The 121,896-nt window shown below is 42.9% G+C and overlaps 4 protein-coding genes and 1 long non-coding RNA gene across 12 annotated transcripts in view; 1 reads left to right on the top strand and 4 right to left on the bottom strand.

Annotated features, from left to right (window-relative positions):
- Positions 1 to 6,540: 6,540 nt before the first annotated feature.
- Positions 6,541 to 23,309, bottom strand: LOC110538074 (uncharacterized). The gene is made up of 8 exons (XM_021624646.3): positions 22,997 to 23,309; positions 19,497 to 19,526; positions 18,808 to 19,128; positions 18,337 to 18,648; positions 17,740 to 18,036; positions 8,975 to 9,295; positions 8,657 to 8,794; positions 6,541 to 8,471 (listed from the first exon to the last, which is right to left on the bottom strand). The coding sequence occupies exons 1-8, from the start codon at positions 23,025 to 23,027 to the stop codon at positions 8,239 to 8,241; spliced, it is 1,683 nt and encodes a 560-aa protein (XP_021480321.3). The 5' UTR covers positions 23,028 to 23,309; the 3' UTR covers positions 6,541 to 8,238.
- Positions 23,310 to 37,333: 14,024 nt separating this feature from the next.
- Positions 37,334 to 58,019, bottom strand: LOC110538943 (uncharacterized). Of its 3 annotated transcripts, XM_090193143.1 has the most exons (8): positions 57,816 to 58,019; positions 53,121 to 53,150; positions 50,298 to 50,606; positions 49,043 to 49,366; positions 43,791 to 44,114; positions 43,493 to 43,624; positions 43,075 to 43,210; positions 37,334 to 38,153 (listed from the first exon to the last, which is right to left on the bottom strand). In XM_090193143.1, the coding sequence occupies exons 1-8, from the start codon at positions 57,976 to 57,978 to the stop codon at positions 37,919 to 37,921; spliced, it is 1,653 nt and encodes a 550-aa protein (XP_090049269.1). In that variant the 5' UTR covers positions 57,979 to 58,019; the 3' UTR covers positions 37,334 to 37,918. The 3 variants fall into 3 exon arrangements, 2 of the variants coding, with proteins under 2 accessions (XP_090049269.1, XP_090049270.1); XM_090193144.1 differs by lacking the exons at positions 49,043 to 49,366; positions 50,298 to 50,606; positions 53,121 to 53,150; positions 57,816 to 58,019 and adding an exon at positions 47,078 to 49,002; XR_016485209.1 differs by lacking the exons at positions 43,075 to 43,210; positions 43,493 to 43,624; positions 43,791 to 44,114; ... (2 more) ...; positions 53,121 to 53,150; positions 57,816 to 58,019 and adding an exon at positions 39,022 to 39,536 and having other exon boundaries at positions 38,014 to 38,153.
- LOC149979354 (uncharacterized) lies at positions 39,713 to 41,437 on the top strand. The gene is made up of 2 exons (XR_016485210.1): positions 39,713 to 39,835; positions 40,534 to 41,437. It is a non-coding gene; the product is annotated as an uncharacterized LOC149979354 (long non-coding RNA).
- Positions 58,020 to 58,684: 665 nt separating the features above from the next.
- LOC149979353 (uncharacterized) lies at positions 58,685 to 59,846 on the bottom strand. The gene is made up of 3 exons (XM_090191394.1): positions 59,492 to 59,846; positions 59,214 to 59,351; positions 58,685 to 59,040 (listed from the first exon to the last, which is right to left on the bottom strand). The coding sequence occupies exons 1-3, from the start codon at positions 59,844 to 59,846 to the stop codon at positions 58,745 to 58,747; spliced, it is 789 nt and encodes a 262-aa protein (XP_090047520.1). The 3' UTR covers positions 58,685 to 58,744.
- Positions 59,847 to 75,625: 15,779 nt separating this feature from the next.
- Positions 75,626 to 121,896, bottom strand: part of rarab (retinoic acid receptor, alpha b) — a 177,564-nt gene continuing 131,293 nt past the window's right edge. For 5 of the 6 annotated variants that reach the window (XM_090193140.1, XM_036938108.2, XM_090193139.1 and 2 more), the window contains 7 exons: positions 96,060 to 96,208; positions 84,666 to 84,807; positions 79,801 to 79,961; positions 78,614 to 78,790; positions 77,995 to 78,199; positions 77,603 to 77,761; positions 75,626 to 77,197 (listed from right to left, as the gene is read on the bottom strand). In XM_090193140.1, the coding sequence (XP_090049266.1) occupies positions 76,992 to 77,197; positions 77,603 to 77,761; positions 77,995 to 78,199; positions 78,614 to 78,790; positions 79,801 to 79,961; positions 84,666 to 84,807; positions 96,060 to 96,208 (1,199 nt within the window). In that variant the 3' untranslated portion in view covers positions 75,626 to 76,991. Of the gene's footprint in view, positions 77,198 to 77,602; positions 77,762 to 77,994; positions 78,200 to 78,613; positions 78,791 to 78,954; positions 79,377 to 79,800; positions 79,962 to 84,665; positions 84,808 to 96,059; positions 96,209 to 121,896 lie in introns of those variants that run through there. The other variant, XM_090193142.1, reaches the window with a different exon arrangement.

Below are 121,896 nucleotides of genomic sequence, written 5' to 3'. Positions count from 1 at the left end.
CTGAAAAAGCCTTGGTGTCATGCATGTTAACATCAGAATCCTCCTCCCTAAGTTTGTTTTACTCACCGCTTTAGCACACTCCCCCAACCCTGATGTCCTTGCCATGTCTGAATCCTGGCTGAGGAAGGCCACCCAAATACAACATTTCCCGTCAAGATAGAACTGCCAAAGGGGGAGGTGTTGCAATCTACTCCAAAGATAGCCTGCAAAGCTTCTAATTTAAAAAATTCATCTCTCCAGAAATAAGTCTCTCACTGTTGCCGCCTGATATAGACCCCCCCCCCCCCCCCCAGCTCCCAGCTGTGCCCTGGACACCATATGTGAATTGATTGCCCCCCATCTGTCTTCAGAGTTTGTTCTGTTAGGTGACCTAAACTGGGATATGCTTAACACCCCGGCAGTCCTACAATCTAAGCTAGATGCCCTCAATCTCACACAAATGATCAAGGAACCCACCAGGTACAACCCTAAATCCGTAAACATGGGCACCCTCATAGATATTATCCTGACCAACTTGCCCTCCAAATACACCTCTGCTGTTTTCAATCAGGATCTCAGCAATCACTGCCTCATTGCCTGCATCTGCTATGGGTCCACGGTCAAACAACCACACCTCATTACTTTCAAACGCTCCCTAAAACACTTCTGCAAGCAGGACTTTCTAATTAACCTGGCCCGGGTATCCTGGAAGGATATTGACCTCATCCTGTCAGTCGAGGTTGCCTGGTTATTCTGCCCCATTAAAAAAAATTTAGAACTAAGAACAGATATAGCCCTTGGTTCACTCCAGACCTGACTGTCCTCGACCAGCACAAAAACATCCTGTGGCGGACTGGGGAGTTTGGTAGGTTATGAAATGTGTAAATGATTAATCAACATGCTTAACTGCCCGAGAAGCACCAGTACATCCAGTTCTAGGGAACTCTGTAGATTGCTTTATATACAGTGCCTTGCGAAAGTATTCGGCCCCCTTGAACTTTGCGACCTTTTGCCACATTTCAGGCTTCAAACATAAAGATATAAAACTGTATTTTTTTGTGAAGAATCAACAACAAGTGGGACACAATCATGAAGTGGAACGACATTTATTGGATATTTCAAACTGAAAAATTGGGAGTGCAAAATTATTCAGCCCCCTTAAGTTAATACTTTGTAGCGCCACCTTTTGCTGCGATTACAGCCGCTTGGGGTATGTCTCTATCAGTTTTGCACATCGAGAGACTGACATTTTTTCCCATTCCTCCTTGCAAAACAGCTAGAGCTCAGTGAGGTTGGATGGAGAGCATTTGTGAACAGCAGTTTTCAGTTCTTTCCACAGATTCTCGATTGGATTCAGGTCTGGACTTTGACTTGGCCATTCTAACACCTGGATATGTTTATTTTTGAACCATTCCATTGTAGATTTTGCTTTATGTTTTGGATCATTGTCTTGTTGGAAGACAAATCTCCGTCCCAGTCTCAGGTCTTTTGCAGACTCCATCAGGTTTTCTTCCAGAATGGTCCTGTATTTGGCTCCATCCATCTTCCCATCAATTTTAACCATCTTCCCTGTCCCTGCTGAAGAAAAGCAGGCCCAAACCATGATGCTGCCACCACCATGTTTGACAGTGGGGATGGTGTGTTCAGGGTGATGAGCTGTGTTGCTTTTACGCCAAACATAACGTTTTGCATTGTTGCCAAAAAGTTCAATTTTGGTTTCATCTGACCAGAGCACCTTCTTCCACATGTTTGGTGTGTCTCCCAGGTGGCTTGTGGCAAACTTTAAACGACACTTTTTATGGATATCTTTAAGAAATGGCTTTCTTCTTGCCACTCTTCCATAAAGGCCAGATTTGTGCAATATGCGACTGATTGTTGTCCTATGGACAGAGTCTCCCACCTCAGCTGTAGATCTCTGCAGTTCATCCAGAGTGATCATGGGCCTCTTGGCTGCATCTCTGATCAGTCTTCTCCTTGTATGAGCTGAAAGTTTAGAGGGACGGCCAGGTCTTGGTAGATTTGCAGTGGTCTGATACTCCTTCCATTTCAATATTATCGCTTGCACAGTGCTCCTTGGGATGTTTAAAGCTTGGGAAATCTTTTTGTATCCAAATCCGGCTTTAAACTTCTTCACAACAGTATCTCGGACCTGCCTGGTGTTTTCCTTGTTCTTCATGATGCTCTCTGCGCTTTTAACGGACCTCTGAGACTTTCACAGTGCAGGTGCATTTATACGGAGACTTGATAACACACAGGTGGATTGTATTTATCATCATTAGTCATTTAGGTCAACATTGGATCATTCAGAGATCCTCACTGAACTTCTGGAGAGAGTTTGCTGCACTGAAAGTAAAGGGGCTGAATAATTTTGCACGCCCAATTTTTCAGTTTTTGATTTGTTAAAAAAGTTTGAAATATCCAATAAAGGTCATTCCACTTCATGATTGTGTCCCACTTGTTGTTGATTCTTCACAAAAAAATACAGTTTTATATCTTTATGTTTGAAGCGTGAAATGTGGCAAAAGGTCGCAAAGTTCAAGGGGGGCAAATACTTTCGCAAGGCACTGTATGTGGTGCTAAGAAAGCTAATTTACCTAACTGAGGAGACCGAAGGGATTTCCCAGAACGGGCATGGTAACTTGTATGTCTAAAGGTTATTAATGATGTGTATTTACTGCGGGAGTTTTTGTAAAAAATATAAAAAAATAAAAAGAGAGCAAAGAATCGACCTACATGACTTCAAAAGATGGCCAGCCTACTTTCTGGGAAAAGAATGCAGTGTCACCCGTAATTAAACGAAGTGTGCTATGGTAAACTGCATCTAACTGCTTTAGTGAAGTGGCAGCGGCATTCATATTGTTGATGTCGCCATAGTCTAGGACTGGTAGGAACGTTGATCAAATGATCTGCTTTCTACTATAAGGGAGAGGCAGGACCTCTTTCTTGAGAAGGAGACCATTTTTATTCTCAGCTTCTTAAATCAATATATTTTTCAAAAGCTTGCTTATCGTCTATCCAGATGCCAATATATTTGTATGCAGGGACTCGATCAATTGGGGCACCATCATTAGACTCATTTAAAAAAAAAAAAAAAACACATTCTGAGGTTTACCCGCATTAAATACACATTTAAGGTCAATAAAGTTTTTCTGCAAAACAATGAAAGTGAGAAGTAGCATACGGTCCACAATATTCTTTACTAATGATTGTAACGTCTGCTTCCAACTCACACTCTCAAACACATAGATCCGCTGAACGCAGCTCACTCTCCAGATGCCAATCACCTGAATTCTGATCACCTGTTCACACACCTGTATGTCATTATCACACTCTATTTAGTTCAGTTCTTTGCACCCCATCATTGTGAGGTATTGTTTGTTTTGTGACACACTTCTAGTTGGCGCTCTGTTTTTCCCCTATAATTTACTCCTCCCATGTAGGATAGTTTTTGCCTGCCTCACTAACGACGCCTATTCCCTGCCTGTACCTTAGCCTATTGGATTTCCTGTTATCAACCTATTGCCTGATCTCCTGGATGACGTTAATAGCCTTTTCCCTGCCTGTCCTGTTGCCGTTTTGGACCCCCTGTGTATATGACCTTCTGCCTGCTCTTGGACCCAACTACCTACCTCTTCCTGTGACCCTTTACAATAAACACCTGCTGGGCTCTGCGCTTGAAACCAGCTCTCTGTCTCCCATCAAGTTCATTACAATGATTAATGTCTTCATTCACATCATGTGACACAGCAGGGTTCACCTCATGTTTCAGCTTGATAATGCACGGGCCCTTGTTGCAAGGATCTGTGCACAATTCCTGGAAGCTGAAAATGTCCTCGTTCTTCCATGGCCTGCATACTCACCAGACATGACACCCATTGAGCATGTTTGGGATGCTCTGAATTGACGTGAATGACATGTTCCAGTTCCCGCCAATATCCAGCAGCTTCGCGCAGCCATTGTTGAGGAGTGGGACAACATTCCACAGGCCACAATCAACAGCCTGATCAATTCTATGTGAAGGATATGTGTCGTGCTGCATGAGGCAAATGGTGGTCCCACCAGATACTGACTGGTTTTCTGATCCAGGCCCCTACTTTTCTTTAACCCTTGTGTGGTGTTCGGGTCTGTGGGACCCATTTTCAATGTTTATTAAAATAAAAATTATGCAATACATATTTTTTTATCCTGAGACTCATTGGCCTTGGCTAATTTCTGTGAAGAACATGTAAAATAACACATTTTGATTGAGTGCACACTGTGCATCCCCCTACACATTTATATTACATATGTGGTGTTCGGGTCCACTGGACCCCAGGGTAACAAAAGTGTGTGTGTAGGTGAAAACAAGTACAAATTAAACTAAAAGGTTTGGTGTGTGCGTTCACTCTGTCTTCCTCCTCCCTGTGCCTGCCGTTTCAACATAGCAACAAGAACCTGTCTCCCTGCCTCCCGCTTTTCTCGCACTCTTTACCCTTTGTAGTGTGTGAAACTACACAATGTCTCACGGGAACCTGCACAATGTTATTACAATACATTATTTCAATACATTGTAAAATAATTCTGTACTTTCCCACACTCTACCCCAGCCAGGTGCAAATTGGGGGAGGGACACAACAAATAAATAGCTTTGCATGTGTGGCTCCTTAGCACAATCAATCAGTATGGCAAACATAATCTCTGCTCAGAGGGCCTTAGAATTTTTTTTGCAGAGTGGGAAACTAGTGTGGAAGGAGCGTCTTCCACTTTGGAAGAAGAAGAATTTTCCAAATACGAGGATCATGTCTCTGTCAATTCGAAGTCTGACAGTGAGTTGGAAGAAGAGGATGAGATTGACCCTCAGCCAGCCCCAGGACCAGCCCATCAGCTACCAGCTCATCAGCAGCCTGCAGGAGAAGAAATATGGATGTCAAAAAAATGCCCAAGGAATGAGCCACCCTGCATGGCTGCCAATGTTATAAGGATGCAACCAGGATGGCGGTTAGTCGTGTGCAGGACAAAAAGTATTATTTTGAACTGTTCATCCCAGACACCATCCAGAAAATCATTCTGGACTCTACTAATTTGGAGGGAAGGCGTGTTTTTGGAGAGAGATGGAAGGAGATGGACCAAACTCATTTACATGCATACTTTGGGGTTTATATTCTTGCTGGTGTTTTCAGATCCAATGGGGGAATCCACAGCATCTCTGTGGGATGCGGAAATTGGCAGAGAACTTTTCACCGCAACAATGTTTCTGGAAAACTTCCACATTATTTCCAGGATGATCTGCTTCGATAACCGAGACACCAGACCAGCTCCGCAGCAGAGAGACAAGCTAGCTGCAATCAGGTCAGTGTGGGACAATTGGGTGGACCGCCTTCCCCTGTTTTATAACCCTGGGCCCAACGTTACTGTTGATGAGCAGCTCATGCCATTTAGGGGCAGCTGCCTCTTCAGGCAGTACATACCATCTAAACCCGCAAAATATGGAATCAAGATCTTGGCTGCCTGTGATGCTGCTTCATAATATGAGTGGAACTTGCAAGATTATATGGAGAAGCCAGCTGGAGGAGTCCCTGAGAAGAACCAAGGGATACGGGTTGTCCTGGACGTGACACAGGGACTCCGTGGCCACAACATCACATGCAATAACTTTTTTTAACTTTGCACAAGATGGGACAGGAGCTCCTCAAGAGGAAGCTGACGATGGTAGGAACAGTATGAAAAAAAGCCAGTTCTCCCATCTCAGCTGATGAATACACAGAAGAGACCTATCAATTCCTCTAAGTTTGTGTTCACGTCAGACACATCGCTAATTTCCTACGTGACAAAGAAAGGCAGAAATGTGGTAAACATGAACACACTGCATATGGATGCGAGAATCTGTGACCAGGAACATCAAAATCCAGAAAATCCAGACAAGCTGGTGATTGGCTACAGCTGCAAAAGAAGAACCCTACGCTGGCCACTTGTGATATTCTTCAACATCTTGGCGTACAATGCGTTTGTCATCTGGATGGCATTGAACCCAGATTAGAACAGAGGGAAGCTCCAGAGGAGATGGCTCTTTCTCCAGAGGAGGCAACATATCCCAAGGACCCCAGCTTCTGCAGCCGTCGTGAGGAAGATTCAGGTGGAGGATGCTGGTGCCCCATTTGCCCGGCCCACAGAACCAACAACTCCAATACCAGAAGTAAGTGTGAGTGATGATGTTGTGTGTGTGTGTCTGACTCTCCTGCCTTAGCCTGCTGTAGCTATATATGTGAGTGAGTGAGATGTTAGTCAAATTCCTGAACTAAGTGTTTTCATCATTCTATATTGCAGCCGTTAGCAACAAGAAGAAGCGTTGCGATGTGTGTGGACCCAAGAAGGACAGGAAGACACAGTACACATGCATCAAGTGCAAGAAATACATTTGCAACACACACACACAGTAAAACTCTGTCCCTCATGTGGTGTGTAGATCGGCCTTAATTTGTGTTCAATAGGGCAATTTATAATTTCCATAAAATACTACGTAAAATTTGCCTTTCCAATTTGTTCAATTCAAAGCAATAAACATGGATAGTGATGAAAACCTTGTTTCTTTTATGTTTGTTCAAGATAAACATGATTTATTCCACCAATGTCTTGATTATCTAATAAAACAAATCGCGCTGTTATTGATAAATGTGATCTACCAGGGATAAATGCCAAATTTGAACCATGTATGCTGTCTTTGTTTGTAATTGATATAAGTCAACATCTAAGTATTGAGTATTTTTACCTAAATTGTTATGGCTGTATTGTTTTAAAAAAACAATAGCGTTGTGGGGCCATCAGACTCGCAAACGTTCGGTGAATAACAAAAACACCACGCAAGGGTTAAAATATCTGTATTCCCAGTGATGTGAAATCCATAGATTTGTGCCTAATTCATTCATTAATTGCAATTGACTGTAACTCAGTAAAATCTTAGAAATTGTTGCATTTTTTGTTCAGTGTAATATAGCGATTTCATGCATCTACTATCGCATTTGCGGACTAATGCAATATATGCTACTATTGCTAATGTGATGAGTAGATTTCAGTCAGATTTAGGTTAATCACATAACTCAATCACTGTAAGCAAAACAGATCATTCTGAACAGTGCATTTCTGAGCGCGTAATGACATAGTGTAGGATTAAACAGAGACGTTTCTTCTCCTTTCTTTGCACAGGAAAAATGTGGCCTTTTTCTAAACACATTTTATGCAATTCTAATCCACTTTATATGACTGGAGGAATAAGCAACATATTTTTCAATACGACAAAATTTAGTAGCCTACTCTGCTGACACTCACAAACAGATGAGTAAAAACAACTATCAACTATGTAACTATCTAATCTAGGCCTAGAAAAAGGAGAGTCACAAATTCTACAATATGACATCCATCTAGCCTGGAGGAGGGAATTAGTCTCCCCAAATGTTTGGGGATCCAATGATAAAGGCAAGTGAATATGGTGCACTCATTTGGGGATGTGGTTGATGCTCTCCTCTGGTGCCAATAAGATGCTACTGTTTACTAAAATGAGTTGAGAAGACAAATTAGAGCCTTTTCTTCTCAGCAATAGCCATTTGCTTTCTAAACTATGTTTGTCCCGTGATTGTATTTTGAAATATTAGTCTAGCCTACTAAACTTCTTTCCACAGACTGCTGCAACTCAACAATCAACTATTTTGTAGGCTATTTTCCGCCTGCTGCCCAAATGACTCATTCCAATAAAAACAGCTCATTTTTAAAAGAAACTAATGAATCTCTATGGTCAAATCATATTCTCTGGTGTAGTATTTGTAATGTTATTTATTTCTGTATAAGGCACAAGTAATTATATAGCTCATTTTGGAAATGTCATTCTATTGACATTAGGCGAAGCTTATCTTCCCCTAGCCTACCGGATGCGCCGCTTATGCCGACATCAATGTATAAGTAGCAGGTGCATAAAACTGGCTGTGAGGCTTACAAGGCCGAGTTCAAATGCCGACATCAAATTCAAAGCAATCGGCGAACTGCCGAAATAGGGTGACCTCAAGCAAGCTGTTGGGTACTGTCTCTGCTCAATGCTGAGAGAAAGGCACACAGGCCCTCCGAGCTAATTGCTGCGTAGTCCTAAAGCCAGCCCATAGATACGCTAAACAGCCGTTGCATTTTAATGGCGGATTTGAATGATTTTAGTCAACTTTTTTTGTAGCCTACTTTTAACTTTTTGGTCTTAAAGCTATACCCAACTGACACACCTGCCTGTGCTACAGCATTGTCCTAAGCAGAGACATTAACATAATCATTTTCATCATCTTCACTGTTAATTTTCTCATGAGACCCCCCACAAACACCATTTCTTTGAGTGTTTCCGTCCTCGTTGTCATAGGCGTCCTCTGATTTCCCATAGCTGTGCCCTTTTTCCTTCTCATTTTTCTTTGCACCCTCCTGACCTCTCTGGTAACAGACGTTTTCAACATTAACATAGTCCTCTTCCTTTTCGTTGTCAATACCTGTTGCATAACAGTTCGCTCATGAATATTCGTTACAGGAAACTCAAGGGGGAAAAAGACTTACAAAGAAAATGATTTCAAAAGTATTTCGGACGGATTTGAGATGCTGCTTAACTTGTCAGACTCAAGGCATAAATCAAGTTCATATTCAGCCTTTGAGTTTACAGTATAGTGATATCACTTACATTCTCCCTGGCCAGTCTCTGTAGATGGCTTTCTGTTCATCCTCGTCCTCCAGCTGACTAGACACATGACTAGAAGAAGCAGAATTAGCAGTCCTACCCCACCAGTCCCTCCAGAGACAATGATGGGGACCATGAACGCTGAAGAAAATGTAGGTATTTCAAGGTTTAGATCTACAGATCAAGACTTGTAGATGGCAAATTCATAGGATATAAAAACAAAAAAAAAAAAGTGACATGAAGGATTACAAATCTTACAATACTATGATTCTTCTCTCACAATTTTAAATATGTTTTTTTTTAAAGCATGTTTTACTTTACCTCTAATGGTGACAGCTAGTTCACTATTATCCGACCTGAATGACCAGGTGGAGACATTGACTACATAGCTGCAGCTGTATTTCCCCTGGTCTTTATACTCTGCAACAGGGAAGTGGAAGGAGGCAGAGTGGTTCACTGCTGGCTTAGTTTCAGTCCTGTTGGACCCAGAGAAGTCCAGATAGAAGAGGCCTCCAGGATACTGTGGCTGAATGGAGCAGGTGATGGAGAAGCTGTGGCCCCTGACCACCTCTGGGCCCTGAGGTTCCCAAAACACCCCTCCATTTGGAGGACTGAGAGAGATGTTGGGCTGTAGCAGGACCACTGGGAAGGAAGTAAACAGCAATTTGAAAGTCATGTGATTCCATATTCACACCTTCTGAATGAGAAATATGTGTGTGATGGACAAGGTAATCAGTCTCTCGTCCCTATCAAGGCTCTGAATTGTATATATATATATATATATATATATATATATATATATATATATATATATATATAGTGAGCTCCAAAAGTTTTGGGACAGTGACAAATGTTTTGGCTTTGTATGTTATGTTTGTGTGCGTGTTTGTTCTATTGTTCAGGCTGTTACTGACTGCCGATATTTTGTTGCCGGGTTTTGTTATTACGCCCATTTATTTCGTGATACCGCTATTTTTCCCGCACCGTAGTATTGTGTTTATACCTGTGTTGTCTTGTATTAAATACCTTGTCCACGCATCTCAGTTCTCCTGCGCCTGACTCCTTTCACCAGTTACCCACAACCTTGACAATAAGCAAATCGGTAAACTGTGATATGACTAAAGAGTTAATCAGGGTGATTTTGCCACAAATAAACAGGTATTTTCCTTTCCATGGTAGCAAGATCTTATCTATTTTGGCTAACTTTATATAAAATGTATTGGAGTGAGATAATTTCTTTCTTTCGGGATATGTATACCGAGTATGTTCACATCCCCGTCAGACCCTTTTATTGGTAAACTACATGGTAATGTAAAAGTTGTATTTTTTAGTGATCCAATACGTAATATCAAAATTTGGTTTTAATCCAGGGAGGTTAGCAAAAGTATCTAGATCCCCTTTGAGGCTGTGGAGGGATTCTAATTGTGGGTTTAAAAGAAAATATGAATCATCAGCGTACAATGACACCTTTGCCACGGCTATCTAATCCATTAATATTATTGTTAGATCCTATTCTAACAGCTAACATTTCAATGGCAATAATAAATACATGTTGATAGTGGACAACCTTGTTTTATTCCTCTTGACAGTTTAAAACTTTCTGAGAAGTAGCCATAATTGACTATTTTACACCTAGGGTTACTATACAGAACTTTAACCCATTTTATAAGCGATTCTCCAAAATGTAAATATTCTAGGCATTTATATATACAATCCAATCGTACTTTATCAAACGCCTTTTCAAAATCAGCTATGAAAACCATGACTGGTTTCCCCGAAATGTCATAGTATTCTATTGTTTCCAGTGCTTGTCTTACATTATCTCCAATGATTCGTGCATGAAAAAAAATGTTTCTGATTAGGATGAATAATATCTGACAATAACTTCTTAATTCTATTCTAATTCTAAGTATTTAGCTAGATTTGTTGCAGCACAACACTGTGGTGTAAGAGGCCTCCAATTTTTAAAATGGACTGGATCTATCTATCTATATATATACAGTGGAGAGAACAAGTATTTGATACACTTGATTTTGCAGGTTTTCCTACTCACAAAGCATGTAGAGGTCTGTAATTTTTTTATCATAGATACACTTCAACTGTGATAGACGGAATCTAAAACAAAAATCCAGAAAATCACATTCTATGATTTATGAAGTAATTCATTTGCATTTTATTGCATGACATAAGTGTTTGATACATCAGAAAAGCAGAACTTAATATTTGGTACAGAAACCTTTGTTTGCAATTCCAGAGATCATACGTTTCCTGTAGATCTTGACCAGGTTTGCACACAATGCAGCAGGGATTTTGGCCCACTCCTCCATACAGACCTTCTCCAGATCCTTCAGGTTCCGGGACTGTTGCAGGACAATACGGACTTTCAGCTCCCTCCAAAGATGTTCTATTGGGTTCAGGTCTGGAGACTGGCTAGGCCACTCCAGGACCTTGAGATTCTTCTTACGGAGCCACTCCTTAGTTGCCCTGGCTGAGTGTTTCGGGTCATTGTCATGCTGGAAGACCCAGCCACGACCCATCTTCAATGCTCTTACTTAGGGAAGGAGGTTGTTGGCCAAGATCTCTCGATACATGGCCCCATCCATCTTCCCCTCAACATGGTGCATTCGTCCTTTCCCCTTTGCAGAAAAGCATCCCCAAAGAATGATGTTTCCACCTCCATGCTTCACGGTTGGGATGATGTTCTTGGGGTTGTACTCATCCTTCTTCTTTATTTTTGTCTCATCAGACCACATGACCTTCTCCCGTTCCTCCTCTGGATCACCCAGATGTTCATTGGCAAACTTCAGACGGGCCTGGACATGCCCTGGCCTGAGCAGGGGGACCTTGCGTGCGCTGCAGGATTTTAATCCATGACTGAGTAGTGTGTTATTAATGGTTTTCTTTGAGACTGTGGTCCCAGCTCTCTTCAGGTCATTGACTAGGTCCTGCCGTGTAGTTCTGGGCTGATCCCTCACCTTACTCATGATCATTGACGCCCCACGAGGTGAGATCTTGCATGGAGCCCCAGACCGAGGGTGATTGTCATCTTGAACTTATTCCATTTTCGAATAATTAGTTGTTATAGTTGTTGCCTTCTCACCAAGCTGCTTGCCTATTGTCCTGTAGCCCATCCCAGCCTTGTGCAGGTCTACAATTTTATCCCTGATGTCCTTACATAGCTCTCTGGTCTTGGCCATTGTGGAAAGGTTGGAGTCTGTTTGATTGAGTGTGTGGACAGTTGTCTTTTAGTTCAAACAGGTGCAGTTAATACAGGTAATGAGTGGAGAACAGGAGGGCATCTTAAAGAAAAACTAACAGGTCTGTGAGAACTGGAATTCTTACTGGTTGGTAGGTGATCAAACACTTATGTCATGCAATAAAATGCAAATTAATTACTTAAAAATCATACAATGTGATTTTCTGGATTTTTGTTTTAGATTCCGTCTCTCACAGTTGAAGTGTACCTATGATAAAAATGACAGACCTCTGTCATATGCTTTGTATGTAGGAAAAACTGCAAAATCGGCAGTGTATCAAATACTTGTTCTCCCCACTGTATGGTGGTGTGTTTCAGAATTGTTTCACCTAGGGTGAAATGTTATCTACTTTCCTGAGATTTGGACTTTTTCTGAAAGATCATTACCTTGGTTTTGTCAATATTAATGGATAGTGGCCATTCCTCACAATACTGTTCTAGCAAGGACAGGCTTTGTTGTAGCCCCTGTTCTGTTGGTGATAAGATTACTAAGTCATCTGCATATAAAATAAACGTTGTTTCTTTGTCTTCTATGGTGAGTCACACTGATGCAGATTGTTCTATCATGGTAGCCAGTTAATTTATATAAATATTGAATGTTGGACTAATATATATTGCAACCTTGTCTTACTCCTCTGTCTTGATTAAAGAATTGTGTTATTTTGTTGTCAACTTTTACACATTTGTTTTCCTTATAAATCAGGAGAACAGGAGGGATTCTTAAAGAAAAACTAACAGGTCTGTGAGAACCGGAATTCTTACTGGTTGGTAGCTGATCAAATACTTATGCCATGCAATAAAATGCAAATTAATTACTGAAAAATCATACAATGTGATTTTCTGGATTTTTGTTTTAGATTATGTCTCTCACAGTTGAAGTGTACCTATGATATAAATTACAGACCTCTACATGCTTTGTAAGTAGGAAAACCTGCAAAATCGGCAGTGTATCAAATGCTTGTTCTCCCCACTGTATATCTATCTATATATATATATATACACACACACACACACAAACACCCCTTGGATCCTGTTTCAGTAATAATGAAACCAGACCTTCTTGTTGTGTGCTCAATAATCTAACATTTATATAGGAGTGGTTATAACATGCTAATAATGGTCCTCTGAGTATATCAAAAAGTTTGGAGTTTTCCTAGCCTTAAAGGCTTTAATTGCATCAAGACGTTCCTCTGTAATTTGGCTTTCACATGAGTATTTCTGTACAGATGTTAATTTTACATTATTAATAGGAAGAAAATCCATACAATTAGCTTCGGTTAGCGGAAACTGAAACGAAAACATATTCTTAAATTACTTTACTTCCTCTTTCAAAATATCATTCGGTGAATCATGTGTGACTCCTTCATTTGTAACAAGTTTCAATAAAAAAAATTGTAGCATTTCTATGTTGAAGATTGAAGAAGAATTTGGTTAATTTTTCCCCATATTCTATCCAGTTTGCTTTATTTTTATAATATTTTAACACTGGATCTTTCTTGAATAATTTCCTTCATTTCTTTTTCCTCAAACTTATTATGTGCCTCTATGGTACAGTTTTTATTGCTATCTAACTGTACTGTTAGATCTACATTTATTTTGTTTTATAGATGAGTACTGAATTGCATGGCCCCTAAAGGCACATTTAAAAGTGTCCCATACAATAAGGGGATCTGCTGTACCTATGTTATGTTGGAAAAAGTAAGTTATAAATTCTTCTGTCCTAGTTATAAACAAGTTATCATGCAGTAGGCTTTGGTTCAATTTCCAAAATCCTCGCCCACGTGAAAATTCTGTAAGAGTGATAAATATACCAACTATGTGATGAACCGGCCGCATTCTGTCCCCTATCAACACCTTTTAAAACTTTTGGTGCCAGAGAGAATGACATAAGAAAGTAATCAAGACGACTAGTTGAATTAAGCCTCCGCCATGCATATCTCACTAGGTCAGGGTATTTAAGCTTCCATATATCCACTAATTCCAACATGACAATCACGATTTCCTTAAGTGTGTCACGGCCGTTGAAAGAACTGGACCAAGGTGCAGGGTGGTGAGCGTACATATTCTTTTATTTAGAGAAGACGCCGAACAAAACAATAAACACTACAAATCAAACCATGAAGCTAGTGGATATGTGCCATAAACAAAGTCAACTTCCCACAAAGACAGGTGGGAAAAGGGCTACCTAAGTATGGTTCTCAATCAGAGACAATGATAGACAGCTGTCCCTGATTGAGAACCCTACCCGGCCAAAACATAGAAATACAAATAATAGAACATAGAATACCACCCCAATTCACACCCTGACCAAACCAAATAGAGACATAAAAAGGATCTCTAAGTTCAGGGCGCCCCCCAAAGGTGCGGACACCAGCCTTAAAACCTGAACCTATAGGGGAGGGTCTGGGTGGGCATCTTTCTGCTGTGGCGGCTCAGGTGCGGGAAGCAGACCTCGCTCCACCACTGGCTCACCCCACTTTGGTGGCACCTCTGGTGCGGGGATCGTCACCGACCCCGGACTGGACACCCTCGTTGCGGGCCCTGGACTGGACACCCTCGTTGCGGGCCACGGACTGGGCACCCTCGCTGCAGGCCCCGGACTGGGCACCCTCGTTGCGGGCCCCGGACTGGGCACCCTCGCTGTGGTCCCCGGACTGGGCACCCTCGCTGTGGGCCCCGAACTGGGCACCCTCGCTGTGGGCCCCGGACTGGAGGCCGTCTCTGGAGGCTCCGGACTGGAGGCCGTCGTTGAAGGCTTTGTGCCATAACTACTCACTGGAGGCTTCGTGCCATGAATCATCACTGGAGGCTTCTTGCCATGGATGCTCACTGGAGGTTTCATGCCATGGATCATCACTGGAGCTTCGTGCCATGGATCATCACTGGAGGCTTCTTGCCATGGATCATCACTGGAGGCTTTGTGCCATGGATCATCACTGGAGGCTTCTTGCCATGGATCCTCACTGGAGGTTTCGTGCCATGGATCATCACTGGAGGCTTCGTGCCATGGATCATCACTGTAGGCTTCTTTCCATGGATCACTGGAGTGGAGAGACACACGGGAGGCCTGGCTCTGGGAGCAGGCACAGGAGACATACAGGAGGCTTAGTTCTTGGCAGAGGCACCGGATAGACTGGTCCGTGGAGGCGACTGGCGGTCTCAAGCGCAGAGCTGGCACAACCCGTTCTGGCTGGATGCCCACTTCCACCTGGCAAATGCGGGACGCTGGTACAGAGCACACCGGCCTGTGAATGCTCACTTGAGACACCGTGCGCATCACCCCATAGCACAGTGCCTGACCAGTCACATGCTCGCCACGGTAAGCATGGGGAGTTGGCTCAGGTCTGAATCCAGACTCTGCCGCACTCCCCGTGTGCTCCCCCACTATTTTTTTTGGGGGGGGGCGTGGCCTCCCGGTCTTTAGTGCCAGCTGTGACCCTGTGCAAACCTGGGCCTTCTTTCTCACTGCCTCCACCTTCCTTTCTGCTTCCAGCTGCTCCCACGACAGGCGATCCTTTCTCATCTCCTCCCATGTCCAGGATCCCTTGCCATTTAGAATGTCCTCCCATGTCCAGTCCTCCTGAACACGCTGCTCCTCCTTACCACGCTGCTTGGTCCGTTTGTGGTGGGAAGTTCTGTCACGGCCGTTGAAAGAACTGGACCTAGGTGCAGCGTGGTGAGCGTATATATTATTTTATTTAGAAACAAAACAATAAACACTACAAAACACTAGAGGCTTTGTGCCATAAACAAAGTCAACTTCCCACAAAGACAGGTGGGAAAGGGCTACCTAAGTATGGTTCTCAATCAGAGACAATGATAGAAAGCTGTCCCTGATTGAGAACCCTACCCGGCCAAAACATAAAAAGAATATCTAAGGTCAGGGCGTGACAAAGTGCCTGGGGGTGATAGTTTGTAGGGTGATTTCCTTTACAGTCCATAGAGGTATTTTAAAACCCTATTAAAATCCCCCACCATGATAATAGTTGTTGATAATAATACTGTTGCTTATAGAGTTGATACATTCTTATGTATATTTTCAATGAAGCTTGGATCATCATTATTTGGACCATATAGGTTAATAAGCCAAATCTGTTTACTGTCCAATAACATTTAAAATAATCCATCTACCTTGATGATCTGTTTGGACAATTTGCAAATTTGGATCAAAATTACTGTTATTTAATATCATCGGCCCTTTTGAATTTCTTTGCCCATGGGAGAAATATATTTTTCCCCCCAGTCCTTTTTCCACAAAACTTCAAATTGTTGAATGAGTTTCCTGTAAACAATAGATATTATTTTCCTTCTCTTTTAGCCAGGTAAATACTGATCGTCTTTTCTTATTATCTGCTAAGCCATTATAACTGACTATACTTATTTCACCACTTACCATAATGAGTCACAAGTTTCAGTTCTATTTATCAAAATATATGTTTGTAAACGTACCGTTAAAAAGTAACATGATGAATGAGTGTCTGTGTAGCTGTACCACGATATTTGCATTGCTAATAAGTAAACCTCCAATTCCACCCGCTAAAACCCCTCCTCATCCCGAGTTGGGTTGTCATCCCAATGTCCGGCAGACCAACCCCCGGATCCCACAGCCCCGGAGAGACTGGGACCTATCCTTCAAAAAGAGCACAGTGCCACCTGCAGAAGAGAGGCAGATCAACCGCCAAATGCATTTCCATCGCCCTCACCTCGATTTGTATTATATATAGCCATCAAAAAAATCGAAATATATTTTAAAATCCTGTTTCTTATTTTCCATAATTAGCTATTAATAGTTGTAGTAATGTAGGCAATTTATGCAAAGGATTTTTACCTCTCACCAGTCTCACCATTACCAAAATTACAGTATGGCAAGCGGTTATTATATTAGCTAACAATTATTGTGAATCATCCTGTATTGTCTCTAACATCTTTTACTCCCTCGCAAGAGTTGTGGGATACACACTCACACACTCAACCCCTTTCCCCCACAACAATCATAGACTCAGATTCTCAGCAGTTGCACCATCCCAGAGCCCAAATCAAGAAAGGTCTTGATTTGCAAATGCATATACAGTTGCAGCTGTATGAAACAAATGGGCAGAAATGGGGAGATGTAATTAACCATTGTCACATCCTAGATGATGGAGGTCAGATATACCCCCTTCCCCTGAAACACCCACAACATGGTCCCCTGTAGTGACCATTTCCCAAGCATCTCCATGCAGTCAGACCTTTGATTTTGTGCCACCAGGGCCACAATAATACGCCCAATAGAAATGAATGGTAAGTGCATTGTGTCATTTTGGATATACCTTTATTTTAAATAAGAATAGAATATGTTTCTAAACACTTCTACATTAATGTTCTACCATGTTTACGGATAGTCCTGAATAAATTGGGAATAATGATGAGTGAGAAAGTTAGACACAAATATCATACCCCACATAATAATCTGAAACACAACCAAAACGAACAGCAAATGCGTGATCACAAGCGTGATGTAATCATTGCATGCTAGGAATATGGGACCAAGTACTCAACTTTTGATTACTTTAATACACATACTGTATAAGTGAATTTGTCCCAATAATTTTGGTCCCGTAAAATGCGTGGACTAGATCCCAAAAGTACTGTAATTTCTAAATGGTTCCCTGATATGAATAAACATACCCTCAAATGAAAGCTGACAGTCTGCACATTCACCTCAGTCATTGTATCATTTCAAATCCAAAGTGCTGGAATACAGAGCCCAAACAAAATATTTGTCACTGTCCCAATACTTTTGGAGCTCACTGTAGATTAAGCAACACTTGTTTCCCAACTACCACCTCACCTTTAGTAATGTTGCTGTAAGGGGAGCTGATGTCTTGGCTGTTGGAGAGGGTTCTGTAGAGACAGCGGTAACTGCCCTGGTGTGAAGCATCCATCTTAAACTTTGTTAAAGTAGCCCTGGGCTGTGAGGATCCAACGGTCACAGTCATGATGGAGTCTCCATTCAGATAGAAGATGAACTCCACAGCATTACAGAGGATACGGGATGGAAGAGTGCAGGTGAGTTGGACCTCCTCTCCTTGCAAGAAGGAAGAATATGATTGATTTGTGGAGAGTGAAGGCGTCTGCAAGACAACACCTGTTGGTCAAAGACATGTAGTTTAGTTAGGCAACAGTAATCACAACCTATCTACTGGGTCTTCATATTGTATTAGACACCTGCTCTGATCTAGGCTGCCCCCATCTGGTCACATAGCACCAAGTCTGGCATGGGTTAAGATTCTTTGTGCAACAGTCAAGTCTCCACTAGGTGGCAGAGCAGGCTATAATACTGCAGTACTATGCTTTTTAGGATTTTCTCTCTGATGAGACATTTTTGCACAATTCAAACCATTCAAACCAAAACTCAAGTCTAGACAAGGAAAAGAGACTCCCTTACCTGAACAAATAACACCTGCGTCGTTACCATGACGACAGTTATGTGTTCCTCCTGTGTGTGGGCACTGTGTGATGGAGCACTCACTGCCAGAGCAGCCAACATCATCCTGCCAGATGGGCCCACTGCCCTGACCAAAGTAAGCCCTCTCTGGGGCACTAACAGCTCTCCCACAGCCAAGCTGTCTGCATGCCACAGCAGAGTCATTCAAATCCCATATGTCATTACACACGGTTCGCCATTGACCAATTTGATAGACCTCCACCCTCCCAGAGCAGAGGTCGCTCCCATTGACCAGTCTGATATTATGTTTAACTAGGAATTAAAGAAAAATGTAAAACTTTTGACAACGTGGGAGAAAATAAATGTATTTCAGTATCATATTCAACTAAATCAATGCCAAGTTGACACGTATAATCAATTGTATTTTGACTTTCATTAACCACAATAGCAACACAGAGGGACTTTTCTTACCTGAGCAGACAACTTTGGCATCTTGAGACTGTAAACAGTCATGGTGTTTCAATCCTCCATGTGAGCATTCTGTGAGGGAGCTCTCACTGCCTTTACACCCAACATCATCCAGCCAAGTCGGCCTGCCACCACTACCCTGACCTAAGTGGACGCTACCTTGGACACTCACAGCCCTCCCACAGCCCAGCTGGCCACACACCACATTGGCATCGTCAACGTCCCACTTCTGACCACACACTCTTCCCCACTGTCCCTCGTAAAGAATCTCCACTGTCCCAGAGCAGCGACTAGTGCCATTGACCAGCCTGATCTCTTCACCAGCTCACAAAGAGGAAAAAATATCATAGGAAAAATTATGAATGATTAATAAGCAAATATGCAATTTAACACTGCCAGTTGTCAAAGTGTTCTATTAAAAGTTGTTTCAAATGTGTTAGTTAACCTTTTTGGACTTTAACAGCACCTTTGAGACTTGTGTTCACATATATTTTTTTATTTAACTAGGCAAGTCAGGTAAGAACAAATCCTTACTTACAATGACAGCCTAGGAACAGTGGGTCAACTGCCTGTTCAGGAGCAGAATGACATACTTTTACCTTATCAGCTCGGGGATTCGATCTAGCAACCTTTCGGTTACTGGCCCAACGCTTTAACCACTAAGCTACCTGCCGCCCCACAGGAATACTTACCAGCCAATGAAGATTTGACCATTTGATGAGCTGTTGGGGAGAAACACAGACAACCAAAACATTTCAATTAAACACACATTTACTGAAGTTGCCATTTGTAAATGGATAACAGCTTATAATAATGTCAATTAAAAAATCCTACATTTTTTATATGTAAGTTTTCTCACCATTTATGAATTGTTATTGCTACATTTGTAAATGTTAGTAAGCTGTATCTAGACATTTATTTACATATTTATAAACAATATTAAACATAAACCAGGCAAGCTAACATTATTTGCATCTGCTGTTGTGGTATTTACACCATCTGTAAAGCCAGATAGTTGGGTCTATATCGAGTTCAAGGATTTCCTTTATGAAACTGCCCTGAAACTGCCCTGAAACTGCCCTGTGTCTCATGTACATTAGTGAACTTGTTGTGGTTGACATTTGCCCGACTCTCACAGACTTCTGTTTAGTATACAGATAAAAGAATGTGTCAGTTTCACACAAAATGGCCTAATTCCTTTGTTTAAAAATCAGCTAGTCCTGCTTTCTGCTAAATGCTATTAATGACTCTCAATACTTTATTTTGTGAAATTGTTTCTCCACTTGATGTTGGCTTATGTTATTTCCTGATATAAAATGTCAGCAGTGTTGAGGAAGCTACTCTGAAAATATAGTTTAGCTTGCTACCAGTAATTTAGCTCATCTGGTAGGCTCGTGTCACTGGGCAGTTCTCGCCTGTGCTTCCCTTTGTAGTCTGCAATAGTTTGCAAGCCCTGCCACATCCGACGAGCATCTGAGCCGGTCTAGTATGATTCAATCTTAGTGCTGCATTGACGCTTTGCCTGTTTGATGGTTCGTCGGAGGGCATAGCGGGATTTCTTATCAGCTTCCGAGTTAGAGTCCCACTCCTTGAAAGCGGCAGCTCTACCCTTTAGCTCAGTTTGGATATTGCCTGGATTCCATGGCGTCTGGTTGGGGTATGTACGTACAGTCACTGTGGGGACGATGTCATCAATGCACTTATTGATGAAGCCAGTGACTGATGTGGTGTACTCCTCAATACCATCGGAAGAATCCCGGATCATATTCCAGTCTGTGCTGGCAAACCCGTCCTGTAACTTAGCATCTGCATCATTTAACCACTTCTTTATTGACAGAGTCACTGGTGCTTCCTGTCTCCCACTCACTCTCGTCGTTCTTAGCCTCTTATCCTGCTGGACCTCTCAAGCTGGACCTTTCTTGAGGAGAGAGAAAAACCTCCATCCTCAGTAGGCCGACCACAGGTTCTGGACCTTCGGCTTTAATGGAAAGAACTGGTGAAATGGGAAATATCACATTTACATAAGTATTCAGCCCCTTTACTTAGTACTTTGTTGAAGCATCGTTGGCAGCGATTACAGCCTCGAGTCTTCTTGGGTATGACGCAACAAACTTAGTACACCTGTATTTGTGGAGTTTCTCCCATTCTTGTCTGCAGATCCTCTCAATCTCTGCCAGGTTGTTTGGGGAGTGTCGCTGCAGAGCTATTTTCAGGTCTCTCCAGAGATGTTTGATCGGGCTCTGGCTGGGCCAATCAAGAACATTCAGAGACTCGTCTCAAAGCCACACCTGCATTGTCTTGGCTGTGTGCTTAGGGTCATTGTCCTTTTGGAAGGTGAATCTTCACCCCAGTCTGAGGTCCTGAGTGCTTTGGAGCAGGTTTTCATCAAGGATCTCTCTGTACTTTGCTCCGTTCATCTTTACGTTGATCCTGACTAGTCACCCAGTCCCTGTCGCTGAAGAAAATCCCAGCAGCATGATGCTGCCATCACCATGCTTAACCGTAGGGAGGGTGCCAGGTTTCCTCCAGATGTGACGATAGGCATTCAGGCCAAAGAGTTCAATCTTGGTTTTATCAAACCAGAGAATCTTGCTTCTCATAGTCTTGTGGACCTTTAGGTGCCTTCTGGCAAACTCCAAGCGGGATGTCATGTGCCTTTTACTGAAGAGTAGCTTCCTTCTGGCCACTCTACCATAAAGGCCTGATTGTTGGAGTGCTGCATAGATGGTTGTCCTTCTGGAAGGTTCTCCCATCTCCACAGAGGAACTCTGGAGCTCTGTGAGAGTTAGCATTGGGTTCTTGGTCACCTCCCTGAGTTTGGCTCTAGGAAGTGTTTTAGTGGTTCTAAACTTTTTCCGTTTAAGAATTATGGAGTCCCTGTGTTCTTGGGGACCTTCAATTCTGCAGAAATGTTTTGGTACGCTTCCCCAGATCTGTGCCTCGACACAATCCTGACTAGGAGCTGTACGGACAATTCCTTCTACCTCATGTTTTGGTGTTTGCTCTGACATGCACTGTCAACTGTGGGACCTTATATAGACAGGGGTTTGCCTTTCCAAATCATGTCCAATCAATTGACTTTCCCACAAGTGGACTCAAATCAAGTTCTAGATACATCTCAAGGATGATCAATGGAAACAGGATGCACCTGAGCTCAATTTAGAGTCTTATAGCAAATGTTCTGAATACTTATGTAAATAAGGTATCTGTTTTTTACTTTTTTATAAATTTGCAGAAATTCTAAAAACCTGTTTTCACTTTTTCAATATAGTGTAGTCTGTGTAGATTGATGAGGAAAATGTTTTATTTAATACATTTTAGAATTAGCCTGTAACGTAACAAAAGGTGGAAAAGGGGAAGGGGTCTGAAAACTTTGCCATTCATTCAATTAACTGGGAAATGTAAAAAAATTGAATTCTAATTGAATTCCAATTCAAAACAGTCCAAACACTTAAATTCCAATTCTAAAACTTGAAGATTGAATTAATTTCAAAATTTCAACAATGTAAATTCTCCACTTCATGAGTGAATTCAAGAATTGAAATTGACCCCAACCCTATGCCTGTTTAACTTTGGTTTGCCGTGTCAAATAAAAAAATATATTGTGTGACTTGAAAGACGATTCTAGACCATTAATAAATATGTCAACTATGATATCATTAGGGAATTAATCAGTGTAATTTATTGCGTAGATGGACCGGAGTTATCCTCTCCGCAGTTTCAAGATCCTATTTTGCTACATTTTCTATCAAAGTTAATAATTGCAAAATTGCTCAACTTTTACAGTATAGGTCCACAAAGCACACATATATTTAACTTTGAAGTCACAGTTGAGTGAGCAAAGAAAGCAGACATGAGAACTGGAAATTAGTCCATTGTTATAGGTCAGTTTGATTTTGTGACTGTCTACCAAGTCGCTCGTGAGCAGTATCATCAATTCAAAATCCACAAATTTAGTTAAAATTAAACGTTAAAATTCCATTGCAGACATTAGTATATCCAGTACATAAATCATAGCCTATTGAAACAAGGCTAAGCTAGAAAGAAACAATATAACAATGCACTTGGATATAGCAGAAGTCACAGAGACAACAGATACCAATCTATATATAGAGTATATTCTTATTCATGTGAGGCACTTGAAAGACCTTCCTTTATGACAACTTAGTTATTGTAATACACAAAGACTCACCTAATGCCATAAAGAGTAGAATTGTCACCATCTTGATCCTTGAAATGTCCTCCAATATCAGGTATGATTCTCACCAATACTTGGCAGTAAATTGCAATTTTTACCCCAGATGTAACTATTTCCAAGTTACAATGGACTCAACAAACAATGCAACCAAAATTCTGCTAAACCGAAATTGAGAGTTAAATTACCATGGTCTGGTAATGCTACATCCATGTAAAAAAGATCAATGTGTGATCTTCTACACACTTTCAGAGTCACACAGCCACAAAACAGGAAATCCTGGCCCACTACTGTATTTAGTCTGTGGTCTGGCCACCAATTCCACTAAACTGAGCTCAACACTGAGCTCAAAGCCACAAACATAATTTGTTTCATTTTTTTTTTACAAATAATATGAAACCCATAAAACACGAAAATTAACTGAGGGGTCAAAAAGAAATGCACAGAAAGTCAAAAATAAGTCAAAAACAACTTATTGTAGTATAACCCTTAAATGTTCTCTGAATCTTGTGTTTGTTTTTGTAACGTGATCTACCATAGTCCCAGGTCCACTGAAATGCTGCTCTGAAAGTGGACAGGTAGCCTAGTGGTTAGGGCAGTGGGCCAGTAACCTAAAGGTTGCTAGATTGAATCCCTGAGCTGAAAAGGTAAAAATCTGTCATTCTGGCCCTGAATAAGGCAGTTAACCCACTATTCTTAGGCTGTCATTGTAAGTAAGAATTTGTTCTTAACTGACTTGAATAGTTAAATAAAGGTAAAAACTCCCCCGGAGTTAAGAAACAACATTTAAAAACACACAATATGTGTTAATGCTAATGCCGGAAAGTATGTCGAAGATCACACAATGATCTTGCAAAATCAAAACAGTTGTTTATGCATTTTATCCCCAAATGCTGGTTGTGCATCCGATTGCAGTACAAGATCAAGGTGTGATCTTCTACACACTTTCTGGTATTAGCATTAACACAACAGAGAAAAGCAGTACACTGTAATGGAACAGGAAATCCCAGCCCACTAACCACTTATATGGTTAGTCTCTGGTCTGGTCACTGATTCCACAAAACTGCGGCGGCACACCACACTGAGCTCAACACCACAAACCCCATTTCATTTATTTTTTAAACCAAGAATATCAGACCCATAAAACACAAAGATGGAGCTATACCTACAATTATATATATGTAAGTTTTTTTTACATATATACAGTGCCTTGCGAAAGTATTCGGCCCCCTTGAACTTTGCGACCTTTTGCCACATTTCAGGCTTCAAACATAAAGATATAAAACTGTATTTTTTTGTGAAGAATCAACAACAAGTGGGACACAATCATGAAGTGGAACGACATTTTTTGGATATTTCAAACTTTTTTAACAAATCAAAAACTGAAAAATTGGGCGTGCAAAATTATTCAGCCCCTTTACTTTCAGTGCAGCAAACTCTCTCCAGAAGTTCAGTGAGGATCTCTGAATGATCCAATGTTGACCTAAATGACTAATGATGATAAATACAATCCACCTGTGTGTAATCAAGTCTCCGTATAAATGCACCTGCACTGTGATAGTCTCAGAGGTCCGTCAAAAGCGTAGAGAGCATCATGAAGAACAAGGAACACACCAGGCAGGTCCGAGATACTGTTGTGAAAAAGTTTAAAGCCGGATTTGGATACAAAAAGATTTCCCAAGCTTTAAACATCCCAAGGAGCACTGTGCAAGCGATAATATTGAAATGGAAGGAGTATCAGACCACTGCAAATCTACCAAGACCTGGCCGTCCCTCTAAACTTTCAGCTCATACAAAGAGAAGACTGATCTGAGATGCATCCAAGAGGCCCATGATCACTCTGGATGAACTGCAGAGATCTACAGCTGAGGTGGGAGACTCTGTCCATAGGACAACAATCAGTCGTATATTGCACAAATCTGGCCTTTATGGAAGAGTGGCAAGAAGAAAGCCATTTCTTAAAGATATGCATAAAAAGTGTCGTTTAAAGTTTGCCACAAGCCACCTGGGAGACACACCAAACATGTGGAAGAAGGTGCTCTGGTCAGATGAAACCAAAATTGAACTTTTTGGCAACAATGCAAAGCGTTATGTTTGGCGTAAAAGCAACACAGCTCATCACCCTGAACACACCATCCCCACTCTCAAACATGGTGGTGGCAGCATCATGGTTTGGGCCTGCTTTTCTTCAGCAGGGACAGGGAAGATGGTTAAAATTGATGGGAAGATGGATGGAGCCAAATACAGGACCATTCTGGAAGAAAACCTGATGGAGTCTGCAAAAGACCTGAGACTGGGACGGAGATTTGTCTTCCAACAAGACAATGATCCAAAACATAAAGCAAAATCTATAATGGAATGGTTCAAAAATAAACATATCCAGGTGTTAGAATGGCCAAGTCAAAGTCCAGACCTGAATCCAATCGAGAATCTGTGGAAAGAACTGAAAACTGCTGTTCACAAATGCTCTCCATCCAACCTCACTGAGCACGAGCTGTTTTGCAAGGAGGAATGGGAAAAAATGTCAGTCTCTCGATGTGCAAAACTGATAGAGACATGCCCCAAGCGACTTACAGCTGTAATCGCAGCAAAAGGTGACGCTACAAAGTATTAACTTAAGGGGGCCGAATAATTTTGCACGCCCAATTTTTCAGTTTTTGATTTGTTAAAAAAGTTTGAAATATCCAAAAAATGTCGTTCCACTTCATGATTGTGTCCCACTTGTTGTTGATTCTTCACAAAAAAATACAGTTTTATATCTTTATGTTTGAAGCCTGAAATGTGGCAAAAGGTCGCAAAGTTCAAGGGGGCCGAATACTTTCGCAAGGCACTGTATATAAAACATACAGTAAAAAGGAACAATGGGAATTTAATTCTGCTTTTAAAGTTGATAAACTTGTGAACACACTTTTGAGAAAAGGGTCTTTGAATGTTTTGATACTTACTCGAGAGCTCTCCTTTGTCTACACCCATTCAGCATTGTTCACACCCTCTTATGCCAGCCCCACCCGTCTCATTAAGGATTCACATGGGAAGTCATGTGCTAAACAGTGAGCAGTTTAGTAAAGAATAAGACTAAAAGTGGTAGTAGCCTACAATAAGGACAAATTCCAGGAAAACAGAAAGTGTCCAGATGTAAAGATACCTTAATAGAAAATGACTGAAGTAAAAGTAAAACTCACCCAGTAAAATACTACTTGAGTAAAAGTCAAAAAGTATTTGGTTTTAAAAATTATTAAGTATCACATGTAAATAGAATTGCTAAATTATACTTAAGTATCAAAAGTAAAAGTATAAATCATTTCAAATTCATTAAACCAGAAGGCCCAATTAAATTATTTATTGACGGATAGCCAGGGGCACTCTCCAACACTCAGTCATAATTTACAAACAAAGCATTTGTGTTTAGTGAGTCGGTGTGATATGTCACAAAATCATGTTACGACCACACATATCAATATTCATTTAAAGAAAACTATATTTTGCTAAGTCTTTCTGTGGAAGGGTCTCTACAGAAGGTGTAAACTGTACAGCCAATGGTTACTTGCATAGTAGCAATATCAGAAATAGATAATGTCAATATAAATAAAATAATATACAGTATGTACACGAACAACTTCAATAACAATAGTGACAAATGAGGTAGTTGTATGCACACAATCAGGGGTAAAGTGGCTGAGCAGCAGAATAAAAAAATGATAGTAGCAGCAACGTATGGCGTGTGTGTTAGGAGAGAGCAGATAGTGCTGATGACTGGTCAGTCCGGACCACGCATGGACAATGGAATCTATATTCGGAGAGCCTGTTTCTGTCCTGCCCTTGACTTTAGTACAGGGCATGTGATGTCTATAGCCTCTTTGTCACAAAACTCCCTGATCTTCTTAAAAATCTAAGTTTGTCTAGCTGTGTCCAGGCCAGGTGGTCCTTGTACAGGCAGACCATCTATGGGAGGAAGGATGTCAGCGTTGCATTTTGAAGACATTACAACCTTGCACAACATCAATTCACCTCCCAAGTTTAGATAAGAATTACCTCATACAATGCAATGAAAATGATATTCACCTGAAGTGCTGGTACTGCTTGATCTGTGGCAGCGGCCTGTAGTACGGAGTCAGGTGTTGTTGCCAGCCATAGCTTTCCACCAGCACCGTCCTCCAGTCCAACCTGCTGTGGGATGTTGACCCCTGTCACAGTGCTGTCCTTCACAACACCAGCAATCTCAGACAAAGTGTTCCCTCTGGTCTTTCTGAAGCGCTGCTTGATGAGGCCTCTGCGCAGTTGTTGATGAAGTTCACCACTCGCTGCAAGTCCTCATGCTTCAGGTGTAACCTGTGCTAGCTTGGGCCAGCTCTCTTTTTGATGGGATGCATTTGATTAGACCATTCTCCTTGTATGACTGGTGGAGGAGAGTCAGGCATGTTCTACTGATGCTGAAAGACAAATTCTAATGATACTAATGTTACAAACACTTCATACATGTAAGTCAATGTCAGCTAGCAAGTCAGCCATCTAACCTCTGCTAACATTAGCTAGCTAACAGCAAGCTTTAACTTGGGGTCTTTTGTTTAGACATGTAACGTTAACATTAGCTAGCGAACAAAGGAACTAAAATCCCAATCCAGAGTAATGTTAGTAAGCCAGCCATTGAAGTCCAGCTGGCTAGCTAACAGCAAACTTTAACTAGCAATACAAACCGTCTGTCATAGCTAGCTGAAGTTAACCAAAATATGTTCAATGTTAGCTAGCAAGCCAGCCATCTAACTTCCACTCATTTTAGCTAGCTAACAACAAACTTTAACTTGGGGTCTTTTATTTAGACCTGTAAAATTAACGTTAGCTAGCTAGCTAACAGCAAGCTTTAACTAGCAATACACACCAATCGTTATAGCTAAAGTTTACCAAAATAAGTTCAATATTAGATTCTTACTCGTACACATGAGTGAAAGATTCACGGTAGACTGCAACCCCTTTTATTAAATAAGACATCTTGTGCCGTTTCCATTTAGTTTGAACAGCTTGTTTGGCCCATTGTGTCAAGTCACTGGTTCACACTGACCATGTGCAATGCTATAAGAATCATCAGATTTTTCTCCCTCTCTGTCACCGATGCCATGGTTGCCCATAGTTTGAAGAATCCGGAGAGATTTTATACAACAGTTTTATACAACAGCCCTATGCATTTGCAATCAAACGCCAGAATTATATTTATCTCCTTATCATACGCTGCTTCTACCAGACATTCCACAGATTTCAAAACTCGGTCAACTACATCCGTGACAACAACACTGTTGATTGTCACCATTTTTTCTCCATCACTGTCTTCACAAGACTCTCCAATGTCTTCTTCAATTAAAAGGTTTTTACCTAAATCAGGGATTTCCTGATTCATTTTCAGAGTCAGAGCGAGTCAGCATGGCACGATCGTCCTCCAGAAAGTAGTCCATCGCAACTTTTTCCCACTGACCTTTGTCGACTGTGCCTGATAAATTCAGGGCAGCAATGTTATTGAGAGCAGTAACAACATATTTGCAACTCTCCATGGCTAAGGTTATATCTTTAGAAAAAGTTGCAGTAGAAAGGATTATTTACGCATTACGAGCAGCTCATTTTATAGACAAAAAGATGCTACACCGCAGACAAATCCAAACTCATCTCTCGGCATGTCCAGTCCACTCATTATCTCAGCCGATCATGGCTAGAGGGATGGTGGCTCTCTTTTTCTGTGGCTAAACCAACTAGACTCATAATTTAATATTGTATTCGTATTTACAGATGACATACAAGTTTGATATTAAGGCACATGAAAGTTCACATGTTCGAGAGGGCATTTCTGCCCAAAAACACACTTTGATAAAAAAATATATGTTTTAGGTTCAAACGGCTCTCCTGTGAAGTCGTGACTTGAGACATACGCCTAGTTTCCTGAATCGGGTCACAATTGTGCTGTTAAAATTGGCAATAAACACACAGATGTATTTTCTCAGAGCCATGGGGTGAGACAGGGATGCAACTTAAGCCCAACCCTTTTCAACATACAGTACAATGTTTTCAGAAAGTATTCACACCCCTTTAATTTTTCCACATTTTGTTGTGTTACAGCCTGAATTTAAAATTGATTAAATATATATATTTTTGTCATGGGCTACACATAATACCCCATAATGTCAAAGTAGAATTATGTTTTAGACATTTCTTCAAATTAATTAACAATGAAAAGCTGAAATGTATTGAGTTAATAAGTATTCAACCCCTTTGTCATGGCAAGCCTAAATAAGTTCAGGAGTAAAAATGTGCTTAAAATCCACATAATAAGTTGCATGGGCTCACTCTGTGTACAATAATAGTGTTTAACATGATTTTTGAATGACTACCTAATTCCTGTACCCCACACATACAATTATCTGTAAGGTCCCTCGGTCGAGCAGTGAATTTCAAACAGAGATTCAACCACAAATACCAGGGAGGTTTTCCAATGCCTCGCAATAAAGAGCACATATTGGTGGATTGGTAAAAAATATCAAAAAGTAGACATTGAATATTCCTTTGAGCATGGTGAAGTTATTAATTACATTTACGATAGTGTATCAATTCACCCCGTCACTTAAAAGTTACAGACGTCCTTCTTAACTCAGTTGCCGGAGAAGGAAACCCATAAAGCCAATGGTTACTTTAAAACAGTTACAGAGTTTAATGGCTGTGATAGGAGGAAACTGAGGATGGATCAACAACATTGTAGTTATTCCACAATACTAACCTAAAATGATAGAGTTACAAGAAGGAAGCCTGTAAAGAAGAAAAAATATTCATCCTGTTTGCAATATGTCACTAAAGTAAAACTGTAAAAAAAGAAGAAAAAAAAAAGAAAGTGTGGCAAAGAAATTAACTTTATGTCGTGAATACAAAGCGTTAAGTTTGGGTCTAATCCAACACAACACATCACTGAGCACCACTCTTCATATTTTCAAGCATGGTGGTGACTGCATCATGTTATGGGTATGCTTGTCATCTGAAAGGACTAGGAAGTGTTTTGGGGATAAAAATACATTGAGTACTGGTAAGCACAGGCAAAATCCAAAAGGAAAACCTGGTTCAGTCTGCTTTCCAACAGACACTGGTAGATAAATTCAACTTTCAGCAGAACAATAACTTAAAACACAAGGCCAAATATACAATGACCTTGTTACAGTTTTGACTTAAATCGTCTTGAAAATCTATGGCAAGACTTTAAAAAGTGTCTGTCTAGCAATGATAAATAACCAACTTGACAGAGTATAAAGATGTTTTAAATAACAATGTACAATCCAAGTGTGCAAAGCTCTTAGAGACTTACCCAGAAAGACTGACAGCTGTAATCACTGCCAAAGGTGATTCTAAAACGGGGTGGAATACTTATGTAATCAAGATACAAACAACTACAGTGACCCGGAAGAGTAACACTGCATATGCCCTTATGTCCACATGCAGTGTTTACTTTTTCACTCTTAACTTTAATTGCTGTTTGATATGGCTTACGAATTTTGCGCTTTTACCGCATCTTGGTCTTGTCTATGCCCAACGTTTTTCGTTAAGCTTTTCACTTTGGATGTTTTTATCTGCCCCACCACGCACCGGTATGGTAAGGTTGAACTCTTCCTCTCCTACTCAGCTTCCTGACAAAAGCTTCTCCCTCATTGCCTGCTGCACTGCTGCTTGGATCCCACCCGCCGATCTGCACCCCGTCTGCTCTGGCCTGTCTCCCCCTGTCTGGCACAGGTACCCCCACCACACTTCCCCCTCTTTCACAAGCTTTCGCTCGCCTCCAGCACACACACACCTACATATAGACACACACACACACACACACACACACACACACACACACACACACACACACACACACACACACACACACACACACACACACATACACACACACACACACACACACACACACACACACACACACACACACACACACACACACCACAGACGTTTGGATTGATCTGAATTTTATGTAGGCTAATTAACTGGTGAATCTTATTGTGTGAGCTTTACACAGAAACACTTTAATTAATTAGCATAAGCATACTATATATTTAAATCAGACTTGTCTAGCCTACTGGACTCATAGAGAGCTCTCTCACATATTTTGTTGGGGCCAGTGACTCTTTGAACTTACAATGGCTAGCCCCAATCCATTTTTTTCTTGTGCTATTTGTTTCATGACTCCATGACTTGCTCATTCACCCGACCGTGGGACAGATCATGTTTGTCCCACACTAGCGACTGACTTTCTATTAGTTACACGGACTCTTTGCGTCCCATCATAACCCCACCTCGCCCGCTTTGTATTCATGTTACCTGATGAAATTTCTGTACAATATGATCTTGTTGCCATCTGATGCAAATTCAAATGTCATAAAAAACAACATTGCCAAGCTCTTACTGTCTTCTGCCATACACTGATTATATTACTGCTGATGATATTTGGAAATATGCATGTATACCCTGGCCTGTTAAATGTTGCTAGCCCCAATTCTGACTTGTGATCTAATTTCTGCTTTGCTGATTCGTGCTCTCATAAAAGTCTGGGTTTTCTGCACACTATAATCATATTACCTAAAATGTATGAATTGAATGTGTGGGTTCACAGCTCCAATCCAGATGTGTTGGTCATGACTGAGACATGGTTAAGAAAGAGTGTTCTGAACACTGATGTTAACCTTTCTGGTTATAACCTTTTTCGGCAAGACAGATCTTCCAAAGGTGGTGGAGTGGCAATCTTTACCAAGGAACACCTTCAGTGCTAGATTGTCTCCACCAAGTCTGTTCCCCAAACAATTGATTTGCTGGTTTTAACCATTAAGCTTTCAAATAGCTCTTTGTTGATTGTTGCTGGGTGGTATTGTCCACCATCAGCGTTGGTCTGTACCCTACATACCCTAAGCTCTCTCCTGGCACCCTGCTCTAAGTCTGAATTTGTAATGCTAAGTGACCTAAACAGTGTCTTAAAACAATGGAACTCCCTAAATCTCTCTCAGATTATTACCAATCCCACAAGGTATTACCAATCCCACAAACACCCAGAAAAGGCGACTCTCCTTGATATTATCCCCACAAATAATCCTGAAAGGTATCAGTCCGGTGTTTTCTGTAATGACCTATTTGATCACCGTTGTACAACCTGTGTTCGTAATGGCTGCTCAGTTAAATGACTTGTCCTGATTTGTCATAGATGCTTGCTGAAAAACTTTAATGAGCAAGCCTTCCTTCATGACCTGGTCTCTGTAAATTGGTATAGAATCTGCTTTATCCCCTCTGTTGAAGTTGCTTGAACCTTCTTTTTCCCCCCAGTGGTATTGTTAATAAGCACTCCCCTATAAAGAAATCGCTAATTAAAAACAAGTTCAGCCCCTGGTTTGACCGCGATCTGTTAGCGTTGCTCCACCTTAAACTCGACACACAAATACTCAGGCTGACTGGCTCTCGTTCAGGCAAATGAGAAATAAGTGCACTCAGGCTATTCGGAAGGCCAAAGTTAGATACTTGAAGTACAAGTTCTGGAAACAATGAAAGACCTGGAGAATAACCCTCCTCCTCACAGCTGCCCATGTCCCTTAATTGTCTTGTCTAGTAAAAAAGGTTAAATAGATAAAATAAAAATGTATTAGACTTTTACTTTTCATATTTATTTTTACAAATGTTATAATTTTTCTTCCACTATGACATTACAGAATATTTTGTGTAAATCATTGACAAAAAATGACAATGAAATGAAGTTTAAAATGTCAAGGGGTTTGAATAATTTCTGAAGGCACTGTATATGAAGATGAAAACTGCTGCTGCACAACTAAGTTTCTAAATTTCACCTATTATATTCTACTATTCCTACTCTCAACAGTCATTTGAGACCCAGTTTGAGACATATGGAGATGATAAGAAGTCGACCTTCAGCTAAACTGTCTGTCAGCTATCGTAAAATAGGCCGAAAGAGTCCAATTGTAGGCTAAGTAAATACTCAGTTCTCAAAGCCTATGATCTCCAAGAGAGAGCAACATGTTTGATGTCTGATATGGCTGAAATAGAAGGAGGAATCTCCAAAACGTAGAATAATTGTAAATGTGTTTACGGAGGACATCCATTAAGTAGCGTGGTGAAGAGAGATGGAGAGAGAGAGAAGACTCACTTGCACCTTTCTCATTAAACAGAACAAAAGAGGCATGAGGATAAAACACTATTTAATGTAGCTCTGCTTACTTACTGAGAAAACAGATAGAAGCGTGACTAAAGGAAGGTTAGCGACAATGTAATTCAATGACATTAGATGGAGTGCACACAAGTACAGCGATAAAATAATATATTTGAAGGAATTGTAAATAACCTCTGAAGAGAAGGTGTGAAAGGCAGGGAAGGAATGAGGGAGAGGAGGGTGAAAATGAAAAGGCTGTTGATTTCAGGCCAAACTAAAGGCCTACCCAGAACAAGAGAGAGGGGAAGAGCTGTCAAATGTTTACTTTCTTCCTCCATCCTTGTTCCTCAATTCCTCTCAAAGCTCATTATGTCAGTCTGATTGCTTACAATAGGTTTTTTGATGGTAATGGTTGTATTAATTTGGGATCTATCACATCCCACAACTGTACCAGACTATGTTTGGAATATTTATTTTTCATACAAAATAGAATGGGTCAACTTTTATACTATGGGGGATAGTAGATTGACATAAGCTAGTGCTTTTGCTGTTTGTTAGGCCTACTCATCCTGTTGGCTGAAGATTAATAAACGTGCACAGTTCTTCCAATTTCTTCAATCTGGGCCTCGGAAATGGATAAGGACACGCGCAGTTGCGTCCCCGATGTGTCTGTCTTCACCTGAAGCCTGTGAGAAAGACTCAATCACGTGATGGACATTGGCTAATGAGAATTGAGCTATCTGAGAGAGCCATGTGAATAAGAGGTACTTTGGAGCATGCAGCCGGGAGAAGGGAATTATAATTATTCAGCCCAAGGGTACAGCGGCCACTGGCCACAAAAGGCATGGATTTTTTTAAGGGGCACACAAGGGGAATGACGCCGGGAACTTTGAGGCATTATCAAGTGCTTGTCAAATTGTGAATGAGAGACTGATGAAGTATGTGTAGCCTGAGCTAAAAACTAAGCAGAGCTCATGCCATTCATGCAGCTTCTTTCAAATCATCATTGGAATCTCATAATGCAGCATTAGAATACATAAAAAAATCTAAACATATAGCTAATGTTGCATAAATAACTCTAAATTAAGCATTTCTTTGTTAACCACTCAACACCGAATAGCCGCATGTGCGTGCTCCCTAAAATTGTTTAGAGGAAACCTCAGTTCTATTTTATTCAGCTATGTTCAATTTAATTCTTAAATAATGCTATAAAATAATGCCACGGAATTCTAGGAAAATCTTGTCTGCTAAATTAACTAGTGTAATCCTCAGACAAATGGCACAGCCAGATCAGGGCCTAACATAAGGACAACTCAGAGTATGCTGTTCTGTTCTTCTGAAATAGACTACATTTTCTTCATATCATGTTTCTTTAAACCTGTCTAAAATGGATTTATTGCGATGGCGTAGGCTATGTATTGGCTTCCTATTTCGCAACAAAGCATCCTTCACTCATGCTGCCTAACATACCCTCGTAAAACTGACCATCCTACCGATCCTAGACTTCGGCAATGTCTTTTACAAAATAGCCCCCAACACTCTACTCAACAAATTGGATGCAGTCTATCACAGTGCTGTTTTGTCACCAAAGCGCCATATACTACCCACCAATGTGACCTGTACGCTCTCGTTGGCTGGCCCTCACTTCATACTCGTCGCCAAACCCACTGGCTTCAGGTCATCTACAAGTCTCTGATAGGTAAGGCCCCGCCTTATCTCAGCTCACTGGTCACCATAGCAGCACCCACCCGTAGCACGCGCTCCAGCAGGTATATCTCTCTAGTCACCCCCAAAGCCAATTCCTCATTTTGACCACCTTTCCTTCCAGTTCTCTGCTGCCAATGACTGGAATGAATTGCAAAAATTCTCACCTCCCTCACTAGCTTTAAGCACCAGCTGTCTGAGCAGCTCACAGATCACTGCACCTGTACATAGCCCATCTGTAAATAGCCCATCCAACTACCTCATCCTCATACTGTATTTATTTATCTTCCTGCTTTGCACCCCTGTATCTCTACTTGCCCATTCATCTTCTGCACATCAATCACTCTAGTGTCTAATTGGTACATTGTAATTACTTCGCCACCATGGCCTATTTATTGCCTTTACCTCCCTTATCTTACCTCATTTGCACACACTGTATATAGATTTTCTTCAACTGTATTATTGACTGTATGTTTTGTTTATTCCATGTGTAACTCTGTGTTGTTGTATTGTGTCGAATTGCTATGTTTTATCTTGGCCAGGTCGCAGTTGTAAATGAGAACTTGTTCTCAACTTGCCTACCTGGCTAAATAAAGGTGAAATAAAATAAAAACAAAATATTACATGGATTTATTGTGATGGCGTAGGCTATATTACATGGATTTATTGTGATGGCGTAGGCTATATTACATGGATTTATTGCGATGGCGTAGGCTATACATGGATTTATTGCGATGGCGTAGGCTATACATGGATTTATTGTGATGGCGTAGGCTATACATGGATTTATTGTGATGGCGTAGGCTATACATGGATTTATTGCGATGGCGTAGGCTATACATGGATTTATTGTGATGGCGTAGGCTATACATGGATTTATTGCGATGGCGTAGGCTATATTACATGGATTTATTGTGATGGCGTAGGCTATACATGGATTTATTGTGATGGCGTAGGCTATACATGGATTTATTGCGATGGCGTAGGCTATACATGGATTTATTGTGATGGCGTAGGCTATACATGGATTTATTGTGATGGCGTAGGCTATACATGGATTTATTGTGATGGCGTAGGCTATACATGGATTTATTGCGATGGCGTAGGCTATACATGGATTTATTGTGATGGCGTAGGCTATACATGGATTTATTGCGATGGCGTAGGCTATATTACATGGATTTATTGTGATGGCGTAGGCTATACATGGATTTATTGTGATGGCGTAGGCTATACATGGATTTATTGCGATGGCGTAGGCTATATTACATGGATTTATTGCGATGGCGTAGGCTATATTACATGGATTTAATCGACTTTTTCAAATGTTGCAAAGGTCTGCATCGTTGGCTTGTAGGCTATACGTGGAATCCAGGAGATCCTACATGTGTTTATGTTAATTAACAGTCAATTACTGTGAGAATGGCAGTTATTTGCTTGACAATCACCAGCTGACAAAATGTCATGACCACCACAGCCCTACCCCCTGTCCCGTCAGCCTTGGTTAGCCTCTGAGCGAGGCCAGCTAGTTTTACTGGGTGCTTCTGGGTGACAGGTGCCCTCACACATTAAAGTCCCACTCACCTCTAGCCAGGCACACATACACACACTCGGGTATAATCAATGACACTCAGGAGAAAGCAGGTACACACACACACGCACACACAAACGTTTGTCTATCTTTGTGGGGACCAAATAATTGATTCCGATTAAAAATCCTGTTTCCTAACCCTACACTTAACACCTAACCCTAATAGTAACCCTAACCCTAAACCTACACTTAACACCTAACCCTAAACTTAACACCTAACCCTAATAGTAACCCTAACCCTAAACCTACACTTAACACCTAACCCTAATAGTAACCCTAACCCTAACCCTACACTTAACACCTAACCCTAATAGTAACCCTAACCCTAAACCTACACTTAACACCTAACCCTAATAGTAACCCTAACCCTAACCCTACACTTAACACCTAACCCTAATAGTAACCCTAACCCTAACCCTACACTTAACACCTAACCCTAATAGTAACCCTAACCCTAACCCTACACTTAACACCTAACCCTAAACCTAACCCCTAAGCCTAAAATGGCTTTTTTCCTTGTGGGGTTCCCACAAATGTCCCCAATTTTCCTTGTTTTAATATCGTTGTGCGGTCCCAAAACCACACACACACACACACGTGTTGGACATAATGAATGATGTGACACAATTTCCTCCTTGTGGTGATAATAAGATCTGCATCATCAAGTCCTTTGCTTAATAGTTTTTTTCTAAATGAAAGTTGTTAGTCGGGGTCGATTTTGGCCTCCTGCGTCCAGAGATCTATTTCTAAATGTTGACCGTATAGTTGTACAATATTTAAATCTCCACATATTTCTAAGACCATATCTGTATCTAGTGAAGTCTCACATCAACAATAACAATTTAACAATGTAAAAAGTAGTCAGGGTTCATGGATTTCATGTTCTTTCAAGCCATACACACAATAATTGAAAATGTACACTGAAATCAAATGATTGTTAGATTTACACACACAGTACAAATGTTTTTTGTTTTTTACAGTTTGTCATACATTAGATCTCAAGTTTAGCACATCACAACCAGTCATTGCTACAGACTATTCTTTGACAGCACACTGAACGTTATAGAAGAGAAATAGTATTAATATATTTACTTAAAAAATGAAATAATACATTATGTTCAATGCGTGCAGCCAATTCATCAAGACAATCACTATTTTTAAACTGAAGTAAATAATGTCAAAATATAATGCCATTATTTTAAAATATATATAACATAGTCAAGTCAGAAAACTCATACAAGTACCTGGAAACAATACAACTAGAAATAATACACCCAAACTATTTACGTTGAAATTCTAATTAATATTCAAACAAAGCCTTTGCTCTTATCTACTAAGTGAACATTTTGATGAAAAAGTTGTTTTTTTAAGCCCTTATAATTCAACTCACAAAGCTAACCTTTCATGCCTTTCCTGGCATCAATATCTCTGCATCAGCATTCGAATTACAAGGCCTTCACTCATAGTTTGTGTATATGTTGTCATCCTCTTCATAGTCATTCTCCCTTCCAGATTTACATGAAGTGAGCTGCTCCAGGTCTAAAGACTCACTGTCTTCATCGTAGATGTCTTCAGCAAAATCTCTCTCTGTGAAGATATCTGCATTTTCATAGTCGGCCTCATCTTCCTCACTTGCCTCTGGCCCTTCACCTTGGTTGTTTCCAAACTTGTTCATGGCTCCTGGAGCATTCCTGAGGATGAATTCAAACATTTGAGTTACATGCCTAGGGCCAGATTCACCAAACATTACCTACGAAAAAACTCAGGCTAGGGTCTATTATTCTCCACTTCCTGTCTGACTGATGTGCCAAAAGTAATCTGCCTGTTACTCAGGCCCAGAAGCCGGGATATGCAGATAATTGGTACCATTGGATAGAAATGTTAAAATAATGTATACGACTATAACACAATTGAGACGGTAGGAGAAAATCCAAAGAAAAACCAACCAGACTTTTTTTGAGAGAGAGCCCATGCTCTTACAATGGAAAGCTATGGGTCATATGCAATTCCAGAGACCAGATTGCAATTTCTATGGCTTACACTAGATGCAAACGGTCTTTGTTCAAGTTTTCAGGCTTGTTTCTTCCCAAACGAGGAAGAATTGTGAGTTTTGGTACTGGGAGTCAGAGTTGGAAATCAGTGTGTGCACGCGCAACGAAGAGGACATGCACCTGATAATTCTACTTTCCTATTGAACATACTTCTTTCCGTATGAAATATCATAGTTTAGTTACATTTTAGGGTACCTGAGTATTGGATAGAAACGTATTTTGACTTGATTTAACCTCTCTGAACACGGAACCCGGTAGCGGGCTGAAATTCCACAACATACGGTGATCGCTACATAAATAGTCATATTAAACATTCATGAAAATACAAGTGTCTCACATGTATCAAAAGCCTAGAATCTTGCTAATCCAACTGTGTTGTCAGATTTAAAAAAGGATTTACTGTGAAAGAATACGATGCGATTATCTGAGGATAGAGCCCCCCCAAAAAACAATTTCAACCAGCACAGGCGTAACAAAATCACATACTGCATTAAAATAAATAGTTTACCTTTGACGATCTTCGTCTGTTTGCAATCCCAATGCTCATTGTTACACAATGAATTATCTTATGTTTGATAAAATCCGTTTTTATAGCCTAACACGAAACATTTTGTGAACCGCTTGTGTCGTGAATTCCGTCTCATTCCATTTTCGACGACACATTCCAGGTAAATAACCCACACAAAACGTGACTTTTCCAGTCATGTTTGGTTTCATTGCAATCAACTGGTTTGTTTGTAACACAACCAAACCTGATGGGCCATTTCGCGGGACGTATTGACTGAAAGAAACCGTTTTGAAGACAACAAGTAATGACATCACTGTGCACCAATGATATGACCACTGTTTCGTTGAATGACTGTATTTTAACCCAATGACCACTGATCGTCTTGAAATCTAGCTGGGTAGATAGCCAATGAGCTGAGGTAAACGGCAATATGCAGTGGTTGTGTTGGAAGACCAACCCATGTCGTAAACTTCGGAGTAAAGAGAGTCATTCGCTATTGAAGATTTATTCCGGAAGGAGCTACGCATTTTACGCACAGTGTTGTTTTGGTAAATGCGCAGATTCAGCTGTTTATATATCAATCAGTATGGCAAATAAGTCAGGGAAAGCTAAATCTAAGTCTAGATATACAGATGTACACACCATTTTAGAAGAAATAGATTGGAAATGTGAGACAGAGATTGTTGTAGGACGATTCATTTAGCGATTCCCAAGTGGAGGAATATTTCTTGAACGGAGAGGACACCATTGTAGCCACTGTGCATAATCTGTAATGGTGCCTGCAGAAGAGGAACAATGTCACTGCTTTGGACTGGTAAGTTATTCTCATGCTAATGCCCTTGTTTGAAATTAATAATATAAAATATTATTTGTGATTTTTTCAAATTTTAGAAGCAATATATAAAAATGTAATGTAATGAAATGATGTAATGAAATGTAATGAAAAGTGATGAAATGTGCCCCACCCCAACCCACATGAAATAGCCTATTTGAGGCTGTTGAGGGGAGGGCAGGCCCACAACAATGACCAAAGTGAAATGGAGACAGTAGATACAGCTGGTCTGTTGTAATATAATAAAGACAGTAGATCTAGCTGGTCTGTCATAATATAATAGAGACAGTAGATCTAGCTGAAATGTCATAATATAAAAGAGACAGTAGATCTAGCAGGTCTATAATAATATATTCAACCTTATGTTCCCTGTACTCTATATATATATATATATATATATATCTGTATATTATACCTCAGCAGGACAATATTGTGTAGAGCTTTGGCAAAGTGGGTGATGTTATATCCTTCCTGTTTGGCTCTGTCCGGGGTCTCATCGAATGGGACCACAGTGTCTCCTGACCCCTCATGTCTCAGCCTCCAGTTTTTATGCTGCAGTAGTTTATGTGTCGGGGGGCTAAGGTCAGTTTGTTATATCTGGAGTACTTCTTCTGTCTTATCCGGTGTCCTGTGGGAATTTAAGTATGCTCTCTCTAATTCTCTCTTTCTCTCTCTCGGAGGACCTGAGCCCTAGGACCATGTGTCAGGATTACCTGGCATGATGACTCCTTGCTGGCCTTGCTGCTGTTCCAGTTTCAACTGTTCTGCCTGTGGCTATGGAACCCTAAACTGTTCATATTTACTCTTGAGGTGCTGTCCTGTTGCATCCTCTACAACTACTGTGATTATTATTATTTGACCCTGCTGGTCATCTATGAACATTTGAAAATCTTGGCCATGTTCTGTTATACTCTCCACCCGGCACAGCCAGAAGAGGACTCGCCATCCCTCATAGCCTGGTTCCTCTCTAGGTTTCTTCCTAGGTTTTGGCATTTCTAGGGAGTTTTTCCTAGCCACCGTGCTTCTACACCTGCATTGCTTGCTGTTTGGGGTTTTAGGCTGGGTTTCTGTACAGCACTTTGAGATATTAGCTGATGTACGAAGGGCTATATAAATCAATTTGATTTGATAGAGGACTGAGGGTCTTCCAAATATTGAAAGTATGTAAATAGTTACCCATGTTATTTTGTAAATGTATATATTTTTTTCTTCATATTTTTTTTCCCATATTTGTTCCCATATTTGCGTGTTCCCATATTTTTTCCCATATTTGCGTGTGTTAGAATACCATTTTGGCATTTTGTATATAGTTATTTGTTTCAAAATGTATACCTTCACCAATTTGGCCACTTGGGTACATTTGGACTACTTGTGTGGGACACCTGGGTGACTTCATGATAAATGTCATGTAGCACACTCATTTTGGAAATTATCATTCTGAAACTTTGCACAAGTACTGTACAATTTCACTGAAATTGTCCCCATCATCATATCTGAATGTTTGTTTTATCTTGTTCATTTTAAAGATGATGATACAACAATAAAAATAAAAAACATATATTTTTTTTCATTGTATTATCTAAACCAGATCTATTGTGTTATATTCTCCTACATTCAATTCACATTTACACAAACTGTGTAAAAAAAAATGAGTGTTTTCTTTCAAATGGTACCAAGAATATGCATATCCTTGCTTCTGGGCCAGAGCTTCAGGCAGTTAGATTTGGGTATGTCTTCAGGCGGAAATTGAATAAAGTAGGGTGGTAGCGCTAAGAGCTACCTCTTGAAGCTAGGGGGCACTATTTTTATGTTTGGAAAAATAACGTTCCCAAAGTAAACGGCCTATTTCTCAGGACCAGATGCTAGAATATGCATATAATTGACAGATTAGGATAGAAAACATTCTAAAGTTTCCAAAACTGTCAAAATATTGTCTGTGAGTATAACAGAACTAATATTGCAGGCGAAACCCTGAGAAAAATCGAACCAGGAAGTGACTTCTATTTTGAAAACTCCATGTTCCATAGCCTCCCATTGCTCCATTTAACGGGATATCAAAGAGATTCCTTTTCCTATCTCTTCCTCAAGGTGTCAACAGTACTCAGACATAGTTTCAGGCTTTTATTTTGAAAAAATGAGCCAGAACAATAATATCGCGTTAAGTGGTCACATGAGTTTTGCCCCCGCAACAGAGTTTGGATAGGTATAGCTTTTCCCTCTCCCACTGTGAAAGACATTTGCGGTTGATATATTATCGATTATATATTTTAAAAACAACCTGAGGATTGATTATAAAAAACGTTTGACATGTTTCTGTGGACATTACGGATATTATTTGGAATTTGTCTGCGTTGTCGTGACCACTCTTTCCTGTGGATTTCTGAACATAATGTGCCAAACAAACGGAGGTATTTTGGATATAAAAATTATCTTTATGGAACAAAAGGAACATTTGTTGTGTAACTGAGAGTCTCGTGAGTGAACACATCCGAAGATCATCAAAGGTAAACAATTAATTTGATTGCTTTTCTGATTTTCGTGACCAAGCTACCTGATGCTAAGTGTACTTAATGTTTGTCATGTGATCGATAAACTTACACAAACGCTTGGATTGCTTTCGCTGTAAAGCATAATATTTGACTGAGGAGCTATGTTATTCAGCGGTTGCCGATGACAATTATCCCGCTTAAGGGATGGGTAGCATCAAGAAGTGCAAATTAATTACTTAAAAATCATACAATGTGATTTTCTGGATTTTGTTTTAGATTCCATCTCTCATAGTTGAAGTGACTATGATTAATATTACAGACCTCTATATGCTTTGTAAGTAGGAAAACCTGCAAAATCGGCAGTGTATCAAATACTTGTTCTCCCCACTGTACATTCCTGCATGGCATCCTTCTTTCATGTCTTCATCTTTGCTCTTGTTGACAAAGGTTTCTGCGTTGACATAGTCCTCTTCATAATTTTCCTCCCTCGCTGACACACATCACGACAAGAGAGACAACACAACACTACATAAAGAGAGACCTAAGACAACAACATAGCATGGCAGCAACACATGTCAACACAGCATGGTAGCAACACAACATGACAACAACATGGGAGCAACACAACATGGCAGCAGAACAATATGGTAGCAGCACAAAATAGGGTACAAACAGGATTGGGCACGGACAACAGCACAAAGGGCAAGAAGGTAGAGACAACGCATAACTTACTCATTATTTTTACTGGTAAGCAACTCCTTTTTCATATACATTTCTGCATCGCATCCTTTTTTCAGGTCTTCATTTTTTCTCTTGTTGACAAAGGTTTCTACGTTGACATAGTCCTCTTCATCATTTCCCTCCATCGCTGCAACCACAGTGTTGGGATTGATCAGTTTAATTCATATAAATAACGTCAGTGAATATACGCAGGAATAGATATCATAAACAGTACAAAACCATAACAAAATTAGGGTTGAACAATTCCAGTAATCAAAATGTCCAGGTTTTCATGATATCCTGGTTGGAGGATTCCATATTTCCTGATGAATCCTTCCTGATTTTCAGGAATCTTCCAACTGAGTGTTCTTGAAAACCTGGGTATTTTGCAGCCCAAACCTGAATCCTGTTTAGAGCAGCTAGATCTTACTTTCTCTCAGGTTTATCATAATCGACTGCTCTCTGCTGCTTATCTTCCTCCAGACTAGACAAGGAATGAGCAGCAGGAGGAGGAGCAGTAGCCCACCTATTGCACCAGAGGCAATAATGGGGACTATGGATGCTATGGAGAGAAACACCATATTCAACATCTTTCAGACGACCACATTTTATAATTCGTATAGCTATCAAATTCTTCTGCAATGTAAAACATTTTTGTCTACTCACAATCCTTACATATGGCCTTCATGGTAATGCACTTGAAAACATAAAAATAAAATGTATTTTACCTCGAATACTGACTGTCAGCAACTCTGTCTTGGTAGAATGGAATGACAGGGTGGAGACATTAACTTCATAAACACAACTGTAGTTCCCCTGGTCTGTATAGTCTGCAACAGGAAAGTGAAAGGAGGCAGAGTGGTTGACTGCTGGCTTAGTTTCAGTCCTGTTGGACCCAGAGAATTCCAGGCAGAAGAGGCCTCCAGGATACTGTGGCTGAATGGAGCAGATGATGGAGAAGCTGTGGCCCCTGGTCACCTCTGGCCCCTGAAGTCCCCAGAACATCCCTCCATTTGGAGCATTGAGAGAGATGTTGGGCTGTAACAAGACAACTAGCAAAATACAAGAGCAGGTTGTTAACGTGTGCACTTAACTGCAGCATAACAGTAAACTTTCTTGACAAGAGAACACTATGTTAGAATACATTATGAAGAGATATCCAAACTCTTGCATTAAAGAACGTATAATCTCGGAACCCAGTGTTCCTCTTGCTGATGGTGTTCACCCATTAATGTTTAGTTGCTCACCTATAACAGATAATTCAACAGAGTCACTTTGAGGGGAGCTGAAGTCTCGACTGGATACCCTCGTCTCATACTGAAATTGGTATGACCGCTTATTTTATTTTTTATTTAACCTTTATTTAACCCGGTAAGCTAGTTGAGAACAAGTTCTCATTTGCAACTGCGACCTGGCCAAGATAAAGCATAGCAGTTCGACACATACAACAACACAGAGTTACACATGGAATAAACAAAACATACAGTCAATAATACAGTAGAAAAAAAATAAAACAAAGTCTATATACAGTGAGTGCAAATAAGGTCAAATAAGGGAGTTAAGGCAATAAATAGGCCATGGTGGCGAAGTAATTACAATATGGCAATTAAACACTGCAATGGTAGATGTGCAAGTAGAGATGCCGTGGTGCAAAAGGAGCTAAATAAAAATAAAGAAATACAGTATGGGAATGAGGTAGATAGATGGGCTGTATACAGATGGGCTATCAACAGGTGCAGTGATCTGTGAGCTGCTCTGACAGCTTAAAGCTTGTGAGGGAGATGGGAATCTCCAGCTTCAGTGATTTTTGCAGTTCGTTCCAGTCAGTGGCAGCAGAGAAATGGAAGGAAAGGTGACCAAAGGAGGAATTGGCTTTGGGGATGACCAGTGAGATATACCTGCTGGAGTGTGTGCTACGAGTTGGTGCTGCTATGGTGACCAGCGAGCTGAGATAGGGTGGGGCTTTACCTATCAGAGACTTGTAGATAACCTGTAGCCAGTGGGTTTGGCGACGAGTATGAAGCGAGGGCCAGCCAACGAGAGCGTACAGGTCGCAGTGGTGGGTAGAATATGGGTGACAAAACGGATGGCACTGTGATAGACTACATCCAGTTTGCTGAGTAGAGTGTTGGAGGCTACTTTATAGATGACATCGCCGAAGTCAAGGATCGGTAGGATGGTCAGTTTTACAAGGGTATGTTAGGCAGCATGAGTGAAGGAAGGTTTGTTGTGAAATAGGAAGCCGATTCTATATTTAATTTTGGATTGGAGATTCTTAATGTGACTCTGGAAGGAGAGTTTACAGTCTAGCCAGACACCTAGGTATTTGTAGTTATCCACGTAGTCAGAGCCGTCCAGAGTAGTGATGCTGGATGGGCGGGCAGGTGCGGGCAATGATCGGTTGAATAGCATGCATTTAGTTTTATTTGCGTTTAAGAGCAGTTGGAGGCCACGGAAGGAGTTGTATGGCATTGAAGCTCGTCTGGAGGTTAGTTAACACAGTGTCCAAAGAAGGGCCAGAAGTATACAGAATGGTGTCGCCTGCGTAGAGGTGGATTAGAGAATCACCAGCAACAAGAGCGACATCATTGATGTATACAGAGAAGAGAGTCGGGCCAAGAATTGAACGCTGTGGCACCCCCATAGAGACTGCCAGAGGTCCGGACAACAGGCCCTCCGATTTGACACACTGAACTCTATCAGAGAAGTAGTTGGTGAACCAGGCGAGGCAATCATTTGAGAAACCAAGGCTGTTGAGTCTGCCAATAAGAATGTGGTGATTGACAGAGTCGAAAGCCTTGGCCAGGTCGATGAATACAGCTGCACAGTAATGTCTCTTATCGATGGCGGTTATGATATCGTTAAGGACCTTGAGCATGGCTGAGGTGCACCCATGACCAGCTCGGAAACCTGATTGCATAGCGGAGAAGGTACAATGTGATTCAAAATGGTCAGTAATCTGTTTGTTAACTTGGCTTTCGAAGACCTTAGAGATGCAGGGTGGGATAGATATAGGTCTGTAGCAGTTTGGGTCTAGAGTGTCTCCCCCTTTAAAGAGGGGAATGACCGTGGCAGCTTTCCAATATTTGGAAATTTCAGACGATACGAAAGGTTGAACAGGCTAGTAATAGGGGTTGCAACAATTTCGGCAGATAATTTAAGAAAGAGAGGGTCCAGATTGTCTAGCCCGGCTGATTTGTAGGGGTCCAGATTTTGCAGCTCTTTCAGAACATCAGCTATATGGATATAGGTGAAGGAGAAATGGTGGGTGCTTGGGCGGATTGCTGTGGAGGGTGCCGGGCAGTTGACCGGGGTAGGGGTAGCCAGGTGGAAAGTATGGCCAGCCATAGAGAAATGGCTAAAGACCTCTTTAGGAATGTTGAAGATGACAGAGTTGCTACTTGTGGTTTTGTCCATTCTGTACGAGCCTAAAGTCTTCTTTAATTTGAATGCTCCACCCAAGTGTTGTGTTGTGACGGAGCAGATGATGTCAACTCCGTCACCGCAGGCAACCTCTGTGGCAGATCTCAGATTTATTTGGGGCTTTTAGATGGTCACTTGATGTTCCCAGTCCACCTGGTCATGCTGCTGCTCCAGTTTCAACTGTTCTGCTTGCGGCTCTGGAACCCTGACCTGTTCAGCAGACGTGCTACCTTGTCCCGGACCTGCTGTTTTCGATTCTCTCTCTCTACCGCACCTGCTGTCTCTAACTCTGAATGATCGGCTATGAAAAGCCAACTGACATTTACTCCTGAGGTGCTGACCTGTTGCACCTTCTACAACCACAGTGATTATTATTATTATTTGACCCTGCTGGTCATCTATGAACATTGCGTATAACTGACTCAACACATTTAAATTCACTAGCAATGGTATTCAAAATTAATTTTGTTGTGTTTCTACCCAATTGTTCATTTCTTTTTTTATATTAATGTTTTTTCTTTTGCGAGGATCTCAAATTGTTTGTGCATCACTCGTCACAAGATGTCAATAGCACGATAAAACCACCTCCTACCTGAGAGGCAGACAACACCAGCATCTTCACCATGATTGCAGTTATGTGTTGTAGTGTGTGAGCACTGTCTGAGTGTGCTTTCACTATCAGAGCATTCAATATTATCCATCCAGATCTGCCCAGTACCCTGACCAAAGCGGACAGACCCTGGGGAACTCATAGCACTCCCACACCCCAGCTGTTTACAGACCACCTTAGCATCATTCATATCCCAGTTGTCATCACACACTGTTCCCCACTGGCTGTTGTGATAGATCTCCACTCTCCCAGAGCAGCGACCATTCCCATTGACCAGCCTGACCTGGGCACCTTGCAGGTTTGGGGGAGGGAGACACAAATGAAGGCCATGGACATTCAGGTCATGGAACTGGACAGTTTTTTTTTTATCTCATCACCCATTACATGATATCAACTAAAGAAATGGAAATGTGTCAGGCAGGAGAGAATGGCAGAACAAGGTGAATTCCTTACCTGAACAGACAACACTAGCATGGGTTAACTTAACCATAATTTGTGATGACCGAACAGCTATGTCTTTTTTAACGTAATCCATAGGTTATTTATTTTCAGGAGGTGTGAACTATTATGGGCTTGGCTTTCATATAGTTATTTTTGGCCACCCATGAGAGTAAATGTCATTCCTGTTTATCATTTTAAGTTTGTACATCACAAATGTTCTATATTTTTGCACATTACATATTCTAATATAAAATTCACAACATTATAATTTACATATCCCAACATTGAGAAAAAAATGTTGGGATGTGTATTATGTTATGTACCAGTGGCGGTTAGTGCCGTTTAAGATGAGGGAGGAGGACTTGATTTCATGAGCATGGCCATATTTCCAATACAGCAAATTGGATGACTCATTCATAGTCCATTCACCCAGTTCAATGTAACAGCGATAGGTTAAGGCTACTACATGATACTCAAATTTTCCCTATACCCATCATGAGGTTGCTACAACCGAGCCTATGAAGGAAAGTTTACAATGTAGCTGCACACAGGTTGAGAGACAAATTTTAGGTGACAGACATGGACAGACAGGTTTTTTAGCCTGGTCACATACAACTGATGTGTTGTGCATTGAAGTCCACAAGCGAAGGGAAGAGGAGAGATGCGAGAAGGACCCGGTGGCAATATATTAGTAATACCAAAAGCTTACCTTGACTTGGAAGAATTCCAGTGTTATTTTGGAAAGTCAGAGCCAGCTAGCTAACATAGCATCCCTCTGTTTGAGCAGGGTGTTTCAGTAGGCAAAATCTGCTAGCTAAGTAAGTGAAACTGAAATTACGAAATCTCTCTCTCTATTTCTCCTTGATTCGGGACTAAATTAATTTGTTCAAAACTGTTCAACTATTGTCGTTCTCTCTGGTTGAGTCAACAACTCACCACATTTTATTCACTCCACTGCACTGCTAGCTGTAGCGTACGCTTTCAATACTAGATTAATTATTTGATCCTTTGATTGGGTGGACAACATGTCAGTTCATGCTGCAAAAGCTCTGATAGGACATCCTGCAGCCTCCAGAATTTGTCATAATTACTGTGTAAGTCTATGGAAGGGGGTGAGAACCATGAGCGTCCTAGGTTTTGTATTGAAGCCAATGTGCCCAGAGGAGGACGGAAGCTAGCTAGTTGTCCTCAAGCTACACCATTGTGCTACCCTATAGAGTGCTGTTGAGGCTACTGTAGGAATTTGAAAAATAGTGTGTTTTAAGCAATTATTTGTTTTAAGCAATTATTTGGTGACTATATTTAGTATAGTTTTATATAAAAAGGATAACTCAATAACCTAGCATAAACCATCCAGCACCCAGTGGGTCAAGGAGGTGTGGCTTGATAATAATTGTTGTCATTCCGGTTAATAAGTTCTGTTGTATTGTTATCACATATTAAGGTTGAACATTGATGGCCTTCATGGTAATGCACTTGAAAACATAAAAATAAAATGTATTTTACCTCGAATGCCGACTGTCAGCAACTCTGTCTTGGTAGAATGGAATGACAGGGTGGAGACATTAACTTCATAAACACAACTGTAGTTCCCCTGGTCTGTATACTCTGCAACAGGAAAGTGAAAGGAGGCAGAGTGGTTGACTGCTGGCTTAGTTTCAGTCCTGTTGGACCCAGAGAAGTCCAGATAGAAGAGGCCTCCAGGATACTGTGGCTGAATGGAGCATGTGATGGAGAAACTGTGGCCGCTGGTCACCTCTGGCCCCTGAAGTCCCCAGAACATCCCTCCATTTGGAGCATTGAGAGAGATGTTGGGCTGTAACAAGACAACTAGCAAAAGACAAGAGCATGTTGTTAACGTGTGCACTTAACTGCAGCATAACAGTAAACTTTCTCGACAAGAGAACACTATGTTAGAATACATTATGAAGAGATATCCAAACTCTTGCATTGAAGAACATATAATCTCGGAACCCAGTGTTCACCCATTAATGTTTAGCTGCTCACCTATAAAAGATAATTCAAAAGAGTCACTTTGAGGGGAGCTGAAGTCTCGACTGAATACCCTTGTCTCATACTGACATCGGTATGACCCCTCATGGCTAAAGACCTCTTTAGGAATGTTGAAGATAACAGAGTTGCTACTTGTGGTTTTGTCCATTCTGAACGAGCCTAAAGTCTTCTGAAATTTGAATGCTCCACCCAAGTGTTGTGTTGTGACAGAGCAGATGATGTCAACTCCGTCACCGCAGGCAACCTCTGTGGCAGATCTCAGATTTATTTGGGGCTTTTAGATGGTCACTTGCTGTTCCCAGTCCACCTGGTCATGCTGCTGCTCCAGTTTCAACTGTTCTGCTTGCGGCTCTGGAACCCTGACCTGTTCAGCAGACGTGCTACCTTGTCCCGGACCTGCTGTTTTCGATTCTCTCTCTCTACCGCACCTGCTGTCTCTAACTCTGAATGATCGGCTATGAAAAGCCAACTGACATTTACTCCTGAGGTGCTGACCTGTTGCACCCTCTACAACCACGGTGATTATTATTAATTTTTGACCCTGCTGGTCATCTATGAACATTGCATATAACTGACTCAACACATTTAAATTCACTAGCAATGGTATTCAAAATTAATTTTGTTGTGATTCTACCCCATTGTTAATTTCTTTTTTTATGTTAATGTTTTTTCTTTTGCGAGGATCTCAAATTGTTTGTGCATCACTCATGTCACAAGATGTCAATAGCACGATAAAACCACCTCCTACCTGAGAGGCAGACAACACCAGCATCTTCATCATGTTTGCAGTTATGTTTTGTAGTGTGTGAGCACTGTCTGAGTGTGCTTTCACTACCAGAGCATTCAATATCATCCATCCAGATCTGCCCAGTGCCCTGACCAAAGCGGGCAGACCCTGGGGAACTCATAGCACTCCCACAGTCCAGCTGTTTACAGACCACCTTAGCATCATTCATATCCCAGTTGTCATCACACACTGTTCCCCACTGGCTGTTGTGATAGATCTCCACTCTCCCAGAGCAGCGACCATTCCCATTGACCAGCCTGACCTGGGCACCTTGCAGGTTTGGGGGGGGGGGGGGGGGGGGGGGACAAAAGGGAAGGCCATTGTCATTCAAGTCATGGAACTGGACTCTAGGAGGTTAAAAGCCATGGACAGTTATACATCCAAATTCATGGCTGTGATGAACGAAAAAACTAATTGTAAAAAATAACTCAGAGAATTCATCTGCACTCTATAAAATGATGGGCAAATTGTTTTCGTAACCCAGAGCTGGTTAAATAGTGGACAGAGCACACAATGGGTTATTTGGACCCACACAGTTGTGCTGCATGGATAACCCAACATGTCGGGTTGTTGGGATACACCAAACATGGGTTAATTAAACCATCAGTTGTTGTTTTTTAACCATCATTTGTGTTGACCGAACAGCTAGGTCTTTTTTAACGTAATCCATAGGTTATTTATTTTCAGGAGGTGTGACCTATTATGGGCGTGACTTTCATATAGTTATTTTTGGCCACCCATGAGAGTAAATGTCATTCCTGTTTATCATTTTAAGTTTGTACATCACTCATTTTCTATATTTTTGCACATGACATATTCTAATATAAAATTCACAACATTATAATTTACATATCCCAACATTGAGAAAAATGTTGGGATGTGTATTATGTTATGTACCAGTGGCGGTTAGTGCCGTTTAAGATGAGGGAGGAGGACTTGATTTCATGAGCATGGCCATATTTCCAATACAGCATATTGGATGACTCATTCATAGTCCATTCACCCAGTTCAATGTAACAGTGATAGGTTAAGGCTACTACATGATACTCAAATTTTCCCTATACCCATCATGAGGTTGCTACAACCGAGCCTATGAAGGAAAGTTTACAATGTAGCTGCACACAGGTTGAGAGACAAATTTGAGGTTACAGACAGTGACACATGGACAGACAGGTTTTTTAGCCTGGTCACATACAGCTGATGTGTTGTGCATTGAAGTCCACAAGCGAAGGGAAGAGGAGAGACGCGAGAAGGACCCGGTGGCAATAAATTAGTAATACCAAAAGCTTACCTTGACTTGGAAGAATTAGAGTGTTTTTTTGGAAAGTTGGCTATTACTGATTAATTATTTGATCCTTTGATTGGGTGGACAACATGTCAGTTCATGCTGCAAAAGCTCTGATAGGCTGCAGGATGTCCTCCATCCCTCTGTTTGAGCAGGGTGATTCAGTAGGCAATATCTGCTAGCTAAGTAAGTGAAACTGAAATGACAAAATCTCTCTCTCTATTTCTCCTTGATTCGGGACTAAATTAATTTGTTCAAAACTGTTCAACTATTGTCGTTCTCTCTAGTTGAGTCAACAACTCACCACATTTTATTCACTGCACTGCACTGCTAGCTGTAGCGTACGCTTTCAATACTAGATTAATTATTTGATCCTTTGATTGGGTGGACAACATGTCAGTTCATGCTGCAAAAGCTCTGATAGGACATCCTGCAGCCTCCAGAATTTGTCATAATTACTGTGTAAGTCTATGGAAGGGGGTGAGAACCATGAGCGTTCTAGGTTTTGTATTGAAGTCAATGTGCCCAGAGGAGGACGGAAGCTAGTTGTCCTCAAGCTACACCATTGTGCTACCCTACAGAGTGCTGTTGAGGCTACTGTAAGCCTTTGCAAAATAGTGTGTTTTAAGCAATTATTTGGTGACTATATTTAGTATAGTTTTATCTAAATAGGATAACTATGTAAATGTTTAAAAAAAAATTTTTTTTAATGAATTTCACTGAGGAGGATGGTCCTCCCCTTCCAACTCTGAGGAGCCTCCACTGAAATGTACATATCCCAACATTGGGATGTGCATAGGCTTTTAACGAACTCATAGACTTTTCTAAGCTTCATTAAAGTTAGAAACGTATCAATGTTCAGCCTTAATATGTGATATCAACAGAACATATTAACCGGAATGACAACAATTATTATCAAGCCACACCTCCTTGACCCACTGGGTGCTGGATTGTTTATGCTGGGTTATTGAGATATACTCAATAACCCAGCATAAACAACCCAGCATCAATAACTAGCCTGCAACCCAGCATCAATAACTAGCCTGCAACCCAGCATCAATAACTAGCCTGCAACCCAGCAGTTGGGTCATCCAAACAACCCAGCATCAATAACTAGCCTGCAACCCAGCAGTTGGGTCATCCAAACAACCCAGCATCAATAACTAGCCTGCAACCCAGCAGTTGGGTCATCCAAACAACCCAGCATCAATAACTAGCCTGCAACCCAGCAGTTGGGTCATCCAAACAACCCAGCATCAATAACTAGCCTGCAACCCAGCAGTTGGGTCATCCAAACAACCCAGCATTTTCTTTTGTGATATGTGCAGCATACTATGAATGTGGTATAGTATGAACTACTACCGATTCTAATGTTAAAGTTAAGACATCTTAATATCAATATTTGGATGTCAAAAAGATGTCTTTGCTAAAGATATTGTTTTCTTTCACGCAATGGTTTCAGGAATTAACATGACTAAAACCAAAGGAGATTCACTTACCTGCAGGTAGAGGTCCATTCCATAGATAGACTAATAAAGAAAAACAAATTGAAATTGAAATTAGTGGTAGTCAATGTCTCAAAATATTCACACAGCTGAGACAAAAACTTTTCAGTAAGACAAAATGGAAGATGAGCCAGCAGGCAATATTCTGTGGTTCACCACAAACGGTCACAAGAAGCATGCTGTGTGATTGGTCAGTTCAGTATGAGAAAGGCAATGTCTATTTTAGTGAGGATAGTGAGAATGTTTAGTTAGCACAAACTAAATTCAATCAAACATGAATGATGTACTAATCAGAGTTCTGCCCAAAGAATGTAAGAGTGGCGCTGCACCACATGTGGGCATTATTTGACTCTATTTGTTATCACTTAAGGCCAGGCAACACACCCTAACAGGGTACTGTTTGCTCTAGACTACAGGAAATGGCAGTTACGGCAGTTAAAAAATCTCTTCCAGGACCTTTTTTCTCCCGTTTGCCTTAAACTATTACTGTATTCCTAATTGTCCACTACAACTACGTAAAGGCCCAGTGCAGTCGAAAACTGGATTTTCTGTTGTTTTATATACACTCAGGGGCCAGTTTATTAGGTACGTTCATCTAGTACCGGGTAGGACACCACTTTGCCTCCAGAACACCTTGAATTATTCGGGGAGTAGATGATACAAGGTGCAGCATTCCAACCTGGTCTCAGAGCATTTCGTATTATATTATGGAAAGTTGCTAATTAGCTAAAATGCTAAAGTTGTCCGTGATGAGATTCGAACTCGCAAACTTTGGTTTGCTAGACATGTGTTGTTCCATGATGATTTTAACTAGATGTTTGCGTTAGATGCCTACCCATCCACCTCAACCAACCACCCTACTTTTGTTTTTGCCTTAAGTAACCATCTATCTTCTGTAACCATACCAAATGTAACATGTCATACTAATTTGAGTGTCCCAGACCAGGCTGGGCTTCAAACGTTGCTCAATTGGCATACAACGAACTAACGTGCCAGGAATACATTCCCCACCCCATTACACCACCACCACCAGTCTGTACCGTTGACACCAGGCAGGATGGGGCCATGGACTCATGGTGCTTTCGCCAAATCCTGACTCTGCCATCAGCATGATACAACGGGAACAGGGATTTGTCAGACCAGGCAATGTATTTCCACTCCTCAATTGTCCATTGTTGGTGATCCCGTGCCCACTATCAGCTAAAAACAAGAAGAGTTTTTAGCTGATAGGACTGGAACTTGGTATAGTCATATTGGTGTGCTTATGGAGACAATATTTATACTCTTACCTAGCAAATATATGTAAGTTGCGTGTAGAGTACAACTTCAGCTGTCTAACTACAATGGTATTCTATTTGGTCAAATCTAAGGATTTGTCTAACCAGTCAAGGACAGTATAACGTCTAGAAATTCTAGAAATCCGAAGGTTGTGAGTTCGAATCTCATCACAGTCAACTTTAGCATTTTAGCTAATTTGCAACTTTTCAACCACTTACTACTTTTTAGCTAATTTGCAACTACTTAGCACATTAACTAACCCTTCCCCTAACCTTAACCCTTTAACCTAACTCCTAAACGTAATCTTAACCTTAACCCTAACCTCTATGCCTAGCCTAGCTAACATTAGTTGTTGATCGTGTTGTTGTTGATGTGCATAGGCGGGAGAGAGCCTACCTGTTCATAGTGTTTGATCAATGGGACTGTAAAAGTTTTCAAAAGTAAGAGGACTCCTGTGGTATTTATACTGAACAAAAATATAAAAGCAACATGCAACAATGTCAAAGATATTACTGAGTTACAGTTCAAAGAAGGAAATCAGTCAATTTAAATCAAATCCTTAGGCCCTAATCTATGGATTCCACGTAACTGGGGAGCCAAGCCCAGCCAACCAGAATGATTATTAACCCCCCCCCCCCCCCCCCCCCCCCGAGAGTATCACACAGGTGAAGAAGCTACCCAGACTACTTGCATTGCACCCCATCTTTTACACTGCTGCTACTCTCTGTAATTATATATGCATAAGTCACTTTAATAACTCTACCCACATGTGTATATACGACCTCAATAACCTGGACTAACCGGTGCCCCCGCACATTGACTCTGTACCGGTACCCCCTGTATGTAGCTTCGCTATTGTTATTTTACTGCTGCACTTTATTTCTTATTTTTTTTAGGTATTCATCTTAAAACTGCATTGTTGGTAAAGAAAGGGCTTGTAAGTAAGTATTTCACTGGTCTACATCTGTTCTATTCGTCACGTGTTTTTTATTTTATATAAATCTGAAAAAGTATCTAAAAACCTGTGTTTGCTTTGTCATTATGGGGTATTGTGGATAGATTGGTGATCTTTGATTTATTTAATCCATTTTAGAATAAGGCTACAATGTGACAACATTTGGAAAAAGTGAAGGGGTCTGAATACTTTCCGAATGCACTGTATGTGTGAATCGTTTTGATATAGAATGGACCATTATCATGTACCTGTCTTGGATCAGGGGCATGGGATAGAAAATAAATAGCGAATGACATAGCCTATAGAAATGTTGCGCAACATAAGCTCATGGGCTATCGTGTTTGATTTGATTTTCTAAAACATTTGCATTGACGTCAAGAGTGATTAGAGGGACAATAGAGTGCTGAGTACCCAGCAATGATCAAGTTTGGTAGGCTACTAATGACCAGCAGCATCAGAAGCCTATCGGCAGCAGCATCAGAAGCCTATCGGCAGCAGCATCAGAAGCCTAGTTACCGTGACTAAACGGTCGGTTTGGCTGTAATACAGTCACTGTAACAGCCCTGTCTCCACCCCTCCTGCCACATGACTGCACCTGTCCTCACCTGTAATGCATTACATTACATAGATGGAAGGGACTTCTTCACCCCCTGGCGACTCACCCACAGAGCTGTGCATGTCTGTGTGTGGTTAGACAAATCCTTAGATTTGACCAAATAGAATACCATTGTAGTTAGACAGCTGAAGTTGTACTCTACACGCAACTTACATATATTTGCTAGGTAAGAGTAGAAATATTGTCTCCATAAGCACACCAATATGATATTTACAGGATATGTTTTGTCTTTGTAACAAAAACACAATCGCCAATTTTTAGTTGATAAAAGGTATCCAGACTTAAGCTGGGCGATGTTTGTGTAATCTCCACGTGTAGCCTACACCAGTCGAGATACTAGTAGTTCTGGGATTTGTCCTCCGGGCAAAGGTCTAAGAGTGGACATAAGGAGAGACGAGCCAAGACTAGCCAGCGAGGCTATAGAGCATTGTGTTGTAGGCAAGCTGAGCTGACTCATGACTGGGCATTCAACTCGCAGTTGATACTGTTTCCACAGTTCCACTGTCTTTACATCTTGTTGAAACTACATTGCAAGCTACTTTCATAGCAAAATGTTGTATATATTTAGATTTTATCTTCATTTAACTAGGCAAGTCAGTCGGTCGGCCTAGGAACAGTGGGTTAACTGCCTTGTTCAGGGGCAGAAAACGACTGATTTTTACCTCGTCAGCTCAGGGATTTGATCTAGCAACCTTTCGGTTACAGGTCCAACGCTCTAACCACTAGGCTACTTGCCGCCCTCGTTGTAGAACGAGTGTATTATGAAACACATTCCAAACCACTGGCTTCCTTTCTATTACTGATTTGACAGGGGAATTTCAGCTTGATTGGCTAGCCAGCTTCAGCTATCTCCAAGCTTTGCTAGCAAGCTGCTGCCTGCTTGGTTAAACACAAGGTCAGTGCAGGCTTTAGCCTACACATTTGGAACTGGAGCTCAAGCTGATCTTGAGATGGGCGAGAAGTCCTCGACTTCAAAACGTTCTTCTCTCCATAGCAAAGATAACTTAGCTTACCTCTGTACTCACTACTTCCAATGTTTCTTGTGATTGAATGGCAAAAACAAACCCAAGAAACACCCACGTCAAAACCACACCTCCAAGAAAACTGTTGTTTGGTTTCAATCATGAGGCCAGAAGTGTTTCATAATGACTAAGCTTCAAAACGAGGCCAAATCAGGAAGTAAGTCACTCTTAAAATACATCTACTGGTAATTGTTATCATTATTTTAAGTTGAATTATTATTGAAATCAGTTTTAAAACTCAATCTCAATGTAGTCAAATATGTAAATTCTATGAAAATATAAATTGCTTGCATCAATTATCTGGCAGAAGTCAGCATATCAATCCCTTTACTAAACATTGACCGATCATTTGACTATTGGCTAGTGATGTATGATAGTCTGGAGAGATTACTCCTAGTTCTTCCCCATTACTGACAGAGATCCAAATCTTTACTTGAGATTGAACTCAAACTCATTACATGGATGGCATAGCGTCTGCAGGTTTTAGATTCTTCCTTTCAATTAAGACCTATAGGTGAGGGGAGTTCCTTATAAATCAGTTACCTTCATTAATCAACCAAGCTCAAGGGAGGAGAGAACCTGCAGACACTCAACCCTCTGTGGAGGTTTGACAGTGCAAGTATAAAGCTTCAAGCAAATTTACCATTCCAATAAATGAATGATGAACATGATACACTTTTCTCAATTTGAAGTAGAATCCATCCCTGAGTACTTGTATCCAATATGTCGCCCTTAAAAATATTAAGTTCAAGATATTACTGTTTTCTCTATTTTCTGACATATTCCAGTAGATTGGACTTTTTGGAAATTAAACTCACCCATTGTCAGACAGAAGATATTCCATATTTGGGTCTTCATGTCAGAAATAAAGACAGGTATTTTCTCTAGTCGACCTGAACAAGCGTTCTGGTGAAAAGTGTGTTGACCAGTCTCTGTCGCAAAATGTCTTATATAGTAGCATCTACATTCACAAGTATGCATTTCCAGTTCACAGCTCAGTGTTACTTCCCCATTTGTGCTGTGGCTGTATTTACTGCAGAATAGACAGTTCTGTGGTCAATATAGCCCTTGTATGATTGGTGGAAAACCAAAAGAGACTCAAAAGAGAATGCATAGATTGATGGTCTTGACTTAGGAGACGTGGATCAGAGTCACGCCTTTTCCTTCCTAAAGAAGAAGTGGAGACATAAGTGGAATTCCAAATAATGCATTGGGGATCCAGTTCAGTTTAGTGCAAATCACTCAACAGTTGGACCACACTGGAGGTGATTAAAGACACAGAAAGTGACACCACACCAATGAATATAAAAACTAGTTTGGAATTCGACCCAATGGATCAAATATGCTGAACATTTTGATTGGATACCAAAAGCTAAATAGAATAAAGCAATACCATTATTTCAAATGTCTAGTTTAAGTGTCGACCACAGCCACCTTAGTTGTTATACGTTTGCATCTTAATTATATATATTTTTTTCACTAGGCAAGTCAGTTAAGAACAAATTCTTATTTACAATGGTGGCCTACCGGGGAACAGGTTGCCTGCCTTGTTCAGGGGCAGAATGGGCGATTTTTATCTTGTCAGCTCGGGGTTTCGATCCAGCAACCTTTCAGTTGCTGGCCCAACACTCTAACCACTAAGCCACCTGCCGCCCCTTTACAAACATGTCACGAAGGACCAAATCCATGTGTTGATGCCAATGAGCTACTTTAGTGACAGGTTGCATACAGTCCACTGTTACTTTTCCTAATAGTTTTGATAAATGTCTTCATTCACATCATGGGCTGTATTGTCCTGAGCAGAGACATTAACATAATCTTCATCATCGTTTTCACTATTCATTTTCTCATGAGACCCCCTACAAACACCATTTCTTTGAGTGTTTCCGTCCTCGTTGTCATAGACGTCCTCTGATTTCCCATAGCTGTGCCCTTTTTCCTTCTCATTTTTCTTTGCACCCTCCAGACCTCTCTGGTAACAGACATTTTCAACGTTAACATAGTCCTCTTCCTCTTCATTGTCCTCCCCTCTGTTGTCAAGACCTGTTGCATAACAGTTTGGTCATGAATTTTCGCAAAAGCAAACTCAAGGGAATAAAAAAAAACCTCACAAGCAAAATGATATAAACAAAAATCGTTGGCCCGAATTTGAGATGCTGCTTAACTTTTCAGGCTCAAGGCGTAAATCAAGTTAACAGTATAGTGATATCACTTACATTCTCTCTGGTCAGCCTCTGTAGATGGCTTTCTGTTCATCCTTGTCCTCCAGATGACTAGACAGATGACAAGAAGAAGCAGAAACAGCAGTCCTACCCCACCAGTCCCTCCAGAGACAATGATGGGGACCATGAAGACTTGTAGATGGCAAATTCATAGGATATAAAAACAAAAAATGGTGATATGAAGGACTATGAATCATCTTACAATACTATGATTTATCTCTCACGTAAAAGCTATTTTAAATGTGTTTTTTTTTAAGCATGTTTTACTTTACCTCTAATGGTGACAGCTAGTTCACTATTACCCGAGCTGAATGACCAGGTGGAGACATTGACTACATAGCTGCAGCTGTATTTCCCACAGTCTGTATACTCTGCAACAAGGAAGTGAAAGGAGGCAGAGTGGTTGACTGCTGGCTTAGTTCCAGTCCTGTTGGACCCGGAGAAGTCCAGATAGAAGAGGCCTCCAGGATACTGTGGCTGAATGGAGCAGGTGATGGAAAAGCTGTGGCCCCTGATCACCTCTGGCCCCCGAGGTTCCCAAAACATCCCTCCATTTGGAGGACTGAGAGAGATGTTGGGCTGTAGCAGGACCACTGGGAAGAAAATAAACAGCAATTTGAAAGTCATGTGATTATCCACATATTCACACCTTTTAACTGAGAAATGTGTGTTGTTGGACTAGGTAATCAGTCTCTTGTCTCTATCAAGGCTCTGAATCTTAAATATATACAGTAAGCTCCAAAAGTATTGGGACAGTGACAAATGTTTGGACAAGAGGAATACCTATATAAGAATGATGTTCATTGACTACAGCTCAGCATTCAACACCATAGTACCCTCCAAGCTCATCATCAAGCTGGAGGCCCTGGGTCTCAACCCCACCCTGTGCAATTGGGTCCTGGACTTTCTGACAGGATGACCCCCAGGTGGTGAAGGTAGGAAACAACATCTCCACTTCACTGATCCTCAACACTGGGGCCCCACAAGGGTGGGTGCTCAGCCCCCTCCTGTACTCCCTGTTCACCCATGACTGTGTGGCCATGCACGCCTCCAACTCAATCATCAAGTTTGCAGACGACACAACAGTAGTGGGCTTGATTACCAACAATGACGAGACAGCCTACAGGGAGGAGGTAAAGGCACTCGGAGTGTGGTGTCAGGAAAACAACCTCACTCAATGTCAACAAAACAAAGGAAATTATCTTGGACTTCAGGAAACAGCAGGGGGAGCACACCCCTATTCACATCGATGGGACAGCAGCGGAAAGATGGACAGTTGTAAGTTCCTCAGCATACACATCACGGGCAAACTGAAATGGTCCACCCACACAGACAGTGTGGTGAAAAAGATGCAACAGCGCGTCTTCAACCTCAGGAGGTGAAATAAATTTTGCTTGTCCTCTAAAACTCTCACAAACTTTTACAGATGCACAATTGAGTGCATCCTGTCTGGCTGTATCACCACTTGGTACGGCAACTAAACCTTCATCAACCGCAAGGCTCTCCAGAGGGGGGTGCAGTGTGCACAATGCATCACCAGGGTTCAAATTACCTGCCCTCCAGGTCACCTACAACACCTGATGTCACAGGAAGGCCAAAACGATAATCAAGGACAACAACCACCCGAGCCACTGCCTGTTCACCCTGCCACCATCCAGAAGGCAAGGTCAGAACAGGTGCATCAAAGCTGGGACCGAGAGACTGAAAAACAGCTTCCATCTCAAGGCCATTAGACTGTTAAACAGCCATAACTAACACAGAGAGTCTGCTGCCTACATACAGAATCAATCACTGGGCACTTTAATAAATGGATCACTCGTCACTTTAAATAATGCCACTTTAATAACGTTTCCATATCTTACATTACTCATCTCATATGTATATACTATACACTCATATTAACATCTGCTAACCATGTGAACAATAAAATGTGATTTGATTTGGCCTGGGTTAAGATTCTTTGTGCAATGGTCAAGTCTCCACTAGATGGCAGAGCAGGCTATAATACAGCAGTAATATGCTTTTTAGGATTTTCTCTCTGATGAGACCTTTTTTGCACAATTCAAACCATTTCAAATCAAATCCTGACAAAACTCAAGTCTAGACAAGGCAAAAAGACTCCCTTACCTGAACAGATAACACCTGTGTCGTTACCATGACGACAGTTATGTGTTCCTCTTGTGTGTGGGCACTGTGTGATGGAGCATTCACTGCCAGAGCAGCCAACATCATCCTGCCAGATGGGCCCACTGCCCTGACCAAAGTAAGCCCTCTCTGGGGCACTAACAACATTCCCAAGCTGTCTGCATGCCACAGCAGAGTCATTCAAATCCCATATGTCATTACACACGGTTCGCCATTGACCAATTTGATAGACCTCCACCCTCCCAGAGCAGAGGTCACTCCCATTGACCAGTTTTCTATTAGGTTTAACTATGAATTAAATCATTATTATTTATTTTGTTTTAATTTGACAATTAAGGATAAAATAAATGCATTTCAGTATAATATTCAACAAAATCAATGTCAAGTTGACACAAGTATAATCAAGGTATTTTGACTTTTATCAACCACAATAGGAACACAGAGGGACTTTTCTTACCTGAGCAGAGAACTTTGGCATCTTGAGACTGTAAACAGTCTTGGTGTGTCAATCCTCCATGTGAGCATTCTGTGAGGAGAGCTCTCACTGCCTTTACACCCAACATCATCCGGCCAAGTCGGCCTGCCACCACTACCCTGACCTACAGTACTAGTCAACATTTTGGACACACCTACTCATTTAAGGGCTTGTCTTTATTTTTCCTATTTTATACATTGTAGAATAATAGTGAAGACATCAAAACTATGAAATAACACATGTGGAATCATGTAGTAACCAAAAAAAGTGTTAAACAAATCCAAATCTATTTTAGATTTTAGATCATTCAAAGTAGCCACCCTTTGCCTTGATGACAGCTTTGCATGCTCTTGACACTCACAGCCCTCCCACAGCCCAGCTGGCCACACACCACATTGGCAATGTCCCACTTCTGACCACACACTCTTCCCCACTGGCCCTTGTAAAGAATCTCCACTCCACAGCAGTGACTAGTGCCATTGACCAGCCTGATCTCTTCACCAGCTCACAAAGAGGAAAAGAGATGATAGGGAAAATGATTAATAATGATTAATGAGTAATAATGTTTAACCCTGCCAGTATGGTCAAAGCTGTTTTATTCAATGTTCTGTTACAAACGTGTTACTTAACTTTTTTGGACTTTAAAAGCATTTTAGAAGTATTTTAAAACCTTTTAGAGACTTGTGTTCACATGTAAATGAACACTTACCTGCCAATGAAGATAACACCATTTGATGAGCTGTTGGGGAGAAACACGGACGACCAAAACATTACAATTAAACAGAGGTTGCCATTTCTAAATGGGTAACGCCTTATAATAATGTCCATTAAAAAAATCCTACATTTAAAAAAATATAAATTTGCTCACCATTTATGAATTGTTATTGCTACATTTGCAAATGTTAATAAGCTCAATATAGATAGTTATTGACACATTTATAAAAATGTTCAATGTAAACCAAGCAAGGAAACATTATTTGCATATGCTGTTGTGTTATTTACACCATTTGTAAATCTGAATAGTTAGGTATATATCAGTGGAGGCTGGTGACTTGAACAATCTAGGAGGATGGGAGACCCACGGTATAGGCGCGGAACACACGGAGACGACAAAGTGTGTTTCAAAAATCCTCAAAGACTAATTATTTTATCCTAAAGCATATAATAAAGACATTTAAAGTACAATACTATGGGGAATGAGAGAGCTACAGCAGTGATTGAAAGCGGGTATGAGGCATGAGTTGAGGTATTCAGAGGCTTGACTTCAGTGCAGGACATGATTTGACTGGGAAGACAAAAAACAATAACACAACACACTACACAGTTAGACAAAAGAGCTAAGAATGAGTTAGTCCAAGCAAGGAGTAAAATCATTGATGTGTAATAATGTGTTTGTGTATGTGATTAGCTCTACATACAGTAATGAGAGAAAATGGATAGGGGTACTAGTGCTTGGTGGGGAAACATTCAATGTGCAAGTGGATGAGCGAGCACATGAGACGTGGCTTCAGTTCATATCAGGAGAAAGTTGACAATAGTTGTGGAGTGGAGTGGAGAAGTCATCACCTCTTAATCAGGGAACAGGAGGGGACTTCGCTGTAAATACAAATAGCAGATACATTCCATTCCAGCTGCGCCACCGTAGGTTTGAACTTAAACTCAGAAAACTCAGAAATCTCAAAATTCATAAAGTCAAACACAGACTGCGCATCTCGCCCACTTGACACATGAAAGTAGCCCAAGAAACGTTCCTAAATAAAGCCCTGATCGTCCACATACCTGACGGTAACTGACAACTGCAAGCAGACTGGTGGCACCGTAGGTCCCAGAGCGGTTAGGCATGTTTTACCCCCTGGGGCCCGGAGTTTTTAATTATATGTTGACCTAACTAGGAAAACTCTGGACCCTATAAGATATGACAGTGATTAATCAGTTGTAGAAAGGTTTTATATGGGCTATGATGGGACCAGTTTTTCCTAATCAGGTCACATGGTTTAAAAAACATCCTGGCCCTGGAGGGGATGAAAACCCTGTCAAACTGGAGCTACCATATATTTGTTCACATAAATTATATTTGGACTAGATTAGGAGGGAGATTTCCTCTACCCAAGAAACATAGACAACAACTGATAGCCATAGTATGTCTAAAGTAAATCATCTAGACCCTAGCCCTATGTATGACATATCCTTCACATTTAGTGGTGCTATCACACTGGCCAGCTAATTCAACTATTTTGGCGATGAACGGTAGTGTTGCAAATATAGAGTAATCTAGGGCTCGGGTTTTGATTACTTACGTTGGACATACTATGGTTAACATGTTATGGTGCATACGCTCAATAAATCCAACGTATGCACCACACCGAACGGACTGCAACTACTGCAAGGCAAACACTGACGCTGTCGGTGTGATCGAAGCGTAAGCCGCTTGAGAACATCCCTGTATCTTCTTACTTTCTCGTTGTGTTCCGCAGTTTGAATACGCAGACCTTCGTCATGATCGATGCAGCTTTTTTGTTTTGCCGTTTAGCTGAATGGTCGATGTTCTTCGGGTCACTGTACCCACCTTTCGACCAAGGCTCAGACTTGCCAAAAAAGCAGGCGAGGCCAGCAAGACAGGCGGCTTGATGAAAGGCTCCCTGTTAACCAGCTTTACTTTTGATACCAATTGGTATTGAACGCCCTCATCTTTTCATCCTTCTTCATGAAACTGATCTCATGCAGAGGTCGACCCTCACTTTTAATTCGCACCTTTTCCATGTACCCCAGAGAATGAAAGGGGTTCTTCAACAAAATGTCCACAACGTTTTCGGCTGCGTTGGTCCATCTACCATTCTGGCGGAGAAAACTGCACACTCGCACTGGTAGCTAGCTACTGTAGCTATTGAAGTTAGCAAGGCAATTTTAAAATTGCACTAACTGGACACAAATAAAGTTCTAAAACCAAGGAAACAATTTATAATATACCTCCTCCGTCTCCTGTAATTTGAAAAAACTAATTTGAATTGAATAATATCCCAAAAATGCTCAACTATCACTTTTCACTCTTGATCACTATTCAACAATGTTACCAAGCTTCTCAATACATAGAACCCCCTTAATGCCCTGTGTCACAATCCGTGGTCATAATCACCACGTATGTCTATCGAAGGGGGTCAGGCCTACAAGCCTCCTAAGTTTTGTATTGAAGTCAATGTAGCCAGAGGAGGATGGAAGCTAGCTGTACTCTGGCTACACCATGGCTCTACCCTACAAAGTGCTGTTGAAGTTACTGTAGACTTTCATTGCAAAGGTAGTGTAATCAATTATTTGGTGAAATATGAATATATTTCATATTGTTTTATCTAAGAAGGATAACTTTTTAAAGTTTCACTATTTTTATGAAATTTCACTGAGGACGGTCCTCCCATTCCTTCTCTGAGGAGCCTCCACTGATCTATATCTAGCTCAAGGATGTCCTTTGTGAAACTGCCCTGTGAGAGATGTATGTCTCATGTACAGTAGTTAACTTGTGGTTAACATTTACCAGACTCTCACAGACCAACTGTTTAGTATACAGATGCAACTTTATTTTGTGAAATAGTTTCTCCACTTGATGTTGACTTATGTTATTTCCTGATACAAAATGTAAGCAGTGTTGAGGAAAGTGACTCTGAAAATATAGTTTACCAAGCAACAAATTACTTCACACTGGAGGAAAAAGTTCAGCTACTATATACAGTGCCTTGCGAAAGTATTCGCCCCCCTTGAACTTTGCGACCTTTTGCCACATTTCAGGCTTCAAACATAAAGATATAAAACTGTATTTTTTTGTGAATAATCAACAACAAGTGGGACACAATCATGAAGTGGAACGACATTTATTGGATATTTCAAACTTTTTTAACAAATCAAAAACTGAAAAATTGGGCGTGCAAAATTATTCAGCCCCTTTACTTTCAGTGCAGCAAACTCTCTCCAGAAGTTCAGTGAGGATCTCTGAATGATCCAATGTTGACCTAAATGACTAATGATGATAAATACAATCCACCTGTGTGTAATCAAGTCTCCGTATAAATGCACCTGCACTGTGATAGTCTCAGAGGTCCGTTAAATGTGCAGAGAGCATCATGAAGAACAAGGAACACACCAGGCAGGTCCGAGATACTGTTGTGAAGAAGTTTAAAGCCGGATTTGGATACAAAAAGATTTCCCAAGCTTTAAACATCCCAAGGAGCACTGTGCAAGCGATAATATTGAAATGGAAGGAGTATCAGACCACTGCAAATCTACCAAGACCTGGCCGTCCCTCTAAACTTTCAGCTCATACAAGGAGAAGACTGATCAGAGATGCAGCCAAGAGGCCCATGATCACTCTGGATGAACTGCAGAGATCTACAGCTGAGGTGGGAGACTCTGTCCATAGGACAACAATCAGTCGTATATTGCACAAATCTGGCCTTTATGGAAGAGTGGCAAGAAGAAAGCCATTTCTTAAAGATATCCATAAAAAGTGTCGTTTAAAGTTTGCCACAAGCCACCTGGGAGACACACCAAACATGTGGAAGAAGGTGCTCTGGTCAGATGAAACCAAAATTGAACTTTTTGGCAACAATGCAAAGCGTTATGTTTGGAGTAAAAGCAACACAGCTGAACACACCATCCCCACTGTCAAACATGGTGGTGGCAGCATCATGGTTTGGGCCTGCTTTTCTTCAGCAGGGACAGGGAAGATGGTTAAAATTGATGGGAAGATGGATGGAGCCAAATACAGGACCATTCTGGAAGAAAACCTGATGGAGTCTGCAAAAGACCTGAGACTGGGACGGAGATTTGTCTTCCAACAAGACAATAATCCAAAACATAAAGCAAAATCTACAATGGAATGGTTCAAAAATAAACATATCCAGGTGTTAGAATGGCCAAGTCAAAGTCCAGACCTGAATCCAATCGAGAATCTGTGGAAAGAACTGAAAACTGCTGTTCACAAATGCAAGACTGTCCATAAAGGGTTTGAATCCTGAGACCGCTTGGAAATACATCTTAATCACCAAAGCTATATTCATATATAAAGTTTGAGGTAAGTGAAACAGTGAGCTGACATTCTCTGTTTTTATCTATGCTTTGTAGGCAGGCCCACATTGTTTTAGCCACGCAGGTCCAGTTTTGGACGTGTGGGAAACTCCCCCCATGATGTAGGTTTGTGTCCATGCCCATCATTTCATATCTTCAAAACCCAAGTCCTCCGTTTGTTCTACCATATAATTGGTGTTGTTTAAAAAAAAAAGTGATTGGTTGTTCATCCTCTTTTCAGGCCTTACAAATAATTACTTTCATATTGCTTATTTGACAATGTTTGGCATGTTCATGCTCAGCCATAATGAAATTTACAGTAGGCCTGGCCCCTATATCAGTGTGAATGGTATTGAAGACATGCAAATACTTAGAAAAATGTGGCCTTCAAAGGGGTTCAAGTTAACATATTTAGCAAAGATGGGTCTACATTTTGTTGATTCGTTTCTGTAAGCCATTTCACCATCTATAACAGACTAACATTAGAATTGGAGTAAAAGACCGTAAACACACAACTTGAAGCAAACCCAAATTTCACCATGGAGCACATTCTGACTGGCCAGTGAGATGCCATGCCTCGACACACCCACAACTTGTTCATTTATCAGAACCCAGCCCTTTCACCCCAACGCCAGAAAGCGCACGATAATTGTGATAGTGAAAAATCGCACAAATATGCCTGACACAGCACTGAACCTATAAATGTCCACAAAGTCTGCTGCTTCAGTGTCTTTAGATATTTTTGTCAGATGTTACTATGGAATACTGAAGTATAATTACAAGCATTTCATAAGTGTCAAAGGCTTTTATTGACATTTACATGTAGTTGATGCAGAGAGTCAATATTTGCAGTGTTGACCCTTCTTTTTCAAGACCTCTGCAATCTGCCCTGGCATGCTGTCAATTAACTTCTGGGCCACATCCTGACTGATGGCAGCCCATTCTTGCATAATCAATGCTTGGAGTTTGTCAGAATTTGTTTGTCCACCCGCCTCTTGAGGATTGACCACAAGTTCTCAATGGGATTAACGTCTGGGGAGGTCCCTGGCCATGGACCCAGAATATCCATGTTTTGGATATGTTTCTGGATGGTTAGGAGAAGTTGCTCTCGGAAGGATGTGTTGGTGCCGTTCTTTATTCATGGCTGTGTTCTTAGGCAAAATTGTGAGTGAGCCCAAACCCTTGGCTGAGAAGCAACCCCACACATGAATGGTCTCAGGATGCTTTACTGTTGGCATGACACAGGACTGATGGTAGCGCTCACCCTGTCTTCTCCGGACAAGCTTTTTTTCCGGCTGCCTCAAACAATCGGAAAGGGGATTCATCAGAGAAAATGACTTTACCCCAGTCCTCAGCAGTCCAATCCCCGTACCTTTTGCAGAATATCAGTCTGTCCTTGATGTTTTTCCTGGAGAGAAGTGGCTTCTTTGCTGCCCTTCTTGATACCAGGCCACCCTCCAAAGGTTTTCGCCTCACTGTGTGTAGAGATGCACTCACACCTGCCTGCTGCCATTCCTGAGCAAGCTCTGTATTGCTGATGCCCCGATCCCAAAGCTGAATCAACTTTAGGAGACGGTCCTGGCGCTTGTTGGACTTTCTTGGGCGCACTGAAATCTTCTTCACAAGAATTGAACCGCTCTCCTTGAAGTTCTTGATGATCTGATAAATGGTTGATTTAGGTACAATCTTACTGGCAGCAATATATCCTTGCCTGTGAAGCCCTTTTTGTGCAAAGCAATGATGACGACACATGTTTCCTTGCAGGTAACCATGATTGACAGAGGAAGAACAATGACTCCAAGCACCACCCTCCTTTTGAAGCTTCCAGTCTGTTATTCAAACTAAATCAGCATGTTAGAGTGATCTCCAGCCTTGTCCTTGTCAACACTCACACCTGTGTTAATGAGATAATCACTGTCATGATGTCAGCTGGTCCTTTTGTGGCAGGGCTGAAATGCAGTGGAAATGTTGTTTGGGGATTCAGTTCACTTCCATGGCAAATAGGGACTTTGCAATTAATTGCAATTCATCTGATCACTATTCATAACATTCTGGAGTGTATGCAAATTGCCATCATACAAACTGAGGCAGCAGACTTTGTGAAAATGTATATTTGTGTCATTCTCAAAACTTGTGGCCACGACTGTACAGTGCATTCTGAAACTATTCCGACCTCTTGACTTTTTCCACATTTTGTTATATTACATCCTTATTCTAAAATGGATTAAAAAAACAAATCCCCCTCATGAATCTACACACAATGCCCCATAATGACAAAGCAAAAAATGTTTTTTAGAAATGTTTGCTAATTGGTAGGGGAGCGTTGCTGCACAGCTATTTTCAGGTCTTTCCAGAGATGATCGATTGGGTTCAAGTACAGGCTCTGGCTGGACCACTCAATGACATTCAGAGACTTGTTCCAAAGCCAATCCTGCGTTGTCGTGGCTGTGTGCTTTGGGTAGTTGTCCTGTTGGAAGATGAACCTTCGGCTCAGTCTGAGGTCCTGAGCGCTCTGGAGCAGGTTTTCAATCAAGAATCTCTCTGTACTTTGCTCCGTTCATCATCCCCTCAATCCTTTAGAGCAGGGGTGTCAAAGTCAAATGGACGGAGGGCCAAATAAAAAAATCAGCTACAAGACGAGGGCCGGACTGTTCGAATGTTCATTGAAAAATTTTTAAATGACGCATATAGTCTAGTGAACCTAATTGAACCTACTGAAAACCTAACAAATATATTACAATATGATCAGATAAATAAAGCAATATTTTCTTATGGCTCTGTCAGTAATCTTTAATTTTCAACAGACACAAAAGACAAATTTCCTTTATATAAATATCCCCATAACATGAACATTAAATGAAAGAAACCGGTATTCAAGGCACCATCAGTAGACTATATTTTCTATTTTAGCAAAAGTGGGCTAAATTTACTTCAAAGAAAAAACAATAATAGCAATTTTCTATCATCCACTCAACTGAAATATTTTTAAAATATAATTGGATTGAAATACAAAAAAATAAAGTGCAAAAATCTATTAATCAAAAACAACACTTTGTTTAAGGAGAAGTAACATGCAGTGAAAACAAATATTAAATTTTAACTTTTAAACTTGAACTGAGTAAAAACTCTAAATATGTGATTGCACAGTAATGTTCACTTGTTTGAGGTTGAGGGTGATACTTGGTGGTGTCCCATCTTTTCCACAAGTTCATCAATGTTCGGGGTAAGGCTCTGAGCTGAAGAAATCCTCAGAATTGAGTGGAGGTGTTCAGCAGTAAGTCGACTTCTGTGTGATGTTTTGTTCAGGTTCATCAAAGAAAACAGTTGTTCACACAGGTATGTGCTGCCAAACATAGACAACGTTTGAGCAGCCTGGATGCGCAGCTGGGGCATTGTGCCGGGGAGGAAACGGGCAAACTCCGCAGCACCCACTGCCGCATATTTTTCCCTCAGTGCATCATTGCATTGGAGGTCAATCAACTCCATTTGGAGGTTTGGTGGTGAGCTTTCCACGTCAACAGCAAATGGGTTACCGAGCAGTTCCAACCTGCTTTTTTGTGCTTCAAAGTCAGCAAATCGGCGTCGAAAGTCAGTGGTAAGCATACCTATTTTATCAGCCAACTGTGTGCTCGGGAACGCACTGGTAGAGAGCTTCTCTTTCATGGTCTGGCAGCTGGGAAAGTGGCTCAAATTTTCTTTCCGCATCTGCGTCTCCCACAGAGTCAGTTTGGTTTTAAATGCCTTCACTGTACTGTACATATCAGAGATGACACGATCCCGACCCTGCAGCTGCAAGTTTATTGCATTCAGATGACTCGTAATGTCACACAGAAAAGCCATTTCACACAGAAACATTTCGTCTCGGAGTTGTGTTGTGTCTTTCCCTTTGCTGTCCAAGAATAGACAAATCTCCTCACGAAGCTCGAAACATCTTTGAAGCACCTTTCCCTGGCTTAGCCATCGCACCTCTGTGTGATAAGGCAAATCACCATGCTCCGTTTCTAACTCCGTCAGAAATGCCTTGAACTGGCGGTGATTCAAACCTTTGGCTCTGATAAAGTTAACTGTGCGCGTGATGATGCTAATTACATGCTCCATTTTCAAGGCTTTACCGCACAACGCTTCCTGGTGTATGATACAATGATAAGCTGTCAGCTCACCTGTCGCGTTTTCCTCTTGCATCTTTTCCCGTATCTTCGCCACCAGTCCGCTCCTGTGTCCACACATCGCAGGTGCTCCGTCGGTTGTCAAACCCACGAGTTTTTCCCAAGGCAGCTCCATCTCATTTACACATCTTGACACCTCTTCATACAAATCATGCCCCGTAGTTGTGCCATGCATAGGACGTAAAGCCAAAAACTCCTCTGTCACGCTTAGGCTGGAGTCCACTCCGCGGATGAAAATTGACAACTGGGCAATGTCAGAAATGTCGGTGCTCTCATCCACAGCCAAGGAATATGCAATAAAATCTTTTCCCTTTTTCACAAGCTGCTCTTTTAGATTGATGGACAACTGGTCTACTCTCTCGGCAATGGTGTTTCTGCTCAGACTCACATTTAAAAAGAGTTGCCTTTTTTTCTGGGCAAACTTCGTCACAAACTTTAATCATGCAGTTTTTGATGAAATCCCCCTCCGTAAATGGCCGGGCTGATTTAGCGATCTCTTCTGCCAAAATAAAACTGGCCTTGACAGCAGCCTGGCCTTGTGATTTGGCTTTTTTGAACAGAGCCTGTCGAGATTTGAGGCCTCGTTTTAATTCCTCTGCCTTTTGTAGCCTTTGTTCCATGTCCATATTCTTGTTTTTGTCCGCGTGTTTCGTTTCATAATGTCGTCTCAGATTATACTCTTTCAGTACCGCCACACTTTCTCCACACAGAAGACACACAGGTTTTCCAGCTACCTTCGTGAACATATACTCCGACTCCCACCTTGTTTGAAACCCCCGGTTCTCAGTATCCACCTTCCGTTTTGCCATTTTTGATGGGTATCTGAAAGTTAATTTTACTGTGATGCTGACGACTGCTGTGCCAATAAATATTGAAATGAAGCAGCCTACTGCTCGGTGCGTCACCTTTGCATTGTGGGAAATGTAGTATTGGTGCGTGTAAAAGATCTGCGGGCTGCCGGCTTGCTGCGGGCCGGTTCTAATAATAAATCAAGATCATCCCAGGGGCCGTAAAAAACCTTCTTGCGGGCCGGATGTGGCCCGCGGGCCTTGACTCTGACATATGTGCTTTAGAGCAAGCTCTAGGAAGAGTCTTGGTGGTTCCAAACTTCTTCTATTTAAGAATGATGGAGGCCACTGTGTTCTTGTGGACCTTCAATGCTTCGGCAATGGTTTGGTACCCTTGATACAATCCTGTCTAGGCTTGGTTTTTGCTCTGACATGCAGTCAACTGTGGGTGCACATTTAGACAGGCCTTTCCAAATCATGTCCAATCCATTGAATGTTCCACAGGTGGTGTTACCCTCGCCGCGGTTTCAATATCCTATTTTGCTACATTTTCTAACTAAGTTATTAATTGCAAATTTGCTCAACTTTTCAGGGGATATGTTCATCAAAGCACATCGTTTTACTTTGAAGTCACAGTTGCGTGAGCCAAGAAAGCAGTCGTGCGAACTGGAAACGAGTCCTTTGTTATAGGTCAGTTTGATTTTGTCACTGTCTACCAAGTTGCTCGTGACAATGTTCATGGAGACCCAAACGCACAAATTAGCCTGTTAAAATTGCATTGCAGACATTACTATATAAATATCCTATTGAAACAAGGCTAGACAGAGAGAATATCATACATGTTATTCATGTAAGGAACTTGAAAGACCTTCCATTATGACAACTTAGTTACTGTAATACACAGACTCACCTAATGCCATAAAGAGTAGAATTGTCACCATCTTGATCCTTGTAACGTCCTCCAATATCAGGTATGATTCTCCCCAACACTTGGCAGTAAATTATTGCAATATTTACATCAGATTTAACTTTTTATGTTACAACCAAAATGGAGAGTTAAATTACCATGTTCTACCTCCATGTACAAAATGTCAATGCATGAGCTTCTAGACACTTTCTGGTATTAACATTACCATGACAGAGAAGAGTGGTAAACTGTCACAAAACAGGAAATCCTAGCCAACTTGTCTCTGGTCTGGTTGCTGATTCCACTGAACTGTGCCGGCACACAACACTGAGCTCAACACCACAAACCCCATTTGATTTATTTTTAAAACCAAGAATATGAGACCCAAAAAACACGACGACTGAACTATACATACACATATACAGTGCCAGTCAAAAGTTTGGACACACCTACTCATTCAAGAGTTTTTCTTTAGTTTTACTATGCCAAGAGTGTGCAAAGCTGTCATCAAGGCAAAGGGTGGCTACTTTGAAGAATCTTACATTTATGTTGATTTGATTAAACTTTTTTTGGTTACTACATGATTACATGTTTGTTATGTGATAGTTTTGATGTCTTCACTATTATTCTACAATGTAGAAAATAGTAAAAATAAAGAAAAACCCTGAATTGAGTAGGTGTGTCCAAACTTTTGACTCATGTATATATATATATATATATTATACACACACACACACAGAAAGACAGTGTACAAAACATGAAAAACACCTTCCTAATATTGAGTTGCACCCCCCCATGAATGCTCCCAACAGTTGGCTAGATGTAATTTGGGTGGTGGACCATTCTTGATACACAGGGGAAACGGTTGAGTGTGAAAAACCAAGCAGCGTTGCAGTTCTTGATACAAGCAGGTGCGCCTGACACCTACTACCATACCCCATTTAAAGGCACTTAAATATTTTGTCTTGCCCATTTACCCTCTGAATGGCACACATACACAACCCATGTCTCAATTGTCTCAAGGCTTAAAAATCCTTCTTTAACCTATCTCCTCCCCTTCCTCTACACTGATTGAAGTGGATTTAACAAGTGACATCAATAAGCGATCGTAACATTTACCTGGATTCACCTCGACAGTCTGTCATGGAAATAGCAGGTGTTCCTAATGTTTTGTACACTCAATGTATTGTGTAAACTACATTGAGGGGCCAATAAGGAACCTAAAAAAATAAGCCCCCCCCCCCAAAAAAAAACTGTAGTATAACCCTTAAAGGGACTCTGAATCTTGTATGTGTTATTGTAACGTGATCTGCTGATCTTCAAGTCCCACCACAATCTTACTTTCAGCCTAATAGTGGACCCACCACCAGTTAAGAAACAACATTTAAAAACACACACAGGCATGGTTCTTTATTAAATGTCATTCTCTTCGTCCAATGATCTGGCATAATCAAAACAGTTATTTATTTTATCCCCAAATGCTGGTTGACATCTGATTGCATTACAAGTGAGAGTGCAGGGGGGAAAAAAACAGTTGTGCGTTGTCATACTGGCTGCAGAGAGGCTGGCCAATAGCAGCGTTCGATCGTTGTGAAGGACAGATCCACTCCTACTGAACAGCAGAGGCAGTGGTGTTGTGGGGAAAAGAGATGGGTAGGTAAGTTACACTATTTTGTGTAAACAGTGGTTAAAAGGTGGGGAAGTAGCTAGCCTGATCCCAGATCAGTTTGTGCAACTCCTATTTAATTGTCATGCATTGGCAAGACGGCACAAACTGATCTACGGCCAGGCTAGGGAATAGCTAGGTACTCGGATGTGTCAGTAGAGTCAAGAATGACAGACAGATAAATACTAATAGTGTGTAAACAGAGGCAGTTGCGTTGCTGTGATAGATAAAGAGGTGCTGATACTGTGAAACAAACTTACAGAGGCAGTGGTGTTGTGTTGTGGGGGGGGGGGGTAGAGAGATGGGGGACATGTATACATACAGAGGCAGTGGTGTTGTGTTGTGGGGGTGGGTAGAGAGATGGGGGACATGTATACATACAGAGGCAGTGGTGTTGTGTTGTGGGGGTGGGTAGAGAGATGGGGGACATGTATACATACAGAGGCAGTGGTGTTGTGTTGTGGGGGTGGGTAGAGAGATGGGGGACATGTATACATACAGAGGCAGTGGTGTTGTGTTGTGGGGGTGGGTAGAGAGATGGGGGACATGTATACATACAGAGGCAGTGGTGTTGTGTTGTGGGGGTGGGTAGAGAGATGGGGGACATGTATACATAGAGGCAGTGGTGTTGTGTTGTGGGGGTGGGTAGAGAGATGGGGGACATGTATACATACAGAGGCAGTGGTGTTGTGTTGTGGGGGTGGGTAGAGAGATGGGGGACATGTATACATACAGAGGCAGTGGTGTTGTGTTGTGGGGGTGGGTAGAGAGATGGGGGACATGTATACATACAGAGGCAGTGGTGTTGTGTTGTGGGGGTGGGTAGAGAGATGGGGGACATGTATACATACAGAGGCAGTGGTGTTGTGTTGTGGGGGTGGGTAGAGAGATGGGGGACATGTATACATACAGAGGCAGTGGTGTTGTGAGCGTACTGGTATCGTGTCACAGAGTTTACACGGACATAGATAGATACATCCTACAGTCAATGTGCTACAATGTGAGCATACTGGTAACGTGGTACAGTTTGTGACGGATGGTGGGGGGTAGTGGGAGCACATAGATAATGTGCTACAGTACAGAGGCAGTGCTGTTGGGGGTAATACATACATTATCCAGAAATGGAATGAGAGAGGGACGACCTTGGGAAAAGGGGGGGGGGGGGGGGGGGTCGTCACGGAGTTGTTGGTCTTTAAATTGTCAAATCTTTCTTTTTTATTTTTATTTCAGGTGAAGTATAAATTCAACTCTCTTTACAGGTTGTCAATGGCTATGGTGTTCCTAGCAGTCCGTCCCTTCCTTAAGCGGTCTAAACAGGCGACCAGTGATTCATGCCTTCACTTCAGGACACCAAACAAGAACAAAAAGCAAAAACATAAAAAGGCTTTGACAAAAGTGAAAATTGGCTAGACTCCATGTACTTTAAACACAAAGGAATACATCTTATGTACATTATTTCATGGCTGCTCTTTTCTTACAGGTCACCTTCATAACTCCACAACAACTTGACTCTGGATCATAGAACCACTGAAAGAAAATACTGTAAATGGAACAAAACCAGAGAGATGCCAACCCAACCTGGTCCAATTTGTGTTTTGTGTCTCAATTTGATCCAACTTGTGAACGTGACAGTGCAAGAGGTCTAGTGCATAAAGTGAATTGCATCTGAAATCGTGTCGTCATTTTTGTTCTGCTTATCTTCTGATTTGATAGAAAAAAAACACACATTGCCACTGTGACTACTTAGTGTGCTGATCTTCCTGGGTGAAACGAAGAGAACAAAACACTAGGTCTGGGGAGGTGGGATCACAAATAACATCTAAGTTCTTAGAACAGTGAGAAAAATACTGAGAAAAAGATAGCAACTCCTCTTTTATGCATCATTCCACCTGGACAATTCAAATTGCAATGATTACTTTTTCAATATATATATATTTATATTTCCATATATCTTTTGTAAGAAAATCTGTCTCTCAAAGTTGTGAAGGAGAAGGAGAGGCAGCCCCCCCCCCCCCCCCCCCTCTGAGCAGCCCCCGTTTGCTGTCCCTGACAATATTTAGGGATGACTCGTGCCCAGTGTCCAGCAGTCTGTCTGTCTAGTTCCCTGCAGAAAGACGTGCGTCTTCTCGACCTCTTTACCCCAGGTCTGACAGGCACTGAGCCTGAATTCCTGTCCATAGTCTTGAGGGGGAGAGAGGAAGAACAGAGTCATCACTGAGGAGAGTAAACAGAACATCTCAGATGAAACTCCTTGTGTTGCGTCTGCCAATCACTGGCGCTGGTTCTGAGGCATGTCTATGGTGGTGGTGGTGGGGGTGATGGTTATAGTGCCATCCAGATTCAGTTAAGTATGATGGTGCCCGGTCTGGGGCTGAGATAGGGGGAGTGGGGGGACGGCTGTCTCTCCATTGAGGCCTGTGTTTACCCTCAAAGTGTCAAAGTCCGTCCTGGTTGGGCCCAGGCTTGGCCCTCTTCCTAACCCCACTCCACTCTGGCCTGGTTTGTCACAGTGTGGGAGTCTGTAGTCATGCCTTCTGGCTGTCCCTGCCTGGGGGGTGGTGGTGGACCCGAGTCTAAGGGGAGGGTGCAGGGGGGCTGCTGCGGGCTGAGCTGGGGGACAGGCTTGGGCTGCAGCTGCCTGGCGGGGCCCCTCCTCCGCTGGAGCGGCCCCCGCTGGCCCCCTGGCCCTCCAGACCCTCTGAGTTTTCCAGCATCTCCTGGATGAGAGGGGGCATGGAGCCTGGGATCTCCATCTTCAGAGTGATCACTCGCTCCGCTCCTGGAGGAGGAGAGGGAGGGAGGGAGAACAGAGAGGCAGAGAGAGTGAGAGGGTCATGTGTTCCACAAGGTTCGGCCACTACAGCAAAATATCATATGTAAGACCCTACATATTTTAATTTAAATAAATAACGCCTGATATAGATAGAAATGGTAGTAGTGTTGCACTGAGACTAGGGCTGAATTAATAGAGGGGCCCAAGAGGTAAGAAAAACAACACCAAATATACAATCACAGGAGCCAACTCAAAGTTTAAAATATACCAGAGAGCATAATTTAGCCACAGAGGATCAATCGTTTCTAAAACATTAACTGTGAATTAAGTTATATAACAAGCTCATTTAAGCTACACTAAATCTACCCTGTCAAAAAACAAACAACGCAGTGTGCAGGCGTGTTCTCTCACCCTTGGCGCTGATGCTCCTGAGGTCCGTGATCTTCATCAGCATCTTGGGGAACATGTGCGGTTTGTGAGGCCTCCTCTTCCTCACGTAGATCTTCAGAGCTTCCAGTAGGGGCTCCTGTAGTACGTCCACCTTGTCTGCCTGCTCCAGATCCTGACGGTCTACACACGCACACAGGCACGCACACAGGCGCGCACACAGGCGCGCACACACACACACACACACACAGGCGCACACACAGGCGCACACACACACACACACACAAATGAAAAACACATCCTTAATACCCAATACTAATTTGCTTGAAAACAAATCACAATTGGCCTCGTGATATCAACTCCCGGCCCTGATAGGAGTGCAATGCTGGATTTGAATTGGAGCCGCGGTGCAGTACCTCCACACAGCAGACAGATGCCGCTGAGCAGGCCGGTCTCGGCGTCGTCCATCTCCAGAGGGAGGAGTGTTTGGGCGAAGGCGAACACCAGGTCTGTGAGCGGGCCGAAGCCTGCGTTGTGCATTTGGGTCCTGTTCAGGGTCAGCCCGTCTGAGAACGTCATTGTGTCCTGGTCTGGAGTGTACCGCGTGCATATCCTCAGAATCTAAGGTAGAAAGAGGGAAGGAGGGAAAATGGGGGAACAGAAGTCAGTCAGTCAGTCTTGCGAGCCAAAATGGCTCTTCAGGGCCCATCTCCTGTAGCGTGAAGCAGCTTGATGTACCAGTACCCCCCCCCAAGGCAGGATGCTAGTCTATCACAGGGCCTTACACACACCCCTCACCCCCCAATCTATCTGCTGAGTGCCAAGCAGAGGTGCATCAGGTCAATTTTTTTATGACCAGGGATCAAACTCCCAATCTCAGGACAGACACTAACCACAAGGCCACTGAGTTAGTTGGAAAGGGAAGGGGAGCACAAATATATTGCTGTTCACTTTCTGTAGATGTTTTGCTGTTTGTAATAAATACACGCATGTCCTAATGTGTGTGTGTGTGTGTGTCCTGATGCGTCTTCTCACCAGTATGTCCAGACAGGCAGCCTTGAGCAGGGTGATCTGGTCAGCGATAGTGAGGGTGGTGAAGCCTGGCAGATGCTTGGCAAACTCCACCGTCTTGATGATACACTTAGTGGACAGCTCACTGAACTTATCCCACAGGTTGACATCTAGAGCCACGCGGTGCTCTGCACTGTTATTCTGTAGGGAGGGAGAGGGAGATGCATACATATAGGTTATTCTGTGATTCTACAAATACATTGGCTGGTATGTTGAGAGTGCAAGGAGTGTATGTTAGTCAGTGTTTGTAATACCCAAACATGTTGGCAGAGCGAGGGTAATGTGTGTGTGTGTATATAAGTCACCGTGGTGTATTTGCCCAGCTGACAGAGCGAGGGTAATATGTGTGTGTGTGTATAAGTCACCGTGGTGTATTTGCCCAGCTGACAGAGCGAGGGTAATGTGTGTGTGTGTGTATAAGTCACCGTGGTATATTTGCCCAGCTGACAGAGCGAGGGTAATGTGTGTGTATATAAGTCACCGTGGTGTATTTGCCCAGCTGGCAGAGCGAGGGTAATGTGCGTGTGTGTGTATAAGTCACCGTGGTGTATTTGCCCAGCTGACAGAGCGAGGGTAATGTGTGTGTGTGTATAAGTCACCGTGGTGTATTTGCCCAGCTGACAGAGCGAGGGTAATGTGTGTGTGTGTGTATAAGTCACCATGGTGTATTTGCCCAGCTGACAGAGTGAGGGTAATGTGTGTGTGTGTGTGTGTATAAGTCACCGTGGTGTATTTGCCCAGCTGACAGAGCGAGGGTAATGTGTGTGTGTGTGTGTATATAAGTCACAGTGGTGTATTTGCCCAGCTGACAGAGTGAGGGTAATGTGTGTGTGTGTGTGTATAAGTCACCGTGGTGTATTTGCCCAGCTGACAGAGCGAGGGTAATGTGTGTGTGTGTGTGTATAAGTCACCGTGGTGTATTTGCCCAGCTGACAGAGCGAGGGTAATGTGTGTGTGTGTGTATAAGTCACCGTGGTGTATTTGCCCAGCTGACAGAGTGAGGGTAATGTGTGTGTGTGTGTGTATAAGTCACCGTGGTGTATTTCCCCAGCTGACAGAGCGAGGGTAATGTGTGTGTGTGTATAAGTCACCGTGGTGTATTTGCCCAGCTGACAGAGCGAGGGTAATGTGTGTGTGTGTGTATAAGTCACCGTGGTGTATTTGCCCAGCTGACAGAGCGAGGGGAAAGTCTCCTTATGGGCCTTGCGGACACGTTCGATCATCTGCTCGGTCTCGGTACTCAGCACGTAGATCTCAGTACACTCTGGCTTCTTCTCCTCCTTCTTCTTCTTGTTCCTGTCGTTCCTCACCGCTGAGGGAGGGAGAGAAAGAGACGAAGAGAGGGGGAGAGGGTTATCCTTTGGGCTCAAATGGCAATTTTCCGGGATATGTGAACACTAACCACTACAGGTTGACCTCACAATCCTCACATAGCCATGCCATCTCCGGCCAAAGAGAGAACACAGAGGCAGTCAGAAAAACGATCGCTATCCCGGAGACCAGACACTACTGGAAACACAAACGCTGATCAACTGGGACATTGTACGTTGGGGGAAATACACACATCAACCACTAGATGGAACCATATACACTTTTTAATCCTCAAACTGGCACACACGCAGAGAGACAGAGAGAGACAGAGAGAGACAGAGAGAGACAGAGAGAGACAGAAAGACAGAGAGAGACAGAGAGAATAAAAAATGTGTTAGCCGTGTGTTATGTGAGAAATTGTCAGAGGAGAGGGTGTGAGTGAATTGTATGTGGGAGAGAGAGAGAGAGAGAGGGGAGCGCTGAAGTGCTTTGATGTGACAGTGTGAAAAGAGCTTAAGAAGGAGAATCTGTGTGTCGCTGATCTGGCACAATACAGACAGGGAGACATTGGAGAGTTGGGACTAACTCTCTGTCTCCAAATAGTAGCAACAGACACACACACTCTCTCTCGGTCTCTCTTTCACCTTCCTTCTCAATCTCTCCACATTCTGTCTACCCTCCTCTAGAGACCCACTGTATCACCACTAAGAGGTCGACCGATTAATTATGGCCGATATCAAGTTTTCATAACAATCGGTAATTGGCCGTTGTGGACGCCGATTATGGCCGATTACGTTGCATTCCACGAGGAAACTGCGTGGCAGGCTGACCACCTGTTATGCAAGTGCAGTGTCAAAAAGGACCTTGTGGCTGCAAGGAGCCAAGGCAAGTTGCTAGCGAGCATTAAACTTAACTTATAAAAAACAATCAATCAATCTTCACATAATCACTAGTTAACTACACATGGTTGATGATATTACTAGGTTAACTGGCGTGTCCTGCGTTGCATATAATCAATGCGGTGGCTGTTAATTTATTATCAGCCTACTTTAACTTTGACAAACGGATGATAATTTAAGAAAAGCACAATCGTGAAAAAAGCACAATCGTTGCACGAATGTACCTAACCATAAACATCAATGCCTTTCTTAAAATCAGTACACAGAAGTATATATTTTTAAACCTGCATATTTAGTTAAAATAAATGCATATTAGCAGGCAATATTAACTAGGGAAATCTTGTGTTCAGTGCAAGCAGAGTCAGGGTATATGCAACTGTTTGGGCCGCCTGGCTCATTGCGAACTGTGTGACCGTAATTAATTTGCATGAATTTGACATAATTATGACATAACATTGAAGGTTGTGCAATATCTAGACTTAGGGTTGCCACCCGTTTGATAAAATACGGAACGGTTCCGTATTTCACTGAAAGAATAAATGTTTTGTTTACGAAATTATAGTTCCCGGATTTGACCATATTAATGACCAAAGGATCGTATTTCTGTGTTTATTAGAATCAAGTCTATGATTTGATATTTGATAGAGCAGTCTGACTGAGTGGCGGTAGGTAGCAGCAGGCTCGTAAGCATTCAAACAGCCCTTTCCTGCATTTGTCAACGTTTATGACTTCAAGCCTATCAACTCCTCGGATTAGGCTGGCAATACTAAAGTGCCTATAAGAACATCCAATAGTCAAAGGTATATGAAATAGAAATGGTATAGAGAGAAATAGTCCTATAATTCCTATAATAACTACAACCTAAAACTTCTTAACTGGGAATATTGAAGACTCATGTTAAAAGGAACCACCAGCTTTCATATATTCTGAGCAAGGAACTTAAAACTTAGCTTTTTTACATGGCACATATATATTGCACTTTTACTTTCTTATTCAAAACGGTTTTGCATTATTTAAACCAAAATTGAACATGTTTCATTATTTATTTGAGACTAAATTGATTTTATATATGTATTATATTAAGTTACAATAAAAGTGTTCATTGTGCATTCAGTATTGTTGTAATTGTCATTATTACAAATATAAATATATAAAAAATAAAACAATACAAAAATATTTCATTTTATATATATATATTATTTTTAAATCGGCCGAGTAATCGGGATCGATGTGGAAAAATCATAATCGGTCGACCTCTAATCTTCACGTCATATTTCTATATTCTCAATGTATTAAGAGCTGCCAAAATAAGGCAATGACACATATATGTGTGTGTGTGTGTGTGAGTGAGAGAGTGTGTGTGAGTGAGAGAGTGTGTGTGAGTGAGAGAGTGTGTGTGAGTGAGAGAGTGTGTGTGAGTGAGAGAGTGTGTGTGAGTGAGAGAGTGTGTGTGAGTGAAAGAGTGTGTGTGAGTGAGAGAGTGTGTGTGAGTGAAAGAGTGTGTGTGAGTGAAAGAGTGTGTGTGAGTGAAAGAGTGTGTGTGAGTGAAAGAGTGTGTGTGAGTGAAAGAGTGTGTGTGAGTGAAAGAGTGTGTGTGAGTGAAAGAGTGTGTGTGAGTGAAAGAGTGTGTGTGAGTGAAAGAGTGTGTGTGAGTGAGAGAGTGTGTGTGAGTGAAAGAGGGTGTGTGAGTGAAAGAGTGTGTGTGAGTGAGAGAGTGTGTGTGAGTGAAAGAGTGTGTGTGAGTGAGAGAGTGTGTGTGAGTGAAAGAGGGTGTGTGAGTGAAAGAGTGTGTGTGAGTGAGAGAGTGTGTGTGAGTGAAAGAGTGTGTGTGAGTGAAAGAGTGTGTGTGAGTGAGAGAGTGTGTGTGAGTGAAAGAGGGTGTGTGAGTGAAAGAGTGTGTGTGAGTGAGAGAGTGTGTGTGAGTGAAAGAGTGTGTGTGAGTGAAAGAGTGTGTGTGAGTGAAAGAGTGTGTGTGAGTGAAAGAGTGTGTGTGAGTGAAAGAGTGTGTGTGAGTGAGAGAGAATTGGAAAGAAGAAGGGAACCATGATAAATAAGATGCTCTCTTTCCTCAGGGCAGCACAGCACTGTTCACTATGTGTGTTACACTGTTGTTCCCCAGAGACAGAGCTGCCAGCGTGGGCCCAGAAAGCACAACCTAATGAAGCCATTAAAGAACTATTAGCCTGGCACTCTAATCAGTCACAGGCACACACACACACACGACGACGACTTAGTAAATAGCATCAGTGTGTGTCACCCCCCTTCAGAGATAAGAGTCTTGCTGTTAGGGGTTCTAGGTTGACCGTTCCAGGTTGACCGGCTCAAAGGTCAATCAAGAGGGGTTAAGACAGCCCTAGACACACACACAGCCCAGCTACACAACTCAATATAGATCCCAACTTAAAAACGCAAAAAACACACACCTGCTGATTTTGTCAAATATATATTTTTTAACCACCACAACACACTGTGCGCCACTTCCCAGGTGTAGTAACATACTCCCCACCACTAGATGGCAGTGGTTGATTTCCCTAGCGGCCTTGACTGGGATGAATGTTGCTATAAACCAGCGCCTCGGAACACTGAGGAGAACTCACTTACAGGGGGCCTAGAGGATAATGTGCTAAGAGATTGTTTTAGCGCTTAGCCTCATTGAAGCCTATAGGGGGATATACAGTGTGTGTGAGCATATGTGTGTGGTGGATGTGTAGGAGGGCGTGGACCGAGGGAGGGAAGCCATCATGGGGTGTGGCGGGTTGCGCATCATTGCTTCGTGATTTAAAAAAAAAAATGTCTCGAAATGTAATGGAACCATCACTTTTTGTCCTGTCAGCGCATGGTCCTTTGAATATCTACTTCGGGAAGGCATTTCTTGGGAGTATTCACTCAGAAGAGACAGGCGAACGAACGAGAGAGAGATGTCTACTGTTCATTTTTATTGTTTATTTCGCTGTTGTTTATCATCTACTTCACTTGCTCTGACAATGTTAACATATGTTTCCCATGCCAATAAAGCCCCTTAAATTGAGTGAGTGAGAGAGTGAGTGAGTGAGTGAGTGAGTGAGTGAGTGAGTGAGTGAGTGAGTGAGTGAGTGAGTGAGTGAGTGAGTGAGTGAGTGAGTGAGTGAGTGAGTGAGAGAGTGAGAGAGTGAGAGAGTGAGAGAGTGAGAGAGTGAGAGAGTGAGAGAGTGAGAGAGTGAGAGAGTGAGAGAGTGAGAGAGTGAGAGAGTGAGAGAGTGAGAGAGTGAGAGAGTGAGAGAGAGAGAGAGAGAGAGAGAGAGAGAGAGAGAGAGAGAGAGTGAGAGAGTGAGAGAGTGAGAGAGTGAGAGAGTGAGAGAGTGAGAGAGTGAGAGAGTGAGAGAGTGAGAGAGAGAGAGAGAGAGAGAGAGAGAGAGAGAGAGTGAGAGAGTGAGAGAGTGAGAGAGTGAGAGAGTGAGAGAGTGAGAGAGTGAGAGAGTGAGAGAGTGAGAGAGTGAGAGAGTGAGAGAGTGAGAGAGTGAGAGAGTGAGAGAGTGAGAGAGAGAGAGAGAGTGAGAGAGTGTGAGAGTGTGAGAGTGTGAGAGAGTGAGAGAGTGAGAGAGTGAGAGAGTGAGTGAGAGAGTGAGAGAGTGAGAGAGAGAGAGAGAGAGAGAGAGAGAGAGAGAGAGAGAGAGAGAGAGAGAGAGAGAGAGAGAGAGAGAGAGAGAGAGAGAGAGAGAGAGAGAGAGAGAGAGAGAGAGAGAGAGAGAGAGAGAGAGAGAGAGAGAGAGAGAGAGAGAGAGAGAGAGAGAGAGAGAGAGAGAGATAGAGATAGAGATAGTACTCACACTCCTTGGACATGCCCACTTCTAAACACTTCTGCAGGCGGCAGTACTGGCAGCGGTTGCGGGTGACCTTGTTGATGATGCAGCCCTTCTCTCGGTGACAGGTGTACACCATGTTCTTCTGGATGCTTCTCCGGAAGAAACCCTGAGAGAACGAGAGGGGTCGGCTGTGACATTTGCTTTAATTGCGCATAAAATGTCATTGTAAAAATAATTAAAAATAATAATAATTTAAAAAAGGTGAAGGGGAGAAAGATTGCTGTTATGTTCTTGTTTGGCTTTGGCAATATACACATATGAATGGCATGCTTTGACGTCAATGTAGCCTCGTGGAAGTGAAAAAGAGAGAACTAGAGAGAGAAAGAATAGGAAGACGAGAGAGGGGGTTGGGCTGATAAAAGGTCATTTTTGATAGCAGTGGTATCATCGAGATAGTAAAACTAGAACAGGCGATATATTTTTGACGATATATCACATATATACACATCACATATAATCACATCATATATATATTTGTTTTCAGAACTTTTATTTCCATGACTGATCACTTGTTCTCTCATCTCTCTGCAGCAGACATACGATGAGCAATATGTTCAGAACATAAAAAATAAAAATTAGAATCACAGTATCGAATCGCAACAGACATAGAATTGTTGGCAATTCCCAGCCCTAATATGTAACATGCTATCTTCGCACTCACAATTACACAACCCCCAATGAATCAATACAACACATCGACGTCTTAACAGTGCCCACACGGTGTTCAACTTCCCTTTCTGTGTGTGTGTGTCTGTCAGAGAGAGCAGAGTCCAGCCACGTGTTTCTCCACAGTGACTAACAGTGGCACCACCAACACCACACGTGCTACGCTCTACTCTGAATCATGCCCGATCACACTCTGCTATTTGGGCATTTTAAAAACGAGGCAGTCAACATATTTTAAAGACACGACTTTTACAACCCACTAAGCTGAGGGAAATGTGCTAGCTTTGGCAGCGTGTGGACACTTTTGATGCCAATAGAGCAATTTGATGGGGAGAACAGTGTGTGGGAAAGACTACGTCTATTAGGCATTAACAGCTGACATTTGAGTCATTTAACAGATGGGTTTTATTCAGAGCGACTGTACATACATTTTCTTGCCTTCTTTTTGTTGTACTGGTCCCCTGTGGGAATCGAACCCACAACCCTGGCTTTGCAACCTCCGTGCTCTACCAACGCGGCCACATGGGGACTATTATCTGTGTGTGTGTGTGCACATGTGTATGTGAGTGTCTGTTCATCTATGCGGCTGTGTGGGCCTAGCTTGGCCAGGGGCTAGGTTAGTTGTGCCACACCGGGTGGGCATTAACTCACTAGTCTTAAGCACCAATGAGCTCCCATTGGTTAATCCCTTAAGGGTCTTATGAGCATGCAGGGCCTGGTGGCATTTGGGGGGGGGGGGGGGGGGGGGGGTGCATCATACTAACTCCCATTCCTCCCCAGATAGTGCCCTCCTCATCCGTAGGGACGATGACCGCAAGAGACTGACAGGCAAGTAGTGTGGGAAGCTTTCTGCCTATTGTGTTGAAGTGTGGTGTGTGTGTGTGTCAGATGCCTTGCAAATACAACGCATGTTTGTTAAATACAATGTGCACGTTTCAACGTCATCGTGTGAATATCTGGATCAAAGTCACTGATCAGGACATTGCCCATGAACAGTGCAGGTGTAATAGGGCTTGTGTGTTGGAGTAACTCATACAGATCCATTCACACTGGAGAAGACTAACTGAGGTGGAGAGCCTTTGTTGCTGACCTATGAAACAGTCATCGTGACGGGATGAGTGAGTGATGGCATACAGAGATCGGTAGAGGCTGCTGGACAGAGACACACTGAGTATGCCAAACATTAGGAACACCTTCCTAATATTGAGTAGCACCCCGTTTTGCCCTCAGAACAGCCTCAATTCGTCGGGACCTGGACTCTACAAGGTGTCGAAGGCGTTCCACAGGGATGCTGGCCCATGTTGACTCCAATGCTTCCCACAGTTGTGTGAAGTTAGCTGGATGTCCTTTGGGTGGTGGACCATTCTTGATACACACGGGAAACTGTTGAGCGTGAAAAACCCAGCAGCGTTACAGTTCTTGACAAAAAACAGGTGCACCTGACACCTACTACCATACCCTGGTCAAAGGCACTTAAATCTTTTGTCTTGCCCATTCACCCTCTGAATGGCACACATACATACACAATCCATGTCTCAATTGTCTCAAGGCTTAAAAATCCTTCTTTAACCCGTCTCCTCCCCTTCATCTACACTGATTGAAGTGGATTTAACAAGGGACACCAATAAGGGATCATAGTTTTCACCTGGACTCACCTGGTCAGTCTGTGTCATGGAAAGAGCAGGTGCTCCTAATGTTTTCTACACTCAGTGCATGCGCCGATATGTGAAACAGGACAACGGATTTGACAGGAAGACAGATGAATATTTGAAAAAAACACACAAAAGAAAACCGGTAAAGAATAAAAGCACAGTTAAAAAAGGACGGTCAGATAGGAGAGAAGAAGAGTAGACAGGCAAGCAAACAAACCAACATACCGAGCGTAAACAGAGGGCCAAATACAAACAGATAGAAAAGGGATGAATAAACAGGCGGTAAAAAGAGACGGAGAGCAAACATGAACAGATGTACCGCCAGATGCAACTGAATAATGACTGGAGGAGAAGAAAAAGAACGATGCCCTGCAGCAACGACGAGTAATGCTTGTGGCGACAATTAGTGTGCCCCTCTGGTGTTACACTTTTCCCAGGAATATCACTAATCCGCTCCATCGCGCACACACACACTATTGTGGGGGAGATTAAGTGGCGACAGCCCCTAATGCCAGCAGACCAGAGCTGGTGTGTGTGTGTGTGTGTGTGTGTGTGTTGTGGCAGAGTGCACAGGCCAGGCCAACCACTCCTCTGCTTTGAGCCCTGTGTGAAGGTCAGGTGACCCGTTAAGCCTCCCCCAAGTCTGTCGCCCCTAATCAGGATCAGCGGAGCCAACATGGATGACTTGAAACCTACCATACATTAGCAAACATAGCACATCCGACGCCGTCCATTTTGTGCCAAACGGCCCTGGTTTCCTCAGCTTATGGGGTTTGTAAAGGTAGAGAAATGTAACAGAATGCAGCCGGTGAGGGAGTCAGTGTGGACATGATGGGGCGTGAATCTAGCCCCGCTACGCTGCGGTCGCATAGTGAACATACTGTATGTAAGCCTACCCTCCCAGGCAGAAGGTAGACAGTCATGTTACGACAGGGGCACTGCCACATGTGGTGGGTGATGCCCTCTCCAAATGCCAGAGGAGATCCCTGTGCCCAGTTTGGCAGTGGCACTGCTTGGCATGGCAGTGGCACAACCATGAAAAATATTAAGCCCTTTGACTGGGTAAGTCTCTGTGCTATCATATTTATAGACTCCCACTGATTCAAACAGCAAATTCTTCATAACATCAGGCATTAGTATTAGGTCAACTTGGAATCCATGGAAAACTAGCAGTAAGCACTAACTAAAATAGTGAAGTCCATTGTTGTTCTAGTGGTGTGTGTTTGATGCTTCATGGGATTATGCTGCCCTACACTGGCCAATCAGCATCCAACGCAGGCCAATCAGCATCCAACGCAGGCCAATCAGCATCCAACGCAGGCCAATCAGCATCCAACGCAGGCCAATCAGCATCCAACGCAGGCCAATCAGCATCCAACGCAGGCCAATCAGCATCCAACGCAGGCCAATCAGCATCCAACACAGGCCAATCAGCATCCAACACAGGCCAATCAGCATCCAACACAGGCCAATCAGCATCCAACACAGGCCAATCAGCATCCAACACAGGCCAATCAGCATCCAACACAGGCCAATCAGCATCCAAAACAAGTAGAGAGAGACCCTACTCCTAGAGCTACAGATATCTAGGAACTGATCTAGAAAGACGAGCCTACACTCCCTAGAAAGAGAGTGTGTGAGAGATAACCTCTCAGTCCCTTAAATATGCATTACAATATCACAGCCGGCATGAAATAATCATGGCGGAAAGAGGTGAGCTAGGTGATTTCACACCGCTGCAAACACCATGGTCGTGTAACTCCCCTACCACTCTTCATGCAGTCCAGGGCTGTGGTTTTATTATGGCGTCGAAGTGTACATCCCAAAAGGCACCTCAAATAGGGCGTGACTTGGGATGCAGCCACAGGTAGGAACTCTTTCTCTCTGATTCTGCTATGGGCTGGGATGAGGGCACTAACTCCTACGTGGCATCCAGCTTGGTAGTTGATGCCTTATTGATGCTCCCTCTTCCTAGAGAGGTCCTGGGTTTGGGGTCAGATAGGAAGGATACCTCAGAGACCCTTAGAGGAACCAGACCGCGACGGGCCGTGGCAGAACCAACTAGCCTTGTTCGTTCTTGGTTGTTTTCCATTTGCAGTGGAACTGGAAACGGGACTAGGTTTCATTGGCGGAGGAAACAAATGTCTAGTGACGATTTTAGGAGCACGGCCGTTGACGCCATCCGACAGTGACATTGTTGTGATGCGTACTGGAGGCATTAGCATGACTGTTTTGTGCCATCCTTTTACTTTCTGTTTGCGGGCAGCAATGGAGAGTGAACAGAATAGAGGAGACAGCTGAAACGAGCCCGAGAAATGCACAACGTATCATCCTGCGAAGAGAGGATCGTTTCAGCCGGTTGAAAGACCAGTTTATGCGTCGGAAGGCTCTTCCCAGGTGTTCACAATCTTTTTGAGCTTTAGAGGTATTCGTTAGCGTAGCTGTACCGTTCGTAGTCAGATTTTCCTTCCTCTGTTGAGAGGTGTACTACGCACACACAAATGCACATGAACCTACTAAATAGTATGTCCAAAACAGTCCGTTTCCTCTCACTTGCCTTTTTGACAGCTACAGCTGTTAGTGACCTGAAATCCCCTGGACTGAAACTCAGTAATTACAAGGTGTGAAGAATGTTCTGGCAGCAGAGGGCTGGTGACGTGGTCGAAGACCGGCCTAGCGCACTGGAACTACAACCATAGCTAAAGAACTACAGGAGCGAGCTCTGGAACTAAAACAATACACTGTGGCTAAACTACAGGAGCTCGAGCTAACAATACTGGAACTACAGCAATATAAAAAGAGAGGGGGGCGGTTAGCGCTTTACAGGAGAGAAGTGCTGATGTTAGTAAAGAGGACTAGAGCTGTGTTCGGATATTCGTACTAACCGCACTAATTGGGTATGTAGTCTGCTTATTGGTCATAGTATGGATATAGTTATTATGCCAAAAGTTCCCAGATGTCGTACTACATTCGTCAAAATACGAAGTATACAAGCAGTGGACACCATTTCCCTGCTTTTAGGGCCCATAATGCAACTCTTCAGAAAACGGGCGTGGCTTCACAACGTTTTCAGATTGGAAGAAATGGTGGAAAATATGCTGCCGAAGTCCGACGAGAGCGGATACAAATTCATTGATTTAACTAATTATGAAAATGTTGAGCAATGTAATAAAGCAATTACTTTTCAAATAAGTTGTGCTACACGTTATGTTGACTGACAATTTGCTAGTTATGCTATCCTGCATTACAGCAGTACGTACTGGAATGTTAGCTAGTTACCTAACGTCAGCTGGCTACTAATACATCGAACTAGCTAGTATATTAACTATATGCGATCTAACTACCCAACGTTTATTGACTTGATTATTCACATCCTTCTTAGCTAAGTGGTATAGTCGTTGTGCGTTCTTAACGGACATTGTTAATTCTGGCTATCTACTCCGATTTCAGAGCACTCTCGTCTGAGTGTGCCAGAGCGCAGAATAACTTAGGAATTTACGAACACTCAACACCTGTTGAATATGGCCGGTGTCAGTAAACATCAGCCAAATCAGCCAGTCACCAACACTCTGGATAACATGTAAACAGCCTAACCAGCTCTGCTAGGGAGAGTAAAATGGTCAGAGTGAGGTGTTCTCTCATTTATTTCTGGATGTAACTAGCAAGCTAGCTAACTTTAGCCAGTTAGCTTGGGTGCTTGACTGCCGGTGTGAGGTCAGAACGCTAGGATCGACCCTACTCCTCAGCCAGAGCGTCCAGTGTGCGGGACAGCCCTACAACGCTCTGAATTTACAGAGGAGAAGATGGAAGGTCTAGGTTCGGTGAGGGTTAAAAGTACACATACAGATGTCGGGAACACTAACTACACTGCCCATTACACACACCTGAAAAACACACACACAGGTTTCAGCCAGGCAGAATGAATGCCCTGTGGAACCCATGGGTTAAGGGTCTATAAATAAAGAGTGGATGACCCGAAGAGAGAAAGATAGGAATAGAGCGCAAGAGAGAGAGCGAGTGATAGAGCAACAGAATGAAGAGAAACATGGGAGAAGTGTGCAGGTAGATACACAGCAAAAGAAAGATGAAAATAGAGAGATCATCAGAGAGATGGAAACAGAGAGAAAAAGAGATGCAGGAAGAGAGGAGGCTGAGACAGAGGCGAGAGAGCGAGAACCTCCTGACAGGACTATGTGGACCTATATCTGATATGGGATCCTGGATCTCTTCCTGGCCGCCAGCCGACCTCTGGGAGCCTGAGATTGACCCTGGCGCGACCTGGGACAGGGGGATCTACTCACAGTACGGTGACCTTCTACCGTGGGGGGGGGGGGGGGTCATCATCCATGCTCCATGCACCACTTCACTCCACACAGTGTCCAGCCTTCCCTGTCCTGTAAGCCTATTTAGCTGCACAACTAATCCTAGCCCCTGGTAACAGCCTGGAAGGGTGTGTGTGTGTACGAAACAGATTACTTGTGTATATGCACAGGGGTCACAGTATGCCGTGTGTATGTAACACGGCTAAATCCTCGGCCCTAATCTATGGCAAATGGCCCAGGAACACAAGGAAAATACTCAAGGGCCAGTCAGCACTTCCCCCTGATGAGGGGCCAAAATCTCAGTCTCTCACACAGTATCTAGTGGACTGACTATTGGTATGTGTGAGAGCATAATACCACTGAAGCCATGTTTGTTCTCTGTACTGAAAACGTCTTCCCTAAAGTGAACTCTGATGCCATCTATATGGATGTATGATCTCTGTGGTTATATGTAGTTGTTCAGAGTGAACTCTGATGACACCGTATGCAAGGATTTCCTTTGTGCCGTCTCAGGAATGCGGTCCGGTCTCTGGTATAAATGGAATGAAGGTCTCTAATCCTGCCCTTGGGAAAAGGTTTTCGGAAAACGCTTCTCTTTTAGGTTAGCCCATAGGCCTGTGGCCTAGAGGGTCTGTTTTGTTCATGCATGTTGGATGCATTTGCAGTTTGTTTTGGCTGCGTTTCACATTATTTTGTGTCCAAAAGAAATGAATGGTAAATAAGTGTCATTTTGGAGTGGCCTTTATACATGCTAACCCCCCCTGTTATTGGCATGTCCTGGGGGTATGATCTTTGACCGTCTGTAACTTTCTCACTCATCATTATTCACGATTCATTTTCCGTAATCACGGTAGCATCCACATTCATGTAGAAGTGTTTAGAAACATTATATTCTTATTTATAGTATAAGGGACTCCAGAATGACACAAAGCATTATTTACCATTCATTTCTATTGGGCACAAAATAATATGAAACGCAACTTAAATGAACTGCAAATGCATCCAACAAGTTTGTAGAGTCACAACGTTGATGTAGTCATTGCATGTTAGGAATATGGGACCAAATCAGAGGTCGACCGATTATGATTTTTCAACGCCGATACCGATTAATCGGACGATTTTTTAAAAATGTATTTGCAATAATGACAATTACAACAATACTGAATGAACACTTATTTTAACTTAATATAATACATCAAATAAAATCTATTTAGCCTCAAATAAATAATTAAACATGTTCAATTTGGTTTAAATAACACAAAAACAAAGTAAAAGTGCAATATGTGCCATGTAAGAAAGCTAACATTTAAGTTCCTTGCTCAGAACATGAGAACATATGAAAGCTGGTGGTGCCTCAACATGAGTCTTCAATATTCCCAGGTAAGAAGTTTTAGGTTGTAGTTATTATAGGAATTATAGGACTATTTCTCTCTATACCATTTGTATTTCATATACATATGACTATTGGATGTTCTTATAGGCACTTTAGTATTGCCAGTGTAACAGTATAGCTTCCGTCCCTCTCCTCGCTCCTACCTGGGCTCGAACGAGGAACACATCGACAACAGCCCTCGAAGCAAACTAACAGTACACTTCAAGTGACCCTCGTTCAAGATGGCCATACTTCTTCATAACACAAAGGAATAACCTCAACCAATTTCTAAAGACTGTTGACATACAGTGGAAGTGATAGGAACTGCAAGAAGGTCCCTTAGAAATCTGGATTCCCAATGAAACCCATTGAAAAGAGAGTGACCTCAACAACAACAAAAATATCTGAATGGTTTGTCCTCGGGGGTTCGCCTGCTAAATAAGTTCTGTTATACTCACAGACATGATTCAAACAGTTTTAGAAACTTCAGAGTGTTTTCTATCCAAATCTACTAATACTATGCATATCTTATCTTCTGGGGATGAGTAGCAGGCAGTTGAATTTGGGCATGCATTTCATCCGGACGTGAAAATACTGCCCCCTGTCACCAAGAAGTTAACACACCATTCCTAGGCCATCATTGAAAATAAGAATATGTTCTTAACTGACTTGCCTAGTTAAATAAAGATGTAAAAAAATATATATAAATATCGGTGTCCAAAATTTGTATTTTATTTTTTCCAATTAAAATCGGTCGACCTCTAGACCAAATACCCAACTTTTGATTACTTTTTTTATAAGAATCTTTATGAGTGTCAATAATATGGACCTCTACCTTTTTGAGAAGAAAAATTATTACTTGTTAAACTAAATCTGTTGTGTTCCTATAAAATAATATCATTCACATACTGCCTAGCCTGGTTCACCAACTACTTCTCAGATAGAGTTCAGTGTGTCAAATCGGAGGGCCTGTTGTCCGGATCTCTGGCAGGCTCTATGGGGGTGCCACAGGGTTCAATTCTCGGGCTGACTCTTTTCTCTGAATGTATCAATGATGTCGATCTTGCTGCTGGTAATTCTTTGCAACCTCTACGCAGACAACACCATTCTGTATACTTCTGGCCCTTCTTTGGACACTGTGCTAACAAACCTCCAGACAAGCTTCAATGCCATACAACACTCCTTCCGTGGCCTCCAACTGCTCTTAAATGCTAGTAAAACTAAAAATGCATGCTCTTCAACTGATCGCTGCCAGCACCCGCCCGCCCAACTAGCATCACTACTCTGGACGGTTCTGACTTAGAATATGTGGACAACTATAAATACCTAGGTGTCTGGTTTGACTGTAAACTCTCCTTCCAGACTCACATTAAGCATCTCCAATCCAAAATTAAATCTAGAATTGGCTTCCTATTTTGCAACAAAGCCTCCTTCACTCATGCTGCTTAACATACCCTCGTAAAACTGACTATCCTACCAATCCTCGACTTCGACAATGTCATTTACAAAATAGCCTCCAACACTCTACTCAGCAAATTGGATGTAGTCTATCACAGTGCCATTCGTTTTGTCACCAAAGCCCCATATACTACCCACCACTGCGACCTGTATGCTCTCGCTGGCCCGCCCTCACTACATCTTCGTCACAAAACCCACTGGCTCTAGGTCATCTAGGTCTGCTAGGTAAAGCCCCACATTATCTCAGCTCACCGGTCACCATAGCAACACCCACCCGTAGCATGCGCTCCAGCAGGTATATTTCACTGGTCATCCCCAAAGCCAACTCGATTGGCCACCTTTCCTTCCAGTTCTCTGCTGACAATGACTGGAACAAATTGCAAAATTCACTGAAGCTGGAAACTTATATCTCCCTCACTAACTTTAAGCATCAGCTGTCAGAGCAGCTTACCGATCACTGCACCTGTACACAGACCATCTGTAAACAGACCACCAAACTACCTCATCCCCACATTGTTATTTTTGCTCTTTTGCACCCCAGTATCTCCACTTGCACATTATCATCTGCATTTCGATCACTCTAGATTTAATGCTAAATTGTAATTATTTCGCCAATATGGCCTATTTACTGCCTTACCTCCCTAATCTTACTACATTTGCACACATTGTATATAGATTTTTTTCTATTGTGTTATCGACTGTACGTTTGTTTATCCCATGTGTAACTCTGTTGTTTTTGTCGCACTGCTTGGCTTTATCTTGTCCAGGTCGCAGTTGTAAATCAGAACTTGTTCTAAACTAGCCTATCTGGTTAAATAAAGGTGAAATATATATTTTTTTAAATAAATAAACTATAGAATATAGCTCAGCATTTTAATAATTTATTTTATCAAGTCATTATTGCTCATCTTTATCAAAAGGTGTCAATAATTTCAGACCCAGCTATATATATAATATACACATATATGATATATATACACATACACATATACACATACACATATGATCAATATTACCACACTACGTGTGTGTGTGTGGCTGTGCACATGCTCATCAAGTCTGAATGCCTGTGTACATCAATAGATTATTCTGGATGTGTATGTTGATTATGGAGTGCATGAGTGTGTGTGTCTATAGTCCTTTGCTGTTTTGACAGCTCTGTTATTAAGGATGACAACTAGGTTAAAGCCCAAACAACTGCACATTTGCAGACAGCCATCCCCCCCCCCCTACAAAAAAATGTAAAAGCCTCCAGCTAAAAGAAAAGTAGACCAGATACACACATCCTCCTTGGGACCAAAAAAAGAGAAACAACCAGGGGAAAAAAGAGGAGAAAAAAAACATGCCCATTTAATGAAGATTTCTTCCAGGAGAGATTTGCCTGGGTGCAGGAGAGGACTGTATGTGTGTGTGCTTCATGACGGTGAGCCCTACCTAACCATCAAACACACACGGTACACCTATGGGAGGGGGGCCTGTGTAGTTGCGCTAGCACTAACCTGTGCTTCACCGCAGTCCCAGTGGAGGGCCAATATACATTCAGATGCTGGCAACATTCAATTATTGAGAATACTTTATATAGCATGCTGGAGCTCAATTTGGTAGCCGGAGTGTTTTCTAGGCAATACGTTTCGTAGCCGGAGTAGTCAGTCTACACAGTTACGGTGTAGAACTCTGGTACTGGTTTTACTCTCTCCGCAGCACTTGACTGATATTAAAGTCATTCACTGGCCTGAGACTTCAGGCTTCCCAAGTCCTTGGGGGACAAAGCGAGAGAGGGGGGCGATAGAGGCGAGGGAAGAATAAGAACGAGCGAGCAAAAGAGAGAGGTGGAGAGAAACACAATGTGAGATGGATGGAGAGAAAAAGAGCATGGACAGTGTCTCACCTTGCAGCCCTCGCAGGCGCTGACTCCATAGTGGTATCCCGAGGACTTGTCCGCACAAACAAAGCAGGGTTTGTAGATTCGCGGGGGAGGGGGCGGCGAGGGGGGACTGGGGACTATCTCCTCCGAGCTGGTGCTCTGGGTCTCTATAGCTGCAGAGAGAGAGAGAGAGCGAGAAAGGGGAGCGGGAGATTAGGTTAGTTTAATCTATAGGTCTGGGTGATCATAAAAAGACACAACGATGCTATTACTTAGCCTAAATCACCGATTAAGACGTGGTGGAAACAAGTGACACATTGCAACAAGTTGACCGCATGAAAGATTCAGTGGAACCACAGATGGTCATTGGGTCGGTAACTTGCAACACAGCTCACTTGAATAATTACCACACCTTGATGTAACTGCATGTTGCTCTGAGAGAGAGAGAGAGAGAGAGATTCAAATAGATCAAAAGAGAATTAGGATGAAAGAGTGAATGGGAATATGAGAGAGAGAGAAGCACATGGTGATAAAGCAGATGATGTTACCGCCTGTGGTGGGCCGCTCCCTAGAAAGCCTCTATAATAGCATCGCCCCGTGTGAGAGGCAACCTGCTGTGGAGAATAGGTCGAGTTGGCCCACGACCTACTTTCTGCTTCATAGAAAGCATGCGCGCGCGCACACACACACACACACACACACACACACACACACACACACACACACACACACACACACACACACACACACTAGTGCCAGCAATAATGAATGGAGTTGTGCTTGTCACCGAGGAGGAGAGAGAGAAAGAGGCAGGAGAAATACACAAAAATGCTCCATTAAAAGAGCTCTAGAGAACACACAGCCATGTTAGCAACCATGGCTTGCCAGCCAATCAAGAGTCCTCCTAGGAGCCTCCGTGACCAATCAGGGCTCACTCAGGCATTATTGTGGCTCATCGCGGTTCACTAGGTAGCCATAGCGACCAATCACTATCCACAACGGTACAATTTCCATGATGACAATGAGCAAATGAGCTCCAACAGTAGTGTCTTATTAGAGGCTATTGCCAATGATGAATGATCACAGCAATGAATAATATCGGTCACGAGAGTGCATTCAAACCACATTCAAACGAGTAGTGTATCAGCTGCTAGCCTTTTAACAGAAGAAAGTAGACCATATACAGTGCCTAGTTCAAGTCTACACACCCCTGGCACAGTCTTTACATTTTGTGCCTTAAAATGTCCTCTATACCGAACAAAAAATATAAATGCAACAATTTCAACCATTTTACTGAGTTACAGTTCGATTAAGGAAATCTGTCAATTTAAATAAATTAGGCCACAATCTATGGATTTCACATGACTTGGCAGGGGCGCAGTCATGGGTGGGCCTGGGAGCGCATAGGCCCACCCACTTGGGAGCCAGGCCCAGCCAATCAGATGACTTTTCCCCACAAAAGGGCTTTATTACAGACTGAAATACTCCTTAATTTCATCAGCTGTCCGGGTGGCTGGTCTCATACGATCCCACAGGTGAAGAAGTCAGATGTGGAGGTCCTGGGCGGGCGTGGTTACACGTGGTCTGCGGTTGTGAGGCCAGTTGGACATACTGCTAAATTCTCTAAAATGACGTATGTAGAGAAGTTAACATTACATTATTTGGCAACAGCTCTGGTGGACATTCCTGTAGTCAGCATGCCTATTGCACTCTCTCTCAGAACTTGAGATATGTGTGGTGTTGTGTGACAAAACTGCACAAGGTGCACCTGTGTAATGGTCATGCCGTTTAATCCGCTTCTTGATATGCCACACATGTCAGGTGGATGGATTATTTTGGCAAAGGAGAAATGCTCACTAACAGGGATGTAAACACATTTGTGCAACATTTTGAGAGAAATAAGCTTTTGTGCATATGGAAATAAAAAACAGATGCCTGGATTGCGTACATCTTCACACCCCAGAGTTAATACTTGATGGAAGCATGTTCTTAGCAGCCATTACACTGTGAATCATTTTGAATAATATTCTATCAACTTTGCACAACTGCTAGGGCAACACATGCCCATTGTTTTTTGTCAAAGTTGCTCAAGCTCAGTAAATCTGGTTGGGAATCATTGATGGACACCATCAAGCACATTTAAGTCGGGACTGAGACAAGGTCAACTATTGGAAAGCCAGTCTGGTGTTTCTTTAGCATTCAGATGTGTGTAATTGTCTCGCTGAAAAATAAAACTCTATCCCAGGGTTAGGTTTTCAGAAGACTGAGGTGGGTTTTCCTTCATTTTTTTTTACCTGGGCTTTGCTCATTTCATATTTATTTTGATCCCGACAAACTTCCCAGTCCCTGCCGATGACAAGCATAAGCACAACATAATGCTGCCACCACAATACTTGAAAATACATCGGGTTTCACATGGCCATACAGGCCAGTAATGTGGGGTGAATACAATGTTGTCGATACCTTTCCATTTTCAAGTACTGTTGTGGCAGCATCACGTTATGGGTATGCTTGTCGCCGGCAGGGACTGGGGAGTTTGTTAGGATCAAATAAAATATGAAAGGAGCAGAGCCCAAGTAAAAAGTTAAGAGGAAAACCTGCCTCAGTCCTTTGAAGAGCCAACACTGGGATATAATTTACATTTTCAGAGGTACAATTACACACATTTTAAGACGAAAGACACACCAGAATGGCTTTCCATAAGAAGTGTAGTGTTCCTGAGCGGTCCCGTCTCAGTGCTGAATTAAATCTGCTTGAAAGTCTGAGACAAGATTTGAATATTGCTGTTCATCAATGACTCCCAACCAAACTTACTGAGCTTGATCAATGGATATATGTTACCCTAAAGGTTGATAGAATCTTCTTTTTTCAAAAATGATTCCCAGCTGCAATGGCTGCCAAAAGTGCTTCCATCACATATTAACTCTGGGGTGTGATGACATGCACAATCAATTTCGAAAATATTTACATAATTTTTCTATCCCTTTGAAAATGTGGAGTAGGTCGCGTAGATCATTTGAAAAATATAAATGAATCCCTTTGTTGATGACATTTTAAGGCAGCAAAATGTGAAGACCGTAAGGCGCGCAGACTTTCACGAGCGACTGTGTGCGTTGTGAAAAGGGAAACATGTCTGCCGTGTGATGAGAAACAGTAATCTTGTGTAATCACAGTCCATCATGTAAGCTCCACCACTTCTTGGAAGAGGGGCTTACATCATTTGGAATAATATGCAAGGGAGACCCTGAACACACACGCACGCACACACACACACACACACACGCAGGGTCACATACAGCTTACATCCATGTATACACAACACACCTTCAACCTTTCAGAGCTCTCATAGTGTGTGTGTGCGATGCTTAGGGGTCCGACTGAACACTGGAGTGTTAGTAAGTGCTCCATTTTTACCCCAGGACACATAGAACCTGCCAGGCAGCATGAGAGGACGAAAGTGGGAAAGGAACACACGCACATTGACCTGACCCAACAACACATATTTAGGGCCCTAACCCACCATGTGAAAGGTGATGCATGAATCTGTCCTACATGTTCTAGTGTGTGAGTGAGTGAGTGAGTGAGTGAGTGAGTGAGTGAGTGAGACTTCTCGTGTACAATCTTACTCGTTTCCATCATCACCACACTAAACCACCACACATTCTTCTACCTTTCACTCTCCTCTCTTTCACTCCCTCTACGTTTACCTCCCCCTGTATCTCTCTCCAGATTCTTTCCATTCTCTCTCTACAAGCCAAACACCCTACCCCCGCATTTGCTATTCCCCCTGTCCTTCTGTCCTGTAGTCCACCAATCCCCAGCCATGTTCCCCTCTGCCCTTTTCCCTTTGACCCCCAGCCATCTCCGGTCCACGCCCTTACCGGCTCCCCCCCCCCCCAATATTTCCTGACATAACACACATTCCAGTGTCTGCTGCTGCCCCCCTCCTCCTTGCAAGCTCAGTCCACCTTCCCATCAGTGTTGGGTAGGTTCCAACAATAACACTGGTATAGGGCCTGAGGGTGGAATTCCAAAACACCTTTTATACCGTCAAACAAAAAAAATGTGTGTGTGTGTGTGTGTGTGTGTGTGTGCATGATGAGAGAGTGAGTCAGTCGGGGAGTGTGCGTGCATACTTACGGTACATCCATCCTAGCTCTACGAAGTATTATTTTCAAAAGAGACCAGATTTTCGCTGTGTGTGAGAATGAAACGAGAGGGAACAGTAAAGAAAGGAAGACATTGGCAGAGACCGGGATAGTGTGGAAGAACACGAGAGAGAGACAGAGAGAGAGAGAGGGGATGAGGAAAAGCGATAGAGACTATCCAGGATCACTCCAGTGATCTCTGGGTTTGGAACAGATGAGAAACAGGACCGACGGTTTAGAAAACATGGCACCACTATATTAGCTTTGGCCATCCGCTGTTTGTCCTACGGACAATTTATTCCAACATAAAAACAGGGGAGAAAAAAACTAGAGGAGAAAACAATGCATTCACTGCCTGTTGTTGTCCTGCCAAGGCCCTTCCCCTAGTATCCTCGGTCGCTCTGAATAGCTCAATACAAAACATATAAAAAAAATAAAAATAAATGATTTTAAATAAACTCGACAAATACACAATGGAAAAGCTCGGACTCTCGGGATGCTGGAATTCAGACGAGCCTAAATGCTACCAGATCACCCCGCCACTCTCTGTCATTCAGCACAGATCCTGAATCAGAAGTAATGAGAGCGTCTCCGCGATACTAACTGGAGGATGCGTTCAGTTTTTGACCCGAGAACAGTGCTTCAAAGTGTGTGGAGGGGGAAGTGAATCTGTTTTCCTTGCGGGTCAATTACCAATTGATTTTCCTGGAACAACTTTGAGGATTACTGACTCGGATCTACTAGACTTTTTACAGATGTCTAGATATGTAGACACTAGTCGATCACTATGATGAATGGTACCAGTTCTATATATCCCATTTGAGCCTGAGCCCCATCTACATTTTTTTAGTATATGCTTAGCTGCGTCTTTCCAAGTATATCCACTACCAAACCAGCCGGTGTTTCCTGTGTTCAAAATAAGCCAGAGTGTCACTAAAAATACACCAGCCCCAACCGAGACAGAAAGAAGACTAGAGAGAGAAGGATGTGAAGTCTTTATCTCCTCTCCAGGCACACACACACAGAGGAAGCAAGTGGCGGTTGAGGCTTTCAGTGCTGTCTTTGTGCCAGCTAAGGGAGGTATTTTGGGCAGGTAGGTACACAGACAACAACAAAAAGGCGGCAGAAAAAGCAGGCTCAGAAACAAGATGAAAGAGAGCTATGGTGAGAGATACGCTGTAGGTGAAAAGGGGGAGTGAGAGAGGGACACACTGATCTTGTGCTGCTATACGGAATCAAACCAACATGTTGAGGTAAAAAATATATATATTTTTTTTTAAAGACACAGGAAGTAAGACATTTCAAACACTTCCATCCTACTCTTTCCCCTTTGCAATACACTCACTCCATTTTCTCACCCCTCTCCATCTCGGATTCTCTCACACTTCTTCTCTCCCTCTCCCGCCTTCGCACACAGTCTTCTTGTGGCGCGCCAGCCTCCTGTTCCCTGGAGTCCTGTCTGACCTCTTTTCTGCCAAGCTGTCCTTGTATGAGTCCTGACTCTTGTATAGTGGCAGATTTCAGGGTGAAAGAGGGACATCCTCGACTTCACTTGAAACTCTACCTGCACGCCTGGCGCTATGCCACCCAAGATGCCATGTGTTAAATAAACCATGTGTGATAATAAACCAGGATTTTATTAGATGAAAGACAAACCGATCAGGTCATTACTAATCAATCCTCCCAGGTAGGCGATGTACACCAGCTACAGTGAGCTAGCTTCGCTAAAGTCTAGCCTCCGCGGGCCTTCTTGTCATCTCAGCTAAATAGGGACATTTGAGAAGAAGCCAACAAGATGCCAAAAGGCAGTTCACCCTGATCAAGGACATGACTGGGCTATTATGAAGGGCTCAAAAGCCAAACTGACATCTACTTTAATAATCACTTTATTTGTCACATGCGCCGAATACAACAGACATTACCGTGAAATGATTACTTACAAACCCTAAAAAAAAAAATGTTATAAATAAAAAAAGAAAAAAGTCTGAGTTGGTTAAATAAGAAAATATTAGCAAAAAATAAATATATAAAAATCTAAAATAGGGGGTATACAGGGGGCACCCAGTCGAGGTAATTGAGATAATATGTACATGTGGTTAGGGGGTAAAGTGACTATGCATAGATAATAAACAGCGAGTAGCAGAAGCGTAAAAAGGGGGGGAGGGGTCAATGCAAATAGTCCGGGTAGCATTTGATTAACTGTTTAGCAGTCGTTTCGTTTGAGGGTAGGAGCTGTTAAGGAGCCCTTTGGACCTTAGACTTGGTGCTCCGGCACTGCTTGCCACACGAGTAACAGAGAGAACAGTCTATGATTAGGGTGGCTGGAGTCTACGTACCACCCTTGTACTACCCTCCGTAGCGGTCAGATGCCGAGCAGTTGCCAATTCGAGCGGTGATGCAACCAGATGCTCTCGAGGGTGGATCTGTAGAAGTTGAGGATCTGAGGACCCATGCCAAAGCCATGGAAGGCAGACTCAATTAGCCACCAGCATCACACAGGAGGACTTTCTCCTTCCCTCTTTCTTTCCGTCTTCAAGTTTTCTGTTCTTGTTATTAGTTATTATGGGGTCATGGAGCATTCAATTTCGGTTCCATGCAGCACATCACCCACAACCCGGGTGATATCAGCACAACACTGAGCTATAGTTAAAAGGGTCAGTATGTAGCTTCCCTAATTACCGGATCCAATTCACATAGAAATATTAGTTATAGATCTTTCATTCTCTTTGAAAGCGAGTCTGATAAGCAGTAGATCCATTCTTTGAGCTCTGTTTCTATGCTTCCCATTCCTAAGTTAAGCTTTGCATAATTTTTGGTTTTGCACCCCGGCTTCAAACAGCTGAATATATGATATCTTTGGTTATTGAAAATATATTTCACAGCGGTTTAGATTGTACAGCGACTCAAATCACTATACATTGCTTGTATTGCCACATAAACCAAAATTGGCGAACATACTCTAATTTTTATCAACCATGTAATGGCGGAGCGATTTCTACTACACATTGGGCATTTAAGAGCTTCCTTAGCTGCTCATTGTAAGAGCTGATCACATGGAGAGATGATCACCTGACCAGACTGACAGCGGTGGGGGTCGTATGGTGGAGAGGGGTCGGGGGTAGGCGAGTGGCAGAGGGCTCTCATATTTCCCATAACCCCCCTGGGCCCTGTTGACCTGTCTGTCTGCCTGGCGTGACCTTGTGCTTGCACCATTTGACCCCTAGCTGACAGATGGACCAGTTTGGCTGGCTGAGAGGACCATTAGTGTTCGTGTCGGATCTGAGGGTCGCGTCACAGAGGCACAGACAAAAAAAATAATAATAATCACGTACACATTTAACCACGTCCACACAGGCGGTAACCGATGCTCAATAAACACGCACACAAATCGGCCGTCGCGGAAATACAGCTGAAGAACGTGCAAACGCCGCAAACAAACTGATGAATCGTGGAGTTAACACAAAGTTCCATATACTACTGGGCATTATCCACATGCCCATCTGGGGCATTAGATCAGGAGAGGGAGGCTAAAGGCCCAGCAGCTCCTCCTGAGAAGGCCTTCGAAGAGGGAGTTTATCAATTAGTAAACAGTCAAAACCAGTGCTACTGTACACGCCCACCACTTACCCTCTCGCCGGAGAACGGCCTGGATAGGAGAGAGGCCGCTGCTCCCCTCTGAAATATTTAAAAGCCCCAATCATTATAGTGCTACGAGTTAAATGGATGAGGCCAGTGTGTGAGGGGAAGGGGTGTGTGAGGGGAAGGGGTGTGGAGGAGTGTGTGAGGGGAAGGGGGTCGTCTGTGTTATAGAGTAAAATAGTAGAAGGGGAAAGTGGAGGCTCGGGGGGTGGAGCAGAGCAAGATGAGGGATTGTGAGTTTGTCTGTGAGTTTGTCTCTCTGTGTGTGTGTGTGTGTGTGTGTGTGTGTGTGAGAGTGAAAGAGAGAGTGAGATAAAGAGGAGAAGAAAAAAAAAAAATAGGGCCGAGCATGAAAGGGAAGCGGCTGCATACCTCGCAGCAGCAGAGGCAGCAGCAGCGTTGGCGGTAGTCCCCGGGGGAGCAAGAGGATCCTGGTACAGTTACTAAGCCTCCCTCGCTCTCTCTCTCCTCTCCTCTCGCTTTTCAAATGGCTCACTGTGACTGTATTATAGTCTTCTCTCACAGACATTTGCCTCTCCTCACAGAAAACAACTCCCACCATTGTCATGCAAGTGGGGAACCAGGGACAGATATCAAATACTAACTCATGGACTGAGGAAACTAAAAACAAGGACGAGTCAAAATGTTTTTTTAAATTTTTTTAACATATACGCCTAGTGTTGCACGGTATACTGGAACTTCGTTACTTTCTAGATACTAGAACATGAAAAATGGTTCGGCACTAGAATTTGTGTTACTTTCGATACATCTGTTAAATGTGTCTCACAGTTCAACTCTGTCAGCACAGTCAATGTCCCCCTTATAGCGTGAAAACACAGTGCCTGCTCCACTTAGCCTGCACTAGGAGTCTGGGCTGCATCATGTTAGCGCCCTGTTCATGCTGCACCCAAGTTAACACACTTAAATAATGCGGTATATAATGCCTGCAGGAATGTTGAAACTTTTCATTTCTGTTCGCAAAACAATGTCCATACAGGCTAGAACACAATCCAATGCAAGAAGATACCGGTAGCTTCCAGCTTCGTAGGCTAACTTTCCTTCCAGCGTGTAGCTGAAGCTATGATCAATTCACTACACTAGTACTTTGTTTGTGACAACATGAAAATCATAACCACAAAATATGCGGATTTCAAAGCGGATTGCCACCAAAAAAATGTTGATTCACTTAAAAATTGGTCTCTCTCTCTCTTATATATAGAGATAGTTTATAGTCCTAAAGACCGGGAATGAGTTACCTCTGATTTATTCCGCCATTCCTATGGGGGAAATTAATGGGGGTTTTGGGATAAACGCTGAAAGTAAGGTCTGAGGTTAACACAGGCTTAGGAGATCTTATAAGTTTTGTTCTATGAGATAATAGTCAGTCAGTTAAAATGACCTTTATGAAAAAGGAAGCCTTCGTACTTTTGGGGGGGGGGGGGGGGGATTACATAAACGCTTCAAAATTCCCCAACAGTGACGTTAGCTGATGAAGATGAGCTCCTAAAACAAAACGTATAATATCACCGTGTTTACCACAGACCTCATTTTCAGCGTTTATCCCCAAAAAACGCAGATCATTTCACCATAGGCTCTGTCCAACGAACCACGGTAGAGTTAGTACCTACAAAAAGACGCCATTACTATGTATCTCGATTGCCTCCGCGAACTGACTCTTCCCTCCCCCCCCCCCCGCCTCGTAAGCGATGTTGTTACTGGTTAACAAGACAGCTTATTCTAACAAAAGTGTGCGCTACTTCTATGTCAATGTTTTTTGATCAGTACAATAAAAATTGGTCCCAAATGAAAAGGGTAAGATATTGTTTGTCATCTGTAGCCACATGAAATCAGGCCCAAAAAAAAGCTGACTAACAAAAAGCATCCACACCTGTTCATTCATATCTATTGTGAATAGGCCTCACCCAGTTTATCAATAAAGATTTATAATTCAAATAAATGGACTACCATTATGTTGTCATGTAGTTAGATTGGCAAAAACAAAATTGGGTGTATGACTGTATAATTGAGTAATTCATGCATACGTTAGTGTGCCTGAAAAAAATGTCAAATGCAATTGATATTTAGCTCAAAATATTTCTCTGTCTGGACCAAGTGCAATTCTGTGACTACGGTTGGTATGCCTTCTTTTTTTGCAGTGGTGTCCTTTTGGAATTGAGTATAGTGATGGTATTGAGAATCGTGATACTGAACCTGGTATCGAAGTCAAAATTCTGGTTTCGTGACAACACTATATACTGTACATCTCAGCTTACTGGGCGGTGTAAGATCATGGTTAGTCTTGGACAGGGATGGCTGTCAGAATCTAAACAGTCCTGTATGATTGTATGATTACTATCCTCATGTTGGACCTGGGTGGAGGCAAGAGTGTACATTGACATGTGTGCTTGCTGATATGTATAAGAATGTGGGTGATCATATGTGAGAGAGCGAGAGAGACAGAGAGAGAACCAGCTAAAAAAGAATGAGAGGCGAGGTCACAGCACAGAGAACGGCTCACATGGGCAGGCAGAGAGAGAGGCAGAGACAGAGAGAGAGAGAGAGGAGACCGACAGAGGCAGAGAGCGAGAGAAAGAAAGAAAGGCAGAGAGAGAAAGAAAAGGCAGGCAGTTGGGATGTAGGTCATCCAGGGAGGCAGGCCGGCCAACTCCAGACCCAGCTCTAGACTGTCAGTGCTGTGTTAGTCACAGTCCTGGATCCAACCCAACGAACCCCAACCTACAGACACACACAAACACACAGGGTGACTCATCGCTCCAAACTCCGGCCCCTGGCCCCCAGCCTCCGATTGGTGGGCCGGAGGACTGTTTACATGGCAGAAAAATGACATGAGATAACCCTGAATGGTCCCCAAGGCTCGTACGATTGGCAGACAAGACTTTGTTGGAGGGAGAACAGGGAGATATCCATCCTTTTGCTTTGCAGAGCACTACACTGTATGTAAAACAGACAAACAAAGGTTACAGTATGCAACCAAGGTCATGGTTCGAAGTGTAAACATGCCAGAGGGGTTAACTGGTGGACAAACAGTAGGACTGTCCTGCATCAGGAGTTCTTTCATTGGTCCTGGACTGTCCTGCATCTGGAGTTCTTTCCGTCCATTGTGCATCTCTTCCCTTTTTCCTCACCTTGATCCCTCCCAGAGTGAGTAATCAGTCCCTCCCCCTTTAGAGCTAGCAGCAGGGAGAGGAGTGGCAGTGAAACAATAGGGACCAGGGCTAAAGCCTGGCAGTGAAACAATAGGGACCAGGGCTAAAGCCTGGCAGTGAAACAATAGGGACCAGGGCTAAAGCCTGGCAGTGAAACAATAGGGACCGGGGCTAAAGCCTGGCAGTGAAACAATAGGGACCGGGGCCAAAGCCTGGCAGTGAAACAATAGGGACCGGGGCCAAAGCCTGGCAGTGAACCCATTGCCTGGTTAACCCCCATGTCATCTCTGGGCTTTGTTTCTGACAGCTAAATCTACAGGGATTAGCACCCCAGCAGACAATGGCATCGTAATCCCACCCGCTCAGCCCAGCATATTGACCAGAGGGAGTACCATGGGTCAGTACTCTGGTCCATTAGGCCAGGCTGGGCTGATTCGGGCTGTCGGCCCGGGAGGTTAGGACCTCGTACTGGGATATTTGTGCGTTTAAATTTTTTTTTGTTGTGTAACAGTTATGCTGTTATCTGTGGTGCTGTGGTGAGTGGCAGGATATTGGCAGAGGTAATCAGGGTTAATCACCTTGCATGACAGAGTGGGAATCTGCTTCTGAGAATTAGAGTAAGCGGGGGACTGGTCCCAATCCCAAAGTATAGAGGTTTTTGGGCCTTTAGCCTACTTGGTCTCATACTAGGGACTTTATTTTTGTGAATAAATAACATTTCAAAGTAAGGATTGTTGGGTTATATTTAACTGAAATAAAACAAGTCTGTTGACATCCTTTACTTTTCAAAACACTGGGTTTCAGTCATTTAACAATGTACATAGATAATAAAATGTAAAAACACAGAAAACAGTTCAAAATGTTTTTGTAAATTTGTACAATTTCCTATTTGACCCTGGCCATCGAGTTCAGAGGTCATAAAGTGAAGCTATGGAAGCCTAGCCATACCAGCTAAGTATAGCAGACGGCAGTGATGCTACACTAGCTATCCAGCCTCAGGGGAGTAGAAGGAAGCCCCAGTGATGCTCCCATTTCTGCTGCTGTGACACGCTAGCGTCTCCCTCTTCTCTCTCTTGCGTGCGCACTCGGGGAACAACGGGCTCAATGATTTCCTCAGACCTGCCCTACTCAGCGCTCTAGTCTCTCATCTCCACTTTAAGACTTAATCTCTTCCCCCTCGCCTTTCTTTTCTTCCCCTCTGCTGCTCGCCCCCAGCCAGCCTCTCCAGGGCCCCTCTTCAGAGCCAGAATGAAGAGATGAAGGGAGAGAAGGAAAGTGTTGCTTGGAGCTATTGAGGCTGGCTGACGAGAGCGAGACTGTGCTGGGTTTTAGAAGAGAATAAATGACGATGTTCTCTCTTTTGGTACATCTACTGAATACCACAACAACAATCATAACTACAACCAATGATATTACTACTATACTTAAACAACAACATTACAGAACATAAAGCCGTGACAATCAGTTTTGTAACCGACCACAAACAGCACAGATGCTTTTTTGGGGGAGGGCTGCAAAAATGACTATCTTGCATAACACCACATCTTCTGAAACTGTTCCGGTCTTATTTCTGTTAACATTTTAACCCAATTCTGCGACTCGGTTGTGATTTGGAATTCTGGGACATAAGACCGTATCGGAGCCGTGGTGCTGGGAGATAACAGCATGGTTTCAACCTGCCCCCCCCCCCCCCCGCTCTGAAGGGTGCCGCTCTACTTCCACCCACCCAGCAGTGTACCATGCCATGTGCCTCAGAAGTGGGTTTGAACTTCTCCCAGCCACCCAGCCTGTTGCACCCCAAAGCTGGGCTAGATCCACATCCTTCCTCCCAGCCAGCCATGAGATTACCACGTGCCACAGAGCTGGGCTCAGGGCTGGGCTAGAGGGCATTTCTCGGAGTCTGACTGGAGGAGGAGGAGAAGAGACCCCCACGAGGCTTGCTGAAATGCCAGAGCACTCACATCATATCATGCATGACTGCAGAGCGGAATGTGCGCCATGGGGCAGGGCGCTGGCTTGTGTCTTTAACACGCTATCTTCTCTGAAGGGGGGGGGGACTGTGACTGGCCACTTGTATTCTGGATTGTGTTCTGGTACATTACGGCTGTCTGGAAAATCAATGGTCGGTAGCTATGGGGGAAAATAGGGAAATGTGTTCCCTACTTCCAACAGACAAGCTTGGTAACCCCCGAAAAGTTGAATATACTAGGGATCGTTGCTATTTGTTTCAAGAAAATGTGTCTCTACTTTTCAAAAATAAGGGCCAGGAGCAATAGGCTGGAAGTCTTTTTCTTTTACAAAACAAATCAGGACAGACCTTTAACTACAAAGACAGAGTTCGCAAAACAAATTACTTCAAACGTCCAAGAGTATATTGAAATCATTCAAGGACTCAAGTAAGTGAACGGGGAACACTGTTACGCTTTTTATCCAATTTCTGTGACGCCTTGGAGGCCTCAGTGCGGCTGTGTCATGGTTTTTACTCAGGCATGAGCTGGCCAGCCGCTGTGGGCAGAAATAGCCTATTTCAACACGTGGCCAGGCTCAGCTGGGTAAGACTCAAGTGACTGCCAGTGGCTCCTCCACTACTCAGCCAAACTGACCAGCATCAAGATCCCAACTAAGGCACATTTTTTTTTTTTTTTTTTTTTTTTAGCGAGGAGCAAAGAAGAGTCAAGACAAGAAAACACACAACTTAGTGTGGAGAAGGGAGGGAGAGGATCAGGCTAGATCTGTCTGTCTCTAAAAGGCTGGAACCAAACTGAACTGTTGCTAAAAACAGAGACGACTTGTCTTCGTCTCCTCCTCTACAACCAAGCTGAGAGAAGGAAATAGGAGCCAAACAGGGAAATGGTTTAATTAGATCACGATTAGTAATGAGATTAGCCCTGTGTCGAGTGTGTGTGTGTGTGTGTGTCAAGTGAGTGAGTCAAGTGATCGTGTGTGTGTGTGTGTGTGTGTGTGTGGTAAAACCACCACAAGGGCTGACCCAGGGACCCGGGCCTGGTTCTGAAGTGTCCCCTTCATAGAATCAACAATTTATCTACATATAGAGCTTAGCATAAAATCCACGTATGAAACTAATTAACCAGTAGTAAAGTTAAAAACAGCCCAGCCACGGATGAGGAGATCCGTGAGATCTCCCAGCGACAGCCACTGACCTACATTCAGCTGCAGCTGCTGTGCCGTGTCTGAGAAAGGGAGGCAGCACTGGGGGATTTCTCCAGAAGTAGGGGTTTGTGTGTGTGCGTGCGCATGTGTCCGAATGGATATAGGAATGCGTTTGTGTCTATTAGCAAAAGTGTGTGTGTGTGTGTGTGTGTGTGTGTGTGTGTGTGTGTGTGTGTCTGGCTCTATAAGTACGCAAGCATGCGTGGTGAGATTTAAGAACCTCTTCAACATCAACACCCGCTGAAGATGCCCCGAAGCATCTTCAGCGCAGCGTGACTTTCCTACAAGCGCTGTGTCATGTGTATACATTCATGTGCATCACCGTGTGTATCAACTATAAATAAGTCTGCGAACGTCTCCCTCCCGAGGGTACGGCTTTGTTATTCTTCTGTTTAAAGGAGCATGTTGAAACTCCTCTAATGTGAATGAGAGCGGTCATTAGTAAAGGAGAGAGAGAGAGAGAGAGAGAGAGAGAGAGTGTGGGAGAGAGAGAGTGTGTGTGTGGCTGGAAGGAAGCAGTGTTGGTTGGTTTGTGATAACGAACGAGAACCGACCGTTAGACCTACACCTCCCTCACCTCACCTGGGCAAGACGGGAAAGATCACATTTCAACCCCGGTGGGGGGGGGGGGGCTACTGAGCCCAAAACGCAAACCAAAACAGGGACAGTGGCATTCTGCAGGGCATATAGGAGAGGAGGAGGGAAGGGAGGGAGGAGAAGGAGAGAGAGATGAAAGGGAGGGAGAGAAGGGAGAAAGACATGGGGTTACGACAGGGGAGGTGGAAAGAGGGGATGAGTGAGTGAGCGAGAGACAGAACAGAGAGGGAAGAAAGGGGTTGGGAGAGACAGCGAGAAGAGGGGACCAGGTTGATGGCAGACACCGAGGGGAGTTGGAGAGAGAGAGAAAGAGGAGAAGAGGTCCTGGGTGGTACAGCTGTGAAAAGCCCTGGGGTTTGATCCCAGGCTGTGTCACAAGCATAGGACGGCGCTCAATTGGCCCAGAGGTGTCCGGGGTAAGGGGAAAGTTTGGCCGGTGGGGCTTTCCTTGGCTGATCGTGCTCTCACGAATCCTTGTGACAAGGCCGGGCACATGCAAGCTGACGCCGGGTCGTCAGTCGAACGGTGTTTCCTCCGGCACATTGGTGCGGCTGACATCCAGGTTAAGAGAGCAGTGTGATAAGAAGTAGAAGTGAGAAGTGGCCATACAGGTCATGTTTCAGAGGAAGCCTGATTCGACCTTTGCTTCTCCCGAGCCCAATGAGGAGCTGCATTGATAAGCCAAAGTACCTAATTCAGGGGGGGGGAGCTTGTGGTCATACCACCCAGAACACATCTGTTCAGGGTCGGGGCTGGTTAGTACCGGGACGGGATACCGCCTGGGAATTCCAGGTGCCGTAAGCTCAAAAAAGATATTTACAAAAAATGAAAGAGGAAAAGGATGAGGGGAGGGAGAGAGAGGGATAGAATCAGTGTGGTGCAAAGGTTAACTTCCTCAGTGTGGGGAGACGTATCTGGGGGGGGGGGGGGGGGGGGGGGGGCAGTTTGGCCAGTTTAGTCCGTTTACACTGCCTTATGTGCGGCTTGACCTACAATCCCTTTTATTAGCTGCTCATTTAAAGAGACTCTCCAGTACTTTCTTAGCTGGCCCACACGGGGGAAAATGTAGGGAGAATGGTGCGGCACAGCTTAAAGAAAACAGTTGCTTTCAAACTAGGGATTTTGTGGTTCATTAAAAAGTTAAGAGTCATTCTGCTCATAGATTATGCCTGTACGAACTACACATTGACACATCCAGCCCAAAGCGGGGCGTTCGGAAACACGTAACCGGAGAATTACTTTAAGGTGACACGGTATGCACAACTGCCACAGCTTTAACCAAAAGGCAACCACGACCCCAAGGTGATGTGTCTGTGTCTCTGTTAGTATTTTTATTTTTTTTTTATTTTACCTTTATTTAACCAGGTAGGCAAGTTGAGAACAAGTTCTCATTTACAATTGCGACCTGGCCAATAATAAAGCAAAGCAGTTCGACAGATACAACAACACAGAGTTACACATGGAGTAAAACAAACATACAGTCAATAATAAAGTATAAACAAGTCTATATACAATGTGAGCAAATGAGGTGAGAAGGGAGGTAAAGGCAAAAAAAGGCCTTGGTGGCAAGGTAAATACAATATAGCAAGTAAAACACTGGAATGGTAGTTTTGCAATGGAAGAATGTGCAAAGTAGAAATAAAAAATACGGTAAGTAGTGTGTGTGAGAGTGAGTGAGTGAGAGATTATAAATACTATACACGTGTATCGATGAGCTTCATCATAATAGCAGAAATAGTATTATTATTGTCTTTGGGAGGTGACGCCAGCCAGTATTACATTTGTCTCCAGTTGTTTCTCTGGCTCCTTAATCCATCATTGTAAGTGCTTACAATCACTTAACTTCTCTTCTCTCCCCCAGAGTCCTCGCTCCAATGAGCGCCTAACTGAAGCTGAGCTTTCAACTCCACTGGTGTCTAATGGCATTCTCCATGTTGACGCGTGTGCAGATCTGACAAAGGCCCACGCCCCTTTCTTGGCAATGACATTAAATATAGGATGGGTTTTGACGGGGGCGCCAGGGAGCGAGAGCGTGTGAGAGCAGGAAAACGGAGGCTGGGAGGGGTGCTATGATGGGATGGACGGAATAAACACATTGCACTTCTTTCAGCGATCTTCGGATTCTCCCAAATGGCCACGTTCTTCCCCTTAACACAGATGTACATGTATCTATACTAGGTTCAGGACAAGTAGCACCGTGAGTTAACAGTGAGTTAAGTTGGGTTGAACGTCTTTTCAACCAAAAATACATCTTTATAGAGAGTGTAGTGGTTATAGGGACATGCCATGAAGAGTTAACCATACTGATTTAGTGCCTTCGGGAAAGTATTCAGACGCCTGGACTTTTTCCACATTGTCACATTATATTTCCCCCCCGCCCTCATCAATCTACACACAATACCCCATAATGACAAAGCAAACCAGGTTAGTAGACATTTTTGCTCATTTATAAAAAATAAACTGAAATATGACATTTACATAAGTATTTAGACCCTCTACTCAGTACTTTGTTGAAGCGCCTTTGGCAGCGATTAGAGCCTCGAGTCTTCTTGGGTACGACGCTACAAGCTTGGCACACCTGTATTTGGGGATTTTCTCCCATTCTTCTCTGCTGATCCTCTCAAGCTCTGTCATGTTGGATGGAAAGCGTTGCTGCTCAGCTATTGTCTGCTCAGCTATTAGTTTCAAATCTGGCCTCTGGCTGGACCACTCAAGGACATTCAGAAACTTGTCCCGAAGCCACTCCTGTGTCGTCTTGGCTGTGTGCTTAGGGTCGTTGTCCTGTTGGAATGTGAACCTTCGCCCCAGTCGGAGGTTCTAAGCGCTCTGGAGCAGGCTTTCGTCAAGGATCATTCTGTACTTTGCTCCATTCATCTTTGCCTCGATCCTGACTATCTCCCAGTTCCTGCCACTGTAAAACATCCGAGCAGCATGATGCTCCCACCACCATGCTTCACCGTAGGGATGGTGCCAGGTTTCCTTCAGACGTGATGCTTTGCATTCAGGCCAAAGAGTTCAATCTTGGTTTCAACCGACCAGAGAATCTTGTTTCTCATGGTCTGAGAGTCTTCAGTTGCCTTTTGACAATCTCCAAGTGGGCTGTCATGTGCCTTTTACTGAGGAGTGGCTTCAGTCTGGGCACTCTACCATAAAGGCCTGATTGGTGGAGTGCTGCAGAGATGGTTGGCCTTCTGGAAGGTTCTATCTCCACAGAGGTACTCTGTCAGAGTGACCATCGGGTTATTGTTCACGTCTCTGACCAAGGCCCTTCTCCCCCGATTGCTCAGTTTGGCCGGGCGGCCAGCTCTAGAAAGAATCTTGGTGGTTCCAAAATTCTTCCATTTAAGAATGGAGGCCACTGTGTTCTTGGGGACCTTCAATCCCTTCAGATCTGTGCCCCGACACAATCCTGTCTCGGAGCACTACGGACAATTTCTTTGACTTCACGGCTTGGTTTTTGCTCTAACATGCACTGTCAACTGTGAGACCTTATATAGACAGGTGTGTGCCTTTCCAAATCATATCCAATCAATTGAATTTACCACCGGTGGACTCTAATCAAGGTGTCGAAACATCTCAAGGATGACCAATGGAAACAGGATGCACCTGAGCTACATTCTGAGTCTTATAGCAAAGGGTCTGAATACCTATGTACATTTGACAATTTAAAAAAAAGCTGTTTTCGCATTGTCATTATGGGGTTCTGTGTGTAGATTGCTGAGGATTGTTCTTTTTTTCCCCCCAATTTTAGAATAAGGCTGTAACGTAACAAAATGTGGGAGAAGTCAAGAGGTCTGACTACTTTCCCGAAGGCACTGTAACATCCCCCTGGTCAATAACAGTAGGCTACATGTTTACACCATCACCTCTTACCTACAAGGGCCAGGGAGAGAGACATCTCGATACCGTACAGAATGCCAGTCAACACAACAGCAGGAACAGGAACACTCCAACATATGTGTATTCTCTTTCCTCCTGCTGCGCTCTGATACTCAAACCAGAGGTCTTCAGGCTACTGTTCGTAACGACAATTTAGTGTGTGCAAGGGATCCCGGTGTGAACTGAAACCCAACATGACTTTGGCGTTGGTAGCGCTGTGCTCTTACCAATTGAGCCACACAGCCTCCTGTCCGTGACCGCATCGGTTCAGATGGTGGTGTTCAAACGACTCCCCGGGTCGAGCGGTCGTTGCGGTAACTCGATGGAGGTTGTCGGCTCATTAGGCTAATGCGCTAATTTGAAGCACCTTACGGAGCTCGTCTGCATAATTAATGAACTGGCAGGTGCTTTCATGGGATAGGGTTGGCACAAAGTGTGTGTGTGTGCACGTGTGTTTGGGATTGAGTGTGTGTGGGGTACGTGTGTTAGTAAGTTTGGAATGGAGTTTGGTGTGTGTACGCGTGCTTGTGTGGGTGGATAACCAGTGGTGTTGTCATACTCCACTCCAGGACTCGAACTTGACTTGTGACTCAGATTTGGACTCGGCCAGTAGTGACTTTGTCAGAAATTTTCTGTTTGTTGCATAATTTAACATACTAACTACAGCAGCAAACGTTTTAGAGCTGTTATGTAGTTATTCCTTAAAATGTGCAACAACGTAACATAATTTAGATTTTTAAATGGTAGCTTTTAGCTCGGACTCGAACACTAGAGACTGAACCCGAAGTTTAGTGACCTGACTACATCAAATCAAACTATTGGTCACATGCGCTGAGTAAAACCGGTCTAGACTTTATCGTGAAATGCTTACTTACGAGCCCTTATGCAACAATGCAGTTCAAGAAATAGAGTTAAGGAAATATTTACTAAATAAACTAAAGTAAAAAAAAGACAAAAAAACTAAAAGTAAATAACAATAGCGAGGCTATATACAGGGAGTACCGGTACCGAGTCAACATGCGGGGGGGTACAGGTTAGTCAAGGTGATAAGCAGTGGTTACAGGCTGCCTTTGACCCGCGCTGGGATTTCTGCTTGACATTACAACCAAGCCCCCTTCCCTTCCACCCCCCCTTTGCTCACTCCTGATGCCCTCTGCCCCTCTGAGCAGACACCACCCCCCTTCGTTCCCCTCTGGGCCTCCTTGTCAGTGCAGGTTTTGGCCGGCAGGCTCTCTCCTCCCTCCCCTATTTTTACGGCCCGCATTTTACAAGTGCTCTTCAGTTTCTCTTTCTTGCCCTCTTTTCCTTGGTGTTTTAGCGGAGTGTAACAGAGGAGAAGACGCCCCCGCCCCCCCCCCCAACCGTCTGGTCAGCTCTTTCTAAGTGCTGCGCAAACTACGCAAGTTATGCCTGTGCGGAATTCAAGCCTCATGTCCAAATCCAATTAGTTAGCGCTTAGCGTTGGTGGTGGTGTTGAGGGAAGCCACACCGCAGCCAGGGGAATTCCATAGGAGGGAAGGAATATCATATGGATTGATAGCTGGCTAAATGCACCATCTTGGCTGCACCTACATTTACTGCACCCTATACATTTGTCATCGGCGATACTTTTTTTGTTATAGACTAGCTATAGTCTACATTTTTTTGGGACAATGAATTTCGTATAAGACTGTTGCGTCACCCTTCTGTGCCCTCACTTCATTCTATCCAATCGCTCACACCATATCCTTCCTTCCTCCCGAGCTCAGTGCGATCCACACAGAAGTGAGAAAGACACAATGAAAGTCAGTGGTTTAGGGGTACGCGAGCAGCCGTAGCCCACAGGCTGAGAGTGGCTTAGGCGGGTTTATCCTTAGCCCAGAAACTGTCAGTGTGCTTGGGCACAGCGCCCTTCAAATCCGCCTTAGCACAGCACAAATAGACATCCATCTCGCTCCAGCTCCCCTTTAGCTCTTCCACTTCTGAGTAAAGTCCCGATCAAGAAAAGGAGAGAGGACAGAGAGGAGTGGATTATTGAGAGGAAAAACAAACCAGACCAAAACAGACATCAGACACTTTAGGGCTTATTCTAGGCCAAAGGCTATAGACCTACATTCCACCACAAACTAAGCTCGTTGCAACCCAAACACTAACTTAGAGTGAACCAATGCTAATACCAGGGTTCATACACATGTTGAGAAATGGAATTTCATGACTTCTCCGTGACTGTCAACCAAATTTCCATGACCGACAATTGTACGTAGAAAAATCAAGCGTTGTGTGGTATCAACACTGGGAGGCTGCTCTCTGATCCCATGTACCATCTCATGTCACTCAGCAAAACACTCAACCTCCCACAAAGTAGAATCCGTGTTAGGCAACTGTATAAAGCGCATGTGGTCAACCCCCAGTCGGCAGAGCTACTGGGCGTGCAGGCTTTTGATACAGCCCTGCTCAAACACAGAGCCAGTTTGTGAAGGTCGGTGGGACGTTTTTTTTGGGGGGACATGCCCGAAAACATTAACAAAGGCTAATAATAGCTAAACAATTAACTAGAGGGTACAAGATGTGTTTTGAATTGGCTACCTACCTAGTTCATCGGTTCTCTATCATATTTTTGCAGGTGACACGCACAAACACAGATACACGAGTGTCATTCTGATCCTGGCTGCCATCCAGGACCTCTATACCAGGCGGTGTCAGGGGAAGGTCCTAGAAATTGTCAAAGACGACAGCCACCCTAGTCATAGACTGTTCTCTCTGCTACCGCACGGCAAGCGGTACCGGATCGCCATCTATGCAGTCACTTTAACTCTACCTACCTGTTTATTTTACCTCAGTTACCTCGACTAACCGGGGCGCCGATTGACTCTGTACCAGTAACCCAGTAACCCGGTCTATAGCCTAGCTATTGTTATTTTACTGCTGTCACTTATGTTTTTTTAAGTACTTATTTTGCTTAAAACTGGGATTGTAAGTCAGCATTTCACTGTAAAATGTCACGGTGTGTTGTAAAATGTTGTTGTAAAATGTCATTTGATTTGTACATTTTTATTTGATTGATAAAATATTTACATGATCAGAAGTGATCGAATGAAAAAAAACGTGAGCTGGCGCACAACCAGAGAAAATTATTTCATGTAGAAGTGCTGACTAATGGCGAATACACTATAAACTATTCAAATAGACTTTTGGGATTTTTTTTTCATTTTCCCAAACTTTTCCAAGCCTGACATTTCATGACCGTACGAACCCTGTAATAGAAAAAATATGGACTAAATAAAAATGAGGAATTACACCTACACAAGTCTTCCAAATGTTGTGTTATAAATGTAGGTATACTTTTGCATGTAGACTACAACCAAAACTCGACTCAAACAACAGAGAAACACTTGTTAAAGAATATCACAAATAACATGTTGCAATATTTCATTTCAAGTGGAGGACCCTGTAGTTCCATTTGAACACTGTCTAGACCACACAGCTGAGGACTAACAGAACCATGAGCCAACCAGCCCAACCAAGCCCCAGACCAAACACTCCCTAACTGCCTTCACTAAACAGACACAGAACAATTCCCAATCTCCACTCTATAACAAACACTCCACACCATATCCAGTACCAGGAAACACTTTCTAATCTACCAGGCACCACAACAACAGGGCTGGTCAGGCCATTGAATCATTAAGTTGTGCAACAGCGTCTGCTAGTAAGTCGACTCAACACTAGTTCTAAGGAACCGCCTGTTCAGCGGGAGTTTAAATGTGAGTTTGTGGTAATTCGTTTTGTTTTTCTCTTTTTAAAAGAGGCGGCACGTTCAACGAAGCAGGCGTGGTTGCGGAGCATACTGGCACAGGGCCTGGCCTCTGGGTTGGAAGAAAAACCTGCCCTCTGGTCCCCTCTCTCTCGGTCTCAGTGCGGGTGAGGTGTATGAAGTGAGTGCGAGTGTCTTGTCAGCCTTCCCTGATTACGGAGGAGCTAGGCTAATGGTTAGCCTGCAGGTACGGGAGTGCGACTGTGCTCTGTTGAGAGTTGTGTGGTAAATAGTGTTGCATCGTAGTAAAGATGGGATTATACCCCAACAAGAAGCCATGGACTACAGGCAACAGCCGCACTGGTTTATGCTGAAATGTGTGTAGGTGCAAAAAAATCATATGAGCACAAGAGGGAAGTGAACGAGACGGAAATCAATCCCATTTCCCAAATGCATTTTATACGAGAACATTTCATAGTCCTCGAAAGTGCAGCGTATGGGCGTTCAGCATTCCGCTTCTAACACATGCGACACAAGAAGATTGTGCGCTCGGCTCTTTAGACAACAGTATCGCCTTTGTTTTGGACACTGTCCGTGGAAGTTGGAGTAGCCACTTCTGAAATCGGGTCCTCGCTCTACACATTTCCCTTCTCAACGGGCTATTACTCATGGTAAGACAGGAGGCCCCGAAAACACAGAGCTGCAACAGTAGAGTAGGCCCTCGCTTAAAAACCACAGCCCATACCAGCTGGCAGACCCTAAAGAAAGTGCCGCTCCCCCATCTAAGACGCATGGCAAAGACGTGTGGGGGGGGGGGGGGGGGGGGGGGGGGAGTAGGGCTACACGCCGGGCTTTATTTACACACTGTGGCCAAGAGGAGAGTGCAGCCGCAACCACTTTCGTCGTCTCCACCGAGTGTCTGCTGCCAGACCATTTATCCCTCACATCCCTTCAACGCAGAGCCAGCCTACTACTACTGGTCGGCCAAACCACAGGAACACCGAGCAGACGCTGCCAGCCATGTTGGGCTGTTGGCAGGGCCAAGAGAGGCCGCCCGCCTGCCCGCGAGATCTGCATTTGACAGCGGTCTCGCCACGCTGTCTGGAGCACAAACTGCAACCCCCGAAAAGCCCCAGTAGGCCGGAACATTCTTTTACGACCCCTTCCTTTTCTTCTTACTTCCTCCCACTGTGTCCAGCGCTCTCTTGCTTCCTCTCTTAAAGTCTCACTCTTTCACTTACCACACTTCATTTTCTCTCTCCCCTCTCCTATATATTTCCCTCTTATGCAGCCTTTTCTCCACTTCCTCCATCCCGGGTGATCGTTCCCTGCCGGCGCGGAGCAACTCTGTCCATGGGAAACAATTAAAACGCCACATGGTCTTCCTTAGTAAGGACTTCCATTCTGAGGCGCTACAAAAGAGGGCCGTGACGGCCGTCGGGCTCCCAGTAGCTCCACACACACACACACACTCCATGCCAAACACACACCACACCAGAGAGCCATTAGACCAGAGGCAGCAGGGGAAGGAAATTCAAGGTGGCAGTTATTTTTTCTTTGGATGCCAGGACTTAAGGATGAGTGACATGCCACCAAACCGGACGAGGCTGTATTTGTCATCATGCTCACTAATACATCGTAAATGTTAAATATAAAATGCACTCATAACAAACTAGATATTTTAATCGAGGTGTCTGGTCCTCCAATATGGTGAAGACATGGACATAAAGGCAGACCGTCCAGCAATTGAGACGATGGATTGAAAAGTGTAATCCTGGAACAAACTAATTTCCTTTGGCCAACAGAGTGGATAACAACAGTGTAATAATGAGTATTGAAGTCCTAACCTGGTGCCTGTCTGTTTCTGCTCCCAACTCCCAATGGAATTGTCATGACACATGTTTACCTTGCCAATGGTGTACACAAAAGCACAAACAGACCTGTGACCGGGCTATCAAAGTCGAGGTCTGTGGTTATAATCCAGGCTCCATCTCATTCCCAGCTCCAATCTCCTCCCCTGCCTGCAAGACTCTCATCCGGGCCGCAGCAGCAGTCAACATGATGGAGGACATTTCAAACAACCTGTGATTGATGTGCCCCGAGTTCCGTTGTGCGGGATGGTGCCTCTCGCTGCCCTGATGAGGTGTGGGGACTTTGCCAGCAGCGAGGCAGGGTGCTCGAGTTGAGTACCCGCCTTTCACTAGGCGTTGCTCACACACTCCTACAAGGATTCTTTCAAGCCAGTGAAAGTGTCGGCGCTCGCTCAGACATCAAGGCTATCCAAGCACTATTGTCAGTCACTACCTCAATGAGAACACGGTGATTAAACAGACAGACTTGGTGGCTTATTTCCTGTCCTATTCAATGCTACGGCTAAGAATATCACCCAATACAACAATCATAGTTAAGGCTTGCTTTTATATCACTACCGAAATAGATGTTTTAAATAAAGACACTGAGGGGGTCAGGCGACCCAACGACTTCCATTCTACGCCAAAGTGACCTACACTGACGTGAGAACGACTTGGGGAGGGGAGACAAAAGCTCAAAATAACCGTGCTTTCTGACTTGAGTGCTCTGGGGGATTATCCCAAGGAGGGCTGAACTAAATGGCACTTCACTGTCGGGACTGAATGGCTGTCTACCTCTTTGTGAGTTGCGATTGCCACAAGTTTGTTTTGGCATGAAATGGGTCGGCGGCAGGGTGCCCCGGGAAACATTCATGACTCAAATGGTGGCTTCTCTTCCTTTCAAAAAGTCTGGAAAAAGCAGGGGTTATAGTTCAACGTAGTACGGTGGTGCTGCTGCATACTTGTTGAGTGTTGCTGTGCGCACAAAACAACACAGTCACCCTCAGCCTTCACACAGAGCGAGAGAGAGAGACGGCGAGAGAGAGAGCGAGCGAGCGAGCGAGCGGCAAGGCAGCTTTGCACTGGGCTTGTTTCCACATCAAAGTTTGTCTGGATTTCTGAGCTGTTTTTAAAGTTGTACTATACAGAAATTGCTCCACGGTTTCCTGGTACCTATAACTAATAGTTACTCATTTCAGTTTATTTGACAAAATAAGATTGTACAATTATTCTCTACACTATCTAAACTGCTGTGAAATTCAATTTCCATGACCAACAATATTGTTGTTTAAGCTGGTGTACAAAACCAAAATAAAAGTCACAAAAATTAAGAATGGGAAGAAATAGCGCACATAGAACCGATCAAGCTCGTGATAGATCTATAACCTGAATTTGGTCAGGTCGCCCAAAAAGTCACATATTGCCACTATAAGACTGGGAGGCTGCTATCCCTGGGTCTTGTTCAGAAGGACACACATATAGCAGGGCTGGGAAACATATCAAATTCATTTGATTAATTCTAATTCATGTTTTTGTGCGTTGTTCCAAATGCCTATATTGCAAGAATCTATTTGATTTTTTCTTCATTTTTTCATTCTTATGAGTGTTTATGTCTGCTTGCTCTCGTGTCTTTTTGGCCTCGTCTCCTTCGCTCCTTCTGTGCTGTGTGCAATGGCT

This window comes from Oncorhynchus mykiss, chromosome 12, assembly GCF_057628025.1.
Source record: "Oncorhynchus mykiss isolate SJ-2025 chromosome 12, ASM5762802v1, whole genome shotgun sequence".
NCBI classification, from domain to species: domain Eukaryota; kingdom Metazoa; phylum Chordata; class Actinopteri; order Salmoniformes; family Salmonidae; genus Oncorhynchus; species Oncorhynchus mykiss.
This window is presented reverse-complemented; position numbering and strand designations above follow the sequence as displayed.

Coding starts and splice junctions, on each gene's coding strand:
- LOC110538074 (XM_021624646.3), bottom strand. CDS start 23,027: ATGGTGACAATTCTACTCTTTATGGCATTAG. Junction 18,037..18,336: donor CGCAGGTGTTATTTGTTCAG/GTAAGGGAGTCT, acceptor TTTGACCAACAG/GTGTTGTCTTGCAGACGCCT. Junction 8,795..8,974: donor ACTAGCTGTCACCATTAGAG/GTAAAGTAAAAC, acceptor CATTTTCTTCAG/CGTTCATGGTCCCCATCATT.
- LOC110538943 (XM_090193143.1), bottom strand. CDS start 57,978: ATGCATACTTGTGAATGTAGATGCTACTATATAAGACATTTTGCGACA. Junction 53,151..57,815: donor TATCTTCTGTCTGACAATGG/GTGAGTTTAATT, acceptor TTTCTTTATTAG/TCTATCTATGGAATGGACCT. Junction 38,154..43,074: donor CTTACCAGTAAAAATAATGA/GTAAGTTATGCG, acceptor ATTCATCCTCAG/GAATGCTCCAGGAGCCATGA.
- LOC149979353 (XM_090191394.1), bottom strand. CDS start 59,846: ATGACTTTCAAATTGCTGTTTATTTTCTTCCCAGTGGTCCTGCTACAG. Junction 59,352..59,491: donor ACTAGCTGTCACCATTAGAG/GTAAAGTAAAAC, acceptor GCCATCTACAAG/TCTTCATGGTCCCCATCATT. Junction 59,041..59,213: donor AGAGGCTGACCAGAGAGAAT/GTAAGTGATATC, acceptor GTTATGCAACAG/GTCTTGACAACAGAGGGGAG.